Raw genomic sequence first — 144179 nt, forward strand, 5'->3', positions numbered from 1 at the left:
AAATTTGAATACAATTATTTTTATACATGATTTACAAAATTGAATTTAATTTTAAAATTCGTTTTTTAAATAAAGATTATGGTATTATTAGTACATATTATATTTTTAATTTAATTTAATTTTTGCGTATCTTAAAAAAATATTGGCATTATAAAAAGCAATAACTTAATAAATTATGTCATTGCGTCAATTCACGCCACCTTTGATAATGGCGGTCAAAAAGCAGTGCACTGTAGACCCAACGATTAGATTTATGAACATCGTGTCAGCTTCCATTTCAAAGTCATACCGGTCTAATTGCCACCACCTAATTAATTAATAATTATAAAATTTGCTTTGAATATAATTTTACTTTGCGCTTTTCATATCATTCATAATCGTTATTAGCTATTTTGAAATATGTGTTCATAAATTATGCTGATTTAGGTTTTAAAAAAAAATATAGAAAAAAATTCAAAATTATTATATTATGTTTATCTTATAAATAATATCAAATATTTTTTCTTAATTATGATTAAGAATAAAGAATGGTTATATTTAATTAATGTTTCGGTTTCATTTTTGAAGGAATATTCTTTAAAAAAATACATTACGTAATCATAGTAGATTATGCGGATATCAATCTAATCATGATCTCTTATGATAAAAATTTGATTCGGATCGTCCGGACAAAAATACTTTAAAAAATCTAGGATCGACTTGAATCTAAGTCAGATGCAGATCTTTAATATATATGCATTAGAGATCTGCAAAACAGGCCCAACTAAAAGCTCACAATACTACGAAAGATGATTAAAAAGCCTTCTTTCAAATCAAGCTAGGTCTCATATTGGAAATATTTTTTAAGCCGGATGGGACAAGTAATATTGGGTAAAAATAAAATTCATTTAATTAGACATATTTTTCAGAATTTATAGCATACTTCACTTTTTATTATCATCAAAAAATACGAGAATTCTCCAAATAAAAGAATATAACAGTAAAACCCCGATATAACTTTCCTGTATTTATAGTTCACCCGTTTTAACCTTTTAAAATTCCTATCTCTAGAAATCTTATTAAATAAAAATATTCCGGGGTTTTACATATCCCCCTCTCTCCATTTTTTTTGAGAGACAAAACTGTGTTTTACTCATAGATATGAACCTAGACCAAACAAAGAGAGTTTTGATTTCAATTCTAAATATTTGTGTAAAAATATAGTTTGAAAAAAAATTTAAAAAGGAGCTTTGATGCTGTTTTTTAGATTTAATGTGCTTCCGAGGGTTCCAGATTGTTAGAAGGTTTCAAAATCGGTTTTCCAGAAAATTTTAAATCTGTTGGTTCGGATTTTGGTTCCCAGATTTACCAGCTTTCGAGGATTTCAAGAATCTGGTTCCTAACTCTGGTTTGCTGTATACTAAATATCCTAATAAATATTTAAATCTTGGATATATTATTTAACACTTTGAACTCTTGAATAAATTTTTTTTGATATCCAATTTATTATTATTTATATATAATTTCATTTTGTTCATTCGAATATTATTCGTTTAAAATAAACATTCGTATGAATGATTAATTATTTTAATAATCATTGATAAATTAATTGAATATGAGATATTTCATACTGTAAACGTTAAAAACGATTCATTACGTTTGAAAAAAAAGGATAGAGTTACTGCTACTCGTTACCTTGTAAAAAAGGAACGCTCTACTCGCTATTCAAAAAAGTAATACGTTTCTTAAAAAATATGAAATATTATATATAAATTTTCTTTCTATTCATTTTTTTTCAAATTTTTAATATTATTTTTTTTTAATATTATTTTATTTAAAAATAATAAATATGCCATGGTGTGGATATGGGTGGAAATTTTTTGATGTAAATTATAATTCAAAGTTTCTTTACTCAAATTCCTGTGAAAATTTTCACAGTTCTTTAATTTTACATTTAAAATGGGAAAGGTGTGTATATTAAGTTCTATTAATTAGGACAATAATTTTTTTCTTGAGAAAATTTTCACAATTCTTTCATTTTAATGAATATTTGTGCATTATATTATCTTCCTGATGATCAATTTCATGGAAAGCTATTTTTGCATCAGGAATTTGTTTTCTTAATTAATTTAATTAAATTGTATTTTTGTTCCATATTTTGTGCATTTTTTTATCCAAATTAATTTGATGGATGATAGCCGCAATGATATTTTCATCATTATAAACATTTGAAAATCTGCAATAAAGTTATTTAAATTGATAATTTATTTTTTATTTCGATTTCTTCTTCTATGATGGCTGGATCCATACAAAAGCTATTTTTTATCATATATCTATTAAATGAATATTCATATGGCTTAGAAAGATTTTTCAATAAGTTTTCAATATAAAAAGAAAGAAAAACTTGATGTTACTGATTAGATGAAAAACCAATATAAAACTTGACTCAGCATTTAATATTGTATAAATTTAAATTGAATAATATTTCATTTTATTCAATTTTATAGATTTATTAATATTTAAAAGAGCTGTGGAGAGGCGCTCCTCCACTCCAGCCCTAAGAGGAGCTAACTCCCGCTCCTAATTTGCTCCAGGTGTTTTTAAAAATGTGTAGCGGCTCTCTAGAAGCGCCGCTCTTTAACAAATCTGTTTTTTTAAGAAAAAAATTAAAAGTAACGAGTAACGTTTTGCATTGCCTTTACTAAAAAAGCTCGCTACTCGTTGCCTTTTGAAATTGCTTTAAAAAGTAACGCCGCTAGTATCTATGATACTTTTATCGACTTTACTTTACAGAATTAGACATTTCATATAATTGGAGGGCTAATATTGAATTAAAAACAAGAAAAAATTAATATTAGATAGCAATGATCTAATGAGGATATTGAAGAATTTGCAAAGACGCATAATTGAAAAGTCTGATAGATTGATGAAATGTCTTAAAAGAAGGGAGCGCCTACGCTTAATAATTGATAAAAATTATGATATCATCACCGCTATTCTTCAGGCTCATTCACCTAAGAGAAGTAATATATAGTAATTAATAAATAATAGTGTTGTTATAAGTTACTTTTGCAAAGTAAGTACTTTTTAAAAATAATTCCGAATACAAATATTAAATTCAAAACTGTGTAATAAATTAAAATAAAACTTTCATCTTATTTTCATAATTTTCCTGGACTGTTCAGAGAAATTTCTGAAAACTGTTTAACTCATGTTCTCGTTCCATAATTTTCCCCAAGTTCTATTCCCAAAAAGTGATGGGAATAGTATGTTCCATAGTTTATAAATCAAATGTAAATAGGTATTTAAACATTTTTAGTGTTTAAATAAATATCTATGCAGTATTTTGTTATTATTATCTAAGTTGAATATTCTGGTGTAATATGATATTATTTTGTTGTTTAGCTCTTAAATATGTTTTAAATATGACTTTTAAGATAATTTTTAGATCCTGTTTTATTTAATAAAGTAAACCTACGGTAATGTTGTATGTAAAATATTTTACTATTTACCCATAAGAAGTAATTCAAATGCCTGATGCATAGCACATAATATGGACGGAAAAATATTTTTAGATAATAAAAATTTTTACATTTTTAATATTATAAAAAATTTTACATTTTTAAATAGAGAACACTCAACTGATTATAAAATACAGAGATGATTGGTTGGATATTTATTTATTACTTATATCTCACCCCTTTCAAATATAATACAAAGCAAATGTTCTTTTAATTAAAATGAATGCCTAGGCTATGCATATATAATTAGGGCTGGGAAGTAACCCGGATACTTCTATTTAAAATACTAAATATATTTTTTTTATTGATTTGAATATTTTAGGAAGTATTTAGAATTTGTATTTTAAATATTAAAAAACGAAAAGTATTTAGTATGTATTACGATTTCACGATTTTCAGGCGAATGCAAATTCAAATACATTTTTTATTTTAAATTAATTATAAAATATAAATCCATCACATTCATATTTAAATATAAATTCCCCAGTTGGTGAAATAAGTTATCTAATAAATAAATGAAGGTGTGACTATGAAATATCTTAATCTTTTGAATCGTATTCCTTTTCATATTATGTATCGAATACTTCTCCTCATTCACTAAAAATAACCACCATACACCTTAGATAGTTAAGACATCAGCAACATTTTATATTTTTCTTATATGCAGTAACTCCTTTACCCAATCTCCATAATATTTTTTTATATTAATATCAAACCTATACCTACGTTTTTCGTTTATTACAAATTTATGATTGACTAATTAATAGGTAATATTGTATACTGTATATTAAAAATAAAATTTGAGAACACATTTATAGTGTATTCATTTTAAAAAACTGCATAGTAGCGCTTCTATATAGGTTAAAATAATGGATATTTTTTTCAATTTATTTTTAAAATTCATCCATTTCCTGGAAGAATTGTATCCTGCTGGCGTTGTTGTAATCTGTTTCCATGTAAACAACAAACCTTATTTGAAATTAATTATTTCCGCTTCGACGTTATTGTCTTGGTAAAGAAAATGAAATATGAATAAAATGAGCACAAATGTTTAAAATCAATAAAGTGAAAATTTTATTAAAGTATAGGCTTATGAAGTAAAATAGTAATCACTTTCCAACTTATTTTAATTAATTTAATTACCATTTATAATGAAAAACAATTTATTTGTATTCAGGCGCGTCTGTAATATATTTTTGGCTCTTAGAAACTTCATAAAATATGTAACATCTTTACTAACATTTAATATTAACCACTAAATTTGTTTAAAATTTTTTTTACTTTTATTGCTATAAAATCATAACAATTACTCTAAATTTAATGAGATAACACCGCAAACATAGTTATTCTATCATAGATCAGTTGATCTAAAATGTCTATTAATAGTTAAATCTCTTCTGCGCTTCCCACGGTTATTGGTATTGTAAAACTATTATCATGTTTAGGAATTATTATCAATTTTTCGATCATAAATACACAAAAATGTTCTCTCTTTCAATTGCACCTTTTCGAGTAATGATGCATAGCGTTGGGCGTTATTGGTATAAATATAATTAAATATAATTTATTCCTAAAATAATTAATACATTTGAATTTTTTTTATCATTACTTCCCTTGATGAACTCTTTCGGCTATTGTGAAGCCTGCTGAAGTACCAGTTGTGCTACGGACCATTGTTATATGACCCATATACATATCCTCTATTATTCTTTTATATTTTTCGGGAACCTTTTTGTGGTGTAGCGCCCACCATATATGGGCCTTTTCTAGATCGAGAAAGACCATGTGTAGATTTTTGTCCTTTTATTTATTTTTCACTCATTTGCCTAATTGATTGGATTGCATCAGTCGTTAATCTTTCAGGCATAATGCCAAACTGAGTCTCTCCTATTTCGACTGTCTCTTAACCCTTTTTCTATTATTTTTTCGTAAAATTTAAGACAATGTGATATTAATTTTATGCCCCTGTAATTTTGACAATTGTGTGGATCCCCTTTATTTTTGAAGATAGGAACTAGATAGCTCTGCCTCATTTTTGAGGTGTTTATCAGTATTTTATTGTACAAATGTGTGAGGGAATGTATTCCTTCATCTCCTAGTGCCTTAAGGCTTTCTATTGGAATATCATCAGGACATCTAGCTTTGTTGTTTTTCATATGTTTGTGGCATGTGATTATTTCTTGTTCCGTTACTGGTTCTATAAGGTTTTGACATGGGGAGTGTTCATCTAGAAGTAGTATGTGGGAATTAAAGTTGAGAAGCTCCTGAAAATATTCTTTCCATCTATTAATTATTTCTTTTTCCTTTATTATCAATTTCCAATCTTTATTTTTGATTCTTTAGGAGCTCTGTTTATATCCCTAGAATTCTTTTCTCGCTGTATGGCTAATCTGTATATTTTATACCCCTCCTTAGTATGTAGTTCTTCGTACATGTCATCGTATGCCATTGCTTTGGCCCTAGCCACCACTTTTGTAGCTATTCTCTTGGACTTTTTGTATTTAGTCTTGTCATCTGGGTTTTTGGATTTGTACCATATTTTATATAGGACTTTTTTTTTCCTGTATAGTGGTTTTTGCCGCTTCATTCCACCAACATAACATAGTTCTTTGAATGATTTGTTGCCTCCCCTTGTCAAGCCTAATGTCGATTTGACAGTGTGAAAGGTCTGTCCAGATTTTTTCACTGACGTGTGAGGAATCTATTGTTTCTATGTTTGCATTGATTGAAAAGGCATCTGTCATTGATTTGAATCTACCCCATTTGATGCATGGTTCAAGTTTTATATTGTTTTGAGTGGATTTATTTATGATGTGTAAATCCATGACCAGTAGCTTGTGTTGCGCCGCAATATCTTCTCTTGGGATGACTTTGCAGTCTATTACATCATTTAATCTTCTGCGAGAGATAAGCATGTAATCTATCTGGGTTTTCCTTGTACCACTTTCATATGTTATTAAATGACTGTCATTTTTATTATAGTAGGTGTTGATTAAGGTAAGGTCGAAGGCTTGCGCAAATTTCAGTAATGCTCTCCTTCATCATTTCTTTTCCATATCCAAATCCACTATAATGCTGTCTCTTGCTTTTCCCACATGCGCATTTAAGTCTCCACCTATTATGACTGGGTCATCCTTAGGGATTTCCATTACACCTTCATCAAGGATAGCTCTAAAGTCATCTTTCTCTTCTTCTTTGCAACCCATTTGAGGAGCATTTACTAAAAGGATGTGTAGTGTTGATTGACTAATGCAGAGTTTTATTTTCATTAATCAGAGATCCTGTTAACTTCTACCATTGAGGAGGTTAAATCTTGACTAAGGATGATGCCGACACCGTTCCTATTACTAACAATTCCATTTAGTACAATTTATACCCATCTCCAAATTAGAGTGTTCTGACCTTTCCATTTAGTCTCTTGTATGCATGCTATATCAACATTTTTCTTGTTTAACATAGATGCCAATTCTCTCGTCTTATTTTTAAGTGTACCAATATTCAAGAAGCTTGCTAACCTTGTTTTCTTTGTTTTGACCTTTATTTTACTTTTCACAGGATGGAGTTCTACACCTTGCGCGTCGCTTATAGGGAACGTCCTAGCTTTTATATTTATATATTTGTTTGTATCTTTCATTTAGTTTATTGGACAAGTATCCTAGCACCCGGATGTCCAAGCCTGTCGATGACCGGGGTGGCATTTCTAAGCTCAGAAAATCATCTTATCATATGTCTTTACACATCAATCATCGAAGAAAAACCTGAAAATTTTTACAGTTCCTTATCAGGATTGAACCTGGTACCTTCGGCTTCCAAGCATACATCATAAACTCACTAGGCCACCCCGGTGACATATGATTGACATATATAAAAAATATATATAATTATTTTTAAATAATTACAACAGCCATGATCTGTCTCTTTTGTTTTTATTTTTGGCCTTTTTTTGGAATAATTTTTTATAATTTTTATTTTATATATCATTAATATATGCATGCTATTAATATTAAAAAAAATTTTTTTAATAATAAAAATATTTTAGGAAAAATACGGGTGAAGTAGTTATTTCTACTTCGTTTGATGTTGGAATAATTTGGTTAATTGTAAAATACCATTTTTATTTGTATATAAGCACAAATCATAGTAGATTTGACCTGTATTAATAAGGAAATAAAGAATTTCATATAGGGTATCTATTATAAAACTATAATCTAGAATAAAGATGTGGGGTATGTACTTGGAAACCCTAAGGATTTATACCTAATTTCATAATGCAATAATAAATTGAGCAGAAAATACCACTCACCGAAAATTATTATCCAAAATATAAAACATTACACTAAGGTCAAAAGATAAAAAGATAGGAGGCGTAGAATAATTGTCAAACTATTTTTTTTTAAAGGAATGGAATATTTTGATGCAATATTTCTTATTAGATTACCAAAATATAACACAGAGTTTGGTTTATATAACTTCTACAATATAAGTTTTAAAAAAACATACAATATGAGGGTAAAAAAAGAAATAAATCATGTGTGAAGTAAATTAGATTGTTTAATACAATTGTAAGAAAGGCTGAAAAAATTAAAACCAAACGGGACTGGTAATTTCTATCAAAAATTATTCAAATCGGGGACAAATTTTGAAATATTTACATTATCTTGAAAAAGAAATATCTAAGAAACCTAGACTTAGTTTAATAAGAACTAAAAATGACATGGGGTAAGATTGAAAAAGGAATTTTATTGAGGAGCTATATAAATGAAAAAGAAATATTCAATTTTTTTAATCTAACCCCGAATCCTATATAATTGAGAGAAATTAAAGATAAATAAAATAAAAGAACAAATTTTATTTCATTAGGATTGTCAAACGCCTCCTTGTTCTCCCCTTAAATATGCCAATGATGATGGTAAAATATCGATTTAAAACGCAAATTTAACGGAATTATACATTCATATAAAAGTTTTAAGTATTATTTTACATTACATTTATCTATGAATGAAAACAATATATCTCTATACAATTATAAACTCTAATGTCTCAATTTAAGTGAGTATAATGTTATTGATAAATTATCAGATTTCTGTATTTTAACATTATATTAGAAAATATATGACTATAAATGCATCCATAACAACCAGGAACTCGGCCCTTAGTGGGCCCTATATAACTTTATAAATCCTGGGCCCGTTTATAAGAGAAATACACTTGGCATAATAGTTTACGTCGAGCCGATTTTAAAATAAAATTTTATCAAAAATTTCAGAAAAAATTATTTAAAATATCGAAATTTTAAAATCCGCGCCGGACTAAGCTTAAGAATTTAAAAACCCGGGCCAAGCCAAATTTTTTCTAAAATTTTGGGTCAGGTTTAAATGGAAATTATTTTCAAATGGCCAGGACTGAAAATTCGAGCTCTGCTTGTCTCTGAATGACATAAAATCATGGTTAAATTTGTAGTTTTGCTCTTCTAATGTCTAATGTATAATATTTATATATTTGAGATTCTTATTTTAAATGTATTTTTTTAATATAGAAAAGTTCCAAACTACGTCATTCATTCATTCATTTATTTCTCTTTTGTAATCACTCCATTCATATCTATCGATTTTTTTTTGGAAATACATACATTATCGAATACAAATTGAAAAAAAAATTATATAAAAAATTAATCTTTATTTTTATTTTGTAAAAAATTAAACGTTTTTTTGGAAACTCTATTACGTCATTCACGTGTAAATAATAATTTTTAGGTAAGATGGTGCATTTTCTATAATTGTTACATTTATTTAAATTTTATGTATAAATGGCATCTGTAAGAGAAGGACATAAGCGGGCTTAGCACGTGTAAATTTTTGAGTGGACTTGTTAATAATTTGATAGTTTGAGTCGTTGTTTAGAAAATTACTTGCCAATGATCAAATTATATTAAACCCTATATTATATTAACTTTCCCATATTTGACGACACTTTTAACCTAAATCCTAACATCATTCAATAGGTTGGTTTTAGAAAAGGGTTTCATGGCGAATCAACACTTATCTGCTGCACCTCATTCAATGTCGTCCATATTAGACCTATGAGCCGCATTAAAAAATTTTTTGGTGTTATGTATTGTGTAATAAATAAAACGATAAGAAAAAAAATTGTCCTGGTTATAGTACAAGGGCCTTATAGACTGAATATTTTTCAAAATCATCAACATTTCTCTAATTCTATGGCGTGACCTAGCCACTTCTAATCGATTACACCTAACTTTGTAAGAACAATTTAGCCGCCTATGTCAGGTATCTGTGCTATAGGTCTGATACCCGGAAGTAACGGTAAAAAGTGGTATCAGAGAATCTATAAATATAGTATAAAAGGTTTTATCAATTTTTTTATATTAAAATTGTTAATAATTAATATATTTTCAAAATTAATATATCGAATAAGCAATTTTTTATTCAAATAAATGCATCCGAAGACATTTATATGTAAGTAATTTTTTCTTCGTAATAAATTGTCCTTCTTCAGGACATTTCCTCCGTGCAATTTTATCCTGTCGCGAATTTAAACATGAACTGGCCTGGCAGAACGATTAAATAACATCATAATTTTATACACTAGATGATATAATTATAGATTATCCAATTCTATAAGTTTAGGTAGAAATATTTTTTAAAAAATTAGGATAATTAATCGGAATTGCACTTGTATTTTTCAGAAACTTGCAGACTTGGATCGGGCCATAAAATTTTTAAATAGCGGGGCGGGGCTAAAAAAATTTATATTATATAAAATAACAAAATTAAAAAAGGGCTGGACCCGACCAATATAAAGAAATCTTTGTTAGGCTGATTCCGTGAGGAGGGAGGGGTGGAGGACTTAAAATTTAGACTCCATTTCCAAAAATTAAATAAGTAGTAGAAAATCTCTTGAAACTTAAAATGTTGTTCAAATTACTACGGCTTTCTGATAATCCGCCATAAGTTGGAAAAATGGATCAAGGAAATTATTATAATACAAAAAGACTTATTTATGCCTAATATGGTATATTTGTAAGATTTACATGAATTTCCTTATTATATTCACAATATCAAGATATTGTAATAAAAACTATAAAAATGTTCCCCTCTACGTTTTCACATCCGTTTCCGTCAAGTCCTCAATTTTCAATTGTTTAAAAAAAACAATTTTGATTTCTTTGAAGGAAGAAAAAAAATCGATAGAAATTATAAGTAAATATTCTTATTTATTATTATTACTATTATTCAAATTTTATGATTTTTTAAAAAAATGCTAAAAATGATGATTAGATTTTTCATTGATCATCATCTCAGATTTTTTTAAATTTACCTTTAAAAAATAATTTTTTTACTCCTTTTTTAATAACTATTACTTTTGAAATCATATCAGATAATTTTTTTCCCTTTTATAACTATAAACAAGGTTATTTCGAAACGTTGGAAAAAATAATATTTGATATTTTATTTTACAATAAATTCATTAAAATAGTGATCGCGACTATTCTTTATGGATTCAGGTAAAAAATAAAGGAAAATAAATTATGATAACATTTTATATTTTTTATGTTTATAAGCTTAACTTTTCCTTATTTTTGGGAACCCTTCAGGATAACCTAAACACTCCAAGAGTAAGGCCTGGGAGGACGGATGGGGAAGCGGTTCCAAGTAGTCAAATGATACTATTTTAGGGGCCGCCATATTTTGCTTATTGTGCATTTAAATGTAAATTGTATTTTAAAAGTGGTGTTATTAAACGCAGCCTGATTTGAGTCGATTTTTAAAAACAGTCCGATAAAATTTTAGCTAAAATAATATTATGTAAACTTAGATATTTAGCTAATGGAGTACGAACCTTTCTGACATCTATGAGAAAAATCGCCAGGGTTACATAATATAATTTTGGCTAAAATCTTCGGACCATTTTTAAAAATTTGCCTAACAACACTATTAAAAAGGAATAAATATTACACCCAATTCTGTAATTTATTAGAAATTATCTATATTTTATTATAATTTAATATATTGTATAAATATTACCTAATTCATATTCTCGGCTACTTATTTTCAATCCCCTAAAAATGACAAAGCCTAGTTTGTTATTTTATAAAAAGAAATTATACTTACGTAAATTAGATTTTTTACAAAGCCCGCAGATTTCATTTACACTTTAGACCACCCAAAATTATACGTGCCGCTCTCTTAGTTACAATACATATCCAACCGTTCATTCCCAATTAGAAAAATGTAGCACGGCATTATAATTTTTTACGATGTTATAAATATAAACACAAAATCAATTAACTTTGTGTTCATCGTGTGGTAACATATCCACGTTGCATTAATTTTGTTAACTGTATAGATCAAATAGTAGTAATTAAAAAAATTTAATTTTTTGAACTGAATTTCTATATATTATATAATGAATAACAAGCGGATTTATTACCAAGCTTAAACTAGATTTTCCTCCATTATTAAATTTTATTAAATGGAAATATTATGAGTTTTTCCGAAATATATATGTATGAAGTTTTTTTTCATCGGCCCTAAATACTAAATTATTTTAGCCAATTTGAGTTTTCAAAATATAATCCATTTTACTCCACCTTGTAAACGTGACTCTTAATTTCTTCAATTTAACCAAAGCCCATTTGTTAGATGTTAATAATAACTCCATTCTTTTATATCATCCCCCTAATTATTTATTTAGGGAGATTAAATGGGATTACAGTGTTGACCAAATTTGATGGAAAACATTTCCATATATTTTAATTTATTTGTAAATAAAATCATCTGACTTGCAAAAAATCGTTAATTTTTACAAGTTAAATAATTTTATTTATAAACTAATTAAAAAATATGGAAATATTTGGAATTATTTGCACAACACTGTATTTCTTACTTTTATTTGGAGAGCAGTTTCATTTCAAATAAATTTTTTAATCCATCATTATCAAACTGCAAATACGAAAAAAAAAATATAAGCTATCCTACAGTAAGTTTTATTATATAAAGATTAAAAAAATAATAAAAATTTGTATCAATAATCTTTCGATTGATGAGATATATTATATTAGTTATAATGTCTTGAAATATATTTATTTAATATTGCGTGCTCGTGTTACCAGACAATTTACTATACATATCACGAATTTTGAAAAGATTAACATCTAAAAATATTTCTCGCAATTATTTTTGCAAATTATAGACAATTTTTTCAGTGGCTTTGTTAATGAAAGCAAAAGTTTCTCAAGTAGCCTAAAACAATTGGCCTAATAGCAGGCAGGAATGATGAAAACTATCTATGCCACTAATTTTTAAAACTCTTAATATCATTTTTTATCTAATTAAATTTAGAATTAGTCATTTTGATAAAAAAATAATAATTATAAAATCTTGAGTTTTTTTATTTCTATATATTCTTATTATTTTTCTTCTCTGGATCAATTTCTTAGTATGTGACATTAAATTATTATATCTAATAATGAATCGAAGAAAAATTATTATAATAAAATGAAATAATATTCCCACAACCAAGCAGCAAATGTCATTATTGTTAGAGCTCTCCGCTCAGCCAATATACCTGATCTTAAAACCCTAGGATTTAATTTCAATATCAATATTAAACCAGATGGAATAAACTCATTCCATGAACTACCAGAATCCCACTATCCTGAGTTTACACCAGCATTGATTGGTTCGCGCTTTCCTTTAACTCCAATTTTATAGTTGGAGTTAAAAAAAATATATAGTAGTATCCGACATAATCGGTAAATTTAGTTCTAGAGCCCGGGATTTTTTTACACTCGGCCAAAAATACGAATTAGGGGACCATCGAGAAGTTTTTACCTTTTTCAACTGATCATGCTGAATATCAATCCACAATGCCATCAGTCTTAAAAAATTTTTAATATTTTGGGAGCCTCATTTTAATATTAAAAATTTGTAAACCATATTTCATCGAAAGAACTCAAGGCCAAATTTTTGGCAAAATAATTCCATTAATTATTAATTAGAGCCATATTTTTTTTATATATGAAAATGGTTAGGAAAAATATTCTTAAAAGTAAGTAATTGTGATTTAAATCAATAATATCTCAAAAATATTTTTAAAAAGAATATAAATTAAGACATGAATTGAGTAAAATTTAAATTATATTTTTTTATAATGTAAAATGTATAGCTTGGGATGTAAAAGTTCTGAAACACTACTTAATAACAAATGGGATTTAAGTAAATCGGTAAAATAAAGGAAAGGACATAATATTATTAAATTAGTAATATTTTTGGGCTTCTTTGTTCTCTCCCATCAAAGATTTCAGCCACCATGAAGCTATTAACTATATTATTTTAATATATATTTTTGTAATAATATAAAAAAAATAAATTAGATAGATAACTCCCTTTGCATTTAAATTCACCCATGCATGTACGCAGTTGTTGTTGGGAAGTGGGGGAGGGGCTGTTTGATAATTATTTTTTTATAAAAATTATTCTTATTTATGAATATCTTAAATTTTATAAATTTATCAAGAGGCTACTATAAAATATTGACAATTTCTAATACACAAATTCAAATATAAATTTATTATAAAAGTTGCCCCCCCCCCCCACTGCGTGAATACTTCGATTTACCTGAGGTTATACTATTAAATAAAAAAGATTATTCTTACGATTATAATGCCATTGCATCATACCTCCCTTCCCTCCCTACTAAAAGGTATAGACACGAAAATGCGGTTTTCGCTTTCTCCAGTTCAAAATAACGACTTAGCTTACCGTCAATGGATACGGGCCTTAAAATCTTTGGTTCTTTTTCCGGATGGAATTCCTTCCGACTTTCGTAAACAGGTTGTTTACATATCAATTATAATTGGGATAATATTTACTTTTTTTGATGGCTCAACATGTGCAAGAATAAGGCTTGGAATATATATACTGTTTATAATTTTCTTCAATTTACATAATTGATGTCAGATTCAGATTAATTTGAAAACTAGGCTTAATTCGTCTATTATAAAATAATCGCTCTAAGTTTCTACTTATTTATTTCAATGAAATTAATTTTAAAATGACTTAACTCTTTTTTAAAAAATCAGTATATATATGTTATTTGCAATTAGTTTTTCCGACAAGTGTCTGAGCGCTTATTTTTTAATTTAAAATCTGATTTTACTAAAAATGTATTCCATTCCAACATGCTTGGAATCAGGCGCGTACGCAGGAATTTGGCCTGGGGAAGATAATAAAATTTTTTAAGAAATATTATTGTTTTTAAAAATATCAAGCATAAATTTATTAGGACTAATAAATTTCTAATACACAATTTAAATTAATGTTAATTATCAAAAAATTATATGTATAAACCGGCATATAAAAAACTATAAAATAAATGTGACTTAAAAAATATTAAACGGATATAACTGACGGTATATGAAAAACTATAAAATAAATGTGATTTATAAAATATAAAGTGAATATAACCACTATATAAATCACTTAAATGACCCAAAATAGAAATTTGAATTTTTTGAGCCTTTATTTATATATAAGTATAAAAAATTTAAATGTGGAAATATAAATTATCACACAAAAAGTTTCTTAGGAATAATTGTATTTTGTATGTTATATATTTACAATGTAAAATCCAATTTTCGTTGGGATTGAGCTATAGTTATTTAACTAATAAGTCATCATAAGATACCTTAACATCTTCATGATAAAAATCTAACAAATATATTTTTTTCTATCATCATCTGAAAAAGGTTGGGAAGGCTTTTGTGGAAGTAATATTTGCAGATTGGTAAGTGTTGCATGATGAATTAAAAACCATTTATTTATTTGGGTTATAAATGTATCTAAGAGAGGGGACTTTTGCTTTACTACCCATCTAATGATCCTATATTAATGTTTTGACGTTGAGCTTACCTTGCTGCAAGTCGAGGGAGAAAATATTAAACACGTATGGCTCTGCTTTAGACTCAATAATAACATATAAAATATGAAATTCACCTTCAACATTAGCCCTAATTTCCTTGAGTTCTAATAATATGCTCTCCGCTATTCTCATCTTCTTAATCAAGTCAATGTCATATTTTTGAAAATTATTACATAAAATAGTGCATAATTAAATAATACATTCTAATGAGAAAAAAATTTGGAATAAGCATTGAATCCAATAATTTTCTTGCTTCTGAGGAAATATTTCTTTCATGCCATTGTGATATTTCATTAATAGCAAGTAATCGGCTCTTCTAACTAGAGATCTGCAAATGTACGGGCTTAATTTTTTTAAAAAAAATCAGGTTCTGGTCGGGTCTTGGAAATTTTTAAAAATATATCTAAACTTATTAATTTTATATTGAATTTTTTATGTAAAATAAAAATATTTGATTTTATTTATAGAAACTAGATGCCATATAACAAATGTCTTTTATCTTGAGTAATTATAAAAATAAATTTTATTTAAATAAATTCGGGCCGGTAAATTTTTTTAAAAATATTTAGGGTTCTGGCCAGGCCAGCAAAACTTTTTAAAAAATATTTCGGAAGGGGCCGGGTTTGAAAATTAGGCCCGATGCAGATCACTACTTTTAACTCCATAAAAGCTGTAACAGCTTGATGGTGGTGATTCTATCTCTTTGAACATGCTTGCAATTTCTTTCTCCCTGTTGAACAAGGAGTTTCAGAAATAATTATTTGACTAGAAATTTGAAAATGGTAGGATAAATCCACTAAAAATTTGAATATAATAAATAAATATTACGCTGGAAAACTTGAAATCGAAATTAATTGATAAAATAACTTAGTAGATGAATGTGATATATAATTAAATATATATTTAATATGAGATAGGAATAAATATTAACAATTTTAAGCTTGGGGGGGGGGGAATTTGTTCCCCTGCCCCCCCTCCCCCGCTGCTTACGCGCCTGCTTATAACACCTACCCTATGAATTTTAGACAACTTTTCCATGAACTTTTGAACTTAAGATAATTTATATTAGTTTTTTTAATTGTCTACAGTTCATAAAATAGGTATTCTAAACATGCCGGAATACATTTCCAATAAAATCAGATTTTAAAATTTAAAAAAAAAACGCTCAAAAAATGATTTGAAATTGAAAAAATAACACATTGCCGATAACTTATATATAAATATTTTATTTTTTATTTACCTCATTTTAATTTGAATAAAGATTTGGTTAAATTTGGCTGACCACTACATTCATTCCAGAGACCTGAACTGGGAAAGTATTAAAGGGGTGTGCTTTAATGATAATACAAACCCAGATGATTATGATTTAGACGCTCAAATTATTAAAGTAATAAAAAAATTTGAATCATTCAAATAAAAAACATTTAGATGTTTTTAAAATATTATAATTACGATTGTACTAATTTATTTATTATCTTAAATTTTGAGTCGTTTTTACAAAATTTTAATAACAGTTATCACGAATTTATCAAAAATTAAATAATGAGAAATATAAAATAAATAGCCTATACCATGTTCTAGAAAAGGGCTAGCTATGATATAATATTAATTTACATATTAAAATACAATTGATGGATATAGGAAAAATCATATAATATTATATTAGCTAAAAAATTGTCAAAGAAATCGTAGCAATTTACCTGCTAAAATTTCAAACTTTTAAATAATCGCGAGGTAAATGCTACATAATTATTATTTTTATATTTTGAGATTTTTTTAAAAAATAAAATATTATTTCCGATAATTTTATTTGATATATAGGATTTACATCGGACAAATACTGCAGGTGTTTCAGGATCTTCGCTTTCCGAGGAAGATAGGGTTATTTTAAAGAGGGTTCTTTTAGCGTTTGCTAGATGGAACAAAAAGATCGGTTATTGTCAGGGTTTGAACGTAATAGCAGCTTTAATTATAGATGTTATGGAACATAATGCGGAAAATGCATTTAAAGTAAACAATATAGAATACAGGATCTTTTAAAGTCCACATCTCTTTTACCAGAAACCAATATTTAGTTTTTATTAAAATTTTCCTTGAATGGAATGATATAAAACATTGGATCATTTATTACTGTCAAATTAATTTGAATTAAAAAATTTAAGTTGTTGGTGGATTAGTTTAGAGGTCGGCAAATCACAGTTTAAACAGGCCTGTGGATATTTTTGAGAAGGTACTGCAGATATTTATGCCCAACAGATATTGTGTAATTTGTCCGGCTCGGACAGTAATAATTTTTTATGAAGGAAGAATACCTAAATTTTCATAATTTTAAGCTCTAAAGCTTTTGCAAACTTCCACTCTGTCCAGCCCCTAAACATATTCTAGCAAGTTGTCTAACCCGGCCTGGGGCTTCCACCTCTAATACTGATACCTCAAATGTAGGGATTCCTATTTAAAAAAATCGAGAACAATAATGTCATGAAATAGCTTAAAACTATTCCTAGTATATCTCTATTATTAGCGGGTGAGCAGTTGAGGGTGTCAATAGATTAAAGATTAAACTGAGATATGTTATTTGATAAATGTAAAGTTTGCGAGAAGGAATATAGTCTTAAAAGCAGATATGGCGTATAGTCTATATATTAAAGAGAGATTTATTCGTCACCGAGAAACTAATTCAATATTATCCAATTTCGCTCATCAATAGTCTTAAACCATTGTACTACACTATCGTTATCAGATGATTTTACCAATATCCCGCAGTTTAATAGAAAGCATCTTATTTGAAATTTAATCTGTTTCCCAGTTTACCTTCAATTAAAATTTAGATCCTTCTATATCAACTAAGAAGTACTATGGTCTTTAAATTTTTTTATTTCATCCCTTTAGATTTCAGCAAATGGATTTTTAGGTGGTCCTCACCCCAAAGCCATAAATATTTTTGGTACTTTATATATAGTTAACTCAAATCATTGGAGATCATTTACAATTTAAACTAATATAGCAATTTTTTTTATTTTATTTTCTTTTGTAATTACATTTTTATCGATTTATGAAGAATATTTATTTATAATAACTTTAAACATAAGGAGAAAATTATTTTTTAAAAATGAAAATGTTAATAAAAAATTTTATCAAAAAAAAGGTTATGATTTATCTGATCGAACATATATTGCCGCCTAGATATTATACCAATAATTTAACTGGATTGACAGTGGACATGTCCGTATTTAGAGACCTATTGAGCATTCGGTTTCCTTATCTTGCATCCCACTTAGAAAAACTCAGGCAAAATGTGGCCAGTTAGTTTATTTTTATAATATTAGTTTACCGAAACTACATATGAATTTGATAAAAATTACAATCTGTATGACAATGAAAAGGAAATTTAAAATTAAAGTTAAGTCGTTATTATAAACATAATTTTTTTTTCCAGGAAAATTTAATCATTCTTTTTTAAAATGGGCATAATATAAGAATACGACGTGTACGAGCCACCCCTCACCAATCTCTTCACAATGCAATGGTTTATTACGCTTTTCGCAACTTGCTTCCCTCGAGAAACTGTACTGAGAATATGGGACTGTTTACTCTTGAGAGGATCAGAAATATTATTGAGAACCGCATTGGTTTTCTGGAACAAAATATCCAGGCTTCTGGTTGTTGCTGAAAATCCAGATCAATTTTACGCTATCATGGAAGAGGTTGGTAAAAGATGTCTAGAAAATGGCGTTATAAGTGCTAGAGAATTGATCAAGGTAATTCGATAAATATTGTAATATATTTTTTTACATATATTTTTAATATAAAAATATACTTCATGGAATTTTCATAGTTAAAATTAAAACTTTTCCCATAAAATGACAAATTGACAAATAATTGAATGATTGCTTACAATATCTCTTTATTTAATTAGGGCATTCACGATATAAGCCCTTTTCCCTATAAAGAAATCCACGAGCTTAAAGATAAATATACGTATAACATATCTCCCTTTAACAATTCCGCCAGTCAGAGAATTGTCCTGCAAGATTCCAATTTTAGAGTGAGAAATATTATATTTTAAACAATTTTAAATTTAATACTTTGTTAGCTCTCTGATTTCAATCTCTTGACCCTGATTAAATTTATCAACAAGAAAAATACAAGTCACACACTACAGGATAATGGTAAGAAATTTAAAATTGTATATTCCAATCAAATAGTCGTTATTTTTAAAATATAGATAGCGATGAGCAATGCAGTTATACGCTACTATCAAAAGTAACGCACTACCACTGCTATTTTTTAAAAAGCAATGCGCTAATTATTATATTTAAAAATTAGCTTTCGCTACTTTAGAATGTGTAAAACGAAATTCAAACATACAAATTTATTATGAATTGTATAAAATAAGAATTAAGTTTTATTTATTATTGTTATATTTAATAACAAGATCATTTATATATTTTCATCCCCAAGTCTTGAGCGCGATCATCACTAAATATAAGTTTAGCTTTGAATTTCAGAATGTTTTCATAAAATAGGGAAATCAATAAATATGTTTTTGTATTATTTTTTAAATCTAAAAAGCATTTAATCGATTGTCCTTCATATTCATATCATTCTCTATCTGAAGAGCATCCATAGATATGGTTATATACAGCTGGCCTATAGTTCCTAGAAATCAGATTATATACTTTCTTTAATTACATCTATATCGTTGTTAGAAGCCAATTTAGCTTAAAATTTTGAGATATACTCATATTGTCTCAGCCATCTTTCTTGATTTAATCAGCGAATGGTCGTGAAGAATTCCTTATACTAAAAAATAATTCAAAATATATATTTAAATTTCAAAATTATAAATTAAATTTCATTATTAAAATTTAAAAGTAGGGTAAGACTATTTCCAGACAGAACGTTTTTCAAAGCGATTTTCAATGCATGTTTTTAGCTAATTTTTTATATATTTATTTCCATCCAAACAAAGAATGATAATTTGTCAAATAAATTTTTTAGCATAAAATATTTTAAAAACAAATTGATTATTTTTTTCTTCTTGATTCCAAAAAACCTTCATCTTTAAATCAAATTAACAAGTTTGTCAAAATCTTAATTTAATAATAAATAAAAAGAAAATAAGTAAAGTTATCCAGATAAGATCTTCATTATTTTCAAGTTAATAATTCGTGATTTATTAAAAATCTCAATATAAATATATATTTTTAGATCATCAAAACAGAAATGTCTGCGATATAAAAGCATTACGTGATCAATATAAAACCATCTGCCAAAGACATAAACAATCCCTCATTATGTCAAGTTTGACAAAAATAATTTTTCCGTTAAATATAAAATTTGCTTAATCACTATGACTCCTTCTGCCAAATCACGTGATATAAAATAGTGTTTTTTTAAGGCTTAAACAACTCGGTAATAATAATATTCCTGCAAATTTTGTAATCAAATTAACTCATTGAGTAATAATCAGTAGAATAATAAGGTTGTAACTCCAATTAGATCAATTTTACAGAACACCGATTTTTTTTAAAAACCATCAACAGGTCATGAGAAGGGTACGATTTTTATGCTAACTCAATTTCGACCAATAGTGGAGTTAGAACCTTATAATAACAATGTTATGAATTGAATCACGATGCTCAAATTGAACCATATTTTACAATACAATAATAACATTAAAAAAAATAAAACAAATTTAATTTAGATTTTCCCCATTGTTATCAACAAGACACTACTGCTCATATATATACCTCAATCAGTCACACAAAAAATAATCAACCGATAAAGGTTCAAGATCGAAAAATTAGAAATAAGATAAATTGCGGAGAAAGTATAATAACCTTCGATCCAACCGATTGTGAAATTGAACCAATCATAAACCATTTATATATCAAGCCAGGTCCCAAAGCCAAACACCGGAAAAATAGAAAAGCTATTTTATATTCTTCATAGTTTCTTGATAGATTTTGAAATTTTTGTAAACTAATGGCGTTGTTTGATAACATTTTTTTAGAAATACAGTTTACATACAGATAGATATTTCAGTTTAACATGATTTACTTACAAAGCATTTTAAAAATAATAATCTTTAGCAAAGCAATCTAATAGTATCGTATAGTATATTCGGATCGCCCAAAAAATTTTTTTGAAAAATTTAACAAATATTAAAAGTATAACAAAATGGTATGTTCAATTTTTGGAACTTTCAAAATTTTATAAAAAATGTTTTAAATGGCTTTTATTTTTAGATAAAAAGAATATATTATTTATTATCATTTAAGTTTTCTAAAATTATGGATTTTTTTCTTCAAGTTAAGGACATAGTCTTAATAATAATAACTATCGAAAGGTTTGCGTGCGAATAAAATTTGTCAAAATAGAGATTTTCATTATGTAAATGGCTGGACCGAACCGAGGTCAAAATTTAAGGGAGCGAGCATGGTTCAAATAAATACTGAACCGAAAACGTATCGCAAAACCGCAACACTAACTTTCATTAAATTTATTTATATTGTTCAACAAATTTTTATTTCACATATATTTTATTTCTTGTTTAAAAAAAACAATAACTTTTAATGAAAGATTCTAAAAATTAATCGCAAAAATATTGCATTAGTAATATATGACTTTTGTTACAAACAACGGGTATAAATTGAAATTGAGAGTATTATTCTTTATTTCTTTCCTGAAGTAGCCTTGATTTTCAAAAAATGCAGAGCTGTTTTAGCTGCAGTGCATTTGGCAATCTTACAGTTGCTTCCAACCCCACTCCAGCGTCCTTTGCCAAAAACTTCAACTGTCACTTTTACTTGTCCACTGACCAATTTCATAGGTTTCCTTTATAAATAATTTATGTTTTGAAAAAAATTTGTAATAAAAAAACAAACTACTAATTAGACATCTTAATCTTACGATGAAGGGAATGACGAAAAGTATTACAAATGAGGATTTGAAATAGTGTGGTTAGAGGATGGAAAGATGCTCCTTTTAGGGAAAGAAACTTAATTCAAGCGGCAAAAAATTGTAATTTTATTTTCTTATTAAAAAGCAACTTAATTCAGGTAACTAATGGCAAACAATTCAAACTTCATTGTTAGTTATGTTGAGATTATATAAAATTTCCAGGTTTAATAATCGCTCAGCATAAAATTTATTGCCCAAAACTAAATCATTATTTGTATATAACCTATCTATTTGTATATTTAGTTAATAATTTTAAATGAAAAATAGATATTAATAATGTCTTACATGAATTTGATTCTATCTGGCTCGGATTCTAACAATTCTCTAATAGGTGATATCGGCAAATTTTTTGTATAATATTCTAAATATATAAAATAAATTAAATATATAAAATAAATTAAATATATAAAATAAATTAAATATATAAACAATTCATTACATTAATAATAAATTTAAAAAAGGGTTTTTTTAAACGTTAATAATAAAAAAAAATGAGGATCAAACCAATCTCATCTCTCATCATGGCAGAATAGACTCTCCACAAGGTCTTAAGACTCATTCCACTATCCATAAATATGGCGCCGGCAACGGATTCAAATATATCACCCAACACCTTTGGAACTTCTATATCTTGAACGGTGGCCACACTTTCTCCCTTTTGATTAAGAGCGTTTTTATCTTTACCCTCCTGGTAGGGGGAGTTGACATAGTGAGGGCTATGAGTGTGTTGATTATCAGGATTACACCATATTAGGAGCTAAATTTGTAAATATTATAATTTTACACTATGAGAATGTTAAAAGAGAAGCAAGCCCTCTTTAAAATTAAAAATATTCATTATTTTAAACAAAATGGGATATGGAAATATAAATTTGTAAAATTGTCTAAAAATCAAATATCAGTAATTAATAATATTCACTCACGTTATCTCCCATATTAAAAGTATCCTTCCCGAACTTCTTTTCCCTTTGGACCTTGACGAATCTATCTATAGCCCCGAACAATTTGGGAGAACATTGCAATAAAAACTTGTGAAACCCGAATTTCACAGCGAGCGAGGCAAATATAATGTTATTGACTAGAGCGGACCTCAAATCGGTCATCTGGCCGGGCGTGAATCGGTCGGAAAGATTGTAAAGATGACGGGTTATGAGGTAGTCTAGTAAAGCGTCACCTAGAAATTCAAGCCTCTGATAACAGTCGGTTAGCCTATGAAGGCCATAGGATGAATGTGTTAGCGCCTATAAACATTAGGTACATAAAGATTTTAAATCGTAGAATCAAATTGAGAAAAAAATTAAAACTTAATTTCTTTTTAAATAATGAAAAGTATTAGTGAACATCAGCTACAAAAATAACTGAAATAAAACAATAAATGGGTAAAAAATATAATCATGACTTTTATAAACCAAAAGCTTATTATTTAAAGTGTCAAAATCTTTAGAAGTTATTTATACATTTTTTTTAAAGATTTTCTTATATGAAATTTTTCATCAATAACAATATTTATATTTCATAAGATAGATAACTATTTATCTAATTAATGATCACTTATTATGATGACTCATTTTACCGTCAAACAAAAAAATATGAAAATTATACTTGAATAAGATAAGCAGGGTCGTTGAATTTGTAATTTATGACATCTTCAAAACGTTCCAAATTTGAGAAGATTTTGGCTATTTTAAGGTTATAATTAGGAGTGGAAATTATTAAAGGTGATGGAGGTAAATGATCCGTTACATTGGCCCATATCTTATCAATATCTTTTTTTTTAATGGACAATAAATAGATTCATCTTAAACATAAATTTATTATAATTGCATATTTTTTTAATATTATATTATGTATAGTTTTTTTTAAATTTAACTGAACAGTTAGTTATTCAAAAATCTTAATTTTAACACATAACATATAAAAATAGAGAATAAAATATATATTTTTAGTTTGAAATATTTTTCCTAATATGTTTTTATAAAAAGATGGGCCACTTGCCAAATCTAAATCTAATTTATATTTTTGACAAGTAAACGTAAATGGGAAAAATATTAACCTTCATCATTCTCGCAAATCACACTGCTTTTCGACTCTTCCAGTTTCTCTTCATCATTACTACTAGAACAAAGTATTTGGATACCCAGCCATTTCATAAAGTCGAGAGCCGCTCTGGCTCCACAAGATATAAGGTATGCCCCAATCAAAGATTCAACGCAATCGGCCAGGCATTTATCAGGTATCATTTGTTCTGTTCTCATGTCATAAGGAATCACGTCGGTTATCTCCGGGCAAGTTTTAGAGGGGTCAAATTTCCAATCCTCTAATAATTCAAGAAATGATTACAAATATTAGTTAAATATTTTGATCCGACCTTTTTCCTCTTTTTTTTATCTTCAATTTTCTTACATTCATTTAGTTATATATTTATATACAATTTAAAAATTAAAGAAAATATTATCAGGTGAAATAGTTTCATAAAATATTAGAGGTTTGTCAAACTTTTTTCAGGTGTAGGGTGAGCATCCTTTGATAGCCCAGTATTTAATACATTTTCATCGCATTTGACTTGTTGACTAGCAAGTTTGTAACCGGGAGCTAACCAATTTTCGAGAGGTTCAAATTTGGCTGATATAAGCATTTCTCCCACGCCTCTAATCTTTCCCAAGTGATAAAGTTTGAAATTGCTCACCTATTCACATGGGGTAAGTAAGAAAGTTAAGGCCATTATTTAAGCCAATTTTTCTAATTTTTTAAATGATACTACCTTGCCCTGTGCAAGTTTTAAAGCTTCGAGTTTTTTTAAATTTAAAGATATACTGCGAAGCTTCAATTCTAAGAAGTCCTATTAATTCACTTAGGACCAATATAGATTTATTTTGGGAATGTTTTGTCGTGTTAGTGTTGTTAAGCTCGATTTTTAAATACGGTTAACCTAATATATTACAAAAAAAATTTACGGAAGCCTAGAAAATTTGCTCATATGTGTCAGAAAGGTTTGGACATCTATGAATGAAATCTTGAGGATTGCATAATATTATATTAGTAATTAAAAATCAGTTAAATCGAGCTAGAAGATGATAATATTTTTAACATATGTTGAAAAAAAATTTTCGTTACTTGTTTACTGCGTTTGTATGATAATTTTCCCTCGTGACAAGTGGGCTCTGAACAGAATAGGTAAACTGTAACCGCCATTTTAAGAAAAGAATCGCCGATCAATTCTAGTCTTTCCAAATCTAGAGCATCGTTTGAGGTAGACATAGTTATGGCCCTTAATAAAAGACATAGATCCGGGCATCTAGGGATGATGTTAAAACCTCCTATATATTTTTTTAAATATTTGAATATAATTTCAAAACCTTTTTAAATACATATAATTTTATAAAATTCACGATAGCTAGCTATATATTATTGGATTATAAAATAATTTGCAAACTCAAAGAAGTTAAAAGAAGTGAAATTTTATGTTGATGACAATGTATGGAGTTAAAAATAATCATCGGTGAGTTGATAAATAAAAAGTGTTAAGTGGGTGTGATAATATGCAAACTACGAATAAAATAAGAATGACACGTTCTAAATATATTAAACCTTTCATATTGAGAGTAAACACGGCATGACGGGGATCTCTTTCGGTAAAAGGTAAAGGTTCCCTATCAACCTTTTTAAGGTAGGTTTCTTGGTCGTTACCACTTATTAACTCCTCTAACATTATATCTGTTTCTAGATCTTGGCGCGCTTCCAAATCTCCCATTTTTAAATCATTTGAAGCTTTATCTTTACTGGGACCGTCCAAATCTGTGTAGGGTTTATGCTTTTTACGACTTTTGGCATATATATCATTAAATTTAAGTAAATTCGATTTCTTCTGAGAATAATCGTCGGTACCGACATTTAAATCAACGGTGGTAGTTTGCTGCTTGTCAATAATGTAATGAATTGATAAGTCATTTTTGGAGATCATTGAGCTTAGAAAAGCGGGCAGGAAAGATATTTCGTCATTCGCACTTTTTTCTTTATCTTATATTTAAAAAAGTTTATTTATGAGTTATATGTAAAGAGCAGGGTTGTAAAACATCGAACCCGGCTTCAGTTCAGTATCATTTTACCCTAAATTTTCATTTTGAACCGAACCCAAATCCTAAATCCAATTATAAGTGTTTGTGTGAACCCTATTAAAAATTTTATTAAGGTTTCCGTTTAGGGCAACAAATTAATTTAACTTTTATATTTATTTATAGTTATAAATTAATAAATAAACCACGGTAAAGAAGAAAAAAAATCAAATGAAACATACAATTTTTTATATACAAGTAACTTTTAGAATTAACAACCTTACTTTTTTCGAAAAGTAACGAGCAATGCGTTATTTTAAGTAAAGTTTACAACCAGAGTCTAAAACTTGGCAAAAAATTTTTTAAATATGGTTCTAGTTCCTAATATCTTAAAAAGTGGGTTTTGGATATCGCGGTTCCGAGGATTTTGATTCCAAACTCTGTTTACCACACTTATAAATTATAATAGGTAAACTAACCATCCAGCTGTTTTGATCGAGTTGCATCGATAACTTCCAGAGCTTTCAGTTTACGAATTTTTTCTTTAATGAAAGCTTCATCCATATTAACAAGCGCTTTCGTTTCAATATCCATATGAACAACTGTATCCAACCTTGTTTCTCCGGTAGAGTTTTTGTTAATATCAGTAGACAAATTACTATTTTCACTGTTATCTGTTATATTACAAAAAAATAACAATATATTTGTTATAATTTTATTCTGTATTTATATTAAACATAAACAATTTAATACTTACCCTGACGGGAAGGGGACGAGGGGTTAGCGGAAAAGTAGCATTCATCCGAGAGTAGAGAGTCTGAACTTTCGTCAAAACTAGCGAAAAGTGATGGTTTTGATCCGCAAGTTTTTTCTTCGTCAAACGAGATATCCGATTTCTAATTGAAAATAAAAATAATGGTGTAAGTTATGTAATATTTAGAAGAGATACAGTAATAAATCTCGTGAAAATGCTTCTTCAAATATAAGCGCAAAAAAAATTGTAATATGCTGGTTCAATATTATTTTAAACGATTTTGGTGTATATTTGTATTATTGTAAAATTCTTTATTCATATATTATTACTAGTTGTAAAATATTTATTTATTTGGAAGATTAATCTGGTATGAGTTTATCATAGGCGTAGCTAGGATTATCCATGGGAGCATATGCGTAACTAGGATTTTCCTATGGGGGGAGAGGCACTATTAGGAGGGATCCCATAAATTTTATTGAAGGTCTTTAGGGTAGGCCTTTGGCTATATTAAATTTTTATAAAAATATTATTAGAGTTTCACTTACATATTTTTTTTTAAAAATTTTGAATTATAGTCGTTAATTTAAAAAGTTATTGATTTTTACTAAAATTTTTCAAATTCTTCTTTGTAGTGATATATTGGGAGATAAAGGTAGGGGGGGGGGGTGAAGGGGGAAATTTTTATTAGCTTAAAATGATATTTACAAGAAAAGACGAATTCGCGATGGGCCTCTTGGCTACGCGCCTGCGTTAAAATATCTTTTGGGTGACCTTTCCCAAAAAATTTAGTATTGCTTTATACACGCTTTGTTGCCGAGTTAAATTTTACACTTCATTTATTTCTATTAGTTTAAAATATAATTAATGAAAACTTGCAAGGAGGAAAAAGCGAATAATTTACAATATTTTATGTTCATTTTTAATAAGTTCAACAGTTATGTAGTAACTTTCTAAGGCGGCGCAATTACAACAAAAATAAATAAATAATAGATCTGCAATTTATAAAAAATATACATAATGAATGGGGTTGTTTATATATGTCGTATTGGGATATGGTGTCTTTGGGATGCGGAACCTCTTAATTTTATATCATTTATTGAGAACGATTTGTAAATTTAGAAAACCTGATTTGATCGGAAATGTATTCCAGCATATGTAGAGCAACTACCCTATGAATTTGAGATAATTTTTGCCATAAAATTATAAGAAAAACCAATATAAAAATGAATATAAAGTTAAATATGGTTCAAAGGTTTATGGCAAAATTGTCTGAAATTCACGAGTACTCCATACGCTGGAAAACATTTCCGGTCAAATCAGATTTTGCAAATTTTAAAATCGCCTTAAATGATTTAAAATTAAAAACTTCGACTTTATGAAACAAGAAAAATTGTGACTTTCGGCCGACCTCTTTCAATTTCAACGATTTGTAGGAACATTATATATATATCAGTTATATTCAAAAACAAAATTTTAATTAAATCTGCTCTTTACCTATGTTAAATAATTAGTTTCCATTTAAAAATTAAATTATTTCGAATAATGAATTTGGCAATAATAAAGTGATTATGAGAAAAACATCAAAATTATCTTTTTTAAAAAAATACGAGTCATCTTATGAACAGAAGAAATTTGAAATTAATATTTCGAAATGAATAGGAGAGCTTCAATTTTTTGTTTACTTATTTTCTAATAATTTCTTCAATAATTAACGAGAATGGGTAATTATTTAAAAATATCGCGAATAATATATACAAAGGTATAGATGTTAAATGAATGTTGCGATGCAATAAAATGCTTTATTTATTAATGTTTAAAATAATTCAAAGCATTATTATTGATTTATAAGTAATATTGACATGTAGTGACCGTATAAATAAAGAAAGAATACCTTGTCTTCCTCATTGCCACCATTTTGCATAGAATAATCTCCATCGTCTTCAAGCAAAGCTTTGTAACTAATTCCTTCAAAATCCGACATGCTATATAGGCCAGCAGAACTCAGGTCATTTTCGACTTCATGACTTAAGGTATTCACCTCTGATGGTTTACTAACAGCATCGTAAATTTTATCTTCGTACTGGTAATGTGGAGAAACTATAAAGCGATAATATAATTTTTTTTACTTTGGATTAAGTTTAAATTTATTTTTAGTTAATAAGTTTAATAAATCTTAAAAAAATATACTCAATAGAAAATCATTAAAAAATTGTAACCATCAATTTAACTCTTAATAATGTTATTAGTATTGTCTAAATATATAATAACAAATCTTTTTTTTAATTAAAAAAAGGTCTAAAGGTAATTTACATGGATTCACAATAAGATTGGCATCTTTGCCATCATTGAGTGCGTATAATTTATTCGTGGTCGTAACTTGAACTTCTGATAAACTCCATTCCGTCATACTATTAAAGGGATCTGTTACAAATATATATTTAATTGTGATGAATATTATATGATCTTGTATTAATCAGGGTTGACATGATTAATTAATAGACAATTGAGCAAGAGTATTTGAACTACCAAAAATATAACGCTAAATAAAATATTCGCTTTCGCTAGGCTAACTTTGTTTAAGATATAATGCCTTTAATGCAAGGGTAATTACGCGTTGACATTATGCCCAGAACTCTGCGAGGATCACATTAATGTTGGTCTCTATTTTTATCGAAAGGATGTCTTAGCCAGAAGTAAAAATTTTAAAGTGCAGATAGAGCATAATTTTCACAATAATTCATTGGTTATTTACAGCAAAAATGACAGGGTTTACAGTAAATTAGATCAATGGTCTGGGATTAAATCACTACACAAACCAAAAAATTTTTTTAAAAAGTAGCCGCAGATCTCTACCATATGAATATTTTGTCGGCTAATTCAATTCACTAAATTAAAGCAATTAATGATTGCACTATAAGGTTATACAAATTCATAGTATAAATTATAGGGCTTGGATATGTATATGTAAAAGTGCTAAAAAATATGACGTTATGGTGTATATGAATATCTTTATGAGTTGCATTTGTTTATAATTAAGATATAGCCCGAGGTTTGAAAGTACCGCAATAAAAAAAAGATAAAGATTATAGAAGTAAAGAATAAAAATATAAAAAATGAAACAATATTAATCTCTAAATAAGTCACTACTAAAAATTTTAATATATTTATTCGAAGTATATAATTTTGATTGATTAAATATTACCCATTAAATGACGCCTGAGTATTCTAATAATTAGAGCTCTGCTCGAACCGGTCTAAATTTGACCAAATTCGGGTGGGTGGGACTCGGACAGAGATTTTCTCAAACTCTGTAGGATTTCGTTTATATTAGAAAGTAAACATAAACAAGAATCTAATTTGTTAAACAACGGTCAATTCATTATTAAAATACAATAAAATCCATTATAAATATATTAAGGAATATAATCAAGAGATCGCCTCCAATATTCTAAATATTCACACCTAGCAAGGAACTATCTAGTTAGCTTTAGAAAAAAAATATGATTCATGCTGGATTCGATAACTATCGGATTAGTAATCTACACTTACCGACTAGACCTCTGACGCTTTCAGATTTATTTTAATATATATTATAATCATGTGACGGGTCGATCCTAACAAAATAAATAAAATACCGATTCGTCCTAGTAGTAACTAACAATAAGCGACCTTAATCTTAAAATTTATTTCTAACCAGATTTAACCATCGAGAAAATTTAAATTTTTTTGTTTCCTATACAATTTTGGATTGAACATGGATCATTTTTAAAAAAATTTTAGATCGGTGGGACAAAATTTAAAAAAAAGAAATTTCAGATCGGGCTGGAGCTGAAAAATAGGTCCGATGTACTCTACAATAATATGGTGATAAAAGGACCAACTTTTTAATAAAGCGCATTCCTTTATTCTTAATCGGAGCCTATAACAAGTAACATTTTTAATAAGATTGGTATAAAATATATACAGTTGCGAGTTATGATTTTAAAATGAAGAGTTGAGAGGTGGTAATTTTATGAGCATTTTTCATATCTTTGGTCCTCTTTGTTTTGTAAAAATGTCGGAGTGGCATATTATATTATTTTTATATTTACAGGTCACATGCCTAGTATTGTTAAACGGCTCGATTTTTTAAAGCGGCTAACCTAATATTTTAGCTAAAAAATATTACGCCAGCTATGTCTTTTCGTTAATAGATGTTTAAACCTTGCTGCAATCTATGAGCAAAATCTCCAGGCCTGTGTAATATTTTTGGTTTAACTATTGATCGTTATTAAAAATTGCTACGTTTAACAACATTATGTATGCCCCTTCCGATACATCAGATAGTTTAATATCATTATCAAGAAAAGAAAGGCAGGGGCTATGTGGCTAGTGTTGTTAATTTGTTTGGTTGTAAAATTTACGACCCAATTTGGTGCTCATGATTGCTCCGAGCATGAACCCGGGGTTCAAACTAGCATTGTTAAACGGCTCGTTTTAAGCCGATTTAGAAAAGGCTAACTCAATATTTTAGCCAAAAAAATATTTCCTAAGGCTCGAGATTTAGCTAATAGATGTCTAGACCTTTGTGCGATCTATGAGCCAAATCTTAAAGGCTTGATAATATATTTCTGGATAAAATACTGAGTTAGCCGTTTACAAAAATTGGCTAAAATAGAGCCGTTTAACAACACTAGTTCAAATTAAGAGCAAAAACCCATTTATTTTTATTTGTTTTTTGTTGAACTTAGGAAATTAAATGTTCGATATATGAATCAATCGAGAGCTAATCAAAAGATCTATTCATTAGGATAAGAGTTTCCTCTCGATGAGATAATCTAGGGCTGGGGGGGGGGGGTCAGGAATATTTTTAACAACACAAAAATTATATGGGTATTAAATAAGGTATTTTATTTATACAATCATAATTATTATTCTAAGTGGGCAAGTCTAGGTCTTGAGAGTTCAGGAATATTTTTAACAACGCAAAATATTGATATGGGCATTAAATAAAAGGTAATTTAATTATGTTTTAATTGTAATCATAATTATTATTCTAAGTAGGTGGATCTAGGTCTTGAGGGGTCAGGAATATTTTTAACAACTCAATATTGATATGGGTGTCAAATGATGGCTTCAATGGACGGGGTTCTAGTTCTAGCCTAATTTTTATGGGGGTTTAGACCCCCAAGTCTAGACCTATCCATTATTTTAACATTGGGAGGGTTAATAAATATTTTTAAAACAATGTGTGGGCGAATTTTAAATGTTTTAGCGTGTAAGGAGCAGAAAAAACTTATTTATTAAAAATCATTTTTATTTCATAATTTTGCATATTTTATAGGTTTAAAAATAAAAATACATTAAAATAAAATAAAATAAGAAGCCAAAACAACCATTGAAATAATTTTAAACAATGAGCGGATAACGATGGGCGGGTGAGAGAAATTCTCTTTTAAATAATTGCCGGGCGTTAGGGTTAAAACCTGCCCATTGCATACCTCTAGTTCAAAAATCTGGCAGGTCAAAAAAAAGGAAGATTGGAATAATAAAATTTAACTTTTAAAAAAGTTAATTTAAGTATAATTTTTAAATTATCATATTTTTTATAAACTAGCGTGTTTTTAAATAGGACAAATGAGCGGAATAAAATTATTAAAACTTAGATTAATTTTTTCCTAAGCGGTTGTCGGTGCGCCAAATTCACAGGTGCCTGATAAATTTGCGGCGCCGAGAGGCATTTTAAACTTTTATTAAATAAAATTATGCATTTTTATATAATTGTCGCCAATAATATATATAAGCAAATAAAATATTTAGGTAATATAATATACATTAATTTAAAAATTAAATTCATCTAAATGATAATTGTCGTGAACAAATATAATTTTATCAAAATTGATAAAACATAAAATGTTCTTATGGCGTTAAGTATTAATCGAGAGAAAATATTATTTCGCTAGGTATATAAGTTGCAGGTATACAAAGAACTTTCCTAGCTAAATTAGCAAGGAGTGATCGAGATATTTATAATATATGGGCTCAGTGGCGTAGACAAAGGAAGGGTTAACCCCCCCCCCCCAATAACCTCCGAATTTTTTTTAAAATATATTGTTAAACAAAAAAGATAGTTTTACAAATTTTAATTTATTTTTTATAATTTTTAATTAAAATAAAAAGTATTCAATTTGGTAAAAATAAACTGCAAACTTTTATTTTCTTTTACCAGTTGAGTCTGAATTATTAATTACACTTGAAAAGCGAGAGGATATTAAGAAAATTCCAGAGTTTTACTCTGATGATTTATCAGGATCGTATGATAAGTTGCTTTGTGATGTCGAATTTTGGCATAAAAATCTTGACAGAATAGAGTAAAGACAAAAAATGCTTTGCAGACCTTTTCTTAGTGTAATTGCTCTTTAGATTCCCTGCTTAACATCAAAACATGTTTTTTCATTTTAGCTACCTTACCGATTATTAGGAACTGCACTAATGAAAGGTCTTTTTCAACTTTGAAAAGGTTAAAAACCTATTTAAGAAATAGCACCGGTGAACCGTTTAAATGGAATAACCCTATTAAATATTTATAAGATTATTCTAGGTAAAAATTTGAATTAGCCAAATCTCAGAGAAAAGTAGATCTCTCTTTATAAATTCAGATCATAAAATTGCAATATGATTATACGTTCTTAGTCATAATTTTTATATGCAAAACTTAATTATAAAAAATTCTGTCATAATATTTTTTATATCATACTATTTTTAATAAAAGTATTACATTAATAAGAGTTATATATATTTTGATAATATGATCATTTGTATTAATTATAATTGTTAAATTATATTTTTTTTTAAATACCGTTATATGCAACAAGAATTACTTGTATATATTTTATATCTTTTTAAAATAGTTATTTACAATAAATTTTTAATTAATAATCTGAATAAAATTTATATATTTTAAATTTATTTTATTGTATATTATTAAAATAAACACATAGTTAAATAAAGGGATGTTATTATACTATTTAAATATAAATAAAAATAATTATTTTTAACATAGAATAAGATATATTGAGTGATCATAAAAATGGATGATTGGTGGGGAAGGGGGGGGGGGTTTCTTTTTCTACACCGAATGGATTAAATTGATTTACAATAGAACACTAAATATTGATAAAACTTTCAGAATAATGCTTTCAGTCGTAAATTAATCATAAATTTGGCCAAAATTTTGTTTAATATTTTTTTGTTTATGCTAGCTACTTTAGCAATTAGACACTAATAAAGCACAAAATATTGGCAAATTTTAAAATTACTATTTTGTTCATTCAACTTTAACAAAGATGATATAAAGATAGCTACTGAAAAATAATACTTTGGTATTTTTTAGGGATCCGGCCAAAGGAGAGGGAGTTTCGCCCCCAAAAAAAGTTTTAACCCCCCCCCCCCGCCATGGATAAATCGTGGCTACGCTACTGTATGGGTTTAATGATTGAGCCTTATCTATAATTTATCTTTCCTGTATTTCGATCATTGTCAAGGTTTAAAGTCTTTGAGGCACATCTCGTCTTAAAAATGCTGAAATAAACATTGGATTTTCCCTAAATTTATTTTTCGTCTATTTTTATTTCTTTAAATATATTTTAAGGAAGGCTAAAATTATTCTCAGTGTGCTAGTTTTTGATGATTATCATAAATTTTTAAATATTCTAAATTATTAAATGAAATTGAATTTGATATTTTTCTTTTTGGATCGTAATTCTAGGTTCTCATTTTTAGAAAGGCAAAATATAAATTCTTATATAACATTTTTAAAAAATTAAATATAATTCTAAAAATAGATGCGAGGCAAACCTTTTTAAAATTATTTATTAAATAAAAAATGGTTAATAACGATTTAAAAATTTTTTTTATATATTTTGCATAAAATATAATTTTTTTATTTCAAAATTGTATCTAAGAGTTATTCAACTATCCTTTAGAGGGTTGAATTTGGTATCGGCTAAGAATATTGGCAGATACTAGGAATGCATGATTTTTTACTATGAAAAATCTATCAATATCCTGTCAAACTTTAATTTAAGCCTTCAGAAACTACTCCAAGATTATTTTTTGAAGGCCAATCTGAATCGGCCGATACAGATCCGATATTATTAATCTGACTTGGTTCGTTAAACACATTTATATTAAAATATTTCTTATACAATAATAAAAATATCTTCTCAAATTTTTAATTATCTTATCATTTTAAGTTTATTTATTCATTTATATTCATCAATGTAAAAGTATATTTATATTGATAAATCATTTATTTATATTAGTAAAATTGTAATAATTTTTTCGTTCCAATTTTATTGTGTTGAAAGTAGAATCCCATATTATGTGATCAATATAAATTGTTAGAACTTTTTAAAAATTGTCTTTACAAGTTTTAAGTTAATTAATATTCTTAAAAAAAATAAATTATGTGAAGCTTGCTAGGTAACCATTTACAGGCATGGCTCGATTCATTTATGTAAAAAAAATTATTTCCTAGTCCATCTACATCTAGGTTTTCTTTAATTTGGTTATTTGGTGGTCAGGGGGTTGATAATTATATATACAATAAAAAATGAATAATATTTCTACTATTTCGCAATATATTACAATTCACGAAATTGCCAAAACAAAATTTTTTCCTCTAGCTAGGTTGATTAACGTTTGTAATTTTTTCAAGATATTTCGAGTCCTGGGAAATTACTTGTGAACGAGTCGCGATTTAACTTAATTTATCAGAAGACTATGGCTATACCAATATTAAATATCGGATCAGGCCGATACCTGTTAAAAACCGATCTGATCTTTTTACTTTTCTTTTTTTAATTATTTTATGTATATTTATTTTACATTATATTTTCTAAATTTTTTTTAAAACAATGCAAATGCACAACACCCTTTAAATTTTATTTATATTTTAAAAGTTTTTTTATAAAAATAAAAAGGAACACCCAAAGTTTTATTTATTTTAAATCTTTTTGAATAATTACGCCAATTTTATTATTTATACCTTAAATAAAAGAATTTTTTTAATGGTACTGAATTATGGAAATATTTTACAAAAGACAAGATAATTTTGCAAAATGCGTTATCTAACTGTGTTATTCTTACTCTATATAATAGAAGATAAAATTACCCAATTGGGATATGAACAAGTATTATAGATTTAATACTAATATTAAAAAATATTGGATCTATCAAATTCTGATCTTATCTCATCCTTTCCAAAATTTAGGAAAAGTTCCAACACAATTTTGGTTTAAATGGTGTTAAAATCATATTTCTGTGATTTTTCAATAAATATATTGCACTTATTTATGTTAAAAAAATCTTTGTACTTCATATTATTTTAGTTACATTTAATTAGAATAAAAATAGACAATTACTAAAAAAATAAAAGGTTACCAATGTTCCCAAAAATATCGCTGTTAACGGACGTTTGTTTAGACTTTTTATCAAGGGAATTCAATTTTTTCGAATTAGGACTAATGTCTAACGTTATAAATTCATTTTCCAAAACTCTTTCCCCAAAATTTTTCCCAACTTGTTTATTCGATTCCGTGCTCAGATTCCTAATTCTCCATCCTTCCTTTCCTCCCTCTAGTTCATCCTTCGCATTATCAAACCACTAAATAAATTGTGTTTTTTAACAAAGATTAAACAATTTTTTTTATTATCTAATTTAGTATTTATAAAAAATAGTTTATTAATTATACTGGTCGATAAAAATTTAGCTAAAATTAAGGTAGCTGCTAATTATATAAATTCATAAAATTTTAAATTCCGCGAAGGAGAGCGAGAGCGAGGAAGGCGAAAGATTCTATTTTAGAGGGACATAAATGCTGTCTATTTTCATTTTTATTATTTTTTTTAAATTCGATTGATATATTATATAAAATATTTGAAAAATTAGTAGGTTTTATAAAATGTGTAACAATTTGAGAAGGGCGCGATTGGTAATATAATTTTTAAATACAAAATATAATTCTTTTTTTCTAAACTCATTTTACAATAATATCATATATACCATCATTTCATTTCGTATAATAATAAAAATTAGTTAGTATAAAAAAAATATACATCAATTATGAGATAAAATTATTTTTTTAGTTTATCACAGGTAGTAATATAGATAGAGACTTATGAACTTTTAAGAGAACATGATTATTGCAGGCGAATCCAAATTGACCAGAAGCACCATAAAATGTAAAATTTTAAGTATAAAATCGGATTCTTGTTCACTTCTATATATTTAAATTTGAGAATAAAAAGATGTATTTGCCTAAAATTATGATGGTACAAAATGTCAAAAAATTATGAGAATGCACCTAGGATATATTAATATGTAGTTGTTAATGGAAATAATATATTTAGGTGAATAAAAACATTAGTCATTTTTCCGTGACAATAAAATATATTTTAATGTTAATTGTACTTTATAATTATAAAAATGAGAATTTAAAAAATGTATTGTAGGTGTAACGAGAGGTAGGGATTTATAATAAAATGTTATTATGCAAAATTACAATTATGAAAGTTATGGATAACGTGTGAAAAGTTGGTTAAGGATGCTACTCGTCGGAGAGATAACATGGCCGTTTAAATTATTAATGTTTAAGGCATTGTACTGATTTAAAGGGGAATTGATTAAAGTATTGAAGTGATCTAAAGAGGGGACTGATGGTGCGTCTCTGAGTAAGCTGTTATTCGCATTCCACTGATTGGGAAATTTAAAAATCTTACGTGTTTCAAGTATCATTTTATTCACATTTTTACAAGTAGAGGAATCCATAAAATCACTTTCAGAGTCTTCACAATAATCAGAGTCGTAAAAATCTGATATTGCAGCTTCTTTCCTCTTTACACGTTTAGAAGAACTATTCAACATGCTACGGTTTAAGATTTCGAGATGGAAGGTGTGGTCCTGTTCCTGTTTGCAATTATTTTTTCTCCATTTTTTATTGTCATTCATTCCTTCACAGTTATTATTCTTAAATCTTCCCTCCTCGGACTCCTTTCTCACTCTCTTTCGCGGACCTATATTAACCTCGTCTAGTATAGAGTAATCAACGGATCGATCCCGGCCATCAATTTTCTCTATTTTATAATGTAGTGGACGCACACATACAATGTTAGCTTCTCCTAACTTGACCCCAATTTTGTTTTCTGTCTCCTTCTGGTTGGAAGGTTTATTACTATTCGGGTCTGTTAGTCCAGCAGAGATTTCAGTCATTTCATCTATTAAATCATTTTGAGGTTGTTCTGATTCCATATGTCTGATGGGGAATAAATAATATATAATCACCAAATAGAATGTCAATATAATCGATTTCTTAAAAAACGTCATACCTTATATTCTTTCAGAACCATGAATCTTAAACTACCATTGAAATTTAAATCTGAATAACCTAGATTAATTTTACATCGAGAAAAACTCATTTTTAGTATAGATTTTCTCGCAACTTGAACATATGCGATATATTTACCATTAAGGAGTGTGATTGGTGAGCCAAAATCTAACTGAGTTAAAAATTTCCAAATATATGCATATCTAATAAACTATCTATATGAGTTTTTAAAATAGTATATCAGAATTCATATTTTTATATTACCATAACCCTAATTTAGACTGATTGGTAATCTAAAACATGCAATCATTTTAATGATTACAAAAATCTTATATACAAAATTCATATCAATCATTTTGACGCTATTTATTCAATTATAGGCTGACTCGATTAACTAAAATTTGAATAAATTTTAGTTTCTGGTGGTCATTTAATAATTTATAAAATGGTACCCAATTGAAAAATAAATTTTATAATAAGATAAGGGATACAACATCTCTTTTAAAAAAATTAAATTATTTTTATTATGATCATTATAAAATTTAAAATCCATTAAACACATTTAATAAAAGTTTTAATGTTATTAAAGTTTAAATATAGATTTTTTTAATAAACAAAAAAATAAAAAATATTAGAAATAAATATATGACAATAAGAAAACGTAAGAATCTTTTTGATGAAAAGAAATCTTAGATAGAAACGTTCCAGATAATTTATTATAAAATATATTGTATTGGGATATGGAATTCATGGGGAATTCGGAATTTCCCAATTTTAAATTAAATGTTAAAAATCAGATTTGACTGGAACTGTATTCCAGAATGAGTACCAATAATATTTATTTTTTTAAATAATTTTTATCAATTTTGTTTTAAAATCGTAAATTTTTCCGCTAATATAAAATGGATCTATTTATATTTATTTGAAAATAAAATTAATTAGAAAATTTAAAACAGTTAATTTAAATATACAATATATTTTCAAAATTTGGGTAGTTTTTAGTAAATCCTTAAATAAATGACGACTGAGCAGTAAAAAATTAAGTCATTTCCTATTCTGATCCCTATATATACAAAAATATAAGAAATAGGAGAATAATATTTTTACCAAAATAGATTACATAAATCTTAGCATACGTTTGATACCAAATTTATAAAAATATAAGAAATAGGAGAATAATATTTTTACCAAAATAGATTACATAAATCTTAGCATACGTTTGATACCAAATTTATAAAAATGAAATGAGGTAGGCCGAAAATAGTCTTTTTTTTAAAAAAAATACAATCCCAATCCAAAGCTTTTGGTGTAAAATTCAATTACAAAAAAAATGCAATAAACAAACCCATTAAAGCAAATTTCAACTTTGTCAGAGACAACATTGGTAACTTCGTTTCCATCACCCTTGTTATCTAGTTTAGATATAATAGTATCATCTCCTTTCACATTATTAGAATCGCCTGCTATATAGTGCAAATTAACAGAGCTATCATTATAACCAATTCCTTTATCTATCGTAGTCTCGTTATTTTTGTCAGGAATCTTAGTCGTTATTTTGTAAAGCAACGGCTCTATCTTTTCAATTCGAGGCCTTTCCTTGTCACCTGTGCTTCCATTCATTTTGACCCTTCGATTAATCGCAGGAACTATCTTGTAAAGCAAAGGTTCAATCCTATCGATTTCAGGTCCTCTATAATCCTCTTCCATCATCACCTTTTCGTTGCAAAGGGTTCCCCAACCAAAATCAAGGGATGGGAAGTTATCACCATTCTGGTTATCAAGCTGTTCAGGGCCGAGCCCAGCTTCCTGAGCCAGAGCAATTCTAAGCTCATCACACACTAACAAATAATTGAGTCGGTGAAGCAAAGCCGGCAAGCAAACAGTTTTGTGCCAGAGTGGTGAAGAGAAAGGATGTATCCTACAAAGTTCAGGCACTAACATTTGTTCCCTACGGGCCACGGTCATTTCCTTACGTTTGGTAGCTTTCACAGAGTCATGAGAGGTAGAAGATGTGGGAAGTAATGTGCCTTGTCTTTTTTAGTGAAGTAAAGAAAATAATAATAAATATACCAAATGTATTAAATTTTAAGATTTTACTATATTTATTATAGTAATTCTGATGGCACTTATAAAAAAATGGCACTTTGTCATAAATCTTGGGGTGAGTAAGTTGAGGCGCCCCACGGTATGATCGACATCTAAAAGGTTCTGAGTTTTGTTGGTTAAACAAATTCCGTATTTGGTTTTATAGTAACTTTCAAAAGTTTCGTGAGTGATAGTATTGGATTCTTTTATAGCTTGATTATCAATATTTTCGAGTTCCATCTTGTTTGCTACATCTGTAATTTTAAAATGTTACTTTTGTGAAATTTAAAATAAATTTCATCATTTCAGAAAAAGATAAAACTGAATTAATTATCCAATCCTTCCCTGAGCTATGATTCCTGCATTCCTAATTGTTTAAAAATATTATTAAATTATTCTCTATGTCTATGCTAACAAATCTAATAAATAAAATGAGTTCAGGCAAGGGTCAATATTCATGAAGGATCTCAGACAAATTGAGTTGTGCTAATATAAAAAATTTTGTGATTCAAACCAAACCTATAAATAAATAAATCCTTTCATATAAATATCCGATACACTGGTCTAGCAGGATATTTGTAGTAAGCACAAATTTTGAAAATATTATCCATAAGATATCTAATAAGTTATATTTAACGTTTACACTAATGACAATTTAATAGAATTTGGATTGAAACCTTAGTTAGAAGATAATATTTAATTGTTTTGCAGTATCAAATACAATTAGCTTATACTTAATTTGTCAAGATGTAAAATTCTAATATAAGGTATACTCTAACAAGTCCAGTAACCACGTAGATATAATGATTAAATATTTTTATAAAACCTGTTTGAATTTTTGAATCCATTTTTGTGGTCACGTTTTCCAGAACTTTGTTCATGCTATTAGTGACATCTTCACCTATAGTATTTTCTGAGATTTGAGGTTGGGATTTAGAAAGATTGGAAGTCGCATAATTAGCATTATTCGGAAAAGGACTGAGAGGGGTCATGCTCGTGAGTATTTCAGCGACAAAAAAATACATTGGTCGATCAAAATGCCTGTATATTGGGGTAACCACTGAATCCATAAAACTAATTTATTTATAATTAAAAAATTTATGTTTACAAATAAATATTTTGTGTTATAATATAAAGAAATTGGGGCAATGTAATGTAATTTCTCAAAAGTGATTTTTATTTATGGAAAAAATATGAAAATTAAATTTATTGATTTAAATGTAATTCAAATCCATTTCCAAAATTTTATAAAATAGATAGCTGATTATTATATTTTATTAATTTAAAAATTCTTGTTGGTTTAATTATATCCCGGAAATTGAGTCTAAAAATTTTTAAGGCAATCCATCATTTTTTTAAAATGTTATTTTATAAAATTGTTTAATATCTATTTCATCCTTCGTTTCCATATGGTCTAGATTTTAATATTATATTTTAAAACTTTATCAATGTTTGCTAATAATCGTAGCTAATGAGCAAGTATAACTTATCTTAAAATCAAACTTAAATCAGCAGGTATTTCATCATCTAATTATTATTTCAATATTATTATTAATTGCCTTCTTTTAGTTGCAAAAATTTGATATTTCTTGAGACATATAACAAATCAATTCCTTGTTAATCATAATTACATTATTTCACACTACTCCTTTCCTATTTCCTCTAGTTTATGAGTTGATTTTCGTTTTTGGAACATTTATTTTCAGTCCTACAAGGACACTTGAGAAGGACTTTAGTTGAAATGTTTACTTGAGAAATATCATCTGCAAAGAACAGATTGGAGATAATTTTTCTGGGTATCTTAAGACTGCTAGAGGGTAAAAGTGTAACCAAAATACATTTAGATTCAAAAAGATTCATTCCTTGTGTAGTCTATGAATATATAAGGTGCCAGTTTGTCCCTGTAGGGCGATGTTGAAATTCCAAATTATCGGATAAGTTGACGACTAACCAAACTTATCGAGTATTTATAGTTTAAATCGATAATAATATATTTTTCTGAGATATCATAATATCGTAAAATATGATACATATCTTTTCTATGAGTGCTGTGGATAGAACCTTAATATGAATCTTTAGATGTGGATTTGCTTTATGCAATTTAGACTCTTCCTAAACCCAGTTAGTTTGATTCATATGAAGTATTGGATCTACTATGGGGGTATGTGAGTAAAGAATAGATATGTAGATAAAAGATTTTTAAAAGGTGAAGACATTTTACTTTTAATTTAAAGTAAATAAATCCCAAAATAAAATATTTCAGATGAAAATTAAATAACAAATCTATATTAGTGATCATTATACTTACTCTTCCATCATCAATTCTTTTTTCTCAGTAATATAATTCGTTAACAAATAATAATTTACTCCTTTTTATTAAATTCGAATGGAGGCCGGTTAGAGTCTTTTAAATCAACAACTGATTCGCTATCTTTGGCGAACACATAATCCATATAATTAAAATCGATCCAATTATATTTTTCCATTTCTTGATCAGATTCATCTAATGATAAATAATTATATAAATAAATAATATGTATAATATGCCAAAGAATATTAAAATTACATGTACGACACAATGATATTAATACTTGTCACCTTAATTATAATGATTAATTATCTTCAAATTTGTTAAAAAAGATATAAACCAATTTTATTTTAATTTTTTTATTTATTAAACGGTTATTAACATAATCACTAAAAAATAATTTAATTGATAATGGGAATTAGTTGCCCTTTGAAGACAATGAGGATGGAAAGCTTCTGATTTGTTATGAATGTACGATTCATTTTTCTCCTGATAAGTAGTTAAAATGAGTCATTCCAAGTCAAATAGATCAAAAACATGTATTTAGGACGACTCTTCCAATTTGTACTAAATTTGGTAAACAAGCTAAGGTTCATGTAACCTATATTCTGGAAAAACTTCCGGTTGATATACTTTTGAAGATATTAGAGGTAGAAACATAAAAATAAATTTTTAATGAGTGTCAATTGAACACTACACAATTGTAAATAGATCCATTCCATGATGAATAGACCAGGAGAGATTCATAACCCCCATATTTATGAAACTTCATGATGGTTATGTAAAGCCCTGCTTATATAATTATCAAAGTTTAAAAACTCTGGCTAAAACTTATCCAGAGTTATGGGCTATCATGGTCTAATGCGATCTCGGTTTTAACAATCCCAAATTACTCAATAAATATTTAGTTCAAATGTATAAATTATATAACACTCTGCAGTCCTAAAATAAGCCCAATCTGGGTCAGAATTAAATTTTTTGTTTTACAAGGTTAGCCCATATTTAAGAAAAACATTTTGGGCTCAAATCGAGTTTAACAACACTACTGTGATCCTATGATTTTATTGACATTCTATTTTATTGTGGTTTTGGATGTTCAGTATTTTACTATGTCCCTGAGAGTTGAATGGTTTATGTTTAAAGCTTTAAAATCTTTGTTGATGAGCTAAAAGTCGAATTTCACCAGATGTTGCTTTCTAGTACCATTAAAATTAGAATTTATATTAAAATGGTTAAAGTAGTTGTATGGAACATGGGTAAAATAAATTTACAAATATGAAATAATCGAAGATGGTCAAGCATTGAACGGGAGCAGTCTAGTGGCCAAACATGTTTGAAATCTATTTTATAAAAAACAACCCTTCCAGATTATCAAAATATATTAAATTTTGCATTGTATATCATTAACAATCATATATATTAGGTCATAAAATAAAATTAAAAAATTATATATTTTGAAAATTTAAGCATATATGGGTGGCCGAAGCAATAGATATATATAATAAATATTTATTAATGTATGGCAAAAAAATCCCTTTGAATATTAATAAAACACGCAATTTGTTGAAATTATCGAATCGTATCAAAAATGTGGGTTACATTTTTTGGCTGTTTTAACAGGAAAATAAAAAATATGGGTAGTAGTTAATAAAATAAATGTATAAATTTTTACTAAGGTATGGGGAAAAAAATTGCATATTAAAAAAATATTCAATTTGTGGAAATTATCGAATTTATAAAAAATGTGGATTTAATTTTTAAGCTGCTTTAAACGGGAAAATAAAAATTATATACCCCTACCTAATAACCATCATGATACCCGATAAAAATAATTAAATATAGTACCTTAAAATAAACTTAATTACTCAAATATTTCTTAAGCCAAATAAAAATTTATATACCGATAATTGTTATAAGAATATTGTAAGGAGCCGACACCATATCAAATATAATATTTTTGGTAGTTATTCTCAGCACTTTATGGAAGATATATTCGTGGAAATTTATTAATTTGGTCAACTGTGATTCTTCTAAAATTACATCGTCACTAATTAGCCTTTTTGTGATAACTATTTCTCCTGCCCGAGTGTATAATGGGAATACTGGAATCTTTGAACAAGAAATAATTGGATTAGTTATGTGTAAATAATATTTTAAAATTTGATAAAGGGTAAATTAGAGGTGGGCACTTAAGGACTATCATTATGAAAACGGCAGATATATTAATTAAACCCTATGTCAGGCCTTTATCATACATGACTAATAGATCAACCAAAAACCAAGTTCTACATCAAGGTCATAAAAAAATAGTGATGGTCAGATGCCGTTTTACTTAAGAATAACTAAAATATGAATCCATTTAAGTATAATACCGCAATCCCTTCACCTGCCCCTGTAGAGCAGGTTTTTTTTAGCGTAGCTAATGCTGTATTAACTGCCAAGCATTCCTGTCTATCAGGAAAAAATTTTGAAAATTGTTATTAAAAATTAATAAGAAAATTTTTTTATAAATAAAAATATTTATTTATTCGCTATACATTGTATTTATAATTATATTATCAAAGTAAAACTATATAATTTCTTAACATGCCTAATATACTGTGTTAAAAATATAAGGTATTTATTTATTTAAAAAAAAATTTATCATAAAATTCTGAATGAATGTGAACGCGCCTTTTTTAAAAGTGAACGTGTTTGATTTTTGTCAATGAACGTTGAACACGTTCAATTTTTTTAGAAATGTTTACAACACTAGTAAATAATTTTGAACCTTTAAAACAGGTTAAAACCGTCTTGTAAACAAACTTTTTAGAATTATGCAGCACATTTTTTAAATGTTATCACTACAATTAAAATTTTTTGATGATGCTCTTCTGTAAAATTATATTTATAAGGAGAAATATACATATAATTGATAGAAATGTAAAAAATATCTTTAAAAAGTTTACCGATCATTAATCATCTTTGCATGCTAATCTTTAACTTAAAAAAATATTGGCGGTCATTATAAAAAATATTCCTTACAAAATATCTTTTACAGAGCACCCTAAAATGAATGGTGTGATATTTTAAATTAATATTAAAGGCAAATAATTTTGATAATTTAGATGAAAATTAATAGGAAATTGTTAAATTGTCATTTCAAATATAATTTTACCACGATTAATATTATCTTTAAAAAACCAAAAATAGCGATTATAATGAGTACCATATAATGAATACTGTGCTATTTATTAATACCATAGGCAGATAATTTTGATTAATTAAATGAAGATCAAAATAAAAAATTATATGAATCCCATATAAAGAAACATTAAAAGAATTTAATATCGCTCATAAAAAGGAGGGATCAATAATTGGAAATGCATTTTTAAATTACCAATGGTATCGGGTTACGTGTAAGTATAGCCAGTGTTTTTGGATAATTTTCTGGATGATAGAGCCTTCTTTTGTGTGTATTGAGAATTTTGGGTGTGGGAACATTCAAATGCATGTCCATGGCGTAGAGATAACATTTTTGTTGAGCAACAGGGATAGCCGATTTTAAGCTTTGAGCAATCTTAATGAATCAATCAATACAAGATGCAAATTTTTCTGTATGATTACACCGATTTTTAAATATCGGTATTATGCGGGGAAAAAAATCTAAAATTAAAATAACTCCGTCTTAACATTAATTAATTCTAAATCTTAAAGTATAAATAAATCAAAGATTACTATTTAACATTGGTGTTAAAATTTAAGAAATAGTTTATATGATTTGGGGGTTTATGGCAAGTACATAATTTCGAAGTGTTAGATTTCCATTTATGAAAAATCGATATATAAATATTAAAATATATATCTATAAATATTTCAAAATAATGGGTATTTCAGATATGTTAATTAAAAAGCTACCTTTTTAAAGTATAGTTGCTTTCGTTTTGTGGATCCAGGTAATGGTGTCCCGTCAGGGACAGTTTCCGCCAACTCTTCCCTTTCGATTACGTAACTTTCTTTGGTAAGAGGCAAAAGGTGGTCGTCTAATTCGCCTGTAATCATAATCAAATAAAATTAAGGAAAAACTAATTTAATAATGAAAACATAAGTGAGATTCAGGAAGTGTTATAAAAGACCAAAAAATTTGTACAACTTTAACATCATGAATATCTATATAAATAAAAACTTTTTATAAAGAACTGAAGGATGAAGAATCAACTCTTTTTAAGTCAAATAATACATTACATTCTTTGTTAATATAGGGTTTTGTCACGATAGCAACTATTCAAATATTGAGCCACAGATAATATTTTTAAAATTCTCTTAATTATATATTATCTATATAAAAAATAATAAATTTAATGTTTGAGAACACTTCAATATGCCAACTTGGGTAGCTGGCACCGTCAAATAGCAAAATATAAATATCAGTCAAAACTAATGCTGTAATGTAACGTCAAAAATAAACGTTACCTCTTTTAAAGAAAGGAAACGCTATTCTTCACCTTCTTCCAGAGATGAGGATTAACGAGTTTCCTTTTTGAAGTATAGGTAATCAAAACGTTACTTTAAATTCTTTCTTAAAAAATATGGAAAAAAAAATATTTTATTTATTTTTTAAATTTTATAAATAATTTAGGCCGAGTTTTAATTCAGATTAACCACCAAATTCCTTTATTATAAATTTTAACGAGATTGTTAATCTAATTAATTTTCATCAATAAAGAAAAATAAAGGTACAAATTCTACACTTTGTAAGGGTGTCCCTATTTTAACCTCATTTGTGGAATAAACATGGGCAGACTTCAAACTGTGTGGCCATTTTTAAGGAAAGATTGAAAGATACCTGATTAAACCGATTATAACAAGATAGAACTCTTTTTATAACTCCGTGAAATTAATAGATTGTATTATTAAGGGGAATGGCCACAAATTTGACGAATATTATGATAAATCCGAATTACAGAGATTTTCAGAAAATGGCAAGGTTAGTGTTAATTAAAAATTATGATATGTATATATATGATTTTATAATTTATGGAACCTGTAACTATTCTTTCGATTTTAGAGCGAAGAATAAATGCATTTGGGATATTTCACTCCCACGATAATTATAATATTAAAACTTTAAAAAATGTCTTTAAATATTTAGTTTTGTAAGCCATTTATTAAGGCAATCCTGCAAGACATAGAAAGGTATACAGTTAAATATTGTTTATAATTTATATTTCGATTATATATTTTCAATAGATTCGAGCGCATCTATAAAGACGAATGTATACTATCAACAATAATTCATTCACTCTGGATAAAATAAGAGGTCAAGGAAGGAGGAAAGCTTAAATTACTTTAGGTTTGAGAAAGATCTTGACAAAAAAATCAGACTTGAAGACCACAATTTCATTAAAGATTATTCTTTAATTTTTAATATATTCCAACAATTAAGTTTTTTTTATTAAATATAATACATACTCCCCCCTCCCACCCTATCCTCTGAGCCAGATGAACATTGTTTATAATAGCAAAATCCATGTAAAGCACTAAGCGTTCTTGTTTATCTGATCAAAATTTTGAAAATCAATTGTTAAAAATAAATAAAATTATTATAAAAATATCTTATAACTAGTACTAGTAACGGGCATTCATTTTTTCAAAGTAAAGAGTAATGCTGCTTTTTTGAAGTAACGTTTACAGCACTAGTCATAACTCATTATTAATAATATATATCAAAAGTAAAACCGTTTACCAGACCTTTCTAATGGTTCTGTTCAGGGAAAAAAGTTTAATACAAGTTTAGTTTGTATACCTAGTTATCACATGACAAAATCGCATACCATGACATCGCCTACATGTAGTGTTGTTAAATGGCTGGATTATTTTTAAAAATGGCCAACTCAATATTTTAGCCAAAAAGTATAGTGCAAGCTTCGAGCCAAACCTTTTTATCATCTATGAGCAATCTCCAGGCTTGATAATATTTTTTGGCTAAAATATTGGGTTAGCTATTTTAAAAAATCGAGCTGCTTAACAAGACTACCTACATGAATAGATTTATTTTTTAAATATAGTGCATTCTAATAGAGTTCCAATATAGAAAATATATTCATTAAATTAAAATAATAATATATAATTAAATTGTATTTTTTATTGGAAAATAACATAATAAAATAAACAATATAATATCCACAAACCAGCTTGGTGAAGCATTTCGCAGCATTTGAGAGCGGTTGCCATTTGGGCCGTTTTAACGCAGTCCATTGCTTGGCCCATGATAGGCATCTTAAGGACAGAATTTATGGGAAGCTTCAAGGTCGTTTGATATTTATAAATTGTAGGCATGGGTTTTTGTAGGATGCTTTCAGATTTTTCATCTTTGGGTTGAGAGGAAGTGCTAGGTTTCATTTGAATCTCGATCTTCCTGGTTTTGCAATGAGGGTGAAATTTGGTGAAAGCATCACTAGGAAGTCTGGAGCAATACCTATGTGTTTATAAGAATAAATGATAATAAATGTGTCTAATTTAAAAGGATGATAACCTGAGCGCTTTATAGATTAGTGCATAAGAGGAAAAATGTAATTTTGGACAATAAATGGATATGCAATTAGATGATAAATTTTAAATCTTTACCAGTTGACAAGGGCGATTGCTGAAGTCATGGTAACTCTTGGTTTTCCTTCCCCAAACTCTGGTTGATAAGGGGGGAGCAATTCGTCTAATTTATGAAATTTAATGCTTTCCTCCTCAGCTGGACCACTTCTGTTGTTGCAATTTTTCGAGAGAGACTATTAAATATTTTAAAACATTTTGATTTAAAGATTAGGGAGAAAAATTTTAATTTTTAAAAAAATATACAATTAAATGTATATTTATCAAAAAATTAATGTGTAACAAACAGGGACCTGAACCTTTATTTATAACGGTTCAAGTTTGATTTACGGTTCAGCATGCAAAAAATTATAATGGTTACAGTTCAATTATGGTTCAGAAAAAATTTATAAAGTTTCGGTTTGGTTCAGCTAATTGTAAAGGTTTATAAAGGTTCATTATGGTTAGAAATTTTTACTAAATTACTTTTATTGAAGCAACACCATCATATGATTCTAATTATAAATATTATTTATTAAAATTATTGCCATCACTTAAATGAAATTGTGTAAGGGGAAACGCAAGTACTATAAGAGCAAGTTTATAAAATTTTGGACATTCATATTTTTTTTGATTCACAATATATATATAAACTGATGACTTTTTAAATTAATTAAATGCAACTAAATCAAAAATTGGTTATTTAGATATTTTGTATAAGATAATAGGAATGCTCTAATACTATATGAAGCAGACAAAAAATTGTGGAAATTTAAGTCATAGTAAAAAATTAATACATACATCTTATGGATATTAAACAAACATTTTGACCATTTAATAATTATAAATAACGACGTAGATATGGTAATATGTAATATACCACAAGAAAAGGAATGCAATAAAAGGTAAAATTATTTATTTTATTTTGGCTGAAACTAGTTTAACTTTTTTATAAAGGTTACTCCTTCAAAAAATAATTGAATCGTTTTGGTTATGGTTCAGATATGGGTGTCAAATCGACCAAAAAACGAGATTTTCGGCCGACCATCTCAAAAATGAATGAAACTTGGGATGCTAGTTATTTACGTTGTAAATGTTAATAAAATCAAAATTTTAGAGTGCTAGCTCAACCAGATCCAAAGATATACGCCTTCAAAGTCGAAAATCGTGAATGCGTGATTTCATTAAATCTTGTTTTTTTTTAAAAAATACTTAAGTTAAAGTTACAAATTATATGTCATTTTATAGCCCTTAAAATTTTACGTTGGAAAATATTTTAAAAAAATCAACAAATTTTAACATTGTTAGGAAGATATTTTTTGGGTGTTAATATTCACTAAAAATGTTTATTACCTTTATATTAAACGATTTAATAAAAGATCTCAATAGCCATTTTTGTTTCTTTAATTTTATTTGAATTTTTATTATTTTTATAAATAAAAAAATTATAGATATATTAATTTTCTTTTATAATATATAATTTTTATTAAAAATATGAAAGTAGTGTGATTAAAATTAAAAAATCAATTGAGTATAACCAAGAATGATGTCCTGGTGCGATATGTAAGCAGGCAACCCATACAGATATTATTTTATTGACGCGATATTGTAAAATAAACATATTTTAAAATTTTATATTCAAAACCATTATAATTTTGCGCTTATTAATAGAAATTCCTAAGGCTTGTAGATTTATTTCATTGTTGTGGATCTACTATCGTTATTATTTGAAAATAACGATTTTATCAGCTTATTTTATTTTTTTATTCCAACATCGCTACCAATCAATCATCATATATTTCAAAACTTAACAATTTTTACAACCAAATGAATTTAAGATAATTTGTGATTTCTTTAAAAATTATGCATTTATAATCCAAGACACTGTTCAAGGATTCCACTGGAATAATAATCAAGCCACTTTCCATCCTATGATAGCATATTATAATAAGGGCAATATAGAAAACCTGAATTATATGGTAATATCAGAGTCACTTCAACATAATGTTATTGCAGTACATTTATACCAGACTAAAATGATAAAATTTTTGATCAATCAATTCAGCAAAAATCCAAACAAAATATATTAGTGCTCTGATGGATCAGCTGCGCAATATAAAAACAGAATATTTTTTATAAATCCGTGTTATCATGAATCAGATTTTGGTGTAGCAGCTGAATGGCATTTTTCAGCTACAGTCCATGGAAAAGGTCCATGTGACGGCCTTGACGGAACATTAAAAAGATTAGCAGCACGTTCAAGCCTTCAGCGCATCAGTTCTGGACACATTTTAACGCCAGTTGATTTATATCAATTTTCAAAACAAAACATGCCATCAGTAAATTTTACATATATAACCAACGAACAATAAATTTACAAGAGATTAAACTACAAGAAAGATTCAATTTAGCTCGTCCCATTCCAGAAACTCGGGAAATACATGCTGTATTTCCTTTGAGTTTAAGTAAACTTAAATAAAAAATATATTCATATGCAGAGGACTTTCAAATTAACAATATCTCAAATGCCGATAATTTGTCTTTTGCGTAACATGTGTTTATGACGATTTTTGGTTAAGTACTAAAATAGAATGAAATTACTGAGGAGATACATATTTCCTTTTTACATCCCCATGGACCATCACCATCCTTCTTTTACACATTTGCGGAAAAGATATGGTTACCCATTGATCAAATAATAACAATAGTAGATCCTATTACAGTGACAGGACATACCTACAAATTATCGTCTCAATAAATTCTATTAATGAGCACAAAATGGGATAAGATTAAAACAAGCGGTATTTATTTTTACATTGTTAGTGTATAAAATTTTAAAATATGTTTATTACAATATAGTTTCAATAAAATAATATCTGTATGGGCTGTGTGCTTACATATCGCCCCAGTACATCATTTTTGTTTTACTCAATTAATTTTTTAATTTTAATCATATTATTATTCATATTTTTATTAAAAATTATATTATAAAAGAAAATTAATATAACGCCATCTATATTGCATTTTTTATTTATAAAAATTCAAAAAAAATTGAAAAAACAAAAATGGCTATCGAGATTTTTTATTAAATCGTTTAATATAAAGGTAATAAACATTTTTAGTGAATATTAACACCCAAAAATACTCCCTTCCTAACAATGTTAATTTTTTAATTTTTTTTAATATTTTCCAACGTAAAATTTAAAGGGCTATAAAATGATATATAATTTATAACTCTATCTTAAATATTTTTTAAAATAATAAGATTTAATGAAATCACGCACTTCGCGATTTTGGACTTTGAAGGCGTATATCTTTGGATCTTGTTGAGCTAGCACTCTAAAATTTTGATTTTATTAACATTTAAAACATAAATAACTAACATGCCAAGTTTCATCCATTTTTGAGATGGTCGGCCGAATCGCTGGTCGATTTGTCATGGAATTACCCATATTTATAAAGCGGTTTAGCAGTTCATTCTAGTTCACTCTGGGTCCTTGGTAATAAATATAAAAAATAATTATTAGAGGAGTAAACAGCTATATACTAGATAATAAAAAATAAGGTAATATTGTATTAGACTTGTACAAAGCAATGAAGTAAAAATAAAGCTCATGAGGTAAATCCAGGGCTTCAAACCGTTAAATATAGCGGTTCAGCTTTCAGTTTAAAAATTTATAAAGGTTTTGTTCCATTTCGGTTTCTTTTTGAAGAAATTCATATCGATTTGGTTCGGTTTAGAATTAATAACGGTTCTTTTCGGTTTAAAATCTTTTTAATATATATTTTTTTTACTTAATTTACCGTGAGGATTATTTCATATCTAATTAACTTGTAATTTGCCTAATCTCTATTAAATTGAGTATATAAAGTAAAAACAATAAACTTGGCATATAGATTGATATGGAGATAATGGCGATTTAATTGTGAAAAAAATTCTAATTTGAAAACAAATCCCGAATTTAAATTGCCAACAATGAAAATTAAAATTTCAATTGGTTAATAATTTCAAATTATTTTCAAATGAACGGGTTTAAACCTATTCAAAAATATTTATAATGGTTGGGTTCGCTTTTTATAACGGTTCAGTTACGGTTCCGAAAATTATAACGGTTCGTTCCGGTTAGGTTCTAAGTCCTGGATAAATCTAATATGTTCTCTCAAATAGATTTAGATAGAAGTATTTAGGCAAAATTCAAGCATAAAAAATTAACATAAACAATTGCATATCATGGTAATTAGCTTGACCAAATAACAATATAATACAACTGTAGATAAATCTTTGTCACACACTTTAAAATTTTTTATAATAAATTTGGATTCACTAATTTAAGGAATAACTAATTTTTCTATATTTTTGCTAGGTTAAGTATTTTACCATTTATTACTCTAATAAGATTAACAATATAATATTTAACTAAATATGGTAGATAGTTTTGTCACACACTTTAAAAATTTTTTTAAAGGTTATATATAATAAATTTGGATTCGTTAAAATTAGTTTTATATTTAAGGGATAACTAATTTTTCTTATATGTTTTTGCCAGGTTAAGTGTTTTACCAATTATTTATTTTATTTTGCTTTAAAATAAAAAAATATTTACAGTTTCGATTTTAGAATAATCCCGCAAATCTGCAAAAAGAGTTTTTCTAAAAGCGTCAGCAACCATGAGCAAAAAATGGGAATTCTCAGCACGAGCTCTGCCCTTGGATTGAACGTAGGAACGAAAATTTTGGGGTAAATCGAAACGAATTACCAAGTTACACCTAATTCAAGGAAACATATTTTATAAGTTTTAGGTAAAGGTTTGATTGAGTCAAGTAATAATAATTAAAGGAGCAATAAGAAGTCCTATACATGAATGTGATATTAAGCAATAAATGAAAAGACTTTATATAAGGCTTCATTTATAGTTGACGCAATAAACCTATAGAGTTTATAAATCTTTTAATGATACTGACTAATACTTAATTCATAACTTCGTCAGCTGCTATAAAGTCTCATCATGTCCATTATAAATAAGGCCATAGGCATATTCCTGCAATACTTATTAAATGAAACAACGAATTAAACGTAGTGATAAAAAAATTAACAGTTTTATAAGACATATACCGTCACTTTATTAGGATAAATTTAACAAACTTGGGTATATCGATGCCTTCTTCGATGACTTTGGTTCCTATAAGTATATTTAATTCACCACGTCTAAACTTTGTGAGCACATCTTGTTGGGATTTGTGTAACATAAAAGCAGCCTCGCACATTTTCTTCTGGCTTTGCATTCCGTGACCTATTATGTAACCTGATCTAAAATTATTAATAGATTAATTTGAGAATTAATAGTTTGGAGATATATATTATACAAATAATAAGCATGTTTATTTAATAACCTTATACCTGAAATAAACGGTTAAATCGATTGTCTCAGGATATAATGAATAATGAGAATTTAATTTTAACTCATTATAAAGAATAAATGTAATGTTAAAACCATATAAAAAATATAATAATTTCAATCACTAAGTACTAGATGGGTAAATTTTATAGGAAATATTAATGTCTCACTATATTAATATAATGTTCTCTTAGAAATTAAGTTTATCATAGAGCGTAATTATAACTTGATAAAGGATAGTTTGTGACTAAGTTTAGCGACGGTGTTGAGAAACAAATTGAGTATTATAGCAGTGAACCGGGTTTCGACAAATATTATGGCCGTAAAGTTGTTTTTCTCTGTCAAAAGAAATATAACATATTGAGTAATAGTTATTATAATATAAAGATCGATGAAATAATTGAATTCTTTAAAAATACAATAAAACAATTTTCAGCACCTAATTAGCTAAGAAGAACCGCAAATTTAATTTAAAAATAGAGCATATAAATTAGCTAACTTTCTTTAGTTTTATTTTCTGTTTTATTATTTTTTTCGTCTGCATCGTCACAGGCATGAAGTTCAAGTATTTTAACCAAAGTTTGCAATTTAGAGGTGCTCAATAAAAGAAGTTCTTTCATAGATAGCGTATCATTAGTTATATGGTTTAGTTTTATAATTATATTGTTGACTATGGAGGCTATGTAAGAAAAAGCGTCCTTGATATCCAACTCTTCGCATCTAGCTTGCATTTTATGGAGATCCTTAGCTAGAATTTTGGAAGCCTAAATTTAATCATGTTGTAGATTATCAAGTGTAAATCAACTCGGTCCAAGAAAGAGTTAAATTATAAAATAAATCATTTTAAAATTATGTTGTCCAGACATACATATACATATTATCTTAGTTCGTTTTTATTTTTGGTGAGGGTATTTTGGTAAAACACTAGATATATAAATAAATGGCGAATTTTATTTTAATATTATATAAAAGAAAAAGTATATCTTAATTATTTGAAAAGGAACAAAGATAAAAATATATCAACTTCGTTTTTTTATAGCCAAAAACCATGATAATTTCACGATTAAAAGGTTATTTAAGATAATCTACTAATCAAAATAAATTTAGATAATATAATCAGAGTTGTTAGGAGAACGTTTAACTTCCAGCTGTAGAAGTAACTTTGCTACTTTTAAAATATGTGGCGGGAGCATATCACGCTACTTTTTTAGAATAGTTAAATCAAATCCAACTTCTAACTATACGCCAGATTTATTCATTTTAAAATATTTTGACCGCATTTTTACCCGCCGAGTCCCCACCCCCATTGTTTTAATTTGAATTGGTTCATAAATTAGTTACGAATTTTTTAATATGATTTTGTGAATTAATATATTCAATGCACTTGTCCACAGTGCAAGATATCTATATTTAAATTAATAACCAACTTAAGTTAATCAAGTTTCGGAATCATGTTTGTAATCCAAATTAAAATAGTTAATGGGGGGTGGGAGGGTAAAAATAAGGTCAAACATATTTTTTTTAAAACAAATCTGTCATGAAGTAATGAGTTTAAAAAATAAACCAATTCTTCGAACAATGGATAAAATAGCAAGTTAAAACGCTAGTCGTCATCACTACAAGACTTTGGAAGGTTATATGATGTTAATTGACATGCTAAAATCTTATTTAAAAGATAATAATTTTTCAAAATATTCAACAGATAATTAATATATCTGATAGAAGAGATGTATTAGTGGTTAAACAGAAGTTACATATATTTGTCATTCTATAACACAATTTCGTTTTTATCCGCAGATTGCAGCTCAACTCTTTACAAATCAATATTTACAGACTCTAAAATTGCTTCGATTGTAAACACTAAAAAAAGCACTGCAATTGCAAAAAAATAGTTTAAGACCATTTTAAAAGATTTATATGCCACATAATGCCGATAAAAAAGGGCATAATATTTTACCATTTGATATTGAATCAATAACAATGAAGTGATATAATGAGTTTAATAGATAAACAAATAAAGGTGAAGGAACTTTAAAAATTATGAATGGACATATTGTATGGGCAGATCTCATAAAAAATGTCCCTGCAGGATGACTTTCACTCGTTTTTTCTTTAAAACATCCTTCAATCATTTTTTGAAGACCAATTAGCAGAGGCCTATTTAGGTATGGTCCCACTGTATGTTATGACTTGATAAAATAAAAATACTTGAATCCAATGAAGTTGTAATAATCGGCTTATTATCAATTATGGAGGATATGATTGGCATAATAAAGCCTCAGAGCAAGGATTTTACGGGACGATTGTAAAATCTACGTTATTCAGACATTGACCAGATTGAAGCATACAAAGAGATAGCTCAAAAATAAAAACAATTATCCAATATATTGAGAAATTTCAATATTATATATAAATATCTAAAAGTCATTAAATGATATATTAAAGTTCGATAATTCTGGACGAATTGTAGATAACTATCAACTTGAATATAAAAATATCGTAATTTGTATTTTCAATTCCCTATTTAAATGCGTAGGAGAGAAAATTTAGTTTAATCAATAAATGTTGGCGATTAAATAGTTCTTCGCTAAATTTATTAGAAGCTGAATTAATGATAAGGCAAAATTTTCATAAGAATTGTGATTCGCAAAATTTATTTCTAAAGATAAGAATATTTAACTTTTTGATTTTATAAATATAAAAATGTTTAAATAAAGATGTTAAATTTGTAATTTGATTGAATAAATTCACGCGTTTGTCCCGCTATTTTAAATTTTTTATTATTTTAACTATTGAAAGTGCCACGAACTCAATTTTTAAAACTGGTCTCGGGTCTTGCAGATCTCTAATAGGTATCAAACATAATTGATTTATAAAACGGTTGTAGTAGAAAAGATTGCTATAAAGGAGATATAAAAGCCTTAAATTGACATTAGAAAAAAGATTAGATAGATAATAAAAATGAAATTTGCTAAAAATTATTATTAAAAAGTTTAACTATCGGGGTGGATTCAAGGGGCCAGACCTCACTTTTTATAAAAATTTCGGGCCGGAAAACATGTGCAAAAATTCATAACGAGCCAGGCTTTGCAGATCTCTATAATGGATGGATCATTTATATGTATTTTATTTCAATAAAAAAACGTTATCCTATTTAGAATGAGTTCTGGGACCGGAACTTCAAATAGAAGCAGAACAAACTGTTGTAAATCTGTTAAATACATTTTATAAAATTATAAGGGGTGCTTTTATGGAGAATTATTTATTTAAATTTTATTATCAAAGGAGAAAGTTGCATTAGAAGTCGGCATAAAAATCGAGTATAAAAAGAATTAAAAAATGTATAATTTAAAATGTAATTTATGATACTAAGAGCATTTGTTACTTTATAAATAAAAAAAAACTTTTTATAAAAATGCTTAGTTGGAATCACAAAATTATAAATTTAAAAAAAACAAGTAAAATGTTTGATTAGTTTTAAATCTATAAAGATTGATTGATACATGGATGGATTTCGAATTTTAAAATTATTAAATTAATTAGTTACGCGTGTTATAAATATATAATTTCTCTCAAATTTTATGAGAAAGGGGCAAATTTTTTATGAAACAGTAAACAATATAATGTTTTAACTTTTTAATATTCATTGTTTTATTGAATTAATTGTGTTTATTTAATTTTTCTGTTTATGAAAATCACAACCTTTATAAAAATTTTAATTTCATAATAGGCTCGACGCTGTAAGATTATCTGCGGATTAACTTTATGTTTGCAAAACTTTTATAGGCATTAAAAGTTTGGGGTGTTAAAGTTATAATTACGATACGAGTTGTATCATTAAGCGTGGGTTATTTTTCAAAAATTTTAATTTTAGCTATTTACCGCACCCACGAACAATTTTTTTTTAAATTTCAGTTATAAAAATATATATAGTTTATATAGCAAGATTATTTGTATCTTTTAATATATTTTTAACAAAATTCTATTGACGACGATTCTAATTAATTTTCTATTAGTTAAACCGAATTTTTTTAAATTTTGATATAAAAGAGGATTGTTTTAGTTGGAAATTAGAATTTTCGCTTTTGATTTTACCTTTCTAACTGAAATAGGCGAAGCATTTTTCTTTTCAGAGAAGATTTAGTCAATATAATTTGAATCCATCTTGTAAAAGACCTAAAGGGAGAACGAAAAGGTAAAATTAAACTAGTTTGCCAAAATCACCAAAAAGGTCGTCCTAGTATTAACAACCCATGATAAAAATCCACCTCAAATATCTTATAATAATTCATCCATAGCTAGCCCATCTTTGTTCCCTAATAAGGTGGAACATAGATGGCTGCCGGTGGAACATAGATGGCTGCCATGAGTCTTTTCCTAATATATAAATCTAAAATTAATGTAATATGTGACAACGATCAAATTTCATAATTTTGACTTCGATCTGAAAAATTGACTAAACATTGGATTAGCAAAAATCGCATTCCTTGGAAACGACACCGAACCAGCCACCGATTGAGATCAGGCGGCGGTGGGGCCTATATAATTTTTAGAATGCTGTTTAATTATATTTATATGATAAATTATTATTTAAATATTAACATTAATAAAATTAAAATATGAATTGTATTCTATTGCTATATATAATAGAATAGTGTATATCTTCATTTCTACATAATATTACATTTCCACAAACTATACATATTTATTATTTTTATGGATTTGCACCTTTTAAACCACCTACAATTATGAAATAACAACTCTCTCTACTAATCATAAATCAAGTTTGTCTGGAGGTACTTTGGAAATCTTATTTTGAAGAATGAAAATAAGAAAAGCACAATAATGCTTAAAATTGGGAAACAAAGATGAAGAAGAATCGGATAAACATAATCCATTTTCACAATAATTTATTTTAATTTTAGACTTATCTTTACTTATATATAATTTATATTTTAGTTATGAAATAAAATGTAAAAATATAAGTACAAGTAAACTTTTTAGGCACTTAGTTAATGTTCATAAAATATCAAAAAAAATTAATAATAATAAATCCATTCAAAATTTAAAAATGTTTTTAAAGCCACCACCAAGATGTAGCAACAATATATAAGATAAAAAATGACTCTTAGATTAGTATTATTGTTTATTATTTAAATTTTTAACTGGTTAAATTAATTTGATTAAGTTTCATTTTGAAAGTTCAAAACAACTAAATTTTTAGTTTGATTATCAGTTCTATTTTGAGATCTTTATAATTTATTAAATTAATTATGTAAAACTTTATTTTGAAAGTTAAAAAATAAATGAAATTTTTTAATTTGTTTCTTTCCAGCTCTAATTTATTTTTATTTTTTTTAAATATATTAAAATAAATATGAAACCCAATAGGGCGAAATTAGGGGAAAATAATTGTTTCTTACTAAATCTTTTTTTAAAAAGGGTCCAAAAATATATTTTGCAATAGCTGTGCTTTTTTAGTGTGTTTACAATGAAAATGTGAAGCAATTTTTTAGTTTGATTTGTAAAAGGCTGAGCTGCAATATGCTGATAAATAGCGAAAATTGTGTTATATAATGATAAACATATGTAACTTCTGCTTTGACAACTCTTTTATCTATATCTTTTAAATAAGATAAATGTAATTTTGTCTTAACATCTCGATTTCGCCCTCTTTAAAATCGGCTAAATAGAGCTGTTTAACAACATTACATTCACACATAAACATTGAAAATATTTTAAATGAGATTATTAGCTTTTGGAGAATAAAGAAAACAAAATAGGCTAAATATTCGTGAAGTTAGTTGTTTTTAAATAGAAAATATTGCTATTTTTATGGCAATGGTTCGAAGATAGATGGTAAATAAAAAATACAAATATCAGGATCAGATTGGTTTTTTATGAATATCAGATCGGAGAAAAATTTGCGGATCGGCATGGCTGTTAATCATTAAAAAATATGAAATTTCCATTTTAGAACAATATTTTTTTTTCTGTATAATTATAAAATTCTCATGATAAATATATCTCGAGGGTACGAAGTACGATCATAACGAGATCGTCAGTATGAAAAGGTGGTCTGATTTTCCACTGTAATACTATATTTTTTAAAATTTTCAGTGCTTGCAGATATATCAATTACCACTAAATAAAAAAATTAACTTTATAGACCAATTTTAATCCTTTTGTTATTTTTTATTTATTTATATTTTCCCGGCCTAAATGAATGATTTTTTAGGAGCGTTAATTTTTTTTATTTATTTAAAAAATACTAATTGTTTCTCAAAATTATTATTTTATAAATTAAAAACGTTAAAATGCTAAAGGGGGTCGCAAAAAAATTTTCTCCAGCAAAATATAAACTTTTACCAAACTTCTCTTGCAATTTGAAAATTATGGCTTTGCAACCAAAAAATTTATTTTTAGGATAATTTGATATTTTATTCAAAACAAATTATATATAATATTTCTTTTCTCCTATAGAAGATTGATTATGAGGGAAATTGAATAAATTTAAATCATAACATAAGTATAAGCATTTTAGGTCGGGCCCTCTGTAATTGATATTCTGATCTGACGAGTAATGGGTATAAATAATTTTACAAGAGCGGGTGAATTTGAGAATTTTGGGAAAAAATAAATAATATTTTATAAGTTTGAAATATATATAAAATAAAGAACTTATACCCAAACAATTAATTCATGAAATTTGGGCGGCAGATAATTATTTATAAGATTGGCGCGGAAATTTTTTTAAAACCCGTGGGCGGCTAGCAAGTTAAAAGATTTTTAAACAATGGGAGGTGGGCGGGCGAGCAAATTAAAAAATATTTAGAACAATGAGCGTTACAAAAAATTGAATTGTGTTAATAGGAACATTTAATTCAGAATAAAATCGTAGAAAGACAATTATTTGCATCTTCAAAAGCTTCAGCAGATAGTAAATTCATTTTAAACAATTACATGCATTTATCAATGTCAAGGACATAGATAATACTTGTGTTGTTATCTATTCTTATTGGAATGTTATTTTTTATTTACAAACTGATTAAAATAGATATAGTATTAAATTAACAGCATAAGAAAAAAAATATTAAGTAATATTATTTAGGTTTTATAATTTAAATCTATAATATTAAATAATTTACTACATTGAGATTAGAATAATCAAAATATAATATTTTTTCATATAAAATATCTAGTACAATTTAGTATTTTACAAGAAAAATTATTTTGGAAAAATCAAAGTCTTATTCTTTCACTATAATTGTATTAAAAATATTGATCTAACCATTTTTAAATAAAATCAGTGTGTGATTTAAACAGGGATCTTAATCTTGATTTGTATTAACCAACCCTACTAAAAATCAGCTCAATCTCAGTTAAGCGTTGAGGTACGAGTTAATTTATGCTTTTTTCAAAGTTGAGTAATATTTCAAAAAGTACCTAAAGCTGAGGTAAAAGAATTCGATTTAGTCATTTTATAGCCATCTAAAAATCATCAAAAACGGATAACTCTACCCCAACTATAGCTCTGAGTGATAATATTTATTCTTTCTTCTTGTAGATATAATTTCTCTGAAGAGAACGAATAGTTGCAGATTGTTATCCTTTTAGGAAAATACTATCAATAATTATTTATTATATGGCTAATAAATACTCGAGTCCTGCACGGACAGATCCAAAGTTCGGAAAGCGATTTTCCTGCTATCAGTAAGATTCGTATCTTACGTGATAAAAGCGTTTTCGCCCTCTGGTTGTGGATACAACAGAGCTACGCTAGGTTTTCCTCAAAAATCCATCAAACTGGTATAAGGGGAGAAAAATGAAGAGCCCTTCACACGTTTGTGGGCAAGCCGCACGTACTTGTACGTGCAACAGTCCGAGAACTGTTACTTAAACGTCTATAGGCTAATAGACAAAAAGAAATGGGCAAAACAAAAGCCTATACCCAAGAACTGCAAAAATAATTTAATTACTTTAAGGGTGGGTGGTGACTAATTTTAAGTTTAACATCTTTAATGTAAGCCTTGATAATTACTATCAATAATTGAGAATGTGTTCATATCAATTGAATTAGAAATGAAGGTAAAAAGAAAAGGTAATTTTTATTTATCACATTTTTGAATTATAATTTTGAGAGTAAGGAAAGGCTCCATGATATTCTTGCCTGGATGGTAGGCACAGATGTATTTCACGAAAAGATTATGTGATGTGTGTAGAATTTGTGTCTTAAGTAAGACCATAAAGATCTTAAACGCAATAGAGGTGAGAGCTATAGCCCTATAATCTCGAAAGTTGATGGGATTAGGGATCTTTGGAAAATTGCACATCATTGATAGGTTCCAATCTTTAGGAGTTATCCCAGAAGACCATACCTTATTAAAAATAATGGGCAGAAAACGTGGTATCACGTCTGATGCAGCTTTCAGTTGTTCCCCCATTATATTGTCCAGTCCAGGAGCTTTATGATTTTTCAGTTTCTTTATGGCAGCAGATATCTCAGCCAGTGTAAAATGGGACAGATTGAAAGGTAGTATATTGTTCCGGAAAAACTATCGTGGGTTTTCTAGATTCAAAGACATTCATTCTGTCCATAGGGACATTTGATCATCCTGAAAATATATAACTTTGCTGTTCTCTAACCATATCGATGGTAATTCTCAAAAAAAAAAAATTTTGATTTGCAGAAATTATTGAGTATGTTAAATAGTCTTCCTACTCTCATATCTTCATTAACCTCAAAGACATTCCTAGCTACAAAGATTCTTCTATCACTCCTTAAGGACCTCTGGATGGTTTTCCATAGTTCTCTATCAAAGTAATTTGTGCAGCGAAGCTCCTCACTCATCATTGAAGTTGTCATTGATATCCATTCATTCCTAATCGGGGCATTGTTATTTGTTAAGGCCCTGCTCACTTCCTGAATATCTTCTTTAAACATTAACCAGCATTCTTCAACCATTTTAGATAGGGTTATGTCCTCAAATCTAATGACCTTTTCACACAAATTATGGTTAAACCTATCTCTAATTTCTGGTATTTGTAGATTTCTAATATTTTGTCTACTAATTATATTTATTGGGAAGTTAATTTAATAATTTATTTGTAGAAGATCAGACTTCAATTATGTGATCCAGACCGTTTTTAGCAAGCTTTCAGTCTATGTCCTATCTCAAATCAATAATCTCACAGCCAAACGAAATTTTAGCTCATTAGAGTAATATTATTTATAAAAGGAATTTACTTATAAAAATAAACTTTTTTTTACCCTTTTTCACTGTTAAATAATTAGTTATTAATTAAGGACTTAATCAAAATAATGTTAAATTTTATATTTATAGGTAAGTCAATATTGAAAGGTTTTGTCATGCATTATCTAATAATTTCTTCATATTCATAAATTAGCGCGGGTAAATATTTTTCTCAAAAAATATCGCGAGTATATAATTAACATATAGATGGCGCTGAAAATGTTTTAATGCAAAAAAAAAAATTTTTATAGTTTAGAAACATATTAAGGCAATATAATTCATTTAAAAAGTAATGTGCATTTTTAAAAAAAATCCATATAAATATTTATTTTTAAAATATACCTAAAAACTTGTTCCAATCGATAAAAAAAAAGCTGTTTGTAATAAAACGTTTATATATAGCGCCATCTATACCTCTAATATTTTTTGGAAAAAAACACTAATTTTTAAAGAAGTTATCAGAAAATTAGCTGAAGTAGTAATTTTAAACTTTCAACTGGATATGAGATGATCATGCATAATTATCAATTATTGACTTTATAAATATAAAAAAAATATTAAAATTAATTTAGGTTTTAATTAAAAAATAATATTTAATGGCAAAAAAATGTGTAATTTAAATCACATTCTCTAAAAATAATAATTATCAAGCTAAAATTTCGAATATAACTTAAAAGAGGTCATCCAACAATTTACATATTCTTAGGGCATTATTTAAACTCAACAAAAAGATAATTTCAAACTTTTTATTAATTAAATTGTTTATCTATAAAATATATGAAATTAATTTATTTTTATTATAAGTATCTATGAATAATATATAAAAAAATATATAAGAATCATATCTCATTTCTAAAGACATTATTTGAACATATATTTTCTAATAGCAATACAAATTTTAGCCCTGAAATTTACCTTGGATATTCAAATTTCTTTGATTCCCAATATATAAAAACTGATAATTCTTTAGATTAATTAAATATAACTAAATCAAAAATTGGTTATTTAGATATTTTAAAATATATGAAATAGGAATGCTCTAATACTGCATGAGGAAGTTAAAAGATTGTGCATCAATTTAAGTTATAGTGAAAAATTAATATATACTTTTCTTATGGATATTATACAAATATTTTATCATTTAATAATTATAAATAATGTAGATATGGTAAAATATGCAATACACCACAAGGAAAAGAATGTAATAAAAGGTAAAATTATTTTTTTTATTTTGGCTAAAACTGGTTCAACTTAATATAACTTTTTTTATAAAGGTTCTTTTTACCCCTTTAAAAAATAATTATATTGATTCGGTTACAATTAAGATATAAGGTTTATAAAGGTTTAGCAGTTCATTCTGGTTGATTCCAGGTCCCTGAAATAAAGAAAAAAATGTGACAATATTATTTAATAGTTTTTGATTTTACTTTAAAAAAAATTAATCTCATTACTATATATATTGTAATTCATATATAAAAATAAACCAAATCATAATAAAGAAAAAATTTTTTTTAAATTTTATTTTGAAGCATGTAAAAATTATCTAATAAAATTCCTAAAATTTAGTCTACTGTGCATGTGGTGAAAACATATTAGACTATCACCTTACCATGTATGATTTAAAAAAATGTATACATAACTCTTATCAGTTTATGATTTTTAACTAAAGTGATAACTTATATTATTAATTTTTCATAAAACAGGAAATTTATTTTTATCTAAATCTGATAAACCAGAAATTTTATTTTTATCTACTGTATACATTTGTTATGCTTAAGATATCTGGAAAAATTAAAATATTTATTACCATTAATGCACACCAGGGGCCATACAATAATGCTATATTAATCAATTGTTTGAGTATAGTAATGTGAATGCACAATCTGTTCCTATGCTCCTCTTTATCATCGGCAGCAAATTCTTTGCCAAGATTATCCTTCAAGCCATAAAATACTAGTGTTTTGATACTAGAATTCAATAATGAAATAACATATTTATCCAACCATTGATGAAAAGGATGAGCCTTCAATTCAAATATATATATCATTTCTTTTGGTTTAGTGCTATATTTATATATGTCTTCATAATTTAGTGATGTTTCAACACTACTATTCATGACTAGTTCTAAATGTTTTACATTTTCACCAACTTTTGTATAATGGCATTTATTATTAATGACACTGGCAGTTAACCCAAGGATATGGGGCCTATGATTTGATTCACAGAATGTTTCATCCATCACCAATTCCATAATTTTTTTATAAGGATGATTTTTTATAGCATGATGGCATTCATCAAATACAATCAAATTTACTTTTGATAACTTTAAGAAGCCATGGTTTAATATATTTAGAAATATTTGAGCTGTCATGACCAATACCTTAAATTTTAATAATTAATATAAAATATGCTTGATCCAAACTTCATATTTTCTAAATTGTGATTCCCATTGATCTTCTTTCCAAAAATCAACTGACATTGAGCCAGTAAACTGGCCAACTTTAAGATCTGTATGTTCTCTTACATAATTTCCTTGTTGATAAACCAAAGGTACTATTAACAATTTTTTATATAATTGAATGCATAATTATACATACCAGAATTGACAATAAAAAATGTCCTCTTTCCACCTTCTTCCCATTTAATCCTAATATCTTTTGACTTTTCTTTAATCAGGAGTATTGCTATGTAGGTTTTGCCAGTTCCCGTATTTAAAAATGCTATAGTGTTTTTCTTTTTAGACTTGGATAACAATTCCAACTAGAGACAAGTATATTAAATAAACGTAATAAAATTTAATACTTGATATGATCTCGGAGTAAAATCCGTAGTAGAAAGATTTGGCTGGTGTTTTATGTCAGATTTCATTTGCCTGGTATCTATCATATTATTTAAAATTGGTGCGACATTATGCAAAATAATTTTAAAACATTGAAGAATTCAAATTTAAAATCGATTTAGAACACAAAAACAAAATAGAAATATTAATTTATTTTTAATTTCTGATGGTTATGCACTTATTAATAATATTTATAAGTTTATTGGTAACAAAAAAATATTATTCGTTATTTAATGCCTTATATATTAATGATGATATTATTATAAATATATAAAATAAAAATATTTATTTCTAAATGGATATTATCAAAATATAATCCATTTAACTAAACAAAGGGATGGGGTGGTTGAGTTAAGGGCCATTTTACTGTGTTTATCAAAATTAGTGGTGTATGGGGGTGGGGCAAAAAATATAAAATATTTTTGTAGGTATAAGTACTCTAGATGTGTGTATCCAGTTCTCTCTCAAGAAGACTCTATATTATAAAAAAAATCAAAGATATATTCATATCTTTGAAAATTAGATTTCCAGAGAATTTTTATGTAGCTTTGCACAAATTCATATTTTAGATTCGATGTTCTTTATTTATTTTCATCTTCTCCGATTAATTTTTTTCTATGCCCCTCTACCACCCAGCGTCTATAAGCCAGAAAATTAGATGGCGGCGAACCCCCCCCCCTACATAATATACCTCTATCTTCCTGGAAAATTTCGTGGCCATTATTCGCCAAACCACGATGATATAGGGATATTAATAAAAAGAATCTTATAATAAGCTACAATTTCTAATCTTAAAACCAATTTTTATTTACATCCTTTCAGACCTATTTAGGATATAAAAAACCATTATATATATAATTCTTCTGTTTGGGCCATATTGAATAAGAAGAAAATATAAACTGGTAATCTTCAATAACTTTGGATGTTTGCTAATTATTAAATAAAGAATATAATTAAAATTTGCTTGTCTATCAAAATCTTTGTTACGATCTTAGTTATTGTAATATATTTATTGAATAGCTTAAAGGAAACTAGATAAAAGATGCAAGACAGAGATTGTTAAATTATAATAAACGAAAACTCCATTAACGCAATATTCAAATGTAAAATAATTATTTAACAACATAAATCCTATAGCGTTTTTAGTATGCTACCCATTTTCCCACACTGATAAAGCTGCTTTATTATCTGACGTTATCAGTGCGATGGGACAATAACTTGTGCATACCTCCACAAGTCCAACATTCTAATCGGCTTTTCTTTACCCAAAATTGTTCAGTATTTCTTTCATACGGTCTAATTTTTGGCTTTTCTTAAAGTAATTCTCCGTACCTCTGTTGAACTTCCATTCGTGCCGCTTATATCCATCTTCTTGACTCCAAGATCCATCTACTTCCCGGATTTCAACCTTTAGAATCTTATTTCCTATTCTAAAATAAGATGCCATCTATAAAAGAATTACTATATAAATATATTTATATTACTCAATATTCTAGTGAATTTTTATGATCCTTTTATAATCCATTTTATTATATCAAAATTATAATTCGTAATTAGGTTTATTTTCATTTTATTCCTTTATAAATTATGATTCTCATAATTCTGTCTATCATCAATTTCATTCCATCAGAAATTATGATTCGCATAATTGTGTCTATCATCAATTTATTCCATCAGAAATTATGATTCTCATAATTATGTCTATCATCAATTTATTGCTTTATAAATTATGATTCCCATAATTATGTCTATAATCAATTACATTATATCAGATTATTTTCATACTATCATCAATTTATTCCTTCTTATCTAATATCCATCTATTGCCCCATGCTTCTGGTCTTACTTGTTTAATGTGCCTTGTCCAGGTTCCTTTTTATCCTTCAATCTCTACCTCTACTCCATTTCTTCCTAAATTTTTCTTTACTACACCCTTCCCCCAGTTAATTGCACCATCAAACATAAGCATCGACACTAAGCTTCCAATTTATTATTATTTAGACTTTTTATCTGCTCTATTTTTTCTTTCAAAAAATCTAATTCAGTCCTTGTTTTCCTACCTAAAAATATCTCAGTTGATGACTTTCCTTTAGAGTTGTTGTAAATTAATAACAATAACCACCATTTTCCTTCTCCATATTTTTCTTTCTTTAACCAGCTTTTAACAATAGCTAGCATTCTTTCAGCTTGCCCATTACCCATTACTTCTCGGGTAATGTGGTGGCGACAATAAATGTTTAATATTCCACCTATCACAAAATTTGTCAAAAACTCTACCTTTAAACGCTGAGCCTCCATCCGATACCAAAGTTTCCATTAATCCATATTTACCTACAAAATCTTTTATTTTCGTCAAAGCTACCTTTGTTGTTAAACCTGAAACCTGTTGACAATCTATCCATTTAGAACCAGCATCTACCATGATAAAATATTTTCTTTTTTCATATTCTAAAAAATCTATATGTGTTACCTGGAATGTTCGTTCCTGGCCATTTATCTTCTTTATTTTTTGCTGGTACATTAGCCCACATGTTACAAGTATCACAGCTCTTAGCCTCTTCTTCTATTTCACTATTCATTTTAGGCCACCAAATATATTCTCGTGCATTATTTTTCATTCTCTCTATACCTTGGTGTACGGCATGTACTGCTGCTAAAACTTCTTTTCTTAATACCAAGGAATAACTTAACGATATACTCTCATTAGACAATTGTCTAAATTCATTCTTAACCTTTTTAAAAGATTTGTCTTCACTTTCCAATGCTTTAATTCTCATTAATTCTTCATCTTGTTTAGATATGTTATCTACTAGTTCTAAAGTTATCGGTTTCTCTCTAGTATCAACTTTCAAAGATCTTATAATAATATTATTTACTTCCTCTTCCGCGAATCTTTCTAAACTATTAATTCTGGATTCTCTTTCTTCCTCTTCTGTTTCTTTTATGAACAATCTTGATAAAATATCTGGTAAACAATTTAATTTACCTTCTCTGTATCTTATTTCAAAAGCGAAATTACCTACCAATAACAACCATCGTTGTAGCCTGTGTGACATCATTAATTCTTTATTTTCTTTCTTAAATAACTAAACTAACGGTTTATGATCCTTATATAATACAAACTTTCTTCCAATCAGATATTCTTTGCATTTGTATAACTCGAACTTAACTTCACCTTCTCAATAGTTGAATATTTTTTTAGTGCAACTAAACCGTCTCGATAAGAATAAAATAGGTTTCTCAACATTATCTGTTATTTATAATAAAGCTCCTCCTATACCTTTATTAGATGCATCTACTGCTAATATAATATCTAAATTCTCATTAAAACAATTCAAAATCGGCTTCTCTACCATCTTTATTTTCAATTTTTCGAAACTTTCTTTCAGTGCTTCTCCCCATTTAAACCTTTTATTTTTCTTTAATAAATCATACAACGGTGTGGCGATTTTTGCAAAATTTTGTATAACCCGATTATAATAATACGTAGCTCCTAAAAGCGCCTGTACTTCAGTTTTATTATTTGGTGCTCTCATGTTCATTATCCTATCTATATTCTTTGCAATCGGAGTAGTTTCATTTCCTTTTATAATATGTCCTCAATACTTTATTTCTCTTGCTCCAAAAACTCTCTTATTCATATTGGCTCTTAAACCATTTTCTAATATTATTTCTAAAACTTTAACTTATCTAGTATTGTGTTCTTTTTCTTTTCTACCAGATAATAATACATTATTCTTTTTAATTCCTGAAATAACGCCGCCATAGTTCTTTGAAATATTGAAGCCGATACCTTCAACCCAAATGTTAAACGACAAAAAGCAAATAATCCTCTATGTGTTGTAATTTTTAACATTCTACTTGTGTTCTCATTAACCTTAATCTGTAAATATGCGTTAGAGAAATCTATTTTAGAAAAAAAATCGCTCCTTTTAAATTTGCCAAAAGTTGTTCTATTCTTGGTAAAGGATATCTTACTGCAATAAAATAACCCAAGGATTTAGCGAAATTCTATAATCTATGCATAACCTTAAGCTATTATCTGGTTTTTTTATGGGGACTAAGGTGTCACCCAATCGCTATATTGGTCGTATTATACCTTCTTTTAACCATTTATTTAATTCATTATCAATCTCTTCTATCCAAGAAAACGGTAATATTCTTACTCCACAAAATTAGCCTGGTAATTTTCTAATAACTTTATCTCTATTTCAACATCTTTTAGAGTACCTAACTCTTCTTTAAAAACATCTTTGTATCTAATCAATATATCTTTTTTCCTTGCTGAACGTCCTCAACAACATTAGATTCTATTTTATTCTTAATATCTTGTTGCTTAGTTCCAACTGACGTTACCTCTAATGATTTTATATCTCTTAATAACTTATTCTTTTCTATATCATTTCTATATCTGATCAAAAATTCTGGAGTTCGATTTTTAAGTTCATCGAGAACTAACTCAGATAACTCAGTATTATTCTTATTGCATTGGTTTATTTCTCCAATTAATTGTTGTTCTCATGGACAGTTTCAAATAAGGACCACCAATTATAATCAGGACCTACATTCTTAATGCATTCGCTAAAATAGGTTATATTTTTAGTGTAGTAATCCATAACTTTATTTCCTTATTTATATTTAACAATTTTGTCACATAAAAACTGAAGAAGAGTCCACCCAGAGCAGGGACACCATGAATAAGAGTCCACCCAGAGCCGGGGAACCATGAAAAATAGCGCTTGGAACACTAGATTTTAAAATAAAAAATGTTCACTTTATTACTTTTTAATCTTGTATTTATATATTATTTACAAACTAAAATTAGAATATAAAATCAAAAGGTTAAGTTATAAAACGAAAAGCAAAACTAAAAATAAAAGTATAATTTGAATAAGTTAAATATATCAAAATTAATTAAATGAATGCGCGTTACATAAATTTTATACATATTACTATTTAATAACCAAAATATATAATATTTTAATCTATTAATTCCTATAATATAACATTCTCCCTCTTCTAAAAAGCCTTCCCATAATTTCATCTAAACTGTCATGGAGAGCTTGTGTCCAAATGGTTTATCGTTTTGGTTGTCAAGTTGTTGCATATGTCATCGTAATCGTTGGCTTGTCCCAATCGTCGGTTTGTTTGAGTTTGCACGTTGGTTTGTTTAAATCGTAAGCTTGATATCCTTATCGAAAGTTGTCCTCATGAATCGTGATTTTGTCATGTAGCTTGCTTGGTAGTACTCAGTCGTTATTATTATCAATTTTCAAAATTGTTATTATCATCAGTCAGTCAAATATAATTAGAAATAATAATTCATCAAGTTGGATATAAGAATAAGTTAAGAATGATAAATCAATAAGATTGTTATATAATATTTTTAACGTTTTCATTTTTTTGCGTTTTAGTGTAAGCGTTTTAGTATTTAATTTATTTTTCGCGTTTTATGTTTAAATTTATTTTTATTTATATATTAATATTTATGCAAATAAATATTATGCACGTATTACTTATAAGAGTTATTTTAATATAATTTTCTTTAATATTTGTATTATTAACTTTTTTAATCACAAATATTTCTTTAAATTCAATCATAAATTTTTTAATTCATATGTTTCAATTACATTTTGATATAGACTTAAAATTATAGTTTTATTTTCTTGTTTAGGATTTTTAATGGTTTATCTTTGTAATATTTTTTAATTATACCTAAGAATTCATCTTTAGGTAATTCAGTTAATTTCCACAATTGATCATAATTCAAGAAATCAAAAATATGAAAAATATCAATAGGCATTTCACTAAGAAATTCAACTGTTAATTCATTATTAAGTAAATATTTTTTAAGGCTTTTTATGTATTCAAATATGTCCATTATGATTGATTTACATTTAAGTTATTTTATTAAGTTAATTTATACCATAAGTTATGACTTTATCTCTGCATAGAATTTTAATTTATAATAACTTTTCTTCTTACATGGATTTAGAATTATTTGTAAATCATTATTGGTTTCACTATATAGAATTCATAGCTTATCGTTCAACTTTCATATTGGTTCTTGGTCATCACGTAGTTATATATTGGTCATCACATTGGGTTAGATATTGGTCATCACATTAGGTTAGGTGTTGGTCATCACATTAGTTTAGATATTGATCATCACATTAGGTTAGATATTGGTCATCACATTAGGTTAGGTGTTGGTCATCACATTAGGTTAGATATTGGCATTGGCGTACGCAGCGGGGGGGGGCAGGGAAACAAATCCCCTCCCCCCCCCAAAGCCAAAAAATGCAAATGCCGGATATATTTTTCGAAAATATTATTGTTTATATTAATTTATATTTGTTAATATTTATTTGTATCTCATAATAAATATATATTTAATTACATTTATTATCACATTTATCTACTAAGTTATTTTATCAATTAATTTCGATTTCAAGTTTTCCGGCGTAATATTTACTTATTATTTTCAAATTTTTAGTGGCGTAATATTTATCTACCATTTTCAAATTTCTAGTCAAATAATAATTATTTCTGAAATTTCTTGTCCAACAGGGAAAAAGAAATAGCAACCTTAAGCGTCTACATGAGCTGGAGGGGTAGGAACAGTTTGCATCCTATTTATTTGAGGGGGATAGGCTGCTTTAATGGTGGTAAGATTAATTTTTTGAAGGGTTATCTATTAAATTTTGAGATGAAATAGGACAAAATTTATTGCTGTAAAAATTAAGACTTTTATAATAGAATTATTAAAATGCAATTCATCGACCAAATCTATATATTGCAAACAATCATACACATTGTTTTTCAAATAAAACTTTCTGCTATCATTTCAGCAAGCTCTTAATGCCATAATAATTAATTCATTGTAAATAATGGAGGTTTTAATTGAATATATTATCTAAAAAATAAATTCTTTACATTCGCAAAATATTGATAGTTGGTAGTAGAGAAAGATTAATTTAAGTTATCCTTTATAATTTCTATGAAAAGGTATCAATATATTTAAAAGCAAGGAGACACCGCCGCCGAAGACGGCAGATTTGTTTAGGGGGGTAGGCAAAGGTTTTTGAAGGGGGTTTGCATCCAGTGAAAATCCTGTCATGTAGACGCTGGCAACCTTGTCCAACGAGATAGAGTCTCTGCCATCAAGCAGTAACAGCTTTTAGGGAGTTAGAAGAGCCAATTATTTGCTATTACTGAAATATCACATGGCCTGAAAGAAATATTTCCTCAGAAGCAAGGAAATTATTGGATTCAATGCTAATTCCAAATTTTATTTCTCATTAGAATGTATTATTTAATTATACAACTATTTTAAGTATTACTTTTTAAAAACATGACATTGACTTGATTAAGAAGATATGAATAGCGGAGAGCATTTTATCAGAACTCAAGGAAATTAGGGCTAATGTTGATGAAGAATTTCATATTATATATTTTATTGTTGAGTCAAAAGCAGAACTATACGTGTTTAATATTTGTCTCCCTCAACTTGTAGCAAGGCAAGCTCATCGTTAAAGCATTAATATAGGATCAGTAGAAGAGTATATCTTAAATACAGATACATTTATAACCCAAATAAATGAATTTTTAATTCATCATGCAGTACTTACTAATCTGCAAATATTACTTCCACAAAAGCCTTCCCAACCTTTTTCAGATGGTGATAGAAAAAAAAAATATTTGTCAGATATTTATTATGAAGATGTTAAAGTATCTTATGATGCCTTACTAGCTGATTAACTATGTTTATAAGATTAACTATGGTTGATATAGTCCCAAAAAATGCTATGGATGCTCTACATTATTTCAAACACATTTTAGATTATATTCCTAATGTATTAAAAGGGTTTATAAACTCTTCCCATTAGTAAACTAATGAGAGAACATTCTCTTTTTTAAGAAGAATAACAGAGGCCTTCAGAAGTACCATTTGCAGGGCACGACCCGGATTTTTTTTAAAGATTTTTTAAGGCCCGGCCTGGGTTTTATTAAAAAAATTTTCAGGCCCGGCCCGGCTTTTTTAAAAAAAATTTTTAGACTCGGCTTTTTTTAAAAAAATTTCAGGCCCGGCCAGGCTTTTTTTTAAATAAAATTATCAGGCCAGCCAGGATTTTTTTAAAATAAATTATATTTATTTTTGATTTTTATAGCTAATAATAACGATTTCAAATATAGGCTGTTTTAAAAAATACAGCCCGGCTTGGGTGTTTTTTTAAAAAAATTTCGGGCCCTGCCCGGGTATATTTAAAAGAATTAAAATACTGTTCGGCCCAGGGGTCGGGCCTGCAGGTCTCTGAAAAACATACCAAGAAGTACAATATCTGAAAGTAGATTGAAAGGTTTGGATCTTTTGAATATTTATAGGCATTTGACAACAAGCAAGAATGAGATAATTGAAAAATTAGCTCAATCACAACGAAGATTGGATTTTACATTGTAAATATATAACATACAAAATGCAATTATTCCTAAGAAGCTTTTTGTGTAAAGGCTCAAAAAATTCAAATTTCTATTTTGGGTCATTTAAGTGATTCTTTACATATAATTTTTTTATAATTCACATTAATTTAAAGTTGTGTATTAGAAATAGTTATCAGTCCTGATAAATTTATGTTTGATATTTTTAAAAAACAATAATATTTCTTGAAAAATGTTATTACCCCTCCAGACCAAATTCCTGCGTATGCGCCTGGATATTGGTCATCACATTAGGTTAGATATTGGTCATCACATTAGGTTAGATATCGGTCATCACATTAGGTTAGATATTGGTAATCACATTAGGTTAGGTTTTGGTTATCACATTAGGTTAGATATTGGTCATCACATTAGGTTAGGTATTGATAAAGAGTCCACTCAAAGCCGGGGCACCATGAATAATATAACAAAAACCAAGAATTTTAACCATGCTACCATCTAATTGTCTAACTTTTATTCTCTTTGCAATGAATCTTTCTTTTGAAGAACATTTATTAAATTCTTTTACACTCATTAAACTAATCTCGGCTCCTGTATCAATAAAAAGCATACCTCAATTTCACATTTTTATCTTAATCCTAGGGCATTTACTTTTACTTATTATCTTTTCTAACTCAATTTTACGTACATCTTCTATTTCAACCTTTTTTTAAAAATATTTTTATCATCAAAATTATAATTATTCATATTAAATCATTTATATTTTAATCATTTATTCCTAAATAATTATTAAAATTATAAAAATCAGATATACTATTAATTTTATAACCTATAACATTATTCTCATCTTTATATAGTCATTTATTACACACTTCTTGAGCATGTCCTCTTTGACCACATTTTAAACATATTAAATTATTGTCAAAGAAACTCCTATAATTTGTTACTATGTGGCCCTTACGTCCACATCTCGCGCAATTGAGATGTTCGGTTAATTCACATTGCCTCGAAATGTGTCCATACTTTCCACAACTGTAACACTTAACCGACCTAACATTATGTAACGGACTTATCCTATTTTATTTTCTTACAACATTCCTAATTTTTTCTAACTCTTTATTTTCTAATTTTATAAAAGATGTTCTTCCTACTATCAATCCTAAAGTAAAACTTAAAATTAGAAACAAGAATATAATTATACTTATATTTTCAAGTAATAAATTTAATAAATTAATTTGTGTAATCATTGGCGTACGCAGCGGGATGATACAAAGGTTTAGACATTATTCGTGACAATATAGCTCAATCCCAACGAAGATTGGATTTTAAATTGTAAATATATAACATACAAAATACAATTATTCCTAAGAAACTTTTTGTGTAATAATTTATATTTCTAACATTTAAATTTTTTATACTTAATATCAAAAAATTCAAATTTCAATTTTGGGTCATTTGAGTGATTTATATCGTGGGTTATATTCACTTTATATTTTATAGTTTTTCAATGCCGGTTTATATATATAATTTTTTTAATTCACATTAATTTAAAATTGTGTATTAGGTCGTAATAAATTTATGCTTAGTATTTTTAATTAACAATAATATTTCTTAAAATTTTTTTATCCCCCCCCCCCTCCCCCAGACCAAATTCCTGCGTAGCCTGTGTGTAATATAACATTATAACGTACTTAACAAAAATTTAATCAAAAAAAGTTTAATTATTCTGCTGGAATTAATTGAATAAAGAAATACTAACACAATTATTACAAATATATAGAATAAATATGTCATGAATTAATCATATATTATAATTTTTACCTTAATTCCAAAATTTTATGGAATAATATAATTATTAGACTGAACCTTTTAATGCACTGAATTCGATAACGTTTCGGCACCAATGTTACGATCTTAGTTATAGTAATATATTTATTGAATGGTTTAAAGGAAACTAGATAAAAGTTCCAAGGCAAATTACAGAGATTGTTAAATTATAATAATCGAAAACTCCATAAACACAATATTAAATATAAAATGATTATTTAACAACATAAATCCTATTCAAATATTCAAATTACAGAGTAATTATTTAAATATAAAAAAAAATGAACAATCTTATTCTTAATAATAATATTAAAAGTATTTTGCTAAAATTTTAAACGATTTATTATATTCTATTAAAATTAATCATATATTATTAACCTCTATACTTTTAGAAAATTAACAAATAAGAATATTATTAATATTTTACGTGTGAAATAAATATTATTGTAAAAAATTAACAAGAAGACTTAAAATAAGAAAAATTTATAGTTTTTTATTATTTGTTTATAGACAGATCAATTGTATGATTATTGAATTTAAAAAGAATATAATTCGTCAAAAATTACCCCGCAGAAAAAAATATCTATCCCCAATAAATAATGCCTATTCCCTCAATAAAATATCTACCTCAATATACCCCCCCCCTCCTAAAATGTCTATATATTTTGAAGACATCTGGCACCTACCTACTCCGGCCATGTAGACACTGCTGCCAACAGCAATTTTTGCCAGAAAAACAAAAGATTATGATGATCTTTTTAATTTCGCGCTGATTCGGTGTGAAATTTTTTGGATAATAGTATTTTTTTATAATTATATTTCTTATTAAAAGTGATAGGGTTCTTAAATAACCCCTCCCTTCCCCTTTAGCACCAATTTTAAAAAAATGTATTAGCACCCTTTATTTTCTCCCAATAACTGTTGAGAGTTTATAAAAATATTGGTTTGTTAATTTGTATATTGAGATTTTATTTTTTTTTATAATTTTTATAAATTTAGTATCGAATAGATAAATCAATTTATCCTTTGTATAATTTATAACGGTTTTTAATATAATTAGCTTTTTACTTGATATTTACTTATGTATTTTTTCATTTTTTAACATTTTTACCGATTTGATTGCTAGTATTTAAGAATTGATTACCTCTCTATCCTTGGAATCGAATTCTAAGACAAACTTTGAATTAAAAATTCATATATTAACGAGTACTATTAATTAGGAAATACAGAAAACAGTACTAATATAAAACTACTAACAATTTAGAGCTGGGTACTATAAAATGCGCTAGCCTTTCAGGGTAAAAGGTGGCTGGAGCTTCTAAAACTTTCTAATTAGCTAGGGAAGTTCTTTTTATATATGTAACAAATTATGTATATCTTAGATCTTCTATCGCGGGGTTAAAAATTAAATACTAAAGGAATCCATTTAAATAAATTTTATTTATTTTTATATTTCGCACTTTATATTTTGCTTGCTTTCTAAATTTATATAATAGAGAATGCTGTAGGGTTCGACAAATTTGAATAAAATCTATTCAAATGTAAAAACAATAAACTTTGAAAGAAAAATTGATTAAATATAAATACCATTGCGTTTTTAAAATAATTAATTTTATTAAAAAACCTTTAAAAATCTGTTAAAAGTAAATAAATACAAATACTTTGAAGAATACTTTTTGGAAATAATTTTTATTTCAAAGATTCTAGGCGCTCTCATATTAAAAAGTGGCCTTTTAGGAAATTATAGGAAAAATAACTCTTCAGTTAAAACATATAAAACTAAAAATACATATATTAAGAAATATAAAACATTATTTATTTATGCACCCATATATTATGTTGAAAGACTAATTTGCAGATAATTAACAGGATTCTAATTTATTATCAATATTTTTAAATAAATAAGTCTGATTATAAATTGAGATATACGGGCGCGGGTTCCACGTCAATTAGGCACGGAAATTTCGGCGCGTATCTAATACAGCTGCAATTTATTATAAATTTATTAGTAAAAAAAAGAATGATAAATTATAAGTCATTTTAAATGTTGGCCCTATTAATTATTTCTTCATATTTTTTTTATAAAAATCTCAATTTTATTTACATAATGTGTAATATCAATAAAAAATTTAATAATATCAAAAAAAAATTAACAATCAATATTTATACCGATTTCTTTGGTGGACCAATTTACCATATTATAAGGTATGTTGATTAGTAGCCAATATTATGTAACCCTGGAGATTTTGAGCATAGAAGAATGAAAGAAATAAAGAAAAAGAAAGATTTGAACCTCTATCTTTAAATTCTAATCTGGTTGATATAACCGAGAAAAAAAAATGAAATATTCCAAATTCACAAATTATATTTTTACACCGATCGTTATCTCTTCCCTTGGACATATGCCAAGCGGAACTTTAAAGTTCTTAAAAAATATAGGCGATAAGACAAGAGCCCTTACATCAGAACCAAAAGAATTCTATTTTTTAAAACTAAACCTACATCACTATTTTAAAATATAATTACTCATGTTTTTTGGGAACTTGTAGTCCCACCTCCGTTTTTAAATAATATTGTTTTATTTTATTTTATATTTGATATGTTAATTTTAATATTTATTGTTTAAAATTTATTTAGCGAATAGATATCTATTGAATTGAAAAAAAAGTTTAAAATCTTACATATTATTTTGGCTAAAATCTTAATCAACCGTTTTTAAAAATATGCCCAAATCAGCCGGACGAATTAATGCGTAATTTTTTTATTTTTTTATATTATAGGTATTGAAATTATAAATCTAATTGAAAATAAAATTATAAATTTCCAGTGTCATTAAATATGAGGAATTTGACTTTCCAATTATCATGGATAAATAAATATAAGTGGCTTATCATGACATTGACTTAAAAAATCAAAAAAAGAAACTAAAATGATTTTTTCCGACTAGATTCATTGAAAGCAAGAGTCGGTGAAACTCTTTATTGAACTCTATGATGTTGTATTTGCAGCACTGGAATTTTATATATAAAGCAAGGAAAAAAATTCAGCAGATGCTGAGAATTTTTTGCAGGTCATTATTAAGCCACAATTTTTAACATCTATTCAATGTGTTTATTTTTTATTTAATTATACATATGATTTTAGTAAAATGCTATAATAAATTGATTTGGATTTAAGGGCGGTTATGAATAGAGCAAAGGATTTTGTAGAAATATTAACGAATATCAGAGAGAATATGGATTTTCATGAAATATATGAGAAAGTAAAGGAGATTGCTATAATATGTTTAGGATTTAAATTTTTAAACCTAGAGTAGTTTCCAGACAATCTAAATACTCAATTATTGATGCATCTACGAGGATTTTTATAAAATAAACATTTTTATTCCTTTTATTGATACATTTGTATTTAAATTAAAGGAAAGATAATTTGTCATAATTTTAAAAAAGCTTTTATTTTCTTTTACAGGTTGAGTCTAAACTGTTAATTATGCTTGAAACACGAGAGGATATTAGGAAAATCTCAGAGTTTTATATGATGATTTAGTAGGCTCATATGATAAGTTACTATGTGATGTCTGATTTTCGTACTTGACAGAATAGAGTATTTTTTGAGACCAAAAAATGCTCTGCAGATCCTTTCCATGTATAATTGCACTTTTTTTAGCTACATTACTAATTTAGGTCTATTTTTAAAAACTATAATTTAGGATTTTAGCCAAAATAATATGCATACCTTATAATGTGATAAATTGGTCCACCAAAGAAATCGGTATAAATTTGGTTGTAAATTTTTTGGTTATATTAAATTTTTTATTGATATTACACATTTATTAACTAAAATTGAGATTATTGTAAAAAAAATATAAAGAAATAATTAATAGGAATAACATTCAAAATGACTTCTATTTAATCATTCTTTCTTTTTATACTAATAAATTTATAATAAATTGTAGGTATTAGATATGCGCCGAATTGTCACTGCGCCAAATTGTCGCCGCCCTGAATTGACGCTGCGCCGAATTATCGTCGCGCTAAATTGTCGCCGCCCTGAATTGACGCTGCGCCGAATTATCGTCGCGCTGAATTGTCGCCACGCTGAATTGGCGCTGTGCTGAATTGTCGCCACTCTGAATTGACGCTGCGCCTAATTTTCCGCGCCCAATTGACGTGATACCGCATAGCCAGGAATTTTCTATAATGGGGAGGGTAATATTTTTTAAATTGAGATTATTTCTTTTAGAGGGTTAAAAATTTATTAGATCATCATATAAAATATATTAGAACCAATCATATTTGAAAATATGATAATTTTATAATTAATTATTGGAAAATACTAAACATAAAGGGCGAATATAATACTGAAAAATATTGTAACTATGTAAAACGATAAGTTAATTAGAAACATAATATAAAATTAAGCATTTTATAATTATTTTAAAAGTTGCCAAATATCGTCCATAAATGAAAATTTATCTTTTTTGCGATTGCGCCAATTTTCTAATAATTTAAATTATGTAGGGGACTAGATTTCGATGATTATAGCTAGTCTATTCAACAAATTTTAAGATGTCATACTCTTGATGTAAATTTTTATTCTCAGTAATGATGAAAAGGTTTATTTGTGCTTGTACTAATTGGTATCATTGCCAAAATATACAGTAATTTAATATATTAGGAACACATAAAATATATTTTAAAGTATGAAAAACTTCCATATATTTCTTGGAGGATTATCTAAAAAAATGTATTTTTCATACCATTTAAATTCTAAAATTAATTGGTGAATAAAATTTAGCTAAATATTTAACTTTCGATATCAATATTTGATAAATCTTCAGATTAGAGGGGGTTATGAGATATGGTATTTATAAATTGGATAGAGTTATTTAGATGTATCACAAATCGTTTATTGATTTGAGTCAAAATTATATTTATTTATAATGAACTTCAATTAAGTCCATGTTTATATTGGAACGATTTGTTTGTCGGTAAAGTCAAACCTTGTGAAACTCAAAATCATATAATTTTGCTTTCACTTCATCAATCACATAAATCTCGAGAAATATCTGGTCGATATTATATTTTGGTTTTCTAAGTTGTAATATTGATATATTCGCGATTTTCGTCCAATCCACATTTTTGAAAAATATTGCATAAAATTGTTGGTAAAAAATAATTTATTCCAATGAAAAAAATTGACAGTCATTTTAAATCTATTAATGTATCAGCTTCTGATGAAATGTATGTTTCAGGTGATTCTGTTCTCTAAGGGCATTTTTTGATTGATATTTCTCTTATATAACTCAGTGTCTACGGTTTAGAAAATGTAAGAAAAAAGCTTTAATTTTCGTGAGATAAAATATTAATATACAAGTAATAAATGTCTAAATTAATTTTAACTTTCTGGTAATATCTAGAATAGAACATAACCTATTTGATATAGAATACTTTGCAATTCACAATTCATAAAGCCCTTTTATATTTTTTTTAAATTTTTTGCAATGGATAGGCGCCTGAGCCATTTTATTTTATTTCTCTTTTCTTTTTTTTGGAGGGGGGGGGATTATTTCACACCTATTTCTGGCTACGCGCCTGGAGATATAATATTCATATAATATTATATCCTGATACTTATTTATTATGTCAGATCTCTCCTACTACATAACTTGACGTTAAAATAAATGAGGGGCACTTTACCATTAAAAGAATATTAACATTTAAGAAGGATACAATTATTTATATTTAAAACATAATATAATTGGAGGATGAAAGCGCTCCAATATTTTTAGTTGAACACAGATTAAATTTGATTTTGGAAGATATTTTAAAGAATTTTACCTCTTATATGATTAATATGACTTATAAAGCTCTTCTATGCAGCCATTTTCTATGTATTATCCATGGAATTATTGTCACCATAATCTTTAATCTATGAAAAGTTTACAAACATATAGGCAGGGTTGGGCAAATTTTCAGAAAATTGTATTCGGAGACAGATACAGATACTTTATAAAATTTTGTATTTAAGGTACAAGATACTAGATACTTTAGAAAAATTTCAATAAGATATAAGATACAAGATACTTGTATTTTTTTAAAAAAAAAGTATCTAAGATACAAGATACTTTTTTAAAAACTTTAAATAGTCAAAATCAAAATGTATAAAGCTTTATTTTCTTATCTATAATATAAATTTATAAAAAAATATTTAAAATAAATTGTAGAAAATAACAAATTTATTATAAAGATAATGCGATATTCCATTTAATAATTATATAATTAGTAAATAATAATAAATCAGCATCATATATATCAGCATTATTTTTTAATATTATTAATTTTTAAAATGATTTATCGTTCAATCTTCGACGATTTGGTCTATTAACCATATTAGCAAAGCTAAATTATCTTTCAACGGAGGCTGAGGAAGGTAATATGGTGTTATATTTAATAAATATTTCTTTTATATATTTATAACTATTTAACTTATTTATACTCCCGCCTGTCATCTTTCATATAATTTAGGACCTCTATTTCAATATCATTTATTGAATTATTAGAATTGGATGTGGTACTTTTAAGGAAAAAGTAATCATCATCTTCATCAATTGAAGATTTTGTTGAAGTATTAATTTCAATATTATTTTTAAAAACAATTAAAACTTCATGTAATAACAAATCCTGAAGGTATTTTTTTTATTTTTCACCATCAATCCAACGATTTTTAAAATAGGGATGAGAAATAGTTGCCAAAAATGCACTTTTAAAATTGTTATCAAAATCATATATATTTTTAAATCTTTTATTTAAATAATTTTCTATGGCAATAGCTAATGGTTTGCAAATTGTAGATAGGTTTGAAATTTGTAATTTTTTTTAACGACATTTAAAATTGAAGCTGATTCTTCATAATAACAGTTGATTTCACTCTGTATTTTGTCAATCGCTATAGCCAATGGGGCCATTATATTGCAATATTCTTCTAAATATTGATTTTCAATATCTCTTTTTAGGAAATTCTAATTTTTGACATAATTTAGGAAGTTAGCCTTTAAATTTTAATAAACTATGAAGACTATCATACAAACTATTCCATCTAGTGCAACAAGGTGTAACTAATTGTTTTCCTAAAACTGCTTTGATAAGTTCTGCAGTTTTAGGCCTATTATTTGCATTCCATAGCTTAGTACATTTAGCTATTGCAGGATGATGAATTTTAGAAATGTTAGGAGAATCAATAGCTCTCTTGACATCTGTTGTGGCAATTAGACTTATCGTATGGCACAAACAACGAATGTGTTGAGGCAATGTTATTGAGGCTTCTTTAGACCCTTAAATAAACAAATAAATAATTTTATTTGAATAAAAATTTTTACTAAATTTACAATATCATAATAAATTTTAAAGAAGTATTAAATAATACTTTCAATGATTTCGAATTTTATACATTCATCATCATTGATGTCAAAGTCATTCTCTACAGCTTCCATAGAATATCCAAACTCCTTGAAAGCTTTCTTAAAGTTAGAGCCGTTATCTGTAACAGTTGCTATAACTTTTTCGTCTATACTAAAGTCACGATGAATTTCTTTATTATGATCATCTTGAAGTACTTCAAAAAATTTGCCATTAAGTATGCTTAGTTTAAATTTATTGTTATAATTTTCGGTTGAAGAATCATCTGAAGACGAAGATAAACATATTATTCTATTTTCTTCTTCCATAATTTTAAAATAGACAGATATGAAACGATTCAAATATGGTAGTTCTAATTGTTAGCAAATTGCTATATGACGACCAACGTGTAAAATTAAATTGGAGATAGGGAAGAGATAAATATAGATCTATTGTCTGAATCGCGAAGATTCTTTAGACTCAAACGGTGGAATCTATAGTGCAATATGTAATAATTTTATATATGCCATTAATATAATTTCATATATGGAATGTAATATTTTATATGCACAATTGCGATAAATATATATTTAAATATCTAATATGCATGATTTTAATTGTGCAGTAATTTTAAATGCGCATTTCTTTATATAATAAAATATTAGCCCATCTTAAACATGTAATTATAAGTTTAATCACAAAGGTGTAATAATGTTACCAAAGATATAAGAAATCATCTTAAAAGGGACATAACCCCGAAGGCCCGCAAAATAGGGGATGAAATGTGACTGCTAGAAAAAATTACCCTCGAGGTCGCAGCCTAGCCAGTCCGCTCGGTAAGATTAGTTTCTGAGCGTTTCAGTTTTATATCTGATAAAATTTTGGGAAATTCAATTTTTTATAAAATATTTCTAAACCTTTGGTATTATTTCTGTGGGATAAGTATTTATTATACATTAGGATTTTGTAAACGAGTATTTCAGTTATAATTTTGAGCTATCAAATAGGAGTCATTTGCATTCTAATAAATTACCAAATTATTTTGAATAAAACTGAATTATATAATATGCTATTGTTTAATAAAAATGATAATGGTTAACTTCATAATCACTAAAATGCAGGGGTGTCGCTAGCCTTTACAATCTCAGGGGGCTAAACTAAAAACCCCATACTCCCAATTTTGCGAGCCTTCGATCCGCTATTGTCCAGCCTTCGACCGAGTTTTATCTGATATATTATACTTTTTTAATTGAAATTTGCGTACTTTGAACAATTACTCTAAATTTCTTTTTTTGTCATTTATTATGCAATAAGAGTAATACAATACAAGACATTCCAAAAGATAATTTTTTAACACAAAATATTCATCCATTTATTACAATATTAAATATTTTCGATTGCCGATATAAATTTTTTGTCTAAAGACTACAAGTGATAAAAAAGGTTAATCCCAATTGATAATGATTTTTAAAAACCACACAAGACAACATAATTCTTAGCAACCTACATTGACAAAAGATCATTAAATTAATATAATGTTGTGTCACCATTTTAGACAATTTTTTATAGAATTGACTAATGAGGAAAAATTGACTAACCAAATCATAATTATAGAAAAGGAGAATATTAATCCAAATCATAAAACTATATTATGGAAGCTAAATAAGTAATCGAGAAAATTATTGAAATATAAAATTTCTAAAAGATTATCTTTCATTTTTAATGATAAATAAACGACTAGACAGTTGACCATTATTGCTTATCTAAATTATGCAATCAAATGCTCTAATCAACATGAGTAATCATCCTAAATTATATAACCACACAAATAATATACGTTGGTTAAATTGCAGCCATGGTCATGACACTCATATCAGAATTTATTATGTTAGATAAATTCATAAAACAAAAACACATTATCCAAATATATTGAAGCCTTGAGTTATTTACACGGTAAGGATGCCATATTAGAAATGAATCATTTATTAACTGGAAAATAAGGACCAGAGTGATATGATGAAAGCAATTAAGATCTTATATATATTATTGTCGGACCACTTATAGTTGGTATATTATATCTTAAAATAACAGTAGTTTATAATAATATCCTCATATTAAAAATTTAACTCAAGACTGTTTTTTAACGAAGAAAAATTTATCCTAAAAACAAGTAAAAAAAAGTGAAGGAAAAAAAGATTTCATAAGGATTACATCCATTGTTGGATGAATAATAAAATGTTTACTTTTTAATAATTTTTTTATTAAAAATAAATGATGGCGGTAAAGAATATAATACAAATTATTACTTATATTTATTATCAAAAGCATTGATTAATAAAGTTTATTAAAATATTAACTATAATATATTCTATAACCGTCAAATATGTATGTAAAAGTGGCATTTTACATAAAATTTTGTAATGAATTCTATAGAATAGAGGATTATCAACTATATGTCTTTTTACTTTTTATAAAGAAATTTCTTATACTTGTTTGCACCTTGGAAATATTTTTTGGAAGAGGCATGGTAATTAAATTTAAAAATGAATAATATAGTTGATTAGTGATTTTAACTCGGCTAATTAAAATATTATTTGTAAATTTTCATTTAATAAATAATATATTTATTTAATTAAGGTTATTAAATATTTTAAATAATAAAAATCAATTAAGCTTCAACTATTAATGTTAAATGATATTTAGACATTATGAGTGATATTGATAATCCATTTTTAACACAGAATTCGATTACAAGCTGACACATTTAATAAAAATTTAGATAGTCTTATTAATTTTTAAATAATAAAATCAAATCTATATATAATACATAATCAACTTATGGCGCATTTCTTAAAAAATTACGGTAATAATGAACAAAAAAGAAAGTTCTATTTAAAATTAGCACAATTCTACCTAGCAAAAACAAAAAGGACTATATGTAAAAAAAACAATTTTTTTCAGGAAGCTCAAAGTTTTCAGGGTTGAGCATTGTGCCCCTCCAACCTCGTAACGACATTATTAAGACTTACAAGGAAAAGGGGCATTTCGATATTCTCGAAATGAAATCCTATTTCAGAGACTGTTCCACACAAGACGGGACGAACGATGGTCCTAATGCTGTTAAAGTAAATGTGTAGCGATCAGTAGCGGAAAATAGCTAATTAGTAGAGGTGCCATTTTTTTCAAGTAAAGATGGCTAAAATATATTATTTATTTAGCCACTTTAAAAAAAAATTTAGATTATATTTTAGGAGAAAAATTAATTTTTTAAAATTTGAATGAATAATTGGCTTTGGTTCAGTCTATATGCGCTTGCCAAACAAAAATCTGTCAAGCATTAAGATGAGAGTAAAAAATAATTTTTCCGGCTTTCTTCAAAATGGTATTTTCAAAGAAAACCACGGGGTCGAGGTGATAGTTTTCGGCTAAAAACTCGGTTATCTACCTTTAGGAATAGGTTAAAAAGGGTAAAAATGGAGCTAGACCCAAATATATTCTAATCAGTCTATCAAGAATAAGAAATATTTTCATATTAATAAGATTGATTCTCTTTTATTAATATACACAGACATTAGAATTTCAAAGGAATATATTCGATTTTTTAAAATTTTATTTTTGTGATATATAAATTATTTCAGGGATCCAAACCGAACCTCGTTAAACCGCTAAAAACCGGTATTTTTTATCGAACCTGAACCGAACCTAAACCGCTAAAAAATTCTAGCCGAACCTGAACCGAACCGCTATAATGTCTCTGAACCGGTTCGAGCCTCATGATTTTATGCTTATAAAACAATATGTAAGTTATTATTAGTATATTGAAAAAATTTCAATTACATTCAAATTATTTTAAAAATTATCATCAATCACATTTAATTGATGAGTGTCGGTCATAATTTTTATAAAATTTAGTATAGGCATTTTATAACATTTTTTTAAAATATTTTAAGCTTATAAATTAAAATGCTTAGAGAAAAATTAAATCCAAAATATTATTATAAATGACACATCAAATCTGATATCATATTGACAGTGCCAGCTATCCAAGTTAGTGTGGAAAGATACTTTTCAACAATTAAATTTATACTATCTCCTTATAAATGTAATTTGAGTGAGACGAATTTTGAAAATATATTAATTGTGCGGCTTAATAAAAAAATTTAAGTAAAAAAAGTAAAATATTGTTCATATTAAATAATCATTGATATATATTCTTATTTTTATATTTATAAATTAAATATTATAATGTGCAATTAAAAAAATGAAGATTTTATACATGTGTTTTTTATTTTAATGATAAAATAAAAAAATATTTTCCCTATACATAATTCGAATGTAGGTTTGAATACAAAAGTGCCGATATTTTAATTTTTTACGAACCGAACCTTGAACCGCATATTTTATCTAAACCTGAACCAAACCGATATTCGTTTCGGTTTGGATTCCTGCATTATTTTACCTTTAAATGAAGCTCATATTTTATTAGTCAGCTTAATAATCGAACAAAAGTTTGATTTAAATCGTACAAATTGACTTTTATTCAGGCACCAATCTTGTAATGAAAAAATTTAAATAATGGTAAGGCTAAATGTAAAGCAAATATGATTTTATTTAATATAATCAAGAAAATCGTAATTTTTTAGCGCATAATTGGTTACGAGAACCCAAGAGAGATTCCAACTCAGGTAAAGGATTAAAAAAATTTTCACCATCACCTTCGGTAAAATCAATTTTCTTTTATCTTATTTGCGACTAAGAATTAAATTTTAATAAAAATTATATAAGTTTACTGATAGTGATAAATGTACAAATTTTCGATTTATTATTTTAAAGTTTTAAATGCTCTGCAAATATAACTAATATTGATAAATCTACTAATTTTCAAATAATATAACTAAAAATTTACCGCTTAATTTCAAATGTTCTTTAAAATAAATAATCATTTTAAAATGAAAATCTCTTTGAGAATGCATAAACAAGATTTTACGCTCAAATTTTACCTAAAATTCCAAATCTTTTGTGATTTTTATTACAAATTTAAATTTTATTTTCTTTAAAAAATATCAATTTGTGATCCTCAAATATTTTTAGCTTGTTCGTAAATAACTTACAATTTATTGATTGACGTTATATATTTATTTTATTATAAACTTTAGTATATAATCTTTAACAATAAATGTATTAAAATTTAAGCGAGTATTAAAATAGGTAAGCATCTGTTTCAATAGGCTTATCCATGACTCCATTGGTTTTAGCTATTATCTGTTCAATATTCAGAGCTTCGCCTAAATTTATAAAAAATGTTATTATAAATAGTATTATGTTTAATATGTTATATTATATTATAATAATATAAATTATATATAATATATATCAGAGACCTGAAGAGGTACCATTTGTACGGCCCAGCTAGGATTTAATTTCAGGCCAGGCCTGGATTTTTTTAAAATATATTTTATTTATTTTTGATTTTTACAGCTAATAATGGCGATTTCAAATATTTGGTTTTAAAATATAGGCCATGCCCGGATATTTTTATTAAAAAAATTTTCAGGCCCGGCCCGGGTAAATTTAAAAAATTAAAATACGGCCTGGCCGGGCTTGTAGGTCTCTGATATATATACTTCATCATAATTTTATTCCATCATATGTTAAAATATAAGAAAATAAGATTCAAATATGAAAGGATTATTATATATATAAAAATATTTTTAAAAAAAGTTAGGTTAGCTCCTTAGGAAGGAGCTTCCAATGAAACTGATATAATTTAATTTATGAATGGCAATGAGAGTTTTTGCCGAGTTGATTTACAAACAATGCAATTTCTCAAAATGATTGAATGAAATATAAAAAAAAGGAGCAGTTTATGTATAATATATAATATAAAAACGTGACATTATTATTTCATAAATTTATAAGGTTAGGTTTAATTTTCTTTTGGATGATAATTCATTAATTATTTGTGAAATACTAGGCGTTAATTTGCGATAAATATATAAAAGTGTTAGTCCATTTAAACTATTTTTGTATGTAGTTTTCCTCAATTTGAAAAGGCCCTTTCGTTTGTAGAGATTGTTATAGGAAGACACGCCAGTATTTTGGGATATACTTAGTATTTTGAGTTCCGCCTCCGCCATATGATATGAACTGGCTGCTGGCTAATCCCTATTATTCGTAGTAGCATGGGTTTATTAAACTTTTATTTTACTTTAATGGTAGGTGAAGAATTTGTGCACAGTCATCATAAACTTGCAAGAATTTACCCAACTATGAGCCGGAGAAAATCTGATTGTGGCAGGAGCGAATAAAATATTGAAAGCAATAGTAGCCTATTACTACACAAATAATTGATGAATTATCAAGCTCCAAAATAAAATCAAATCTAATATTAAAAATTAATGTCACATTTCTATAATAGATATGTATTATATTTTAGGGCTGTGCATATATTAAATATAAGATAGGCACCGATATTTACTGTTTTCAAAATATATTAATCGGGCCGATATTTTTTATTGCTTTCGGTTATTTTATGATTGTATATATAATCGTATAATTTTTTTTATTTTATAAATAATTTCATAATAAATTAATGAAAGGAACTAAAATACAATTTTTTAGTTATAATGTTTAAAAAATTTTGCACTATTTTTTGTTATATTTTCTGCAACAAGAAAACGATTTTAAAATATAATATCTATATAGGGTTAGGAGTAAATTAATCAAGCTTATTGATTTTGCCCACAAATGGCAGAAAAGTTTGGACTTCTATTGGCAAAATTTAGAGGCTTAGGCAGTATTATTTTGACTAAAATTTTGATTTAGCCCTCTTCCCATAAACATTGAAAATATTTTAAATGATATTATTAACTTTTGGAGAATAAAAAAATAAAAATACACGTAATCATCCGTGAAGGTTAGTTGGTTTTTTTCAAAATATAAAATACTGACATTTTTATGACAATGATACAAAGATAGGTGGTATTTAAAAATATAAAAAATAAATATCGAATCGGTATCGGATAGGTTTTTTTTAGAAAATTGTGGATTGGCACAGTCCTATTAAATATTATAAGCAAACTAATAAAAAATATATATACTACTGAGAGTTTACTTTTAATTTTAGCCCTTTATCCATTTTCCTATTTATTCCATACTATAGCTTATTTTTTGATATCTTCTCGGTGCGCAATTTTATACATTTTAAATAATGATAAGTTATTTATCAAAACAAACCTCCCCTTCCTACGAAATATTAGTTAGTGATATAAGCTATAAGAGATCAGACTATCGGATCGTTCGACGGCGCGCACTTCAACACACAGATCAAAACAATTTTTAAAACAACAAGCCCCAAGATATATTCAACATTTCAATTGCTTTATTCTAAAATAGCAGAATTAACCCCAAATAGTAATTATTTTAATCGACACCAATGACATTTGACTAATTTATTATGACCAAAAGAAGTTAAAATATTTAACTTACTTATTTTATTATGAGAAAGATTTTTGGCTCTCAGATAATCTTATTTACTGGAAAAATTGATAAAAAACGTTTATTCATGGGCGAATAGTATGGTGACCAGAATAAACAAATTACATAATATATTAATATTTAAAGGATTACCGGATTTGATTCCATAATTAATATTAAGGCCTTCTGGATTGGAGGGCGTAATACAATCGGTGTCTACTTCTTTTCTTAAGCATTTATCTATGTCGATGGAAGAGAAAAATGCTACGGACTTTTTTAAAATGTAAATTGATAAAAAAATTATTTAAAAAAGTGACTAATCAAAATCAAGAGCGTATAGCCAGTGTTGTTTCGAAAGTATTGTGCATAAAAGAATGTTAATCGAAGTTAGAGGTGGGCGCGGGCCGTAAAAGACGTGATTGGGCGTGACGGCCCTCCCAAAATTTTTTCCGGGCGTGAACATAAATTTCCAGTGAATCACGGATATTTTAATTTTTAAAATTGTTTTTTTTTAAATATAAATTTGCAATTTATAATTGTAATATATATTTTCTAATTTAATTCTTTTTTGAAAAAGAATAATCTTTGAAAGGAAAAAATCTTCCTCATTTTATAAACAACATCCGGTATCATTCCGTTAGTTCTATTTTTTTTTATGTTTAGGTGTTTTATCGCGAGACTTTTTTCTAAATTTTGCTTAAGCATTTTACAGAAAAGTCAGTTATATTTTATTTGTAAAGATTTTCGATCTTTAAATGCAACAGAAAGTGAAGGATTTTACAAGCTAGGCCAAGAGTTAATAAATGTTGGTGTTACATATGGACAACAAAATATAAAAGGTATACTTGTGAGCAGGAAAACTCTCAAGTATACTATAGCTCTAAAAATATATATGAAATTAAGATTAAAAGCATGATCAATAATAATTACTTGTTCATAACCACTGATTTTTGGACGGATGACTATAAACAAAGTTTTTTTTAACCATTACAGGACATATTATCATTAAGGAATTTGAATTAAAAGAATTTGTTTTGACCACAAGGGAAATCAAAATAGGCATCAATATTATAAGTATAGTCAATTCAATTTTAGAATAATACACAGAAGTAGATAATTATTTAAATAAATGTAGTTGTGTGACTGATAACGGAGCAAATCTTATAAATGCATTCAAAGATGACGAAACGCTAGCATGTATATGCCATATACTAAATAATATTATGCATCATATTTTTGACAATTGTTTAACTGAAATATCCTTAAATATAAATGGTGTAAAATAATAGTATAATATTTCAAATAATCTACAGCTAATAGCAAGCTAAACCACAAAACAATATGTAATAACTGAAACTCTGTATATATCATGATATAAAGTTTCTTAAAGGTGTACTTGTTTAGCAAGCAAGAATTAAATAGTTTAGCCACAATTGATATTAAATCATACTCGAGTTAGATAAATTTTTATTAATATTTAAAGAATGTTCGGATAATCCGAGCGCAGATTCTCGTCCAACAATAAATGAAGTTTATCTATGGAAACAAAAATTAGTAAAATTTTGGTAACCTTCTGAATGTGATACAATAATAATCAAAACCTTAAAAAACAGGACAAGATTCTTTTAAAAGAAAGATCTATTATGCAGCCACTACATAAGGTAGGCTTAATTCTAGATCCGAATTTCAAAAGTCTTAAGTTTTTAATAGAAGAAAAGGATGATATATATAAAACAACTTTAAAAATGCTAAATGGTATAAAATTAGTTGATATGCATAATACCAACTATCATTTATAACTTTCCTAATTTATACTAAACTCATAAAAAACCGTATATTCTAAATGGTCAACTATCATTTATAACTTTTTTTAATTCATCCAACATCATAAAAGACTGTATATTCTAAATAAAAATTTAGAGAATTTCTAGATGATTCTGATGAAGCATCAACATCTTCGATGAAAGCTGTGAAGATGAACTTAAAAGATTCATCGCTTATAGGACAAATAACAAGACAATATTTTGAAGTTTTGGAAGCAGGAATATTCATTTCCTTTTTTGAGAAAATTAGCGAGCAATATTTTGTCAGCCCCGGAAAAGTTCGGCTTCTAGTGAAAGGTTATTTTCTGTAACCAATCTCTTATTAGAGGAAAGGCGTACACATTGAAATAAAAAGATGGACATTCTTCTTTTTCTCAATAAAAATTTTGATATATTTATTTTTTGTTATTAATATGAATTATGAAATAAATAAAATAAATTCAAAAAATATAAAATAATAGCAATAGTTTTGTAAAATTTAAAAAACCATGAATTTTCGGGCGTGACGAGTGTGAATTAAATTATTGCCTTTCGTGAGCGGGCGGGACGGGTCGAAATTTTTATAGTGGTTAGCGTGAATGGCGTGAAATTTTTTTTATTGCAACCGTGAGCAGGTGGGCCATGAATAAAAAATTAGGCCCGTGCCCACCTATAATCGAAGTCAATTAAAGTAATCCAATAAATACTTTATTATAGAAGAGAGAGTTTTGTAATTTATTTGAATATCCAAACGGATATTATATCCCTACTAGGGGTGCCTATTGATGTAAACCAAATGTTCATATTCATAATAAATTAAAATCATTAATCGGGATAATTGATTCATTGAAATAAAAAACTGAAGAGTTCCATGTAAAACATTTTCTGGTAACTAACGGTATCTCGGGGAAATTTTTCATCTTTTTTTATAAATTTATTTTTTATTTATTGTTGTTATTTTTAATTATAGCTTTTTTAAAAGACCGTAATTATAATGGAATATCTTATTTTTATCGATATCATAAATTGTTATACAAGAACCATAGCTTTTTTAAAAGACCACGAACTTCTAGATAATCACACGTGTTGTAATAATAATATGATAATGGAGAGAAATAATATACAAGCAGCAATTCTATATGGAAGGGTTTAACAATATATTATTTTTTAAATTTATTTTATTAATTAGGCTCTATACTTGAAAATGTTAATATCCCTGTTAACAAATTTATACATCTAATATATCTTTTTGTGTCCTTGACGTCAATATCCGACAGCCTTCCTTTAATAGAGTTAGCACAATGTACCATTGGAAAATGGTATATATTTATTTGTAAAATTTGTCAATAAGTATTTTTTAGGTATGCTATATTTAGAAAGATTTGCTGCCATACACAGGCAATTAATTTTGACAAAATAGGGGGCCCTGGGCATGTGATTGAAATAAATGAATCCCATATTTTTAAAAGGAAAAATATTAACAAGCATACCCAGAAATGGAAAAAAATCTTCAACTCATTTGTATATATGTCAATACAGTTATTTTCGCAAAATTAAAAATATGTCCAATTTAAATAAATTAATTAAATTTTTAAATGATATAAATATGTATAAAACTATTTTTGTTTTTCCTTAAAATTATATATATCTATATTATCATTGTTTATTGAAATAAATTGGTTAATTATCTAGAATTTGATTGAAAATTTTAAGAAAAAAAATTATATATATAACTATATTATCAGTGTTTATTCAAATAAATTGGTTATTTATCTAGAATTTGATTGAAAATTTCAAGAAAAAATCTTAATTCTCTAGTATATTATGATTATATTTTTATCTTAAATATTTAGTATTTGATTCAAAATTTTAAATTAAATTGAAAATTTTTAGAATGAATCTTAAATAATTGAAAATTTCAAGAAAAAATCTTAATTCTCTAGTATATTATGATTATATAGTTTTAGAAAATTTAAATTTTAAGAAAAAAATCTTAAATATCTAGTATTTGAAAAATTTTAAATGAATCTTAAATAATTGAAAATTTTAAGAATAAATCTTAAATAGAATTTTAAATAATTGAAAATTTCAAGAAAAAATCTTAATTCTCTAGTATATTATGAATATCTAGTTTTATCTATTTTTTTTATTTATTAATAAAAAAAATAAATAAAAATAATAAAAAAAATATTTAAAAAAAAACAATAAAAAAAATAATAATATCGAAAATTTCCCCGAGATACCGTTAGTTACCCATTTTCTTTATATACTTATTTCTGACATGACCAATTAACACAAATCTTCATGCTTATGATGCGTTTGGTAAATTTTGCCACAAACTAAGCAATATTATTTTTGACAACTATATTTGGGGTTACTTTATCTCTAGCCATTCATTTTTTTTATATAACGAAGATGTTAAGGGGCTTTCCTTTTTCGGTAGACTATGTATCTTTAGATGCGCAATTATATTCAAGATTAAGGTTTATATACGTTAATGGTTGTGACTTATAAGAGAGAACTACAAATGTAACATATAAATAGGAAAAAAAGAGATTGGTTCAATGACATAACCTAATCGTTATTAATCATAAAATGTAGATTCAAATTTTCCTAATAAAAATTATTGCATTAAGCCAGATACCACATGCAAAATCTACCAAGTTAGCCTAAAGCCATGTAAAATCAACCAGTGTTTCGGACGATTTTCTATAAGATGGCATGATAACTTATGTTGTCAGTAGTGTTGTTAAACGGCTCGTTTTGAGCCGTTTTTGAAAAACAGATAACTCTATATTTAGGCCAGAAAAAAATTGCTTAAGCCTCCAGATTTCGTAAATAGCTATCTAGACTTTGTACCGTCTATGAAATCTTCAGGCATGCGTAATAGTTTTCTGGATAAAATACTGAGTTAACCGATTTTAAAAATCGGCTCAAAATGAACCGTTTAACAACACTAGTTATTAGACATGATAACTTATGTTGTAAATTTAAATCTTCGAACCTTAAAAAATATGTCTATAAAGCCAAAAATCGTGCAACCCGTGATTTTAATCTTATTTATTTTAAAAATATGTAGTAAAAGTCACATACTATATATCATTGTGTAGCTCTTAACATTATAAACAAGGTATATTCTTATTTCTGGTAAAATTTATTTGAGAAGCAACTATTTTTGGGTGCAAAGGCTGACTGGAAAGTTATCTTTATATTTTACCATTTTTAAAAATATTTAATTAATAGAGGCGTTAAATGTAATACTATGATAAAGGAGAGAGAGAGAATAAAATAAAAGTTAAAGAAAATATCGAGGAAAGTAGAAAAGCAAATCTAGGGGAGAGAAGGCAATGTTGGAGGTATAGGAGATTATTCGATAGAAGAGATAAAGTTCAGATAGGGGAATAATTACTGTAGCAAGCCTTTATATGCTAACTAAATAAATTATTAAAAATACCTTGAAAATTCTAAAAGCCATTTATAGAATAGAATATTTTGTTCTTTAGAAAATAATATGCAGAAATATTTGCTAAAATGCCAATTAAAAAAATCTATAGCTAATCATAAACTATATCAATTAATACCTTAAAAAAACAATTAATATTAAAATTACTTTATGTCAACTCAACTAGATCTATTCAAAAACATATCAAATAGAAAATGATTTAATTCGTTAGAATAAAAATTTATAAATGGCGTTAATATTCTTGATTATAATTGCATCATAGAATAGCAGAGTTGGGCAGTATCGAGGATATTTGTATCTAGATACAAATTATTTAAAAGTATCTATATCCTAATCAATTTTGTATTCAAAAAGATACAGATACTTTAAATAATTTTAAATTAATCCGAATTTAGATATTTAAAGATAATGTATGATATATGACGTTGGTCGTCATATAGCAATTTGCAAACAACTACCATATTTTATTTGAATCGTTTTATATCCATCTATTTTATGATTGATAATGGAATTAAAATGATATATATACATCGATGAAAAGAATAAGAAAATAAATATTGATAAAAAAAGAGATTATTAATTTTAACACTAGGCCAAAATATAATCAACATGATAGTACATAGTACAACATTTAATCCACCTTTCATATGTATTTTTTTTTAATTTTTACACATATTCTTAAAATATATTTATTTTTATAAAATAAATAGATGACTATTATATTGCATTTATATCTCAGTAAATATTATATTTGATTTTCATTATTATTAATTATAAAATTTTAGCGGGTAATAATTAGAATTATTTATAAATAAGACAATAGTTTTTTTCATAAATATCATAATATTATAATATAAATACATTCTGTCTAATTTTATCATTTCAAAATAGAATTTTTACAAAAAAATTAGGGCAATGCAAAATATGACCTTGGTTGCAAATTTATTAAATAAATCTCTAATATAAAATATTTTATTTTTGTTTCAGTGATAGAGTCGTCATCTGGAATCATATAAAAATTATATTAACCATCATGAAATATTACACAAACAGAAAAAAAGAAAGGAAATTGTGAAAACTGCGAAATAATTAACTCAAAAAACGCTAGAATTTTCAAATGATAAAAAGAAAAAAATATCTCAAGAAAAATTTAATAATTTATTAACTTCATTTGCTGCTAAAGGGATGCATCCATTATATATAGTTGAGCAAAAAGAATTTGTTAAAATGATGGAAGATAAATTTAATTTTTTTCTCTAATCCTTATCTCTTCTACTTGTCAATTCATTAGAAATATTATCTTGTATTCGATTACCATTATCAATTAGAATTTTCTCGAAGATATTTGCAAAGAAGAATTGATGAAAGCTTCAAATATGAAAGTGTTAATTTAAAACAGTTAATGAAAGCTCAGATATATATCTGCGCTACTGCAGATATTTGGTCATCTAAGACTAGAAGCTTTCTTGGAATGACTTGTCACTGGATAATGAAATCATATGCTATTTTATTAATAAATTCAATTAAATAAATATTTAAATAAGCTCCCAAACGATAGTTTACAAAGACAATCTCGGGCTCTTGTTGTAAGAAGATTTTTGGGAAGCCACACATATGATAAAATAGCAAAGTTAGTTGATGAAATCCATCGTGACTTTGGAATTGATGAAAAATTTATAGAAACTGTGACAGACAACGGATTTAATTTTATCAAAGCTTTTAAGCTTGGATATTCTATGGAAGAAGGTGTGGAGAATGACCTTGACATCAATTAAGATGAATGTATAGAATTAGAAGTCATTGAAAATATTATTTTACTTCTTTTATTGTAAAAAATGATATGGTAAATTTAATAAAAGATTTTATTCAAATAAAATTATTTATTTGTATATATTTAAGGGTCTAAAGAAAAATCAATATCATTGCCTCAGCACATTCGTTGTCTATGCCATAAGATGAGTCTTATTGCCACTACAGATGTCGAGAAAACTATTAAGGATTCTCCTACCATTTCTAGAATTCATCATCCAGCACTAGCCAAATGTACTAAGTTATGGAATGCTAATAATAGACCTAAAACTGTAGAGTTTATCAAAGCAGTTTTAGGAAAACAATTGGTTACATCATGCTGTACAAAATGGAATAAGTTTATTAAATTTTAAAAGCGAGCTTCCAAATTTATGTGAAAAATTACAATTTCCAAAACTAAGGGATATTGAAATGCAATATTTAGAAGAATATTGCTATATATAATGTCCCCATTGGCTATAGCGATTGACAAAATAGAAAGCGAAATCAACTACTATTATGGATAATCAGCTCCAATATTAAATTTAGTTTCAAAAAAATCACAAATTTAATTCAAACTATTGCAAATCATTAGCTACTGCAGTAGAAAATTCTTAAATAAAAGATTTTAAAATATATATGAATTTGATAATAACATTAAAAGAGCATTTTTGGTCACTATTTCTCATCCCTACCTTAAAATTGTTGGATTGATGATGAAAAAGAAAAAACCTTCAGGATTTATTAATACATGAAGCTTTAATTATTTTTAAAAATAATATTGAAATGAATATGTCAACAATATCTTCAATTGGTGAAGATGATGATTACTTCTGTTTAAAAAGTACCACATCCAATTCTAATAATTTAATAAATGATTATTAGAGGTCCTAAATTATATGAAAGATGGCAGGTGCTATATAAAAAGAAATATTTATTACCATCCTCTGTCCCTGAACGATTATACAACTTTGCTAATATGGTCAATAGACCAAATCGTCAGACTGAACGCCATATTATTTGAAAAATTAATAATATTAAAAAATAATGCTGATTTATGATGTTAATTTATTGATATTTACTAATTAATTATTGGTTCTGATATTGTTTTCAATATTATAATATATAATTTTTAAAAAAATATCTTTATATCGCATTATATAACAAATTTGTTATTTTACAATTTATTTTCATATTTTTTATGATTGTATCTTAGAAACATTCATTGAAGAACAGCTTAATAATTATTATAATAAAATAATGATATTTTTTCAGCTAATATATTTTTCATTATACTATACAATAAATGAACTATAACTTTCATCTATTGTAACTTTTAAAGGATATAAATATAAACGAAATGTTACAAGTTTAAAATGGGCTCGAATACATCTTTAATTTTTTTAAATTTGGCTTCATCATATGTTTATAAAATTTTTTATATTTGCTTTTCATCTGGGGATTTTATTTTCGAACATTTTATGTATATTAAATAATACCATAGGCAAATCATACATTTCTAACCGATAAGAGAAAAATGCCCTAGTGAATAAATTCGTCAGTTGTAGGGCCAGGGCCGCTCTGTATTTATCTTTCTCCAGGACTAAATACCGTACTTCATCGTGGATGCTAATAGAATATCTACCTTCGATTTCATATTTTTTGAACAACCAATCCATACAAACCTGAGTTATGGAATAGTAAAAAATGATGAAAACATTTTAAATTTCTATAAATATTGTCTATACAAGGTGACATTCTTCCCGATTTGGGCACGTTTTTAATTATATGTGTGCTTAATTTTTTTTTTAAATTAATCTTAAGATGGGGTGGGGGATTCTCAAATATTTTTTGTCACTCTTTGAATAAAATATTAGACAAGTTACGATCAGGGACCAGGAGCAAGGGTATTATTTACGCTTTGCCCTGTTCTACTTCCTTTAAAAGTTAAAAAAAATGTTGCCAATTAGTATAGGTCCAGTTTTTTTAATTTTAAATGTTTGATCCCAGTTACTTTCTAAATTTTTCATTGAGAAAGTTCCGAGAAACTAAAATATTTTATAAAAACCTAAAAAATTCTAGAAGCTGGGTATAAAATAATTTTCCCAATTCCTTGTTTCTCAAAATATGACATTTGGTCCTTTATTTTATTTAAAGACATGTGAATTCGTAATTTTTATAAATTACTTAAAAGCTTATAATAAGAAAATAAGTAATTCAGATCGATGTTGAAATTAGTGGGCTAAAAATATGATTAAAAATTACAGAATATCAGCTGTGTGGCCAAAGGGTGCTCAGTAGGTTTAAATTAAATTTGAAAGCCTAAAATATTTTTTGTTTTAGCCAGGCGTTTTTTTGAACAGACACCCCTGTAGCAAATCATATGAAGTATTTTTTTTAGGATAAAATCATATTTTTTTTGTTGAACTCTTATAAATTGGTTAATCAGTTATCATTACAGAAGTCGCGTAATATCAAATGTTAATATATACATATAAATAACTTTAGAATATACAGGTGAAAAGAATGAAAATGTGATTATTAAAGAAGTTCAAGTTTCATCTGGATGGGAATGACGCCTCATCTACCATTCTGTCTGTTGGTAGATAGCCCTGCTCAAGGCGACTCCAAAAATGCTTAGCCAAGTTTATAGCTAGAAAAAACAGCTATATGCCTTGAAGCGGATAAAAAATTTCCTTTTAAAACATATATAATAAATATGTCTACCTGAATATTAATTAATTTAATAACCACAACTTAAAACGGTAGCCACGGGGGTAAGCAAAAAAGTGACTGAGCTTTAACCCTTTATCACACATTGTTTGTATTTTTCCAAAAAAAATTCCTGAGAGTCCTTATGGGCATAATAAGATTGTTATATATAAATTAACATGTAATAAAAATACAATTTATTATATAATATACATTGGCATGAAATAAAACAAGGTAATTTTATTAGCGTGTAAGCCTCTAAATAGGTATGTTAGTCTATCTTTAGAATCATTTCTTGCTCAGAATATAGATAGATCGAAATCAGAGGCAAAGCCCGAAAAATCGCAGTTTTTGTGGGTTTTAGTGAGTAAATTTGATCATAGATTGGGAGGAATATAAATTTTGAGACATATCTTGAAAATATTTAACAATTGAAGTTACTTTGGAAGTTTATTATGGCCTGTTGGCCCTTTGATATATTATTATTATTATCATCATCAAAAGGTAGAATGAATCAAGTGCTTTTAAATTTACTAATAGCCATCATTTTTTATGAGCTATTTCCCATTTACATCTATCTTGCAGTCCATAAAATATATTTGAATATGTTCATGCTTTTTAGAGCTAAATATTATATCGCCGCGCCCCATTTAAGGTGTATTATCCTTAAGGCACGTCCCTCTCCTTAAATAATAACGAGATAGACGTTTAATCTTCTCTGGTAATTATCATAAATAGGAAAAAAATGGATGTTTAGTTAATAAAAACTCACGAGCATTATGTGCAAAAAGTCGACGGCAGAGCTTTGAACCACCCAGTTTATTCGAGAAGTCATAAAGTTATTATTCACATTTTTGGGTTCCAATGTTCGACAAATTCTGCTCTCTAAAAAAGGAGTTTTGGGATGATCACTCACGGCTATCTCTTCAAGCTTGTTAAACATCTGTGATTCAGAGCCCTTTTCCCAAATTTTTCCCCGCTCTGTCTCCACTTTTCTACCTATATTAAGTAATGTTATTTTTAATTTATTAGGTTAGTGATAATCATTATTTAAATTTCTTTCTATTCTTTCTTTTAAAATACCTACTTTTCATAATAATAAACTGTAAAATAATTAAAATATAGTACCATCTTATTGGGAGTAAATCTCTAAAATGAAAGAATAAAATAGGATTCTAACTCCAATTTTGGTAAAATCTGATTATGAGTCTCGTAGACACCCTTTTATATTGAAGAAAAAATATCAAAAACCAATTTTGAAGTATGTTTTTTGGTAATGAATTAGACTAGATTACATAATATTAGCCATGTGACATAATTTTTTTTATTAAATCGCTCTCCGGTAAAATTAATCAAAATAAAGCTAGAACCTTATAATAGCAATCGATGAATTATTATTAATCATGAAAACCTTTAGTAGCCAAAAACATTTCCCTTGATTTTTTGCCGGCTTTGATTTTGTCGAATTTATGGTTAAACTGCATTAGTAAACGAGTGGCAAAATTATGGCCGGCCCCATAAATTCGAGCATAATTGAGAATTTTGGCCTCATCTCTTGAAATGCCTATGAGAGAAGCGGTCCTGCTGTGCATATCCGAATTGTCTAGTTTATTGCCTTGTATAGAGGTGGGGTGGGGGAGGGTTTATATCGATTAAAAATTGTCAATTTCTAATTAATGTTTAATAATATTATTTATTTCGATTCTATATATTGCCCCATCCCTCTTAATTCCTATACATTTTAAAACCTTGAAGGGTCATCCAACCGAAGGCCGTACAACCATGCATTTTGAGGGATGTATGAGAATCACCAAGAATAGACGCTATCCAAAGTTCTTGTGAATCAACATCGGCACCGACAAAGCAATAGCTAGGAGGAGCTTGTATCATAGCCTTAAGCTCGCTTCCCAATCTATCTGACTATTAATTAGATTTTAAATATTCTGTAAATTTTAATTCAATTCACTATTTTATCTTGTAATAAGTATCTTATAGTTTACGAACCAGGATTATCGTCTAATTAAACCATAATATATTGAAGAAAAAATGTAAAAGTTTTCAAATGAAAGGGAAATTGATTTTAATTACCCTAGCATTGCTAGCGGTTAGCCATGTTGGTTCCACTGCCCGCCTAGAAACGGTCCCGCATACTACGAGTTTAGGCAATATTGCGCCATACGTTCTTTCTATATTATCGTCAGGGTTTGTAACATTTTCCTCGGAATGGGTCAATTTATGAAATTTAAAATGGGGAGGAAAATAAGAACTAGTTGGAGGGCAGACCAATAACTGAGTCATAATCCTTAATCTTGCATTTTTCCAGTAGGATATAACGCTACTGTTAGTTAAAACCTTTTGAGCTTGATCACCAGAACACGCCTTAAGTGTACCATCTTCTAACCGAGGAATAAAATCCTTCGAAAGGGGATTACCTACCTTTTATTTTACAATATTTAAAAAAAAAAATTATGGAATATTGGAAGAATATGCCCTAATGAGAAAGAGATTATAATTTTCTTCGAATAAATCCTATACTCTCAAGAAAAATAATGCATTTTATTGAAAAAAATAATAAGAAACTCTAAATGCTGGTCCATTTTTATGAGGCAGAGGGTAATACCAGCAACCTGGTACATCCTGGCATCCGGCTCCAGTATCCAATCCTAAATCATCGATCGATTTTCTACCATTATCATTAAACCCATTCTTATTATTTATCGTCGTCTGGACTGCATGCAATTTTTCCAATTTTTTAGAATACTCGATGAATTTTGAAAAATTTTTGTTGGTGTCGTCTAGGTTCCCTTCGTAACAAGAATTCATAACATCGTCCCATAATATGTTTCTTGTTTTATTGGATTGGAGTGGATCGAGCTCCGACTCGAGTGTGTTGGGACTTGATTGACGAAATTGCGGTAAGTTTTGTAGCGAAAATTGAACTTTGTTACCATTTTCACCTGATTAAAACATTTACATATTTTTAAATATAGTCTTTATAAAATATAATTTTTTTGAGGAAATATGATGCGTTCGTGGCTTAAAAATAAGTAAAATTTCCTTCATCTGATATCTCAACGGTTATGTAAACACAACCACTTATATAATTTTTTAACATAATGCCCTTCTTCCGAGATAAAGTGATTTTTTTTAAAAAAAACTTACAGTCCGTGATCAGTCAATATTGAAGAACACCATGTTTAAAAAAATGGTCATTATGGCCTCTCAAAAAGGATACCGTGACTAAAAGAAGCTGTATTACTCAGATTCAGATATAACTAGTTATTAATTAGTCGAATTCATCCGACCATGACTAAAAATAGTAGTTGACTAACCCAACCAAAAACTCGTGTGACCAAATTAGTCGACAAGCGCTAATATTTTTTATTTTGGGTAAAACATTATTATTACAATTTAAAAAATATTATTTTTTATTTATTTCTAGGGTACTAGATGTCATATATCTTTTATTTTGATAATATAACGGATTCTGTAAAATAATTATAAAACATTTATTTTCTATATCAGTTATAATATTGAAAACCAAAACTAGGCATATAAACGTATGCCACCTATAGGTAGTTGACTAAATTGTTTGACTTAGTCAAATAATTTGGCTGTTCGGAGAAGGGACCTAAACCTTAATTTATAATGGTTCAGTTTGGTTATGGTAGTATGTAAAAATTATTATGGTTAGGGTTCTTAAGAAAAATTTATAAAGTTTCGGTTCAGTTCAGCTAATTGTAAAGGTTCATAAAGGTTCATTACGATAGAATTTTTTTTTATTGAGGCAACACCATAGTATGATTTTAATTGTAAATATTATTTATTAAAATTTTTGCCATCACTTAAGTTAATAATATTGTTTATTTATAAAATAGATGAAATTAATTTATTTTTATTATAAGTATCAATGAATAATATATAAAAAAATATATAAGAATCATAACTCATTTCTAAATATATTATTTAAACGTATAAGTAATATATTTTCTAATATAAGTGGATTCATATTTATTCGTTGTGGCGAAATTTTAGCCCGAAAGCCCTTTTAACAGAAACTTGTGTTGCGGGAAAGGCAAGTACAGCAAGTTTTTATAATATTGGATATTCAAATTTCTTTGATTCCCAATATATAAAAACTGAAGATTTTTTAGATTAATTAAATACAACTAATCAAAAATTGGTTGTTTGGATATTTAGCATACTAAAATATAGGAACTAGGAATGCTCTGATACTATAAGAAGCAGTTAAAATTTTGTGGATCAATTTAAGTAATAGTGAAAAATTAATACATACTTCTTATGGATATTAAACAAATATTTTGATCTTTTAATAATTATAAATAATGACGTAGATATGGTAAAATATGTAATACACCACAAGGAAAAGAATGTAATAAAAGGTAAAATTATTTATTTTATTTTGGCTGAAACCGGTTCACGGTTAAAATTTTTAATAAAGGTTATTTTTACTCCTTCAAAAAATAATTACATCAGTTCGGTTACGGTTCAGATATTTATAACGGTTTAGCGGTTCATTCTAGTTCACTCCGGGTCCCTAGTTCGAAATAATCTTATAATCAGCCAAAGAATATAATTAATTTAAATATCTTAGCATAAAAGAAAGCACAATTTTATTCACATAAAGCGCTCTTCCCTTATATTATTTCAATTTTTTTTTAATATTTTACCCTCTATGGCTGGCTTTAAATTTGTTAAATTTCCTGGAACCAGATAACCCCATTTATATTTAGGATGAAAATAAAGGGGATAATCATTCCACGTTAAACGCAGGAGTTTTGGAGCAATACGTGCCAAAGAAGTGATTAAAAAGGGGCCAGGCTTCCATGAATTTTCTCCATTTATATCCGATTTTTCTTCATTATTAAAGCCTAGCGACTTTTGGCAAAGCTCCCTATACCAAGCTGGATAGCCGGGAAGAAACGGTTGTATCTTTTTTAAATTAAATTTATATAAAACGGCAATGTAATTCTGATCATAGTGACCCGAAAAAATATCAATGTTATATTTCCTTCATTTTTTTAGCTGATTGATTATTACAATTCTAAAATTAATTTTAAAAAATAAGAAAATTGTTTTTAAAAAAAATCGGACTGTGGGAAATATTTCTTATCAAATTTTTTAATAAATAAAATAGATAAACATCATTAGATACTGAATATTTAAACTGAATGCATAACGTTAAAATAAAGAATAAAAGAAATATTTTCAGTTTGAGATATATTTTCTAATGCCATTTATATAAATTCAGGCCTTGTCTTTACCTAAAATTTTCCATTATTCTTAGGGCTGGATCTGGCCTAAAAAAATTTTTTTGTTGGTCTCAAGCTTTAATATCAAGTAACCATGTTCCATACATTTTATTTTAAGCCATAGTTTAACAAAAATATTCTTATATTGAGTCCTTTTTAAAAAATTATTTTTTTGAATTGGGGGATCTATAACAGTGCGCAGGTTTGTCTTAACATTATATTAATCTCACCTTCGTCATAACTAGTAATTACTCTCTTATAGTATATATGTGTATATATATATTAGAGGTCTGCAAATAGCAAAATTTTCATGCCCAGCCCCTAACCCGTGGGAATATAGTTTTTGCCTAGCCCAATTTTTAAATACAAGCCCAAAACAGAAATATATGTTATTGAACACCAAAATAAACAACTATATATGATATTGGTTTATAGATTATCACTCCTATAAAATATTACAATTTATTAATATATTTTAAATAAAATTTTGCATAGCTGGGCTCCTATGCTTGGCCCAGCCCAAATATATTTTTTCAGACGTCACCCCGCCGCACCTTGTAGACTTCTAATATATATTATGAAATAAAAGACTATTTTTAATTAAAAATTAAAAATATATTGCTTTATAACTCTGTAAGCCGGTCCGAAGCTTGGGGCCTAAAATTTTAAAATATTTAAGACTAGTCTGGAAAAATATAGAACTTTTCTTTTTTAGTAGCCAAAAAAAATGATGTTTTCTTTTCTTTTATTAAAATAAAATCATAATTGGAATTTATCAGGATATCGACAAGGCAATTAGTAGGGCTGTGCCGAAATTAAATATCCGAGCGGCACAGGTAATATTTTTAAAAAATATCGAATCGGGACGATGTTGTTTAAAAAACTGATCCGATCCTATATTTTTTATTGTTTTGTATTATGTTATGATTGTATATAGGGTTGTTCAAAAGTCCGATTCGGGAAGATTTTAGCCAAAATAATATGAAAATCTCAAGATTTGGCAAATATTTTAGCATCTATGAGCAAAATCTCGAGGCGTATATAAAATTATATTGGCGAAAATCTTAAACCCCTAATTATATATTTTATAAATAATTTCATAATAATAAATAAATAAAAGGAACTAAATAAATTAAAAATTTAACAATATTTTTTGTTATATTATCTGCAACAAGAAAAGGTTTAAAATACCTAACGAGTCACATTCAGCTTGTGTTGTTAAACGGCTCGATTTAGCCAATTAAAAATGGTTAACTCAAGATTTTGGCCAAAAGTAAATTACTCAAGTTATTTATTTTGACCACATATGGCAGAAAAGTTTGAACTTCTATTGGCGAAATTTCGAGGCTTAGGTAATAATATTTTGACTAAAAATCTAATATAATAACAACGGCATACTTTGGGTAAATAATTGACTGTCGCCAAAACTTTTTCCAAAGTTCCCGTTTTGCAGTCATCAATTTCTTTGTTCAAATTGACAAAATCTACCAAATTGCCGTCGTACGTTTCTAAATTTTCAGACTCACAAATCTTTACTTGGGGTGTATTTTCTAAACACTTTCGCAAAGATTCAAGCTTAGCATTACTTGTAGGGGATAGTCCAGCATTGACAGAAATATTACCATCTTTTTTGGATGAGCGAATGTTCTTATTTTTGTTTAACTTTAAGCGTTGAACGGACCAATCTAAATCCCATAACCATGGGTCTTTTTCATACCTGAATTTATAATAGGAGAAAGGTGAATGTGGAAAATATCAGAGATTAAGTTTTAAATATTGAGACTTAATATTTTAAATAACTACTGGGAATATTAGGATACACCCTTGATTAGCCAATTAGAAAATGGGAAAGTTAGCATCAAAACAGGGTTAATTTTTGATTTAATTTAAATCAAACTTCTTTTCCGATTATTAAGCTGAACAATGAAATTAATACTTCTTTTATAAAGTTCAAATAATAAATCGTGATAATATGTTCATAAAATTAGAGGTAGGCATAGGCTGTGGAAATACGTAATTAGACGGGTCATTTTAACGCGAATAAACTTTAATTTTCGACCTATGATTGGGCGCGACGAGCTGGTTCAAGAAATCCCCGGGCGCAATGAGAAATTTTATATGAATCAAATATATTTAATTTTCAAATTGAGTAATTGCAATATTTAAATTTAATATTATAATAGAGAAGAGATTAGAGTCCCGCAGGCCAGCCGGTAATATCATCAATAGAATATTAACTCAGCATGTGGCCCGAAATATTATATTTCTTTACTTGCCTTTTGTTTGATTGGCTATGAAATTTATAAAATCAATTTAAAAATAAGGAAAGTTTTAAAAAATTCGAGAGATGGGCATTATTTACTATTAATTTTCATATAACATTTTCTAATATTATGAAAAATATTTTAATTTAATCCATAATTAATATAAAGAATAAAATAAATATTGTTAGTTTAAGATTTATTCCTAATAAGAAATATATTTCCAAAATCAGTTTATAATAAAGCAGGGATGGGAACCAGAACCAGGATCCTCTTATTTTGGCTGAACCCGAACCTGGACACTTTTCAAAAATGGAGGGTCCAAGGGTTCTAGGTGTCATAAAAATTTTTATAAATAAAATTTTTTTTTTTTAAATAATATAAATTTTTTTAATTTTATTAACTATAAATTATTTTCCAGTGTAATAAAATTTTATTATGTAAATTTATTAATATGCTATGTTATAGAAATACGTTGATTGTTTTGAAAGTGAATTATTTTGTAGTACAAGAAATAATATTTTAATTTAAATGATAATGCACAACACGTTGGTCCTCAATTTGTATGAAGCTAGAACGATTATTAAGTTTGAAAAATTTCTGTAATGATTTTATTATAGGAGCACGTGAAGTCATTTTGGCGGAAGATGATTGGTGACAAATAAAGGACCTTACTAGTGTATTAGTTCCTTTAAAAATAACAATATTAAGATTACAATCAAAACAATTATGTTTATTTGATTTTAAAGCATATGGATTTGATGCCGATTAGATTTAGAAAAATTTACAGTCTTCTTTATACGAAATATTAGAAAACATGAAAATTCGAGAGCAACAATATTTGCATGTTGTATACGCTTCTATATATTTAGACCCTCGATATCAAGTTTTATTGAGTATTGAGTAAAAACAAATGGCTAAAGACAATCTTAAGGATTTATGGCATAAGCAAAACTCCATTATTTACAATATATTGGAGGCTACAATACCTATTGGTTGTAGTGATATTAATAATGATAGCAACATTGATGATCTTGAAATTTTACTTTTAGATAGAGAAAAAAAAATATCATCAGATAGAAAGGAGGATCAAAAAATGCCTATTGCATCTTTAATAGTAAAGTTCTCAGAAGTTAAGAGAATTAATAAGGATATAAATATTTTAAAATTCTGGGAAAAAAATTCTTCAATATATCCAGATTTATATATCTTATCTAGAATCTTCATGGCTGTACGGGCGATACAAGTATAATAATTTTATAAAGATAACTATCTATTTTAGGTAAGGGTAGAACGTGAATTTTCATCTTTAAAATATATATTGTCTACTTTACGTGGAAATCTCAAGGATGATATTTTAGAAGATATTATGATCGTGCGAGAATAAAACATTTAAAATATAAATTATTTCATTTTTAAATTTTTCATTTGTAAATTATGAATATATATATATTGAGGTATAATAAATGAATTTTAAAAAAATCTTATTTTGAGTCATTATTTTTATGTTCCCTGAACCCGGACTCGAACCCTGGTCATTTCAAATTTTATTCCTGTACCCGAACCCGGACCCTTTTTTATGTCGAATGGTTCACATCCCTGTAATAAAGTCTAGTGAAGTCAAATGTGCGTCCTAAATAGTTTTGGGCAAGATCGATCTTTTTTCGTAGAGCCTTCAGTCCTAACCGGTCTTTTACTATCCGAACTGGGTTTTTTATATATATTATTGCCTATATATCGACCGCAATAGAGCTTGGCACATATAAAAATTATTCTTATTTATATTTTATTTGTTATTTCTTTTCTATGAGAGTTTTTATTCATTAATTTCCCCCATGAAACTTATAGATGTTACTATATTCATAGTCCTAAATAAGCAGCAACTATGAACAAATATTTCCAAAGCAGGAAATCTCGTAACAAAAAAGGAGGAGGTTTTTTGATAAATTGCAGGTGTGCAATGGGCGGTACACGCTAACCTCCCCCCATTGTTTAAAAAACACGCTCGCCATACGAATAGTTAATACATAATTTAATTGTTTTTTAAAATTATATGACCTATTGCTTTAAAATGATAATTTGTTTTATTTAATGACCTTTGTTTAAATTCGTTTTTATAAAAAAAATCACTATGAAAAAATAAAAAATAATTTTTAATAAATATAAGCCCGCTCTGCCCATTTTGCCAAAAAGTGTTTTAAATTAAACAACCTGCTCATTGTTTTAAAAATATTTTTAGGCCGCCCACTCAATGTCTAACATTTTTAACTGGCCAAAAACGTGATAGATATGCCAAACCCTATTAGGATGTTGTTACCATGCCAAGAACCTTAATAGGATTTTTTAATATTTAAAAAATCAAAAACGATAAAATATGAATGAATATAAACGTTTCTAAAAATTATGCTATATCCACATAATTAATCAAAAAAAAGAATATCTTCGATTTTAGATGTTTAAAAATGAAAAAAATCTAATTTATAGCTATTTTGGTGACATCGTATTCTTTTTTTTAATGTATCATATTTTTTCAATAATATTTAGATGGCAAAATGAAACTATATTTTTGAAAAAGGTCGTGATGTATAAAATGACACTACATGACCAAAAAAACCTATATTTAAAAGTCAGATATAAATCAATAATACCATGATTTAAATCCAACCTTAATTAAAATATGGGAATTTACAATTAAGTAAAATAAAAAAATTTTACTTCATTTTTTATCCTTTAAATTTATATTTTTTTTAAAAAAATTACAAAATTGATTGTTTTATACTTTTTTAAAAATATTACTCAATTAGGTAAACACAAATATATATAGATACTTAAAAATATTTTTCCCGCTTTGTATGTTATATTCTCATTGAAGATTTACCCATATGTGTGAAAACAGGTTAAACGTCATGGGTACAAGTAAACTCAACCCGATAATCTTTAACGCTTTTTTTAAATTTCAATCATTTTTCTAAAATAATTTTTGAGTTTCTTCTAGTTAACTTGCTTATCTTTTGACCTTTTTGTTTTATGCTTAAAGTTGTAATTTATTCAATTTACTGGCCTGACCCTTTTTTCTATTTTCTCACATATTGTATTATAAAATAAATAAATAAAAATATACGTTTTATTGCCATCGCTAACTAATGCGCAAGCGCTTTGAGCCAAACCGGCTAGAGCCTCCCGTATCTCTTTATCTCTCTCCTTGTAGCCATTTTCTGCTTCCTTTAGATACCTTTAGAAATAAGTCTTTTATATATTCGCCTACTTAAAATCATATAAATATAAGGAACTAAAACAAAGATCGATTTTATTTATTTTCTAACGTTATAATGAGCATGAGCTAAAAATATAGTTTTACAAGTTTCATTCACGCTCATTTTTACGCAACTCATTGCTTGAGCATTCATATTTTGAGATTCGAACTATTTTACGATATCGGCTTAAGAACTGTGCAAAGAGAGGTAATGAGAGTGAATATTTGGTGCAAACAATTATATATTAAGGATAAAAATAAAAATTAAATTGATACATATTTCCGTTCCATAACGAGGCTAGATTTAAATAATTAGGTGCTTTACTCCGTGCATTGAAAATGGTGCAGCAACAAATTTTAATTCAAATTATTGTGTAAAAAATCAAATTATTGCTTCCATTTATTATTTTTAAATATTACTATATGTAATTTGTGGAAAACGCAAATGAGGTAATGGGAGCAAAATAAATTCTAATTCTAATTCAAATAATAATTCATATTAATGTTTGTTAATAAGGATAAATGAAAAAAAAATTAAACAATACTTTAACTTCAAACAAAGCTAACTGTTTATTTTAAAATTAAACCATGCCATTCAAATAAATATTATTAAAAATATGTACCTTGACCAAGCGTATTTTTGTGTAGGCAGATATGAGGTTCCTATTGTGTTATATAATTTGAATTGATATATAGTAATATTTTAATTTTCCAGGAACCCTGAGATGTTTTTATTCTGTAATCGAAATAAAAATCTTTAATATGTTATATAATGTCTGCCTGGCGTCAATTCGTAATAAGAAAATTTAACACGCTATCCTTTGATAGCTAGTCGCTTTGTAACACAAAATACTTTAAGTTCGATATTTAAGGTGGGCAGTCTAGCATTTTATGACTTGCCTACATAAGTTAGCACTGAATATTCACCCCCATTCATGTCTAATGCTAAATTTTTTAGCCCAACCCACCCACTCATGAAAGGAAACATTTTGATCACGCCCTTAGCCCGAAAAATTCATGGAATATTTTTAGAATTCCTCTTTTTCTAAACTTTTCAAAGCATTACTATTTAATCTTATTACCCTTTTTAATTTATTCTATTTTCCTTAGAGTTTTTTTTTAAATGTATTTTTATTTTAGTTATCGTATTTTTATTTTAGTTTTGTTCTTCGTTATAACAGAATAATTTTTCAGAATTTAGAATACCATCATGGAATAATAATAATCATTCTGTTTCATTATTGTTAACTTAATTAAAATCGTTAGCAAATAATAACATAATAAAGATGACGTTTATATCCGATATAAAAAAAACACCAAAAGATTCCTAAAAAATTTTTAAACGCAAATTTGACAAGTATCAACTATGTTACCCATACAAAGCGTGCCGGCTAGTGTTGCGGGATGGGGAAAGCGAGAGCAAAAGGCAGGAAAAAGAATGCCAAGAACGTCGTAGACTGCTAAGCAATCGCGAGCGCAATATGAAGCACAGCGTTGAAAGTCGTTGGCAACGTCATTTAGATTACCGCTGAGAAAGTGAACTAAGGGAGATGGCATCGCTAAAAAAAATTGGATAATCGAAAAAACAAAATAAGCCGAAAAAATCTTTAAGATAATTTAGTAAGTTTTTGTACCAAAATTTAAAATACAAAAAAAGCAATATTTTTCCGTATAATAATTTATGTTATGCTACAAAAAAATTTATTCAATACAATCTTCATCCCCTGCTTTACGATTCCCAACTTTGTTCACGTTCTTCATTTTTCCTTCTTTAATTTCATCTGATTTTACGTAGAATTTTTTTTTGTTTGAGTCATCATTAGAGCTACCACTACCGCAATACAATTTGTGTATATCGGCTAAATTATTCAAAGATCCGACTCTTTCCCAACCGCCTTCAATTGTGGCAAAAGGAGAAGATAATTTTTCTTCTTCACTTTTATTTTTATGTGCTAACTTTGAGATTCTTTGTAGGTGGGTCAAACCAGAGCAGGCTAGATGTAAAGACATTGTGTCTAGAAACTTTGTATTTGAAGCTAAATATTATTTTATTTTTATATCATAACAAAAAATAATAAATTAAAAGTGCCTATTAAATGTTATAATTAATAATTTTTTCGGAATTAAAAAATAGAAGCTATTATGTTTATCATCCTTAAAATGCCGTCCTAACTAATTTTTTCTCAAAGCTTTTGCGTTTTTTTTTCAGATGAAAAGCGTAAAATAATCTTTCTTGAAAATTATTTATTAAAAGAATAATTTAAAAAAAAATAGAATATATCTTTGAAAGAAAATTTTATGATAGCTTTTATCATTTTCAAAAGATAAAAATTGATTTTCATATATTCTACAATTATACAAGAATGGATTAACCTACGTACTATTATATCTTATAAATGTTTAAATCCAATTCCAAGCAGCCTTATAGAATACTAAAGGAAAGATTGGTTTAGACTTTAAGGTAATATATATTTATTTAGTATATCAGGAATAGCTTTCAGAAAAATCTCATATGAATTTCATATTTTAAAAGCCCTCTTTCCATTATTGTTGAGGAAGTCTGCAAGGCAATATGTAAGGTTAGACAGTCCATTCATAATATCTCCTCTTTCTGGATATCTTTTTTTTTAATTCAGATGACTATTATAAGAAATTTCAATTTCTAAATTGTTGATGTTTAAACGTATCTTTATGCTTCATTAGCTGATATATTTTTTAGGACTATATACAATTTACAATTATAAAGACTATTTTCGTTTTTCTAGTGATGATAGTTAATTAAAATGTGAGATATGTTGATATTAGAATTAGAGGCTATGGTATTTATTTTATTAAAAATAATAAGTAAAATTTTTTAGGGAAAATATAATGATCCAAGTATAATTTAAAAAATGTATCATTTTAAAAAAAATCTTATCAAAAGTCCTAAACATTCCTGTATTAAAAAGGCTCCCTGGATGCAAAAATATAGTTCCATTGTGTTTCTCGCAAGTCATGATCAGGGGTTAACCTAGACAAAAATAAGCAATATTTAATAGACATCTTTCTAGGGCAATAAATTACTAGGCTAGCAGGAATGTATTACGAGAATGGCTACTGGGGGGGGCTAAGCTCCCACTAAATTTTTTTTTACCTTTTCCAAAATTTAAAAAGTTTAGCTCCCTGCCATAAATTTTTAATATTTTTAAGGTTTTTGATTTAAATCCCCTAATTAAAGTCAAAAATATAGTTTATTTTTCCCCTTTTTCTTTATAAGGTGGTACCTTTATAGGGAAGATAGAGAAGCAAGTTTTATTTTTCATTATTTTTATTTTTTATAAACTAAAATTTTTATTCATTTTAACAATTTTCATAGATATTAGGAAATTAAAAGTAAAAAACACATTTTTGAAAATATTAAAACTAAAATAAAGGCTAAATATAAACACTTTAAGTACTGTTTTATTTACATATATAAATTGATGTTCACCAGCAGCAAGTAGTGGTGATAAATGGCTTCATTTTTAACAAATTTTGAGATGACTCTAAAAAGACTAAACCAGATTTTTAAGCGAAAACTATTTTAAATAGGATATCTCAATAAAAAAATCAACTCATAATTTTTATGACTCTCAAGATTAAGAACCGATTTAACAACACTATAGGCAATAAATAATCCAATTTTTAAATGTTTTTAAATTAGGAATTTAAAATTTTCAAATAGGCAGATTGTTAGGATTAATTGATCTTTGAAAGAAATAATAAATTGGAATATTTTTTTATCAGGTTCTTCGGATATCCTTTTCATAATGAATCATTTTTTATTGCCTGACTAATAATAAAAGAATTAAATTATTAAGATATTTCTAATGAAAAATTTAAAAATTCCTTAACTGTATGGATACTTTATCCTGTAGTATTGCCTAAGTGTGTGAAAGGGCTTTCATCTATGAATTTGATCATGGTAGACAAATAAATTTTAGAATAAATAATTTAACAAACTTAATGTTCATAAATATTCATTTACCTTAGACATCGGAGTGGATTCCCCCATATATCAAAATATGAAAAAGAATCAAGGGTGAATAAAATCTTTTCAAAAAAAAAATACAGCCCAAAGGATCAAAGAAATGAATGATTTATGGAAACATTTTATAATATGTAAAAATATAGGTTGTATTATATTTGTGTGACAAATTTAAAATATAATATAAATCACAATAAAAAAATCACCTTTTTATATATCATTTATAATAATATAAAAAATTATAATGCCCAACCCCCCCCCCTCACAAAATTTTTGGCATACTACTTCAGTCAGTAATGCCAGTGGATAATTTTAATTAGTTTCTAACACATAATAAAATCATAATACTACTTTGAGGAGGCAGTATAACATGATAATGAATGTTTTCACCCTCTAGTTATGGATACAACAGAGCTATGCTAATTAATTTGCAAATTATTTTGTAAAATGAGAATATAAATAAGTTATTTTAACAATTTTTGCAACTAAAATAATTTTATTTATGAATAAATTAAATACAGAAATTCTCTATCAAATGAGCAAAGCACCATATTAAATATTTATATTTCATAAATATTTATTATTTTTGCACCTACTTAAGTTTAGTTGTTGATGTTAAAATAAATAAACACAAGCTAAATCCCAAATAAAAAATTAACAATTAAATTGTTACCCTGGAGATAATATTGTTCCTTTATCCATGACCTATCATACCCAACATTATGACCAATAATTAATTTATGATCTTGATTATTGCTCTGATTTGACTCCATTGGTATCATATTTTCTGAAGTTGGATCAGAATGCCAAGAAAAATTATTATCAAAAAGAGGACTACACCAAGAATACCTAATAATATTTATTTTTTTACTATTAAGTTTTATTACCATGCATTGGGTGATAATGCAATGGCCATAGTGGGGAGATTTCCAGGATCTTTTAAGCACACCTCAACATCAAATATTAATGCTTTATCATTAGGTGCCATGACAGTTTCAACATTATTGTTTATATATTTTGTCCATCCTGCTAACAAAAATCTTAAAACACATATAATCCTAATAAAATACATTTTAGGAGCCATTTATTTGGTAAAGAGGGTATATCTGATGTTAAAAATTCATTACACAAATTTTTATATGAATCTGATTGTTGTTTAGCAATATGAAATATATGCTCATCAATATTTTTATATATTTCAGGCAAACTAAAATTAATATTAGTGCTCTCCTTAACATTGTTTAGTGCAATTCCATGTAATTTAAGTTCAGACTTATGTAGTTGTATATTTTCTTTCTCTTCTAAATATTGAACAAGATCTTTATCAAATAAACTTTTCCTTATATTTTCAGGTATCATCTCAATAAAAAATGGATTCAATCGTAATTTTACTAGAGAAAATCTCACCATTTCCAAAAATTTTAAATATGTTTAATGAATGAATGTTTACTAAATTTAAGTAACCATGCATCGGGCCCATATCTAACACTCCCTCACTCATGAAATATATGTTATCATTGCCGTCTTTATCTCATAATACTGGAGACCAAATGAGAGAATTAATAATGAATCTTAAATTAAATTTAAAAAAATCAAAAGCTTCTAAACTTTGGCAAGATAAAAAATGTTGTATCCTTTGAAACTAACTAATTCAAGAATTAATTATTATTTTAAATGATATAAAAATTAATAAATATTTAACTATTAACTATTTTTTAAAGATTATATAGCTTTCGGTATAAAAAACTGTCAATTTATTATTTTTTTGAAGGTTATTTCTTTTAATTTTAAAATTTATAAAGCGTCAACTGGTCGAAAAAGTAAAATGACCACATTTATTAAAATGCACAATTTTAAGTAATTTTTGTTTTTAATAATAAAGATTCAAAAAATCTTGCCTCAATGTAGCATGAAAGTTCCAAAAATTTTCGGACCGCCTATAAAAGTTCTAAAGGCTTCCTACGGTATGGGGTAGAATAAAGCAATCATTTTCTAAACAAATTATAGAATCAATCTAGTGCGCTAGAATAAGAATGGCATCCTTTTGTAAAAAATGGCTCTAAGATTGTTGAGTTATGAGATGTGGATGAGAGCTAATAGTTAAAAGTGGTAACAGGTGACTAAAAAAAATATCTTATGGTGTTGCAAATTATGATGCTTAGGATCGCGAAAAGAAGATAATTATATTTGTAGAGAGAAACTTTAATTAAGGTCAATTTATTTATTTAATATCTTTCTATTTTCATAATTTACAATGGCACAATATATATTTATTATCCAATTTACTTGTGATCCTAATCAGGACTAAGGTAAGTTGAAATAGCTCTGGCTCGAGTCATTTTAGTTGAACAATTAACCCGACTTATGAGTCGTACCCCTGACCCCTTTCGTAATTTTTTACAATAACTTTGATAAACTGATGTTTTTTTTAACTTTTTCTAATAAAATATGATGTAAACTGATTTATCATAATTTCCAATTATTATTTAAAAACACCCAATTTTTGTAGAACTGAAAAACTCATCATTATTTAGACTCGTACTTATATAAAAGAAAAAAACCAGAAAATAATGTTTTTTTTTGAGCCAAGTCGTCGACAGCCGCAATTAAAATTAAGTATGAATAATTCTAACTTGGGCCAAAGCCGACTGACCAGACTTGCGAGTCAGACTCTTAAGCTGACTCATGAGTTCAAGATATGAATTAGCTTGTTAGTTTTTTGATTATTTGTGTTAATATATAAATTTTGCATATTTTTTACTTTGTAAAAAATGACCTTTTTGTAAAAATTCTTTCTTTTAAATTTATTTAATGACCTTTTTTCCTAATTTTCGTAAATGTTAAATGTTAATTTAATTTAAGGACGAATTTGTTAAAAATTAACCTTAAATTATATATATGTAAATAGTATTAAAATAATAATATATATAGTTGTAAAATTTTCAATATCTTCAGTAGTAATAGTAATAAAAATAAAAGATAATTAAAATAAAATAAATTTTTTACTTTTTTTTTTCCTGCCTTCCATGAAAATAACAATTTGTGCGCAAATTTACCAAATATATAATAAAAATAAGGCATATATAACCTACCCATATAATAAATTCGATTTGACTCTACGACTCTGACTTACTTATATTGACCCAGCCAAACCTGATTCACCACGGTTGCTGGGAATACAATTTAGAATAAAGATTTATGGAACGAAAAAATAATAATTTTTTTAAAAGAACTTAATATTTCTTTGGATAAAATCGGGATCAATTTTGACTAGAATCTCTAGGCGTTTGGAATTCCCATTCCTCTTTTCTTTTATTGAATTCTACGATTAAAAATGAATTTTAAAAAAAATCTAACCAAAAATTATTTACGATTCAAATTTTTCCAATAGGTAGGCTAAATTTTTAAAATTTGGTTTAGAGACAGAAAAATAGGCCTAAATCCTGATATATTATTTTTATTATTTTACATTATAATTGAAAAGGTTTAAATTAGTTTATTTAATTTTCTAAATGTTTGATAATAGTTCATATCATATTTATAAAGAGGATAACAGATATAAACCCAACATAAAATATTAGAGTAATTGTATAAATATAGAACTATTAATTCTAAACAAATAATTATAACTCACCATTCTACTCAGGGTTGCGACGTGTGAGCGTTTATTCTATGTAGATACAATTGTGACTATACCAAAAAAAACGCATGTCTTTAAAAGTATTATGCCTGAAAATATGGCTTTTTAAATTTATTTTAAAAATAGTTATTTTTATTGCAAATATAACTTACGGACTATTATGAATTATGCTTTATTTAACCCTTTATCACATGATGTTTGCAATAAGTTAGAAAAAAATCTCGGGTATTCCCTTTGACATATTAATCGATAATTGATCAAAAAAAAATTTTTTTATTTTTATATTTTTTTTATTTTGACCATAATAATGTATGTTACATATAAGTCACAAATTATATTTAACAAGCAATTTATTGTATTTTATATATTGGTATGAAATAAAATAAAACAATTTTTATTTGCATGGAAACATAGTGCACATTGACATTTCGAGCATTTCACATGTGTAACACCTTTACATAGTGAATTTTTGCACCTTTGACGATTATTCATCCACTCTGAGAAATGTCCAATTTGATCCGTGCGAATATCTGTGGACGGTACGAAAGACATAGGCCCCCTTCTTTTTTTATCTAAATGAAAATATTATAAAATAATAAATAAATAATCACCTTCTATTAAATTTTCGACCATAGAAGAAGGACGTCCGCGTTTCAATTCTATTTTAGCTTCAACTTGACACATTGTTGAGGCTACTTCTTGGCGAATGGGACACGCTATATTTAGTATTTTCTTGGTTTTGCGGTCATATCGTTCAATATGTCTCTGGGGTAATTTCCCGTATAATGTTGACAAAAAGGTTACCGTTTTTTTATTTTTCCATACTAAGGATGTTATATCTACCCCTTCAATATTTGCCATGTATTCAAAGGATGACTCTCTGATCTCTTTTTTCATTTCGATCTCTGTAGGAAGCTTACAATTTGGGATTTCCTCCTTACAGTACCAAGACTGTATATACCTATAAATATACTTGAAAAATTAAATATATAATAGATTTATTATGTCTCTTTTTGCCAAATATATCAAAAGGTTTATTGAGGTGTAGTAATTATCAAAATATAGCTTAAAATTTTGATTTATAGGTATTGTTCGGCTTAGACGTACAACAATATTGCTGGACACTCCTAAATCTGGTTCTGTTGTTGGTCTTTTTTCAGAATCATTTTCTGCCCATAATTTAGTTCAAAATCATAGGCAAATCCTGATACACAGCATAGAATGAAGAATTTAAAGCCCCATTTGTGAGGTTTCCTTGGCATATATTGTTTTAAATGTATACGAGCCTCGGTTGAGCAAATTTGCTCATCGATTGATAAGCATTCCTCTTTAGGAATTGTACGAAACCTATCTTGAAAGTGTTTAACAATTGAGACTACTTTTATAAGCCTATTATGGCCTGGTTGACCTTTTGCTATAGAATTAATATTGTCATAAAATAAGGAATGGATCGAATGCTTTCAAATGTGGTAGTCATAGTCTTTTTTATAAGATCATTGCCAATTACATCTTTCCAATAGTCTCTTATGGACGGTAATTGGACAATCGACATGAGTTTATTATTCCCAATGAATTTCCTTAACTCCATTATAGAAATATTTATAGGTTTGTTAATATTTTTTATTGCTGCATATTTGGTTGATTCGAGAACTACTAAATCTAGGAAGTTATCATTCAAAAAATATGATGAACATTGATATGGAGTATGTAAAGCCAGTATCTCGCTGGATAAAGTGGACTTTCCATTGAATTTTAGATAATTTTTAGGGATATTTAAATTTTTTTCCTTCCTTAATATATCTTATCGTCTATTTATAATAGTAAAATTATCTGAAAATGTTGAATTATCATCCTCATTATCGTGGTCATCTTCTAAAAAGCTATCATCAGAAGAATAATCAGATGAAGAAATCATTTTAGTGTCATATATGTAACGTACATATATTATCGATTAAAAAATTTTTAATTAATTTTTTTTTTAATTATAAAAACGGAAAATAATATAGGAATATTTTAGTTATCTGGTTCATATTTTTTGAAAAATAATAGCAAAGTTTAATATTGATAAATTAAAATTACAAAAAATGTCAATTTTGAAATATAGGGAACAGCTGACATTAAATACTCGTACTTCAAATAAATATAAGAATTTCTATTTAAAAAATTGATTTTTATATAAAAGGAATGTTACTTATAAGATACAATATAAATTTTCGCGCCAAAATAATTTACGCGGTAAAATAGGTCAGAAAATTCACTATGTGATTGATTAGTAGTCATATGTAGGGATCATTTTTTTATATTATTTTATTAAATAAAATATCTAAAGATGATTTAGTTTTTTTTTAAAAAATCGAATAATACAATTATTCTTATGAAAGTAAATGGTCCAATTTTCTCTGTTTGGACTACTATTCAAACAAAACCGTGGCAGCGTAGTCTCTAGAATCAATTCTGTGGTTTAATTTGGCCTAGGCAATTGGCCAAATTTCTTAAATATATTTTTCGTTATATTTATATTATCTTTAATAATTAACATCATATTCTTTTTTCCATAATTTAGTTAAAATTGTTCCTACACTCCTTTTTTTAAATGATAGTTTTATTATATTTTAATCAGAGACCTACTGCTTTTTTTTATTTAGAGATATTTAAAAGTTTAGTTTTTTTTTAAAAGTTTAGTTTTTTTAAAAAAATTATGGGGTGCACATAAAAATAATTTTAAAAAAGGATTAATCTCTTTATTTCGTTATAATTAGTATACTAACAAATATTTTATCAACTTTAAATTTACCTAATATTAAAAATAATCTTAGGGGATATTCAAAAATAAAAATAAATTAGAAGGGTACTAATTTTTACTTTAGTAGGTGCACAACAACTCTTTTCCCGTTCTTATCATATTTTATTATTTGTTTATAATAATGATAGATATTGAAAACCAAAATATAAATCAGTTCGGGCCACGGTCCCGTTCGTTTGGTCCCCAGTTCGGTTTGGCCTTTACATTGTGGATTACCAGTTTAGTTTGGTTTTTGATCATTGGTTCTAGACCGAACCGAACCATGATTTTCACCAAATTATTCGATTCGATATTCTAGAGACCTACTATAAAGCCATTAATGAATAATGTAGCATAATTGTTTAATTTTTTTTATAAACAACTCTCTTTAATCACATAATCAAATTTAAGTAACAAATTATATAATTACTTTTACCCTAACATTACTTCGTAAACAACAATAAATTAAGTATTCTTTCTATGTATTATTAATTAGAATTCATTAATGGAATATGCGTGTTAGAAATATTAATATCATAATTTATTACTTCGGAGAAATCGATAGTAGAGTAGAGTCGTAATGTCAATATGAAATCTTAGATCGCGATAGTTATACTTATAATTTACATTTCCAAAAATTATATAGGAAAAATATGAATTAGAAATAAATGTTAAAATTGCAAGTTAATAGGAAATCCAAATAAAAATGCACACTAGATTTAAAATAATATTTTATTTATACAAAATTTTTTAAGTTTTAGATTGTAGGAACAGTGACATAACTTCGATGCTTCTAGCAAGAAGAAATACTGTTACATTCGTCCGGTATTAAGCTTCATATCGGTTAGATTTCTAAAATAAGGACATGTTAAAATGTTGCATAAAAAGTCATAGGTATTTGAGTTATTGTAAATCTATTAGATCGGTATATATGATAGCATCAAAGGGTGCATAGATATCATATTTTGGTCATTTTGAATATAATTTATTATTTATTATCATTAAATTAACTGGTATATTAAATAATTAGTAGTTAATAATCTGATTTCAAATGTGGTAGCCACAACTATTTTGAAACTTTTGCTTTTATAAAGTTGTAAATAGTGGGGTTATTAGTCTTGAAATTGAAGGCACTGATTTAAAAAAAAAAGTTTCAAAAAATTGCTATTGTTCTAATCTCATATGCGTACAAAATAAATATTAGCCAATCTAACGATATCTGTTTATTTTACAACTGGATATAAACTAAGGTATGATCTGGTTTAAGATGAGTCTATATGAGATGATGGTTAGACAAACATTTATTATATACCATTCTGAAAATAATATGATAGTAGATACCGAGAAAACTAAAAGCTTTGATGTAATCAAAGTATATCTACTAAATCTTCCCGAGACTAGGTATTGGCTATTAAAGTTTGGTATTGGCTAGATTTCATTCGGGTTAGATTATTTTTTTTGCTAACTTTGATTTACTTCATTTTACCGGAACCAGGTATAGGCTAAGACTAAAGGTTTTATCTATATGAGATAGCTATGGCTAAATTAATTTTCATTAATAAATATATTTTACTTGATTTCTCATAAACTAGATGAAAACTAAAACCTAATGTGACTTAGGGCTAATATATATGAGATGGCTAAGATATCATATAAATATTCTCCTACTTATTCATATTTTACATGTTAAAAATTGTTTTAATTATAGCACCTAGATATATAATATATTATAATAACTATTAAAACATTCCTCAGTGATTATCTTATAACTATATAATTGATTTAAATATTTACACATTATTTTATATAATTTTCAATCTTGTTGCTCATTGGAATTAAATAAAAACCGATATAATAGTTATAAGGAATAGGGGAGACCGGGGTAAAACGATAGGCATTTTCATAAAAATTTTAAACAAGAGTCAAACACAACAAATTATAGATCAATGTGTAGCCCCATCCCTCTTCTACAAGATAAAAAAAAGTGTAGCCCTCTATCTATAATATTTTAATAGCTATGATTAGTTATGTAAAACTACTCATTTTCGCCATTTTACCCTGGGTACAGGGTAAAATGGATAAGCACTAGGGTAAAGTGGTTAAAATAATATTTGACACATATTTATTGTTTTATTTAACAAATATTACAAATTTAAGATTTATTTATGATTTTTATTTAAAAACTAATCGATACAATAAGGACATGTAAAATAATTATCATAATTAGCACATTTAGAATGTGCCCATTCAAGGCACATTGTACATTTTAGCCATTCATCGCCCTCGCGACTATTTTTATAGTTTTTATTACAAATAACACATAAACAATTATTTTTTGATATCTTTTTTTTTCTCTGAATTAATAATTTTTTTTTATAAGGTGTAGATGTTAATATTTCTGAATTCTTTTTTTTAGATATTTTATCCGGTGAAATATTGAATAATTTTGGAATAGGTATTATAGATGAAGGATTGAATACTTTATTATAATTTTTTGAGCATGATGGTAACATATCATGATAAGGTTCATCAATATCATCTGGAACATTTTCGTTCAATAATATAGATAAATCACTATCATTATTTTGAGTCACTGTAAGATTTTTAAGTCACTGTAATATTTTATCATTATTTTCAAATTCAATATTTGAGCTAGCATTTGAATTATTACAGCAGATATAATCTTGTTCTGTAAATATATTTGGGTTTAAAGGAAATATGCCACATGCTAACAACCCATTTAATATATTATTTGGTGTCACTGCCCTTGGTATTTCATTTTTTAACACTCCTGGAATATCATAAATCTGAAATTGTTGCCCACATGATTTCTCATCCATGTGTCAATAGCTCCATTATAAAACTTTTTCAATGGCCCATAAACTGCTTTGTCTAATGGTTGGAGTTTATGCGAGCAATGTGGTGGAAGTGTTAGAATAACAATCCCATTGGAGCGACAATAGTTTATAACGGAAATTGAACAATGAGAGCTATGGTTATTTAAGATTAATAAGACATTTTTCTCATTGGATGCACTAGAATATTTTTTAAAGTGTTCCAAAAAAGATAAAAATTCCTCCTCTTGCATCCAACTCGATGCGTTTCCCACACCCTTAGATCCAATAGGCCCATCACGAATAAAGTGATCTTTGTATCGTTTTCTTGGAAAAATAAAAAATGGTGGAATGCTATGGCCTATAGCATTGATGGCTAAACATATTGTAACTAACGTTCCTCTTTCTCCTGACGTTATAGAGCCGACTTGTTTGGCACCCTTCTGTGCTATAATTTTTGTAGGAGTTTGAACGGTGGTGAAACCACTTTCATCTGCATTCCATATATTATGTGGTTCAAAGTTATAAGAATTATATAGCTTAATTAAATTTTCAAAAAATTTATTGACATTTGTGGGATTGAAGCCATATGCTCTTGCTAGACTAGTAGCTTCAGGGGTACGAATCGAAAGTTGGGAATGTCGTTTTCTAAACCCCATAAACCAGTCCTCTCCAGCCATACCATTAGTTGTCCAGCTTTCTGGGAAAGATTTGCCATATTCTTTAGCAAGCTGATATGCAAATCCTCTTATCTTGTTTATTTATAAAATAAAACAATTTCATTTTAATAATTAACAATACCAGTTCCATAGAGTTAAAATGATATATAATTAATTAAATAAATTGAATTAATTTCATAATTTTAATAATGCTCAATTGGTAACTTTAATATTAAATATCAATATTTATTTGATTATAATAAATGAATGAATGAAAAATTTAATGTGAATAATTTTATATTTTAACCGTTTTACCCATAACAGCTTTACCCCTAGGTGACATATATTATATATATCGTTATTGCGTGACTTCTAATATAGCTAAAGATGTCAGATAAATTTTATTTTATAGTTAATACATTAAGGAACATGTGTGCCAAATTTTGAATCCTGAGGATATGTAAATTTTACTAAAAGCAAAATATACTAGAGATTGATTTTTATATTTTTTGGGTAAAAAACAGTTTTTTGACAAAATATATAAAACCAGGTAAGTTTTTTAAAAGATGAACATAGGTAAGAAATTAGATATAAAAATACATCTTCACACCAAATTTAAGGTCTTTATACTCAATGGTTAAAAAGTTATTCGCGTTAACATTGTTACCCCGTCAATCGCTTTACCCCGGTCTCCCCTAAGTGATTTAATCATCTTGGGTTAGGTCTATTATTAATAATAATGTACTAACACTAAATGGAGCTCAAGTTTTTTTTGGAAACTATTGAATTAATGGAATCTTTTTCATATTTTTTAAAAAATTTAAATCTTTTTCTCTTGCCCGTATTTTATATGCAATGATTTAATAGCCAGGTTAAATCAAAATACTGACGATATTATTAGTATTATTGAGGAGTGAAAAGTCTAATAGAGAAAATGACTTAACCCAGCTATAAACTATATCTTCTAGTGCAATAACACATGTAATAAATGCTTAATGTATATTTATGAGGTTCTTCTGCCCTATAATAATCGTGAAAAACGTTAAATAAATTAAAAATTATAAAAAATAGGTTGAGATCAAGGATATGAGAAGTAATTGAAGAGAATTGCTGGCCGAAATTTAACTAAAAGAAATTCCTGTTTTTTTTAGCCAAAGTTTGAAATTAATACGAGATTTAACTAAAAAAATTATAATATATGCTTTTAATTAATTTATTTATATTTTACTTGTAACTATAATTTGCAATTTACTTAATGATGATTTATAGGATTTTATATGTTTAATTCTTAAAATAAAATGTTATCTATCATGTCATATTAGTCTCTTTCTTCTTATTCAATATATAATAGCTGCAAAATAATCTATAATATCGTTTTGGACATGTTTGGTAGAAAAAAATATAATAAATAAATAAAGACCATGTAATACGAATAAGCCTTTAAAGGGGACTTGGCCGAAGGCCGGGGAAGCTGTTAGGAGTTTTTCCTTGAGGCTGAGGTATTTCCAATCGGTCTTTGCGCTTCCTCCTTCGATATGGTTATCATACTACTATATCAAATTTACAACTTTCGGATCATTTTTTTAAATCGTAAAAATAATATAATGAGATGAAACCCTTCTATAAAATTTACTCAAAATCATTCTTGGTTCATTTTTCAGCAATTACTAGGGTTTATTGATTTGTTTAGGCGTAATAGCTAAAAGAAAAAAATCACTATTAAATTAATTCATAGGGGAGACCAGGCTAAAACAATTGATATTTATCATTTCCACCATCAAAATTTTAAACAAAAACAAATCAAAACACATTACAATTTATATGTATCCCAATCTCTCACCTACAAAATAAAAAAAATGTAGCTCTCTATTTACAATACTTTAGGATAATTATGTGGAGTTTGCCATTTTCGCCATTTAACCCCAAGACTAAAGTAAAGCGGAATAATATTGAACATAACTGTATTGTGTTATTTTACGGAATATAATGATGACATCTATTTATTACTTTTAAGTATAACTAATCTGTACAATAAGGAAATGCGAATAAATTATCAAAAATATAACATTTTGAGTATGCCCATTATAGACACACGATGCATTTCGATTAATCTTCCTCTTTATGACTATTTTTAAAAATTTTACTCCAAATTACACACAAACTATTTATTAATGCTCTTTTTTTGGCTTAAAAATATCATTTTACATGGTGTAGACAATATTAGCGAACTACAGCTTTAATCAGACCGAAAATTTTAACCGCTTTGCCCACTTTACCCCAAGCAGGCGCGCAATCAATGGAAGGGGATTCCCCTATCGCAATTTGTCTGCTCTCCAGTGGCGTAGTCATGGAGGGGGAGGGGTCAATCACCTCCCCATGAAGAAATTTTTTTAAAAAATTTTTCTTTTAATTTACTAAATTGATAATATATAAATATGCTTAAAATTTAAAAAACAATTTTTATTATTTTTTTAATTTATAAATAATAATAATACTATGATTATAATATTTGATTATCTTTTATATTTTTTAAATAAATTTTGAATTAATTTTAAATTATCTTGCAAAAAACTTGTGTAGTTTGTAATATTCCTTTTTTAAAAAAAATCTACTTTATCAATTTCATTATGAAAAAACAATCATTAATTTATTCCTATTTCACAAATGTTAAGGAACAGATATACCAAAAGTCAATTTGATTACCTTTTTATGTCGATATTAAATATATAAGTAGTGTTGTTAAATGGCTGGATATGAGTGAATTTTTTAAAACGGCGAACTCAGTATTTTAGGTAGAAGAATTGCCTAAATCTCGAGATTTTATTAATAGATGTGTAATTTGTACCATTTATGACCTAAATCTTTATGTGCTTAATATTTTTCTGGATAAAATATTGAATTAGCCAATTTTAAAAATAGGCTCAAATCGAGTCGTTTAATAACACTATATATAAGTATCAATGTTACAACAATATCAAGTCCCATATTTTAAAATAATTATAGGATTTTCTATACTGATAATAATAGAAAACCTATTTTAGATATTACGTTTATTTAATTTTTTTAAATTTTCATTCTATCTTGTTTAATGACATTAAAATTACCTCTATATTTATTAAACCAACTGAAAAGAATAAATAACATCTATGAAGATGATAGAATCATAAGCTTCAAAAATATTTTTAATCGAGAAAAATGAAACCTTAATGTATTCAGATCAAATAGATTTTTGAAAATTAAAATTTTTTTATTTAAGATTCAGCTTTGCCGTAATTTTTATTTCTCTTATAACTGGTTTTTATTAATTGGCTGAAAAAACTGATCAATAGACTAGTAAGTACTAGTCAGGCATTATATATTTTTGGTTACTTATATAATTTTCTTTCTAATATGATGCCAATTTTGACAATTTTTTTATTTTGTCAAAAATATTTTTCTTTAAACTATCTACCAAACGGGTAGAAGTAAAGAAATATGAAATATGCACTAATTTGACATAAAATTTTTTGATAATACTTCCAGGTGTTTGGCTAACTTTACGCTTAAATTTTATAGTTAGTTTTTGGTTCATATTCGGTTACTGGCTGGCATAAAGAATTAATAAGGCACTAAATATTAAGACAAACCTAGTTAAAACTTCTTTATGGCATAATGCTAATTTTGACAATTATTTATAATTTACCGATAATTCTTTTCCTCTTTTAATCAACTACGAAAATGAATAAAGCAATAAAATTTACTAATAAAACCCTAATTAATGGTTTAGTATGTTTCAGAATTAGTGTTTTCAAATGCTTGGCTCACTTCACGCTTAGGAGCATATGTATATAACTCAGTTTCTTTTCGTGACTCTCATATTTGAGTGAGGAATAGTACTAGTCAGGCAATATATTAGCGCACGCTAGATATATAGTTCTTTATATTTTCCATTAGCACGATGTCTATTTTGACAATTTTTCTTCTTCTTTATACTGTCGACCAAACGAATTAAATTAATGACAATTATGATCTAAACATTCATAAAATTTACTGAATATAAATGCTTTCAGTCACTTTTTAATATTAAGGTTGGCCAAAATTTTGTTACTAATAATTTTTTCCTTTATACTGGCTAGTATACTGGTTAAAAGCGGTCTCTAATAAAGTACAAAACATTGCCATATTTTAGAATTATAAAAAATTTTAACCCCCCCCCCCTTTTTAATTGGAAAATCCTGGCTACACCATTGCTGTTCTTGTGAATATCATTTTAAGCAAATAAACATTTCCCCCCTACACACCCTTCAGTCTCGAAAATATATACAATAAAAATCATTATAAAGAAGAATTTGAAAGAAAGTAAAAATTAATAACTTTTTTAAATAACAACTTATAATTCAAAATTTTTAGGCAAAATGCATTTTTATAAAAAATAAGTGAAAACCCATTATTAGTTTTATAAAAATATAATATAGTCAAAGGCCTACAATTAGTGAATCTAAAGACCTTCAATAAAATTTAGGGCGGAACACCCGGCCTAATAGTTCCCCCTATGGAAAATCTTGGATACATCTGTTACCCCAAGGCTATATAAATCATTATTGCGTATCTTCTAATTAAGCTATAAACCGATAAACTTTATTTTAGAGCCACATATTTTTAAATCATGAGTAGTGTTGCCTAATCGGCTAAAAACTACGCATAAGCCTAATTAGGCCTAGCCTAAAAATCGGCTAAACCTAATTAGGCTTAGCCTAAAAATCGCATAAAACTAAATTAGTCAAAAATTCTCCATCGGCTAATCGTCGGTCAGCGTTCCGTAAGATATACCTAGCATTAATTATTAATTATTTTTTTTTTTTATATTTAATGTAAATATTTTATTATAATCAACAAATAAACATGATATATGATTTAATATTTTTTATTTATATATTAGGAATGAAATGAAAATAAATTTATTTATTTGATGTTTTTTTAATAAAAAAAATGATAAGCTGCTATTGTAATTATATTTTTGTATTTATTAGTGATTTTTCACGTCTAAAATTTTAAGCAAAAAATATTTTTTGAAGTTCAAAAGGATATTTCAACATATTTTGATTTGTTAAGAATTTTAAATCTACTTTGTAAATAAATCCTTTTTTGAGGAACTCTTTTGTAAATTTTATTATATAAATAAACAATCTTTTAGGTGAAATCTTTTATAATTTTTTTTAATCATTTTTGTAAAATTATCTATTTTTTAAGTATATTAAAAGAGGTGGTTTTTTCTATATAATTTTTTTTAAATATTTATATTAAAATTTTAGCCGATTTTTTAACCTAAAATCTCAGTTAAGCCGTTTTGTATGCTAAAATTAGCCGTTTACACAACACTAATCATGATGAGCATAACGCAAAATAATCTAGAGGGTGATATTACAATTCTTGGACAAAAAACGGGTTTTAATTAAAATGTGTCAGACCAGTAAGATTTTTCAAAAGATAAACATAGGTAATATAAAAATGCATATTCAAACCAGAGTTGTTAAAGTAGCGAGCTACTTGTAGCGAGCTATCTTTTTTGGTAGCTATAGCTAATAGCGGCTACTTTTTTTGTAATTATTTAATATTTTAGCGCGCTACTTTTTTTGAAAGTAGCTAAGTAGCACGCTGCTTAGCTACTTTTAAAAAATATAATGAAAGTAAGTATAAACATGAAATTTAAATATAATATTATGATTAATTATAATTTTTATGATTTATTATTTAATTTTAAAATTGAAATATATTTTCAATTTGTAATTTATATTTTCATTTGTATTATAAACCTAAATCACGTGTTAATAATTTAAAATGTCATCGCCTATGGATATCCAAATCGTTGAAAGTGATTCAGACAATGATATTAATGAAATGGAAGATTCCAGAGAAGAAAATGTTCTTAATAGCTATAATACAAATTTCCCATTCCCTAGATTTGAAAAATTTTTTTAAATAAATATAAAAACCAAAATTGGCTTCAAATTTATTTGTTTAAAATGTAAAAAAATATTTCCTCAAATGAATCCAGTTATAACCTCAAGAAACACTAAAAGGTAAATTGTCATTTTTACATTCTAAGTATTTATTTTATAAGACTGTTCATCCCAATAGCTTTAAGGAAATGGATAAACATTTAAATAATTTTGGCATAGGCGATTCTACATCCAAAAAGACTAATTCAATTCAAACCAAATTAATTAATAATCTAATGCCAATATTTCTCAGAAATTGGCTGATATATTGTTGATTTTATAATTGATACAGTTCAGCCAATGTCCTTGGTTGATAATCCATTATTTACCATGATGATTAAAACTATATCCCCTGGTACAACAATTTTATGTCGCCAAACACTAATGAATAAAATAGCAGATAACTTTAAAGTGATGAAAGATGCTCTAATAGTTGAGTTATCAGAGATATCGTATATATGTACCAAGGCAGATAGTTGGACACATAACACTAGGTAAAAACTAAAATGCAACAAATTACCATAAATATTTTATTACATAAATTTTTTTATAATCAAAACTAACTACATTTTAATATTTATAAATGTTGATTTTAATATATTTATCATACAATAACATTATAAGCAAAAAATAAAACAAATTTGTTTCTAAATTTTTTTTTTAATAAAAAGTAGCTTAAAAAGTAGCTAAAGCTACTTTTAAAAAATAGTAGCTAATAGCGAGCTACTTTTTTTTTACAAATAGCGATAGCGGTAGCGCGCTAATTTTTTTGACAGATAGCGGTAGTGCGCTACTTTTAAAAGTAACGATTAACAACTCTGATTCAAAACAAATTTAAGGTCTATGCTCAGGTTAAAAAGTTTTTTGTATTAACATTATTACCACGTCAATCTCTTTACCCCGATTTCCCCATGTTCAAGTCCAATTTTTAATATTTTGAAATTTGTATGGTTATGGCTACTGCCAATGATATCATGATTGCTTGATCTAAATTATTTGTATATACACTAATTATTTAGTATTAAAATCTGTTAGAAAAATGAAAGTTTTTTTAAAAAAAACATTCTTCGTGAAGAAATATTTTTTTTATCGATAAAATAAAACATTAAGCAAAATGTTAGCTAATGTTTTTCAAAAAAAATATAGAATAATTATATTTCTAGTCCTATATTAACATAATAATATTGAAGAAACATAATGCCTATGATGTGATATAAAACTCTTGAATTTTAGGAAATAATGACAATATGAAATACAAAAAATAGATTAATTTATTTGACCAACGCGACTAGGAATAGAATTCAATTAATTTAATCAATCTTATAGATGGATGGCTTAATGTTACTAAATATATATTAATAATTCATTTTTATATTTTGGAAAAATTAATCACTTCTTTCTCTCTATGGTAGGCTTGGGACAATATGACTAACAAATAATACATTATTTATGATAATTTTTTTAATTACCAAAATAGATGCAACGACATTTCATTGTTTACGTTTTTTTATTCTTAATTAATCATTGTCAATTTTTTTTTGGCTGACTCCATTTTTGTTATAATTTTTATAAATAATATTTTAAATTTTTTTAAAAAAGGACAAAATAATTTAAATACAAATGTTAATTTATGTCAATTTGCCAAAGGAGATTATTATTCTTAAAAAAATAAGAATATTTTCATAAATTCCCAGATGTCATTTTATTTTTTCTTTCAAAATAGAAATTTTAAAAAATTACACTGAGTTTATAAACTGACCTTAAATATGGCTTATGATTTTGAAAACCTATACCATACTCAAATACCTAGTGAACCTCTAAGAGAATCCTTAAATTCAAATGATCCTTATATACACATATGGATGGCAGGATATTTTATTCAAATTGCGCTGATTATTTTTTTCAACTATTTACTCATTCACTTGATTCTGTTTCACTCGAACAAAATAAAACCATTTATGTGTTTTAACTTCTATAAAAAATCAAATAGAAGGAATAGTGGTAATAAACTCCTAAAGAACTCATCCATAACCACTCAAAAAAGTGATAATAGTTCACCATCTAGTTTTCAATATGGAACTAATATTCAAGGAAGGAAGCGCGGTATTAAGAAAACTAGAATAAATTTGCTAATAGCTTGGCTCTCCTTTACTGATATGCTTCTAGCATTAATATGTCTACCTTTATATTTACATTATGAATATTTTGCTAATTCATTCTCTAATTCATTAGGACCAGAAGGTACCGACTTGAATGCTAGTGTTAAAAACATGCCTAATTCAACTATGAATATCGATATGAATCGCAATGTTTCAGTTATCACGAAACTTCATATTACAAATTTAAGCTTGATTGATTCCCATAATTATATTTCTTACCCACACGAAAAATCTAAAGTTGAACCTCCTTGTTCAGCATTAATAGCCTTTTATTTTTTTAATAATTTTTCAGGTTTTAACAACTCCTTGATTACTGCTTACATAGCTTTTGATAGATTCCGGGCTATACATAGAACTCTAAAATTTAAAAGAGTGGCAATGCCTTCTCCAACCGTCTCCATTAATTCGGAAAATATTGGAGAATGGTATTTTCCTAACATAAACCTAACAAAAATATATTTAAATTATATCAAAAAATTAATTTTCATCCTTTGGCCACAAATATTAATTTCGAGTGTGTGCTCTCTTATGTCATTACCACTTGTTTTATTACTTTTTCAAAACAAATGTATTTTAAATAATACCCAAGAACGATGTTATTTACTGTATTCGACCATTTCAGGTAGACTTAATTATGCTATTTAAATAATTATATTCTTAAAGTTTTAAGAATTCATTTTATAGAAAGTCTAATAAATATTGAGTAATTTTGTTTATTTATTTATATCTAGCAAAAATTTTAATCCTTATTTCTAAATTATTTTTAGGCTTAATTATACCCTTGATTGTTACATGCGGATTTTATGCAAGAATGATAATGTTATTATCAGCATACAAATTTAATTCCAAATCTAAAGATCAAAAAAATCATAGACCTGATATATGTAATCATTTTAACCTAGTTAATAAACGTTTTAATATCTTATATTGGGCTCCTGCCGTTGCAGAGTCAATAGATGTCAAGCAATCTAAGAATGTCACTGAGAATTATGACTTAAAAGGAATTAATGTCCCAGAAAATAACAAAAATAGAGATGTTAAAGAGATGTTACAACCCCTATGTAATAAAATAGATGGTTGTACCAGTCTTAAACATGATGAGAATAACAAACATACCAGGAAAGACGATTATGTTAAGATATCAAATGTACCTAATCAAGATAATTTAATAGGCAAATTGAAACGAGGTTTTCATAATTCTTCTAAATCCCAAAATAACAAGATAAAGGCCATACGTATGACCTTGGCACTTATCTTAACGAGAACAGTTTTATCAACACCTTTGATATCTTTTCAGATATTGGAAATTGCTGGTTACATTAAGATAAATGATTATTATTTTCGCGTTGAAATACTAAGAAATGCTATGAATATATTCTGTTTGACAGATCGGTGGCTCAACGTAGTAATCATCCTAATGTTTTGCAATAATTACAGGTTGCAACTTAAGAGAATGTTTTGTTAATGATGAATTCATAGAACCAATTAAAATTCTTTGGAAATATATATAAATTTATAAAAGGAATGCCATCAAAAGTACACCCATCTCATAAAAACCCAATTTTAATTTAGAACATGCTGATTCCGTTGTATCCCAATTATTTATTCAAAGTTGTACTGGTCGTATATGAGATTTATCGTTTATTTATACATGGATCAACAATTTTATAATAGAACCTTATTTATATGTAATAAAATCCTACTTTGTAAATTTTGAAATAACATATTATTTAATAAAACGAATTAGTTAAATTATTATCTTGTCATTGTAACAGATATTATTTATTTAATATGGAAGAGATTTACATCTCTTACACCAAAATTTTTTTTGAAGGGTCTATGCCAACTTTTTACCTCAACCTAGCCTGGTTATATTTATCTTTTACATATTATTGGTATTATAATCTATAGTTAGTTTTATATGTAATGTTATGAAAATGTTTAATTGCAATAATTGTTTTTAAAAGTTATCTACTTATACTTATTATTTATATACTTACTTTAGTAATTTTGGTGGATGAGGGAGATGTGGGGGTTATCAATTTTTATTTTTCTTAAATAATATTTGCAATTATTTGTATTATGCTCTCCATGTAACTAATAATTATTTTGGCTTTCCGCGGTAAATTAGGAGGGAAAATTATTTTTTTTTAGCAGGAGGTGTAAATTTTTTTAAGGAGTAGAGACAAAAATATTTAGGAGGTAAAATCGTCAATAGCTTATGGGGGATGTAAAAGTCGTTAACTACTGTATTTAATTTAAAAAATCTTTAATAGATAATTATATCATGTGATCACTTTTATTTCAGATATTTAATTTTTCATATCAACCCCTTTTTATATATTTTAAAATTGAGACAACCTACAAATTGGAGCGTTTTCGTTTTGCAGTTTTCTTCAAACATTTATTTTAAATATTATGTCCTTATTGGCAAACGTTTTATTTTGCTTTATTATTTAAATATATGGCGTTAATTTAAACAACGAAGCATTTATTAGAAAAACGCAAAGCTGAACGATTCTAAACACCAAAACTATTTATTTTTTTGCGTCTCATGTTAATAAAAGATAAATAAAATAAAATTTTGATTTCAAAAATTTTAATTGGATAAAAGCCTAAAATATTTTCTAAGCAAAATATTTTTTTTTTAAGTATACTCAAAAAATAAGGTCTGTATTTAGCATGCCATAAATAAAATAACGGTAGTGACGCCATTGCTTAAATTTAGTATTTAAAAATCTTTTATGTTAATTGGATCACCTTTTTTTCTCTCTTTTACTAAAGCTGTTAAAATGAACATAAATCCTTATCATATATTTATATAGAGGCATAACGATCAAAACCAGGAATGCTCAAAAGTATATAATTTAAATTTGACGGAAGAATTGAAAAATTCAAAAAAATAACAGAAAAGAGTGTTTATTTTAAATTTTAAAATTATATTTATACAAAAACAAGAATAATTCTTTTTCTATAAAAAAATTATATGTTTTTTTTAAAAAGTAATTTGAAAATAGTTTAAATAATCCTTTTTTTAAAAAAAACGTTATATAAATAATTTAAATTTTATAAATTTCCCCAAAACCCGGATCAGTGAAACAGCTCTAAATATGCAAAACACCTATGGCATAAATATATTATTAAAAATAGAGGATGCTTTAATTGAGTTGGGGACAAGAACCTGGGAACCACATCCAATTTAAGAATAGGAATCAAAATCCCTTTTCCAAATTTTAAAAAATCGGAACCATTTTATATGCAGAGTCTAGGTTCCAAACTCTGCATTATAATTTAACAAAAAAATGTTATTTAATATAATTTTGGAAGTCTTTGCTTAAATCAGTCAAATGTTATATTCGTCTAAAGGGTGAGTAATTTCTCCTTTAGTTAAGGCTAGCTTAGTTAACCATAGAGTCTAAAAAATCATAAAAAGAAGTTAGATGATTTAGAAAAAAAGGGAGCAATCATATTAGATAAGTCTTATATATTATTGAAAATGTTTTCCTTTGTTTCTTCCTTTCTTACCTCATCTTACTCGCTTTTTTTTCTTACGAACAATAAATAAAAATCGGAATTTCAAAAAAATACGTAAGATTTGAATAGAAATATACTAAAATTTAACAAAATAATTTTAAAAAAAATGGGCTGAAAAGAATTATAATGGGCCATTGTTAATTAATTTTTAAATAAGTTAATTAGGGTATATTCATCCGTGGTATTTTTATACAGGGGGTCCATTTTTACTTAGTGTTTTTTTGCCTCAGGACATTTTTGTTGTGCATTCATCATGTTTCTGAATCCTGAAATAATGAGAAAATACATAATTGTATTTTTAAAGTCAAATTATTAATGTTATTTTTTTTAGTATAAATATCTTAAACTCTATCTAAACCAATTGAAGAACATTATATCGAAATAGCTCTCATATTTCGTCTATATGCCTTTTAATGGCGGACCTCAATGTATGAAACTTTTAACACATTTTATAGAATGAATCGCGAGTCTAAGTGTATTAACTCAATTGATCTCATTTTAAATTATATTTTAGATAGATCAAACCAACAATCAAGTGAATATTTTATATTTCACGTTACCTTAGCACAATACTTTTTTGGCTTAATCAGAATTTTTTTTAATTTAATTGTTTCAGATTATATCTCATTTTTTTAAATATTTATTCGGTAATGTTGATCATAAGCATATCCAGGACTTTCAGATGGGGGGGGGGGGTTTAATTATCATATAGGGTTTTCCGCCATAAATTATATTGAAGGTTATTAGGTCCTCTTTTTGTAAGACCTTCGGCTATGTTATATTTTTATAAATATAATCTTGGGTTTTCACCTTTTTTATATAAAAATGTTTTTTTCCATTATAATCGTTATTTTAATAAAGGATTAACTTCAACCCACTTTTCTACCTAATTGTTGTATATATTTTAGGAGAAGTGTTGTGGGAGGTGGAAAAAGTGGCAGTGGGATTTAGCTAAATATATTTACTGGAACATGGAATTTTTGATGGGGTGGCAATCTTCTTACTTTCCCACCCCTTGGTTACACGCCTAATTTATTCATATTTTCTCTTACAGTCTAAATTGATTTTATAAAACTGTTACCAATACAATTTTAATATCCTTAGTTTTATTTTTAGCTCATTGATATCCCGAATTTATTAATCATGTAAAATATGCTCAAAAAAAAATTTTCTTAAAAAATATTCTATTTTCCTATGAAAATATTCTTTTAAAAGACCGAAAATTTAAGTGAATCTTCCTAAATCATAAGCATGAGAATAATATAGGCCTAATTTAATATTGTAGGTCGCTTTAAAATTCAATTTATTGATCTTCCTTGCCGATGAAAATCTGATAATGAATGAATAATATTTATAATTATATATATTATTTTTTTAGTGCAATTATTTCTAGATTTGAATAATAGATTTAGTAATACATTGTCAAAAATTCTTTTTCAAAAAAAAAACAGACTACTATTTTCTCTTATTCAAATTATCGTGCAGAAATCGATTGTAAAATTTTCTATTAATGTGATGCTGACGAGCAAAATTTTATTTTAAAAATGGATGAATTTTTTTTGTAAGCTGAAAGGAATTTGTATTTTTTATATATAAATTAATCAAAATTTTTCTAAAAAAATAATGCCAATGATCTTTAAAAAAAATTTTTTAATTATGATTGGATATCGAGTTTCTCGAATAAATCTGTTTAATTATTAATTAAATAAAAGATAAATATATTTTTTTAAAAATAAGATTGTCATTTGCACCGATGTAGAAGATGTTAAAGAATAACGTACTTATAATATATTATGGCAGTTGTGTAACGTTATTTAGCATAATACTACTAATAAACTATATACAGAAATTTATATATATGTATTTATTTGTAAATATTATCCCATTCAACACGAATCATCAAAAACACCCAATTACTTTATATTTAAACAGATTTTAATAAATAATGTCTTTTTCAGTTATACGATATTAGTATTCTTTAATACTTTTTATTGTCATCGGAACACAAATACAAGATTTGGGAAATAAATGCTATTTGACCTTACTTACATCCTAGGAAGCCTCTCAAGTGGCTTCTTCCTAGGTCAGCTAGGAAAAATAGCGCCCAACATTCATTTAATCCTTCGCTATTTTATATTTTCTTAGGTCATATTTCCAATTCCTATGGAATATGCCCCATTTCCTTAGCATGGGAGGAAGTATTATACATTTAAAAATTCACCACATTTTCTTTAGTAATAATATTTAATTCCTGATAAAAGACACCCCCCCCCACCCTTTTTAATAAATCATGGCCAAAAAATTACAAATCGTTAAAAATTTGATAAGAATTGATATTTTTGTGTTTTCAACCATTCGATTTATTACAGAAATATTCGAGGATTATGGATAAGTTAACCTTTGCTAATTGTTTGTCTAAGGCTCAGCCGTTATTTAATGAATTTTGAATAGGAATAGGCCTACTTATTGATGTTGTTAATCACTAAAATTCTCTATTAATGCCTATATACGTTTTGTAGATATGACCGAAACTTATAACTTATTTCACCCAAAAAATCTAGATTATGTCCAACATCACCACCCCACATGTTTTCAATTTAGCATCTGCTACTTGGGGATTTATTATCCATTCAACTCACCATGGTTATTAAATATTCTGCTGCAGAGTACATATTGCCGGAAGTAGTGCTGTTAAACGGCTCGTTTTGAGCCGATTTTTATAAACGGCTAACTCAATATTTCATCCAGAAATATATTACGCAGGCCTGAAGATTTTTCTCTAGAAAGAACAAAGGTCTATACATATATTATCGAAATCTCGAGGCTTAGGCAATATTTTTCAAGCTAAAATATTAAGTTAGCTCTTTTAAAAAATCGGCTCAAAATGAGCTTTTTAACAACACTAGCCGGAAGCCCTGATGATAATTGCTCAGTACGCTCTATATTCTTAATAGAAAAATTACGAAGAAGGAAAACCTGGGCATTTGCAAAATATTTTTCATTATATATATATATTTGAAAAATAAGTAAATGCATAATGAACGAAATATATTGCATGCATATGGAGATAATTTTTGCTTATTTTTATAAATTTTCAGAGGAATAATTTTAGATCTATGGAATGATGAAACTTTTAAATAACTAAAATAAATAACATGTAAATATCTAAAAAGTACAGTATAATCTATAAATTTAATTTTTCAGGATAAAATTTGATTTTTTCGGAGGAGGGATCAAGTGATTTCTTCCCCCCCCCCTCACCAAGGTGCCCGTGCCTTAGATTAAGCTAAAACCAACTATTTTATTTCAAGGCAAATCCTCCTGACCACATTGTTCTCAATGTTCGTTAACTCATTATCAAATACGAATTCCGTCCGTTTCTGGCCTTAAAAAATGCTCTAATTAATCTGCAGATGTTTTGATATGCATAAATGGAATTTTGAATTATATTAATAATCAGCGTCTACATGGCATAAATTTACTTAGAGACAAATTTCCCTTCAAACCCTATACCTATCCCCTATAAAAATTCGCACTAGCTACGGCCGTGATATTTACCCAGCCATTATTATATAGTAAATTGATGAAGTTAAGAAGATACATATATTAGGATATCATTTTTTTTATTAACCTTATACAAATTATGTGAGCCACTTTTTATAACCTCCATTCAACAAAATTATTCCAGGCATAGTTTTTAAGAATAACAAATAAGCATTGAGGTGATATTCAACTAATTTTTAGTTTTTACTAACCCGAGCTTATATATAGTCAAACTGTGTTAAAATGATATGTGTGAATGAATGATTTTGTAGGAATGTGGAAAGAATACACATATAGTTATTATTGATATTATGGTAATATATGTATGAATATATCATATTATATAATTTGTATATTATGAATTTGTATATTCTCTAATTAAATATATTTTATAATGATAATATATATATTTATGATTAATATATTATGGGGTGAAGGTTAACTACTGTTGTAATTGTTAAACCAAATTACAAAGCCGAAGGATATTCAAATCTACAAGAAAAAAGAATTAAATTTCGAATGCAAATGATTTAAAGAAAGAGGAATAAAAAAGAATGATTATTCAAATTAAAGAAAGTTCAAGATTTTTTTCAGTTTGTTTGTAAAACATTATGTAAATGAATTATAGAAAAGTATATATATATTCGAGGATATTTGTATAAACACAGATCATGATTTTACGAACTTAATTATAATTTTTAATTTTAATTTTTTATTATTTTAATTTTTTTTAATTAATTTAGTTTGATTATATTTTTAACTTATTATTTAATAAAGAGTTAGTATCATTTTAGTTCTAACTTTTCTGATTTGACGAATATTATAGAAAAATATATATAAATTAGTCTGATTTAGTATCATTTTAGTTCTAACGAGGATATTAGTCTGATTTAGTATCATTTTTTTCTAACCTTTCTTATTTGACAACGATTATAATCTTCCAATTCTTATTCTAATTTTTCAAAATGTTACAATGATGTTGGAGAGTGGAGGCGACAGGGCAATTTCAACAATTCAGTCTAATTAACTCTCCCACTAGCCTCAGCAATATAAATATCAATACCATATTGGTACAGAGGTGCCTTACAGCGATTGATCCAGGCTTTAGAAGATCAAAAGTCAGTCTAATTAACTCTGAAAAGAGATTCTAAATAAAGGGGGAAGGGGATGTATGAGATGACTATCGACACTAAGACAAAGAATGAGAGCAATAAAACAATGGTATCAATATTAATGGTCGTATTTCGGAGAATTAGTCGTTTAGCTAAAAAGAATGCGTCACAAGAGATCGTTATACGTACAAGTGATCGATGTAGCTAAAAGAAATTCGTTATAAATTTTTATTAAAGATATATGGTTGACTGTTATTTAAGTTGATAATATTTAGCAAAATATCAGGTTGTTGATTAACCTAAAAATCTTCATAAAGAGAAATGGCTTTTCGTCATTAGAAAATTTATGCCGCAATCGAGCTCAATTAGAGATCGGATTTTTATTTTGGATCAAAAGATACAAGAAATCATTATCGTATAAGAGATCTTAAGGCAAAGTGGATATATTACAAGAAGACCAGGATGCTATCGTTAATCGTTGACAAATTATAGCCAATTGCTTATCAAAAATTTAGTATAAGATAAAAAATCGCAAGAAGTCGTGGAAACCATCGTTACTCGCAGACAAATTATCGTCAGTGGTTTACCGTCATTAGTTACTAGAAACCGTTAGAAACAAGCAAAGACTAGGATAATGTGGGAGTAAAACGAGATATAATTAAAGGAGCTAGAAGAATGTATCGGGAACCATGCCTTACTCGCAGAATGGTGGGACTAATCTAAGTGGAAGGGTGTTGTAATTGTTAAACCAAATTACAAAGCCGAAGGATATTCAAATCTACAAGAAAAAAGAATTAAATTTCGAATGCAAATGATTTAAAGAAAGAGGAATAAAAAAGAATGATTATTCAAATTAAAGAAAGTTCAAGATTTTTTTCAGTTTGTTTGTAAAACATTATGTAAATGAATTATAGAAAAGTATATATATATTCGAGGATATTTGTATAAGGACAGATCATGATTTTACGAACTTAATTATAATTTTTAATTTTAATTTTTTATTATTTTAATTTTTTTTAATTAATTTAGTTTGATTATATTTTTAACTTATTATTTAATAAAGGGTAGTATCATTTTAGTTCTAACTTTTCTGATTTGACGAATATTATAGAAAAATATATATAAATTAGTCTGATTTAGTATAATTTTAGTTCTAACGAGGATATTAGTCTGATTTAGTATCATGTTTTTCTAACCTTTCTTATTTGACAACG

General features: G+C 26.8%; 6 protein-coding genes across 7 annotated transcripts; 2 read left to right on the forward strand and 4 right to left on the reverse strand.

Moving 5' to 3' along the window:
* Positions 1 to 5811: 5811 nt before the first annotated feature.
* LOC135924153 (uncharacterized) lies at positions 5812 to 6415 on the reverse strand. Its single transcript, XM_065459203.1, has 2 exons — positions 6052 to 6415; positions 5812 to 6014 (listed from the first exon to the last, which is right to left on the reverse strand). The coding sequence occupies exons 1-2, from the start codon at positions 6413 to 6415 to the stop codon at positions 5812 to 5814; spliced, it is 567 nt and encodes a 188-aa protein (XP_065315275.1).
* A 4444-nt stretch (positions 6416 to 10859) lies between these two features.
* LOC135923987 (TBC1 domain family member 30-like) lies at positions 10860 to 21483 on the forward strand. Of its 2 annotated transcripts, XM_065459027.1 has the most exons (10): positions 10860 to 11025; positions 14226 to 14356; positions 16705 to 16830; positions 17265 to 17453; positions 18589 to 18745; positions 18921 to 19201; positions 19360 to 19488; positions 19537 to 19612; positions 20655 to 20747; positions 21151 to 21483. In XM_065459027.1, the coding sequence occupies exons 1-10, from the start codon at positions 11016 to 11018 to the stop codon at positions 21396 to 21398; spliced, it is 1440 nt and encodes a 479-aa protein (XP_065315099.1). In that variant the 5' UTR covers positions 10860 to 11015; the 3' UTR covers positions 21399 to 21483. The 2 variants fall into 2 exon arrangements, with proteins under 2 accessions (XP_065315099.1, XP_065315100.1); XM_065459028.1 differs by lacking the exons at positions 20655 to 20747; positions 21151 to 21483 and adding an exon at positions 19669 to 19776 and having other exon boundaries at positions 10875 to 11025.
* Positions 21484 to 22067: 584 nt separating this feature from the next.
* On the reverse strand, positions 22068 to 67106 carry LOC135925485 (endoribonuclease Dicer-like). Its single transcript, XM_065460835.1, has 32 exons — positions 66991 to 67106; positions 66786 to 66948; positions 66611 to 66741; positions 65996 to 66568; positions 55434 to 55698; positions 55161 to 55272; positions 54682 to 54846; positions 54143 to 54305; positions 49581 to 49735; positions 49145 to 49431; positions 46872 to 47005; positions 46354 to 46533; positions 44876 to 45083; positions 43034 to 43169; positions 41493 to 41740; positions 40725 to 40920; positions 39927 to 40613; positions 38281 to 38509; positions 36639 to 36861; positions 29526 to 29636; positions 29107 to 29312; positions 27219 to 27357; positions 26941 to 27135; positions 25998 to 26426; positions 25524 to 25726; positions 24906 to 25095; positions 24463 to 24726; positions 24012 to 24175; positions 23333 to 23650; positions 22914 to 23166; positions 22695 to 22770; positions 22068 to 22283 (listed from the first exon to the last, which is right to left on the reverse strand). The coding sequence occupies exons 1-32, from the start codon at positions 67072 to 67074 to the stop codon at positions 22121 to 22123; spliced, it is 7050 nt and encodes a 2349-aa protein (XP_065316907.1). The 5' UTR covers positions 67075 to 67106; the 3' UTR covers positions 22068 to 22120.
* Positions 67107 to 89818: 22712 nt separating this feature from the next.
* Positions 89819 to 118116, reverse strand: LOC135924154 (DNA polymerase subunit gamma-1-like). The gene is made up of 17 exons (XM_065459204.1): positions 117795 to 118116; positions 117612 to 117753; positions 117398 to 117573; positions 114431 to 114754; positions 114092 to 114277; positions 113342 to 113381; positions 112587 to 112697; positions 108603 to 108921; positions 106623 to 106884; positions 104512 to 104888; positions 104020 to 104367; positions 103680 to 103851; positions 103343 to 103546; positions 102704 to 102930; positions 100719 to 100904; positions 92320 to 92437; positions 89819 to 89975 (listed from the first exon to the last, which is right to left on the reverse strand). The coding sequence occupies exons 1-17, from the start codon at positions 118081 to 118083 to the stop codon at positions 89890 to 89892; spliced, it is 3567 nt and encodes a 1188-aa protein (XP_065315276.1). The 5' UTR covers positions 118084 to 118116; the 3' UTR covers positions 89819 to 89889.
* A 7812-nt stretch (positions 118117 to 125928) lies between these two features.
* LOC135924155 (uncharacterized) lies at positions 125929 to 126982 on the reverse strand. Its single transcript, XM_065459205.1, has 2 exons — positions 126947 to 126982; positions 125929 to 126732 (listed from the first exon to the last, which is right to left on the reverse strand). The coding sequence occupies exons 1-2, from the start codon at positions 126980 to 126982 to the stop codon at positions 125929 to 125931; spliced, it is 840 nt and encodes a 279-aa protein (XP_065315277.1).
* A 7250-nt stretch (positions 126983 to 134232) lies between these two features.
* LOC135923217 (uncharacterized) lies at positions 134233 to 136487 on the forward strand. The gene is made up of 2 exons (XM_065457857.1): positions 134233 to 135398; positions 135544 to 136487. The coding sequence occupies exons 1-2, from the start codon at positions 134384 to 134386 to the stop codon at positions 136239 to 136241; spliced, it is 1713 nt and encodes a 570-aa protein (XP_065313929.1). The 5' UTR covers positions 134233 to 134383; the 3' UTR covers positions 136242 to 136487.
* Positions 136488 to 144179: the final 7692 nt, after the last annotated feature.

Source organism: Gordionus sp. m RMFG-2023, chromosome 2, assembly GCF_954871325.1.
Source record: "Gordionus sp. m RMFG-2023 chromosome 2, tfGorSpeb1-WG-v2, whole genome shotgun sequence".
Classification (NCBI taxonomy): Eukaryota; Metazoa; Nematomorpha; class Gordioida; order Chordodea; family Parachordodidae; genus Gordionus; species Gordionus sp. m RMFG-2023.

Coding starts and splice junctions, on each gene's coding strand:
- LOC135924153 (XM_065459203.1), bottom strand. CDS start 6,415: ATGCTTATCTCTCGCAGAAGATTAAATGATGTAATAGACTGCAAAGTC. Junction 6,015..6,051: donor CACTATACAGGAAAAAAAAA/GTCCTATATAAA, acceptor CCAAAAACCCAG/ATGACAAGACTAAATACAAA.
- LOC135923987 (XM_065459027.1), top strand. Junction 14,357..16,704: donor CTTCCGACTTTCGTAAACAG/GTTGTTTACATA, acceptor ATTTGAATAAAG/ATTTGGTTAAATTTGGCTGA. Junction 18,746..18,920: donor ACTCAGGCAAAATGTGGCCA/GTTAGTTTATTT, acceptor GCATAATATAAG/AATACGACGTGTACGAGCCA.
- LOC135925485 (XM_065460835.1), bottom strand. CDS start 67,074: ATGATAGATACCAGGCAAATGAAATCTGACATAAAACACCAGCCAAAT. Junction 66,742..66,785: donor ATTTTTTATTGTCAATTCTG/GTATGTATAATT, acceptor AATTGTTAATAG/TACCTTTGGTTTATCAACAA. Junction 24,176..24,462: donor GATTTGCGAGAATGATGAAG/GTTAATATTTTT, acceptor TTAAAAAAAAAG/ATATTGATAAGATATGGGCC.
- LOC135924154 (XM_065459204.1), bottom strand. CDS start 118,083: ATGATACCTGAAAATATAAGGAAAAGTTTATTTGATAAAGATCTTGTT. Junction 117,574..117,611: donor GCATTATCACCCAATGCATG/GTAATAAAACTT, acceptor AAATATTATTAG/GTATTCTTGGTGTAGTCCTC. Junction 114,755..117,397: donor GGAACAATATTATCTCCAGG/GTAACAATTTAA, acceptor AATAATATTTAG/CTTCAAATACAAAGTTTCTA.
- LOC135924155 (XM_065459205.1), bottom strand. CDS start 126,982: ATGTCACCTAGGGGTAAAGCTGTTATGGGTAAAACG. Junction 126,733..126,946: donor AAGCTGTTATGGGTAAAACG/GTTAAAATATAA, acceptor TAAATAAACAAG/ATAAGAGGATTTGCATATCA.
- LOC135923217 (XM_065457857.1), top strand. CDS start 134,384: ATGGCTTATGATTTTGAAAACCTATACCATACTCAAATACCTAGTGAA. Junction 135,399..135,543: donor ACTGTATTCGACCATTTCAG/GTAGACTTAATT, acceptor AATTATTTTTAG/GCTTAATTATACCCTTGATT.